General features: G+C 42.6%; 1 protein-coding gene across 4 annotated transcripts; it reads right to left on the minus strand.

Annotated features, from left to right (window-relative positions):
• Window positions 1-26,402: 26,402 nt before the first annotated feature.
• On the minus strand, window positions 26,403-116,013 carry GLCE (glucuronic acid epimerase). 4 transcript variants are annotated; one of them, XM_063448724.1, is made up of 4 exons: window positions 115,984-116,013; window positions 40,153-40,724; window positions 30,545-30,799; window positions 26,403-28,775 (listed from the first exon to the last, which is right to left on the minus strand). In XM_063448724.1, exons 2-4 carry the CDS (start codon window positions 40,709-40,711, stop codon window positions 27,751-27,753), a joined length of 1,839 nt encoding a protein of 612 aa, XP_063304794.1. In that variant the 5' UTR covers window positions 40,712-40,724; window positions 115,984-116,013; the 3' UTR covers window positions 26,403-27,750. The 4 variants fall into 4 exon arrangements, with proteins under 4 accessions (XP_063304794.1, XP_063304791.1, XP_063304793.1 ...); XM_063448721.1 differs by lacking the exon at window positions 115,984-116,013 and adding an exon at window positions 108,731-108,940; XM_063448723.1 differs by lacking the exon at window positions 115,984-116,013 and adding an exon at window positions 74,087-74,180.
• Window positions 116,014-144,179: the final 28,166 nt, after the last annotated feature.

The following is a 144,179-nucleotide window of genomic DNA, read 5'->3' on the forward strand; positions in this document are numbered from 1 at the left end:
AGTATATGTTTAGCGAGACATGACATCTGATTACGGTAGTTTGTTAAGTGAAGAAGGAAGTGTTAGAATGTAGGAATTGTAGAGACCATTAATTGATACTGTGTATCATAGCTATTAGATTGTGTTAGTTAAACTTGTTTAATCAGCCTGTAAACTTCTACATTACAGAATGTATTTAGGTTGATCTGAAATCTAAATGCTGTTAAAGGACCACTCTAGGCACCCAGACCACTTCAGCTTAATGAAGTGGTCTGGGTGCCAGGTCCAGCTAGGGTTAACCCATTTTTTTATAAACATAGCAGTTTCAGAGAAACTGCTACGTTTATTAATGGGTTAAGCCTTCCCCCTAATCCTCTAGTGGCTGTCTCATTGACAGCCGCTAGAGGCGCTTGCGTGATTCTCACTGTGAAAATCACAGTGAGTGCACGCAAGCGTCCATAGGAAAGCATTGATAATGCTTTCCTATGAGACCAGCTGAATGCGTGCGCAGCTCTTGCCGCGCGTGCGCATTCAGCCGACGGGGCGGAAAAAGGTAAGTTTTACCCCTTTTCCCCTTTCCAGAGCCGGGCGGGAGGGGGACCCTTAGGGTGGGGGCACCCTCAGGGCACTATAGTGCCAGGAAAACGAGTATGTTTTCCTGGCACTAGAGTGGTCCTTTAAGTGAGGAATGGTATTTCAGTTGATTGCATGGAACCACGATGGAGATTTATTCTGTAAATTGAAAACAATTTGAAACTGTGTTTCAGATCAAAATTGTAACACGGAAATAAAATTGTAAACACACCTTGTTTTTATATGCTTGCTCAAACAAGTGTTAATAAGGCAGGATGTATCGTAGAACTGGGAGGTATGGCTAAGGAGGTAGGCTTATAGTGCAGAAATCTGCAAAACTTCTCTTTTATTTTGCAAAAATTATCCATATTTGAGCATGAAAAAAATAGCATGAGGTCAAAATATATTAAATGCATTAGTGTTGTTTTAAAAAGGCTGTCATCCCAGTCTCCTCCACCCCAAAAAATAAATGTATAAAGGTAAAATAGTACTGAAATTCCAACGCCATCAAAAAAGACATCACATACCAAAGTAGAAACTACTTGATATTGCTTAGTTTTTCTACACGTTACAAAAAGGCGAAGTTACTGCTGTAGAGCACTGACGGCTGAGGCTTTGTCTATGTCGTATCCCATGGTCTTACGGGATTCGTCATAGATATCAATACAGCACTAACGTCGGCTACTGGCAGATAAAGCAAAAAGAGCTGAGGAGGACCAACAGGAAGATGATGTGACCAGCGAGGGACAGGTTTTAATAAGTACTCCCCTTTCCCTGCACTGAACGCCCAATTCACTGCAAGTGGCAATGTCACTATTGTCATGATATTAAAAACAGAATGAAATAAAGACTTGCTAGAATATGGACACACCTAAAGTGATGCTCTTACTACCAAAACAACTTTAGCTTAATGAAACAGTTTTGGTTTGTTGATGTTGCTTGCATACAATCACTGTCATCCAGGTTAAACAGAATTGATAGTTTAAATTCCACATTATTATATAGTCTGCTGATGTGTGGGTGGTCTTTGTGTGCCAGGCCTGCCCCCCTCTTTGAAGGAAAATAAAACATAGGGTGGCATCCATGACTACTACCAGTGGCGTACACATGACCAATGGGGCCCCGGTGCGAAAATTGATCCGTGCCCCCCCCCGCACGCTTACTCTGCGCAGGCCGGGGCCGCAACACGTGGCGGCGGGCACCTGGTCGCAGTGGTTGCAAGGCTGCGACCACGGTATGTACACCAGTGCATGCAGATGCACACACACTTAAAGGACCACTACAGACACCCAGATCACATCAGCTCAATGAAGTGGTCTGGGTGTGAGGTCCCTCTAGTTTTAACCCTGCAGCTGAAAGCATAGCAGTTTCAGAGAAACTGCTATGTTTCACTGAGGGTTAATCCAGCCTCTAGTGGCTGTCTCACTGACAGCCGCTAGAGGAGCTTCCACGATTCTAAGACACTGAACGTCCATAGGAAAGCATTGAGGAATGCTTTCCTATGGGCGGTTTGAAAGCGCGCACGGCTCTTGCCGTGCATGCGCATTCAGAGCTGAGCAGCGGAGGGATCCCCAGCACCAAGGGAGTCCGGCGCTAGAGAAAGGTAAGTGCTGAAGACACACACACACTCTCACAAACAAATGCATACACACTAGCTAACAGACACACACATTTACTGACAGAGACACACTCAGCGACAGACATACATACAACACTCACTTACAAAACATACACTCTCACTGACAAACACACACTCACTAACAGACATCAAACAGACTCACTAACACAAACACACTCAGTAACAGACACACACAGTAACACACTCACTGACACTCACTAGCAGACACACACTCAACAGACACACTCACTGACACTCACACTAACGCACACACTAACACTCACAGTAACACTAACACACACACTAACACTCACAGTAACAGTAACACACACAGTAACACTAACACACACACTAACACTCACAGTAACACTAACACACACAGTAACACTAACACACACACTAACACTCACAGTAACACTAAAACACACAGTAACACTCACAGTAACACTAACACACACACTAACACTCACAGTAACACTAACACACACAGTAACACTAACACACACTAACACTCACAGTAACACTAACACACACAGTAACACTAACACTCACAGTAATACTAACACACACTAACACACACACTAACACTAACACACACTAACACTCACAGTAACACTAACACACACTAACACACACAGTAACACTAACACTCACAGTAACACTAACACTCACAGTAACACTAACACTAACACACACACTAACACTCACAGTAACACTAACACTCACAGTAACACTAACCCACACACACACTAACACACACAGTAACACTAACACTCACAGTAACACTAACACTCGCAGTAACATTAACACACACACTAACACTCACAGTAACACTAACACACACAGTAACACTAACACACACACTAACACTCACTGTAACACTAACACTCACAGTAACACTAACACACACACACTAACACACACACTAACACTAACACACACACTAACACACACTAACACTCACAGTAACACTAACACACACTAACACACACAGTAACACTAACACACACTAACACACACAGTAACACTAACACTCACAGTAACACTAACACTCACAGTAACACTAACACACACACTAACACTAACACACACACTAACACTAACACACACTAACACTCACAGTAACACTAACACACACTAACACACACAGTAACACTAACACTCACAGTAACACTAACACTCACACACACACACACTAACGCATTTTTTTTTATTTAATCCCCCCAGCCTCCTTACCTTTTGGAGTGCTGAGGGGATTCCCTGGGGTCCAGTGGTGCTGCTGGGCTCCTGGGGGGCCGGTCACCCGGCGGGCAGGCAGGCTGGCGGGCGCGCGAGGGAGCACTCTCCCCTGAGTGCTTCATCTTCAGCTCCCTGGCGCGCCGCGTACTGATACCGGCGCCGGAAGATGAAGTCATCTCCGGCTCCGGTATCAGTGCGGTGCGCGAGGGAGCTGAAGAGGAAGCACTCAGGGGAGAGTGCTCCCTCGCGCACCGGCCAGCCTGACTGCCCGCCGGGTGTAAGCAGGGCCAGCCTCGGGGGGCCCGGAGGTGGCCGGCTCCTGGGCCCCCCAGGAGAAGAGGCTTGCCCAGAGCGTACATACCGGGTCGCAGGGGCGGCCAGGCCCCCTGGTGGGCCGGGCCCGGTCGCAGCCGCGACCCCTGCGACCCTGGTATGTACGCCACTGACTACTACGGTGAGACCATTCTAGTTAGTCTGACCTAAATCATGGGGACAGTTCCCAGAGACCCTTGGCAATATACCGTAAATACTCGAGTATAAGCCGAGGCCCCTAATTTTACCCCAAAAAACTGGGAAAACTTATTGACTCGAGTATAAGACTAGGGTGGGAAATGCAGCAGCTACTGGTAAATTTCTAAATAAAATTAGATCCTAAAAAAATTATATTAATTGAATATTTATTTACAGTGTGTGTATATAATGAATGCAGTGTGTGTGTATGAGTGCAGTGTGTGTGTATGAATGCAGTGTGTGTGTGTATGAGTGCAGTGTGTGTGTATGAGTGCAGTGTGTGTGTGTATGAGTGCAGTGTGTGTGTATGAGTGCAGTGTGTGTGTGTATGAGTGCAGTGTGTGTATGAGTGCAGTGTGTGTGTGTATGAGTGCAGTGTGTGTATGAGTGCAGTGTATGTGTGTGAGTGCAGTGTATGTGTGTGAGTGCAGTGTGTGTGTATGAGTGCAGTGTGTGTATGAGTGCCGTGTGTGCAGTGTGTGTGTGTATGAGTGCAGTGTATGTGTATGAATGCAGTGTGTGTGTGTGTATGAGTGCAGTGTGTGTGTATGAGTGCAGTGTGTGTGTGTGTGAATGCAGTGTGTGTGTATGAGTGCAGTGTGTGTGTGTGTATGAGTACAGTGTGTGTGTGTGTGTGTGTGTGATGCAGAGTGTGATGCAGAGCCTTGGTGGGGGGTGGGCATTTTAAATATTTTTTATTATTATTATTTTAATTTTTTTGTCATATTATTATTTATTTTTATTATTATTTTTATTATTATTAATTATTTTTTTCGTCCCTCCTCCTTGCTTGATACATGGCAGGGAGGGGGGCTCTCCTTCCCTGGTGGTCCAGTGGCATTGGCAGTTCAGTGGGTGGGAGGGGGGCTGGCAGAGAGCACTTACCTCTCGTGCAGCTCCTATCAGCTCCCTTCTCCTCCGCGCCGGTCCGTGCAGCTCTTCTGTCAGCTCACACTGTAAGTCTCGCGAGAGCCGCACTATGACCCCGTGGCTCTCGCGAGACTTACACTGGGGGCTGGCAGAGGTGCTGAACGGACCGCCGCGGAGGAGGAGAGAGCTGACAGGAGCTGCAGGAGAGGTAAGTAACCGCACACAGCCCCATTGTCTGTATTATGGCAATGTAAATTGCCATAATACAGACAGTGACTCGAGTATAAGTCGAGTTGTGGTTTTTCAGCACAAAAAATGTGCTGAAAAACTCGGCTTATACTCGAGTATATATGGTAGCTACTTAACCAAACTTTACAACTTCTGTTCCTTGAGTGTCCCTTTAACAATAAATGTAGTTTGTACAAATAAAAAAATGTTGCTTTAACAATATATATATATATCTCAGATCTTCTCCAAATATTTTCTTACCTACTTTCTTAGAGTGTTCTGTTGACATTTCTGTGAAATTGCTCATGCAACCTTAAATCCTCTTATAACTATTTTCACTTAAATTATATATTATATACTTTTTAACAGAAAAGTGCATGGTGCATGGTTAAAGCGGCACTGGATCTGTTCTTTATTTCTTCCTGTCTGCTCTAGTTTTCTTTAAAACATAAGACAAAGTAGTAGTAGTACTTTGTCTTATGGAGGTTTCCTACGTCTGACCATCTCTGATAAGTGGAAGAGCAAAGTGTGCTTCGTTTCCGGTGGTCAGAGACATTTTCTCATAATTCTCACCTTTCCTCCGTGTTCCCGCGAAGCCTCCTTTCACATTTTCCGAACGTCCTGTCATTTAGACAGAACGCCGGCGAAACTACCGAATAGTGTCTCAACAGAATGAGAACAGTTCGTTCATTCGTGTTAGGACGCAATTCAGGATTTTGTTCGGTTCGGAATTTCATTCAAATGAATAAAACTCCGATCCTATTCATGCTGCGGCTTCAGCCGCTTATAGATAACTCCCTAATTTCCACGGTATTAGGGAGCTATCTACCAAAAGGCTGAATGCTCTAAGAATTTGTTCAAGGCATTTTGCACCAGAAATGTTTTCAATCACAACCAAAAGAAATTCACTCAAATCTGACGCAATACCCACCATATTTCCAAAGCCAAGTATTTTAGCAAGTATACACAAATTAGACTCGACATCACAGGACAGTCTTTCAAATATCGAAATGGATGAATCTAGTCCTAGTGTTGCTGATGCTGAAATATGTTTAGTTATATACAATCATGAATATGTTTCTGGATACTGCTACTCATTACCAGCGGCAAAAAGATTTGGTTGCTGGGAAACTTGCCCATGCCATACTGGAATATCAAATAAAAGTGTTTCAACGGCGCAGTACTATGGATGGAGGAATGCTTCCACCCAAACCAATTGTTACTTTTTGAAAAAAACATGCATCAACCTCAACAAAGGATTTATGGAAGAGAAGGGTCGCCTTGACATGGACCGGGGTCACTGACAAACCTACGGTAGCAGATGACAGAGATTTTACGACATAGGCATTTCCCTTATCGAGACCGGGAGGACCCTGTTTTGGTTCCAATAAAATTGACATTGATTCTTCACCACCAACAATACAGCTGTCAACATTTGGTAAAGTAAGCTTCACACCTCTTTCAGAAATACCAACTATATACACAGGGAATCAGAAATGAGGTTTACTGTGACTGATACAGGCACAATTCATGGTGGAAGAAGAATCAACAGACATCGAAGAACTGTATTATTTAACTGAGCCCATGCCTGACGATTGTGTCAGTAAAGAAATGTATTGTTTTTGAAACATGCCTGGATCAATTGTTATTTGCTGCCCAAACTTTTACTTTTTAGACAAATTGCACTGCACTGATCACTCAAAGAGAAAAAATAATCACAGGAAGGAACTTTGCTGAAGGTGTACACCATCTGTGAATCATCGATGTATGTTCTGGAAAAGCCAGCTAATGATTGGGAGCTGGTCATGTGGTAATATATTGGCAAGTGCATCAATCTTGTTTAGCGGTTCACATTTTTCCAAAGTGAGCGACCTCTTTCAAATAATTGGCGTGCCTTTTATTTCTAAAGCATTACATTACATGTATCAAAAAAAGTTTTTTTTGTTTCCGACAATAGATTTATACTACAAAAAAGAGAGAGAAGTTATTCTGGACAGTCTGAAATGTAAGGATTTGCTTCTGTCTGGAGACGGGCAATGTGATAGCTCGGGTTTTAGGGCACAATATTGCACTTATTCACTTTTGGAAAAAAGTACTAAAAAATATAATTGAGTGCAACACTATTCAGGTGAGTGAAACAACCTCTTCAGTTTCAATGAAATTAAAAGCATTCACCCAATACATGGATCAGATTATGGCCGAAGGGTTGACCATTGCCATCTTGTCTACTTTAGGCATATGGACTTTAGAAAATGAATGAGAGAGAAATATAAAAATATCAACCATCAATTTGATGTCTAGCACTATTGCAAGAACCTTCGTTGTAAACTTAGAAATTTAACTAGGCAAAGAATATACCAGGAACTTGTTCAATGGAATAAATCAATAATTAACTATATAAGGGCAGCATGTTCATCCTGCAAAGGAAATCCGGATTTCTACGAGAAATGTGGACCTCTATTCTCCACCAAATTACAAATGAACATGAATGGACCTCTGGAACCCTATTTAACAGATGTGAACACAGAGAAATTCTGTAATCCGAGGAGGGAACACGGCCATGGATACAAAAAAGCAAATTGGCATACTCAAAACTTGATAGCTTTATAAATGGTGCACGACTTCAAAAAGATTTGACGCACATGTCAGAGTTCTGCCATACCGGAAGTCTTGAAGTGTTCCAAAGTATGGTGTTAAAGTATCGTCCTAAACAAGTTCATTTCTTGATGCATGGATTAGTAGCCAGGACAAAATTGGCAGTATTGGCTCACAACGCCAATGTTGAAAGAAAGCAGGCTTCTGTTCAACAATCTTGCAAAGGCACAGGGCAAGTGAATGATTTAGGATATAGACCATATTAATCTGAAAGGACAAAAACCTGGAAAATAAAAAGAAAGTATGACCCTGCATCATTTAAAGGACCACTATAGGCACCCAGACCATTTCAGCTCAATTAAGTGGTCTGGGTGCCAGGTCCATCTAGGGTTAACCCTGCAGCTGTAAACATAGCAGTTTCAGTTTCCCTGAGGGTGGGGGGAACCTAAAGACCCTATACAAGTTTGTTTTCCTGGCACTATAGTGCTCCTTTAATCACATTTTTCCAATGGCGGCAGAAGTAATAAGACTTGCTTCTTGTGCTCTCAATGTAAACTGGGTGCCTTAAAGATTTCAACTGCCACAACGTATAGCATCTACACCATGCACGTTTTTAGTCCATGAAGATTAAAGTTTTTTTAAATAAACTTTATTTTCAAATTGACATTACAATAAAACTGAGTTTACAGATTGAGTTACTAATTTAAGTGTATTAATAAAAGAAAAAATGAAAATAAAAGGGGAAGAGAAAAAACAGTCGGTAAATAATGGAATAGGGAAATATGCATCGTGAAGCCAAGTGGTTGATCCTTGAAGAGCTTAGGTTTAAAATCGTAGGCAAAACAATATGTTGCTTATTAAAGGGATACTCTAAGCACCAGCCTTTCCATGCACAGCTTTGAGCCTGATCATCCTCTCTGTGCTTTGTATCTCCCATTCACAAATAACCTGATCAGTCCTCATCTCTCTGCTTCCATCTGCAGGTAAGGGCTCTCCTGTGTACCCAATCAGAATCCACTGACAAGCAGGGTGATGTTGTTATTCCTACTAATGACTTCATATAGAAAACTTAAAAGGGATACTCTAAGCACCAGACCTATTGCCTTTTAATGTGGTGGTTTTGATTTCAAGAGCATCTCCCTGCACTCTCTGTTTTGTAAACACATTTTTGTCCTTACATTACATTTGTCGTTAAATGACACATATAGAAAACTAAGGTTCACATCCCGAAGCCTTTTATTATAACAGCATTGTATAAAATGGTCATAATATGGTTAAAGCAACTGTATGCAAATTGTTACCACGATTCAAAGATGTATGAAAACGCAACCATGACTATGTATGTGAACCAAATTTCATAATAAAAAAAAAAAAGGACACATATAGTAACTGTCACTCAGATCGCAGATAAAGGTGTTTCCTAGAACAGACCTGCTATCTTTGCAGGACGGACGTTCTGCATGTTCACTCTCAGCTTGAACACGCCAGAAGCTCCCCATAGAGCTTATTCTAAGCTTAATGGGGGGTCCCTAAATCTAAACTTGCAGGAGGAAACTTTTAGAATTCCTTATTTGTATAACATAGAAGAGTTTCCCTGTAACTAGAAGAGTTTCTGTTGTTTCTGATAAAAAATGTAATCCTTCCATTTTAAGTTTGCCTTGAGAACGGTATTCTATTGTAATGTGATTCATGCCACTATGGAGTAATTAAACTACTGGGAAGCATGTTCCCCTTTCTTTCTATCTGGCCTACCTATTTATCTACCTATCAATAGGGGAGCCCTTTGCCATTCCTAGGCCTTTAGTCTATGACTGATGTGCTCAAGAGGCAATCCATCCCAACCATTTCATTAAAGAGACAGACCATGTTCATGGCAGACCAGCTGGTCATGTTGATATTGTGATTCTCACGCAGAATGGTTTTCTTCAAAAAGCTTTTCTGCTGAGAGTTCGCATTATTTGCTTTCCTCTTTGTAGGCTTTGTCATACGATTCCTGTATATTTTGCACCAATCCAAAAACTCCCATTCTTGACGAAAATTCTTAATTTTGAACAGGGCAAATCAAAACAATTAAGCAGGAATTGTGAACGTGGAAGTAAGTACATATTTAGTCCAAAAGTATGAAAAACACAGAAACATGTTTTGCCTTGTCCATCCACGAATGGTGCAATCTGTTGAGCTAGCAATCTGCAGATCGTTAGATGGGCAAGTCTTTCCTTCGTCGATAGCAGTTGAGAGAGTTGGTAGGTATGTAGTGTGACCACTGTGGCTATATGTATTCCATTGGAATTTTTAAAAAGTAATTTAGTAAATGTATTTCCAAAGATAATGTGCATGTTTTCTTTCTTTCTGTAGCCTTTTCTAGCCATCCATGTTATTCCAGGCACAGGATTTTATTAGGGAATGCACCAATCAGAAGCCTCTGTGCTGTAGCTACCCCAAATCATGGCTTTCTTATGATTCTAAATGAGCTGCGGAACAGCTTATTCTGCAGTGGGGGGCCAGGTGTGCTGTAGCTTAGTGCTCCTTCTGCTTCTGTTAAAGTTCTGGCACTATTGGGAGAAAAATAAAACTTCCCCAGATGTTTGAGTGACAGCCAGGGAGTGTTCCTGCCCTCACTTACAAAAATGGCCAGTTTTGTAAAAGTTCAGTTTTAGTCCCTTAAGCCTGGTTCTAGTGTTGTTTGTCATTTTTACTACTGTGTGAGAGCTGAAAGCTCTCTGTATTGAACTAAGCCCAGCATTGCAATGCTTCGCTCATTGGCTGAGAGTACATGGCCGGACTTATTGTGGAAGGGGTTTACGGAAGCTCACATGGGCTTCCAGCTCTTAGTGGAGGAAGTGGCCGGTGTCCAGGACTCCAGGTAAATTGTTAATCCATTAGCAAACTGTCTGACTAGATACATTCTGTTTCAGAGAAATGTTCTGAAAATGTAATCAATACTCAAGGTGAACCATTGTTTAATCCGGATGACCTTCACCATCCTAGATCTGCAGAATGATGAAATATGATGGAAAATAAAAACTCAATGAAAGCTATAGCATATTAAAGCAATATCTCATGTATAAAGTTTCTATACTCAGATAATAAAGTTCTTCTTCAAATAGACAATACTCATCTGTTTCTGTTGAGGAGCAGCAAAGGCAGATGACTTTGGAACGTTAGCATCACCTTTTATAACTTACCATGTAACTGGAATGGCTAACTGTTCCCTGTCGTTATATCCAAATTTTTAAATCTGTTTCCGTTCATTTGTTAATTCTCTTTGCTGCTATATTTATTTTTATTTTTTTTCAATTCTTTATTTTTGTTGTGCGGGAGGTTACAAACATTTCAACAGACGCCACAACAGCGTATTTTAGGATTCACATAGATTAGACAGTGGTGTGATAATTCGCACAGTTTTCATGTTTTTTAAGCTTAGCTACACAATTAAATCTAACAGAGTGGGTTTTAGCTACAATAACTAGCATAATAATAGCACTTTGTCATTACGGTAGCATTTATAGCAGGGTAACGTAGAGGCCAAATTAAAAATAAAAGGCAAACTTAAAAATGAGCCAGTATTTAAATATTGAGGGTTTAACTGCTATGATATGCGTGAAGCATAGCATCTCATGGTTCCATCCACTGCGCAACATGGAACTCAGGATTACTGTAGGTAAGTCCTGATTGTTCATCCAACGCCTGAAGCGTGGAGGGCATTGCTGGCGTGATGAAAATTATGTCTAGAGGTGTGAGCATTTCCTCGCTGGCGTGTAGTGTTGACATTGCTCGGGTGAGCAGTTATTCTAGTGTGGCCTCCCTTTGGATGCTGCTATATTTAAGTAAAGAATATTATATGTGCTGTGTTTCTTTAATTCATGAGCTACTCAGCACGGCACTTCCTTGGGGTAAAAGCTATTGAGGAAAATAAGGCACGTGAAACAAGTGGTCCAAATCAAAAAGATTATTATGGAACAATCAAGCAGGATTACGCACTACGATCAGATAAAACAGTGTCTTTATACTTTTTGAAGATGTCCCAGTGATGTGTTTTGACCAATCCAAGTCTCTGCACGTTCTACAACTCTGAGTTTCTTTATCTCGTCCTCGCAGTACTTGGGTGTCTGTTTTAGCATTTGAGAGGTAATTTTTGCATGAACAAAAAGAATAGATGAACCAAGCAGAAAAACTTTGTTTGATGTGGCTTTTTTTTTTTTTAATTTCTTTATTTTTGTTTCAGCATCCGTAACGGCAGTAAAAAACAGCATGCGGCCCACGCAGGGGCCTTTAATAGAGATGTTATACAGTGTTTTAACAGAGTGTGCATGGTGATGTCATATACATATATGAAGTAATGTGCCGTTCGGCGCTGATTTTCTGTTATCCGGGCGTTGGAAGCCCAAGTATCGAACTTATACATACACAAAAACATGAATAATAACATGGTCATGGAAATTCAGTACTTCATTTCACAGCATGTGAACTAGTTAACATTATATGGGTCTGGGATTCTGTTGGTGGGCGAGGAGTTTTTGCGCCCACTAGGTGGTTCTCGTTACTGTGACACAGTCACCTCTCGCCGTCTACGTCTATGCGTCCTGTTCTACCCAGTCGAGGCTGCTTTGCTAGTCTGGCATGTCAACCAAGCTGAGGTACTGAGTGATCGTTCTAGTAGGGAGTGGGGTAGGGTAGGGTGTGGGTTACTGGTTGAGGGGGGGGGGGGTTAGTTACAGGAGGTGGAGGTATTATGCCCGTCGGGGCGCCCGGCAGGCACAAGCACGCTGAGCCGCAGCCCGCAATTTTTAGTTGTTCTGGAATTATTCGTTAGTGTAAATTTCCCATGGTTGCCAGATTTTTTGGAATGATTTTTCCGTATTTCTTATTTGGGCAGTTAGTTTGTCCATCAAATATGTATCTTTGATTTTGACTATCACGTCATTGTCAGTGGGGACCGTGGGTTTTAGCCACGTTTGAGCTAGTGCCCTTCTGGCGGCCAGTGTAAGTTTGTTCAGTAGTTGTTGTTCTTTCTTAGAAAGGCAGTCAGTTGGTCTGGATAGGAGGATCGCCCAGGGATCTAGGTCTATGTGTCGTGTGAGGACCTCTTGGAGCAGTGATTGGATTCTTTTCCAAAATTGAGTTACCTCAGGGCATTCCCACCACATGTGGATAAAGGTACCCTTGCCGCCGCATCCCTTCCAACATGTGTCTGTCGTTGTTTTCCCCATCTTATAGAGCTGAGCAGGTGTGGTGTACCACCTCATGAGCATCTTATATGCTTGCTCCTGATGAAGCACACATATCGATGTTTTTGCTGTCGCTTCCCATATGTCTACCCAGTCCTCTCCTTCTATTGCTCCCCCTAAGTCTGTTTCCCACTGGCGTATGTAATTTGGGTCTGTGGCTCCCCTTTCTGGGGCACCGAGCTGAGCATAAATTGTTGTAATCATCCCTTTTTGGATTGTTTCGGCGTCGCACAACCGTTCATAGAATGTCATAGGGGTCTGGGCTGCTTTCTTTATGTTCGGGTGTTTGGCAAAGTCTCGCAACTGCATGTATCGGAAGACGTCCTTGGTCGTTAGGGGTGCAGTGGTTTGTAGGGTTTCGAAGGTTTTGAAGGAGTCCCCTGTGTACATGTGCTTATATCTTTGCATTCCTGTGCTTTCTATCCCCCTGAAGTCTCGTGCGCTCAGCCCGGGCTCAAATGCTTCGTTCCGTAGGTACGGAGTCAGCGGTGAGGGTGTATGTTTCAGGGCGAATTTGGTGGCTGTCAAGTCCCAAATCCTAATGGAATTAAGGATCGCTGGGCAAGATGTATGTAATGGTGGTCGGTCTTGTTTAGGCACCCATATCCAAAATTGAGGGAGGTCAGTGTGCATTAGTTTTGTCTCGAGGTCTACCCATCTGTGTGCGCCCTCCGGTGTATGCCATGCTATTATCTGGGCCAGTTGGGCTGCGAGGTAATAATGATAGAGGTTCGGGAGTCCCAACCCGCCTCTCGTTTTAGGTCGGTACAAAGTCTGTCGAGCTATCCTGTGTCTTTTTTGTGCCCAGATGAAGTTGTCTATGTGTGTTTGTAGTGTTTGCAGGGTTTGCTTAGTAACTTTAGTTGGAAGGGCTTGAAATAGGAACAATATCCGTGGAAGCAGAGTCATTTTGACTGCGTGCATCCTACCAATCCACGATATGGGCCTCTCATGCCATTTTTCTAGGTCCCTGCAGAGCGCCTGGATGGTGGGTGTGTAGTTGGCGCTGTACAGCCTCTCCGGGTCTGCCGTAAGTTTTACCCCAAGGTATTTGATATCTGATCGTGTGAGTTTGAGGGGGTAGGTGTTTTTTATGTTGTCTATCCCTACTCTGTCCATTTCTAATGGCATGGCTACCGTTTTGTCTAAATTGATTTTGTAGCCTGAGACGCGTCCATATTCTTCCAGTATTGTCACCAGTCGGGGCAGCGATTGAGTAGGTTTGGTTAGTGTGACCAGAACGTCATCCGCATATGCGGAGACTTTGAACTCTTCGCCTCCTACCTGTATACCTGAGGTGTTCTCGTCCTCTCTTATCCTCTGCAGGAGAGGCTCTAACGAGAGGACAAAGAGTAGGGGGGAGAGGGGGCAGCCCTGTCTTGTGCCGTTGGTTGGCGTGAACGGGGTCGGGGTCGCACCAGGTACTTTGGTCTGCGCCCTCGGTTGGGTATATAGGGCTTTGATTCCCCTTATAAAGGCTTCAGGCATCTGCAGTCGTTCGAGTAGTGTGAATAGGTAGTGCCATTGCACTCTATCGAACGCCTTCTCCGCATCAGAGAAGGCGTTTGAGACCTCACCGCCCACCATATGATGTCTGCCCCCCTCCTAGTGTTTTCATACAGTTGCCTTGTTGGTACAAAACCGACCTGGTCCGGGTGGACCAGCGTGCCCAGGAGTTGGTTAAGTCTTGTAGCTAATATTTTCGCAAATATCTTTACGTCAAAATTAATCAGGGAAATGGGTCTGTAGTTGGCGGGTTCAATTGGGTCTCTCCCTGGTTTAGGTATGAGTGCTATGTCTGCAGTGAGGTTTGATGTGGCTTTTAAGCATTAATTTGATATTAAGCACAGGGCAAGATATGGGCAATTCATATTTTCTTTAACAAAGCTAAATCTAATAATTAATGTGTCTAATTGTCAAATAGACTTTTATTAAGTACAGCAAATGTTTTAACCAAATTGCATAATCAATTATAATAAACGTTTTTATTGAATATTCTCAATATGATATAATATAAATACTAAATATAAAAAAACAACAAAAGGTACATCAAATATGTGAAGAATAACTAAGATCAGACCATAAATTGCATAAATAATGCGATTCTAGTGATGAAAGTAGGGAAAGAAGAGGAAATTATTGCCAGACGAGCCAGCTGCAGACACTACCCCCTCGAAGATATCCCTAATCCATCAAGAGGGTTTTGCTAGAAAGGATCACAATAAAAGAAGATTCAAGTTTGGACCCTGAGGGGATAATTTTTGCATATCTTATTTGGTATTTTTACATAGTTACATAGCTGAAAAGAGACTTGCGTCCATCAAGTTCAGCCTTCCTCACATTTGTTTTTTGCTGTTGATCCAAAAGAAGACAAAAAAAAAAAAAACAGTTTGAAGCATTTCCAATTTTTCAACAAGCTAGGAAAAAAAATCCTTCTTGACCCCAGAATGGCAGTCAGATTTATCCTTGGATCAAGCAGTTATTACCCTACTTTGAAAGATTATATCCTTGAATATTCTGTTTTTGGAAGTATGCATCTAGCAGCTGTTTAAACATCTGTATGGACTCTGATAAAACCACTTCTTCAGGCAGAGAATTCCACATCCTGATTGTTCTTACAGTAAAAAAACCTTTCCATTGCCTTAGACGAAATCGTCTTTCTTCCAGTCTAAACGCATGACCTCGTGTCCTATGTAAAGTCCGGTTTGTGAATAGATTTCCACACAATGGTTTGTATTGGCCCCGAATATATTTGTATAATGTTATCATATCCCCTCTCAGGCAAAGTTTTTCTAAACTAGAGAGGTTTAAATTTGTTAACCTTTCTTCATAGCTGATATGTTCCATTCCTTTTATTAATTTTGTAGCCCGCTGTGACAAAGTGCCCTTCGCCACTTGTGCCTGGAGAGGACTAATTGCCAGCCTCTTGCCGTATGACTATGACCCCTGGAAGATTTTGCCCTTTAAATACGTTATTTGGGCATAGTGGATTTTATTAGACTGGTTCTGGCCCTTTAAATGCTCTGACAAAGGATCTGCAGTTTTGCTATGCACTTTGGATGCAGAGTGTGAAGAAAACCCATTTTATGGACTTAATTTGACTGTTTTATTCCCCCCTCCCCCTTCTTAGAACACCAGTTTAAACCCTTAATAACTGTCATATTCTCAAACTCTGTCTGACCCTTATAACTGTCATTTTGTTTTCCTCTGAGGAGGAGTTGTTTTGCTGTATGAGTGCTGTTACTTTGTGTGCTCATTAAACAGACCTGCTTGACCCTTTCTTGAAGCCTCGTCTCATGCTTGGGGGATGGGATAAGTCTGCAGTGCTGATGGTGTCGTTTGGAGTGCTTAGAGTCCTCGGCAAGCAGTAGGAGCATCGAGTGACGGAGGTCCGTCACACCCGCCTCTGCTTTTTTTCTAGTGCCATAATATCCTTCTTTAGTACAGGTGCCCAGAATTGCACAGCACATTCAATATGTGGTCTTACCAGTGATTTATAAAGAGGCAAAATGATATTCTCGTCCAGAGAATGAATGCCCTTTTTCATGCATGACAAAACCTTACTGGGCTTGGCCACTGCTGATTGACATTGCACATTGTTGCATCGTTTGTTGTCTATAACAATTCCCACGTCCTTTTCGTGTGTTGTTATCCCTAATTCGCTTCCATTAAGGGTATACATTGCTTGTGCATTCTTTACGCCGAAATGCATAACTTTGCATTTTTCAACATTAGATTTCATCTGCCATTTGAGTGCCCAGTTCTCCAGTCTATCTAAATCCCTCTGCAGCAAAGTAATATCTTGCTCACATTGTATTATTTTACAGAGTTTAATTCCCTAATTAGTTTGTAAGCACATTCGGGCACTGCCCTCTTTATTTACTGTTTCCCACTGTCATACTGCGGAATGCGTTGGCACTGGTCAGATAATTGTAATTTAATGTTCATATTAGCTCCTACACAAATAGGTTTATTTACTGAATACTGAATTTCAATTAATTGAAAACCGAACTGTAGTAGGTAACATTAGCCTAGTTTAAACTAGAGCAGAGTTGGAGATGTTTTCTAAATCGTTTATTTTAGCATAAATTGAAATTTAAATTTGCTACAATTTGAAGTATATTAAAGATATCCATAAGATGGGTAAGAACGGTGCAGTCAAAAATTTATTTTTTGTGTGAAATATTTAAAAAAGTTTTGTAAAAAGGTATCAAATGATTTGTTAACCACAATTTGTGCTTGTTGTACAGTGTCCCCTGCTGTGGGTGAAGACGTTGCAGGTTTGGGAAGGGATTTGGAACGGTTTATGACTCTATTGTTGCAGTGGAAGATGATATAATGCATTGTGTGAAGGAGCACAAGACAGTCTGTGATGTTCCTGCCAATCCAGCTGACATTAATAAGTCTATTAATTAAGATGAAAAACCGAGGAAAGCGCTGGAATACAATGGTAGCAGTCTGGTGGCTGAGAGTGATCCTGTGTGGGGCTTGGCTGAGTGTGAGATGCATGTGTGGAGTTGGGGGAGTGTGACTGCAGATGGAGTTTAGACAAAACTAGGTTATAGGTGTATAGTAGCCCTATAAAATGTAAAACTGTATTTTATTTTAACGTGTGTGCTGTTCCTTAACCCCTTAAGGACACATGACGTGTGACATGTCATGATTCCCTTTTATTTCAGAAGTTTGGTCCTTAAGGGGTTTTAAAGTGGCACTGTAACCCCCACCCCCTGTAAAATAAATATGTCATGAAAATAGAATCTTTATGAAATACTCATATTGACGGTGTTGGAATTTCACTGAAATTCTAAACCAGCCAAAAGATATATTGATATAATTATTTTCCTATGCCTGATACTTACATTGGACAGAGCTACCACCATCAAGAAGGGTCAGTCCCCCAGCCAGGAGTAGCAATGGTTGCAGAGAGAACTATGGAGTGTCTTGCGGGATCCCCCTTAGACCTCTCGGCTGTACTCTCGCGCATGTGTGAGAGTACAACAATGACACTGGCTTTTGGCAGCTTAATCAGCAGGAGCAAAGATGACCAGCCGGAAAAGGATGGCAGTGTCCATAAGGGACAGGTTCAGGCAAGTAGAACTCACCTTTGCCTGTTCCTTTCCAGCCACTGGACCCACAGAGGTAATGTTACAAATTATGCAAAGTCCCAAGACAGTGCAACGTTAATGCTCTCGATGATACACTTATTATAAAAAACATTTATTAATAATACATGCACGTGTATTACTACAATTTTTTGTAATTAGACATTTTCATCCTTTTAAGCACACACACACACACACACACACACACACACACTCACCCACTCATTGACACACACTGTTTAACCAACACACATTTTTACTGACAGACACGCTGTCACTGATGCACATACAATAACAAACACTCATTAAGAAATGCACACTCATTGATACACATACACTGACACACACTGACAAACACATTCTCTCACACACTTATGTATTTTCTTTGCAATAGGTTCTAAAAAATAAATAAAGTCCACCCGGCCTTTGGTAGGGCTAGAGTGGATCCTCTCCCTGGGGTCTAGTGGGCTGCTCTGATCTTCAATTCCTTTTAGTGATGCCAGGGTGACATCCTATCCCAGCTCCTGGCATCAACACAAGAAGCTATGTAAGAAAAGCACGAAGATCAGAGCTTCCTCGCCAACTATCTACCGCTCGCCGATCGGACAATGTTCATTTCAGAAGAGAAGGCACCTGCCATCTGGGTAGGCTTTTGTGCCTGCCTCGTGTGGTGCCCTAAGGTGGTTAGCTGGCCATAAAAAAGAAATAGATCATACTTAAACACATGCATTATTTAATTGTGGATATATCTACTCAACAGTGATTTTTTATTTATATATTTAGGCATTAGAGTATCCCTTTAATAATGTATTGCCTCAGCTTGCAGAAGAGTGACTTTTAAATTCAAGGCCAAAGTAACTGAACTGGAAAAATTCTCCTAGTCAGCTATACTTGCGCTTTGGCTACTTTGGCCGTACAATTCAGATTAACTTTGAATTCACAATAATTCTCACTATAGCAAACTAACCATGTGTGTTCCATTTGATAGTACAATACGGGCTTATGTTTAAGTTTAATATAGAGCACCTAGAAGTTATTTTTGTACTTATTAAAGGAGGCTGAAAGTTGCACCCGTGGGATTTTTTTTTCTTTACTGTATATAACATTTTTCTGTAACACGTGCACATTAATATACTTTTATTAAAAGACATACAGACCTAAACTGCTGGTCATGCTGTATAGAACTACAGATCCCAAACAAGCCAGTAGATGGCGTTTAGGATCCTTTGGCTATGAGCAGTAGTTAGATGACTGAATTTGTTGCTTTGTAGAGGAGATAAAGGAAGGTTCTCCCTGTAGTCCAATATAGAGCAGAACCATGCATCCATGCACTGATCGCAGATATTTGTTAATTAAGTAGGAACAACTGCCATGAAAACCAATGGGATGTCGCTGAATATTACTTATAATGGAGTGCATGGTCGTACAAGTTTCCTTTAGCAAATAGTTATTTTGTTTATTTTTGCTTTCACTAAACAGTAAATAGAAAACTCAATTGCTAAATTACTAAAAGCTTATTAGCAGAGATTTCACAGCTTGGCTAAAGCTTGGGTATTCAAACCTAAATTTAGTATTTTTGTTTTCAACACACTACAATTCACGGTAATGTCAGGGCTCGAGTCCTGCAGGAACGCGTGGGAACAGTGTTCCCGTTGCTCCTGCAGGCACTCAGAGGGCGGCAAAAAAATGCCACACTCAAATGCCCCCGTGTTCCCCCTGTCATGGGGAGGCCCAAGAGATGGCCCGCCGGCCACCTGATGGACACCCCCGGTGGGTGCCTGTCTTCCTGTCAGACGCGGCGAGGGAGCTGTGTTCTCTCTGCTCTGCTCCCTCACGCGCCGCCTGCTGATTCCGGGCATCAGTAGACAGCCCGTGCAGCGAGAGGGAGCAGAGCAGAGAGAACACAGCTCCCTCGCCGTGTCTGACAGGGAGACAGGCGCCCGCCTCACTGAAGACCCACTGGACCCCAGGGACAGGTCCACGCAACAGGAGCAGGATGTGACAATGATTTACCCTAACAATGCCATAGAATACTTACGTCAGCCATATTTACTCTCACCATGGTAATGTATACCTACCTTTCTCATTGTCTCTTCTTAAAAGTGCTTCCTTGTTTTCTTAGTATGGAGCTAAGACAGTCAAACATAATCATCTTACAAACACCATAGTTAGAAGAGTGATGGGGAAAAAATGAAATATGTAACAAGTCAGCAACTGCTTGACGATGAGGCCTAACACTACGATGAGTTGATATTATTGTAACCCTGATCTTTATATATGGTATAATTTATAGTTGTTTTGGAAGCACTTCAAATATGTATTGCACTGGCAATGCTACAATGCTACAATGCTACAACTCTTCACTCAATGTCTTTTCTTCCACTGTAAGAAATAGTGCTAATATGAATAACCAACAAGCAAAATAAATGTGTAGTTAGTCAAGTATACATATGCACTAAATGCACCTTGCAATATCATTTCCAAACCTATTCTTGCTGGGTATCACAGGCAAATAAATTACTTTTGAGCATTTAATTTCAAAGAAGTTATCTACATGTGAGTTTATTAGTTATTTATGATATACAAACCTGACTCTAGAACGTTCTGCAAAATAATAAATGTTTTTAGAAGCCTTATATGTTGCACAGCAGATCGTTCTCACACAGAGGTGCATGGAAACCCGTGTTGAGGATCCATGAATCTTACATTCTTATTGGAACTCAAACCGTGAGGTGAAAGAGCCAAGAGGCAGAATACATGAAACTAATCAGCTGGCTGGAATCTTTGTGTGGGAACATCTTTGCAATCATTGTTTCTTTGTGTATCATTTTAATTCCCTCTTAGAGATATGCTGTATCCCACTGGACCCCAGGGACTGGTCCATGCCGGCTCTCCAGGTAGGGAGGCAGGCTGGGTGGACATTTTTACATTTTACAAAATAATAATAATTTGTGTGTGCCTGTGAGTGTATGTGTCAGAGTATGTGAGTGTGTGCCTGTGAGTGTATGTGTCAGAGTATGTGAGTGTGTGTCTGTGAGTGTATCTGTGTGTCTGAGTGTGTGTGCGCACGCATTTATAAATGCAGTGTATATTATTTTTTTTTTTGGGGGGGGTGTAGTTGGATCTTGGGTGAGTTCCCACACTTTATTCCCCAGGTCATGACCCCTGCCTAATTCGACTAAATTGCGTAAAAACCACACCGATCATGTTTGAAATCCTGTACCGCCCCATGGATGACATCACATTGCGCAATAAAAACCTATTGCACAGTGTGAATGATGGTGTGGCCCCTAATCTCAATGCAGCAATGGGATATACATGGCCCAGCGTGGCCAACAGTAATGGGCATTACACTTCCACATGATAAGGGGATTCATTACCCCAAATTTACTATTTTAGTCTAGATTTTGCAAACATTTGCACTTTTTAAATTTTTTCTTTTTTAAACACAAAATATATAAACCAAAAAAGAATGAAGATGGAACAGATAAATACGATAAAATGACTTAATATGAGCATTACGATTTTTGGTGCAAAAAAGAAAAGTGCTAGAAAAACACTTTTCATGCATCACTTCTATGGTATATCTTACCTAAAGAAGGCATTAGAGCTATTTAAAGGATCTTAAAGTGTTTCAGATCATTAGCAAATGATATAGAAAAGCATATTGCCTCACCACCCACTGCATGACTCGTATGTACTGGACAATCCTTATAGACCTCTCTTCGGATTGGTGTGGAGGAGAGGGTATTAATCATAAATGTCAGGATTTTTTTTTGTTACACACTCAGTTGGACTAGACCCACCCCTATAGATTGGAATTATTCTAAGAACGCTGTTTTTACGTCCAAGATGCATTATCTTGCACTTATTCACATTAAATGTCAGTTGCCACAACTCTGACCATTTTTCTAGTTTACCTAAATCATTTGCCATTTGGCGTATCTCGTGGAACATCAACCCTGTTACATATCTTAGTATCATCAGCAAAAAGACATACCTTACCATCAAGACCTTCTGCAATATCACTAATAAAAATATTAAGGAGAATGGGTCCAAGTACAGATCCCTGAGGTACCCCACTGGTGACAAGCCCAAGCTTCGAATATACTCCATTGACTACAACCCTCTGTTGCCTGTCACTCAGCCACTGCCTCACCCATTCAACAATATTGGAATCCAAACTTAAAGATTGCAGTTTATTGATAAGCCTTCTATGTGCAACAGTGTCAAAAGCCTTACTGAAATCTAGGTAAGCAATGTCTAGGTTAACCTACCAAGTTCATATTCTGACTCTGTTTGCAGCATGCTATTCATTCTATTACACTTGTTATATAAATGGCTCTTTATAATATGGTATAATGCTTTTATGATGGAGACCTACGAGTATTGAGAAATTCCTTATTCCCGCTGTACTATAACCTAATAAACAAAGATTTAAAAACAAATGTGTGCAATAATACTTTCTGCATAGGTACCGAAGTACAACTGTGTGTGATGAGGTGCAGAGCCTTTAAGTATTTTCTCATGTCAATTATCCCCATTCTATGATTGCAAAGTGCTACGGAATATGTTGGTGTTATTTAAATAATAACTGTTAGCCTTTGGCATACTTTACTGTTGTCCCTAAAGGGAGAGGTGGGTGGCGCAAGATAGGACTCTTTAAATAGTCACCTCTGCACACCAAGCCACAAACCCATTACCATATCATTCCGTACAGGCCAGTGCATCGCAAAATCAATTCCTGAGTGACATGAAAATGAGTTTCTGGATATCACAGTGTCAAACCATTCATAGAGGGTTCTAGAATAATGAGCAATTAGAGCCATTAAGAAAAACAATGTGTGAGTGGTGAGGTTAGCATTTATGGCAGAGAATCCAGAAACACATTAAATTGCTGCAGTCTCTTCCAAATACTCGTGGGTTAATCTGTAAGGATGATTTTTGTGTCAGTAAAAAGCTTTTAGCGTAAAACAGAAGGGAAAAGTGGATATTTTTCATCACTGCTACGATCAATCACAATCCACTGTAGAAAGGACGTGTTTGGAGCCATGTTATTGGATTTTTTTTTCCTTGGCTGCGGTTTGTGACTCAGACAGTGAAAGATCCCATTTTAATCACATCCATCATAGAAGCTTTAATGGTCCTGAAAAGAAAGATTCTAGAACAGGCCACAACAGAAGCAAATACAAGTGTTGCATCCGCTACTATGAAACTACACCTTTAGTTATTTAAACATTGGATTCATCTAGCTTTCGGTTATTCCAATACAGCGATGAGAAAAGGCCTTAACCACATTTATTCCTGAATACACACACCTTGTCCTGTGGTAATAACAATAGCATATTTGTTCAGCCATTGTATAGAGTTGCAGAATATGTTAATCTGAATTTGCTATTCTTTATGAAGTGTTGAGGGAATTTTCCGTTGGTCACACCACAGAGAGGATATGTTCCCAAATTGCAATTAGAAGACATCTTTAATTTCTACCATGTAGCTAAGAAAGTAACCCAACTGTAAAGTGGGGGTGAGAAAATATAAAATGGGGGGGTATTAAAAAAAATCCCCAACCTTCAAATATGGCTGGTAACCGTCAATCCTCAAACGACCTTCCTTTGAGCAGTACCAATACAATATGAACATATGAATAAATATCGAAGGATTTATATAAATTGGTGTATATGGAGATTGACCATTGGACCAAAAAGGCAGCTAACAGCAGCTGAAATCTTGCCAGTTCTCACTAAACTCACATTGAAAGTTGAGATCGGACGTGATTTACCGGTTTCAGTAAAATGGCTATTCTTCGACTAATGGTTCTTTTTGCTTGGGTTAGGACCCAACATTGGGAACCCAATGTTTGAACAAGCACGTTCTATTCATTCATCGGACTCGAAGTAATTATCCACAATAAATGACTTACTGCAGCACTCTTGCCATGATCCCCAGTGACCATCAGGTAATTAATCCTCTGCAAAGTAATGCAGTCTGACCACCGATTAAATCATTACAAAGGGAAAACGTGCTAGATTAGATCACATAGGGGATTTCTGAATGTTCTCTCCGCCATTCCATTTACTTTAGGACATGCTACTTATCCCGATTGCAAGATGATTTAGTAGAACAGAAATTGTATACACATTGTTTGTATAACTTTGGACTCTGGAGTGTTGTATTGCCAATTTAAGTTCTGGAAACCAGATACTTTACAACAGTGATGATTTCATGCTCTAATATGAAGTAAAGAGGTGACGTTCTGTTGTCCCATAAAATTCCTCAGCAAGCTGGGTGATCTTTAAGTGTATGGCACTTTCATTTAAACATGGCTTTATTCACCATCAGATTAAAAGAACAAGAACTACACCAACACTCCACTCCAGGGCCCTTTGGAAGGAACTGCCAAAAAGCATACATTTGAGGAGCACCTCTTGAAGCAGTTTAGGCAGAAACTATTGCAGTAAATGCATTATAAACCAATGTTAAAATTAGTGTAGGACCAACCAAAACTGGGGTACTTTGACGTAGAGATATTTTTTAGAAACTTTATGGCTATATGGTGAGACTATATCACCCTATTTGCCAACATTTTAAGTAACCTTTTAAGATTTAGAGCTTTTTTGTGTGTATGCTATTCCCTTAAGGGAAGTGTGGGTAAATGAGGTGGATCCACCTGGAAAGAAGGTGGGTCTAGCTGAATTACTAGCAGGTCAGTCTGGCATAAATGCATGCCAGGCTGCCAATCAATAATGTAATGCCATCTCACTGAGGGCAGACCATGCAGGTAGTACTGTTTCAGTGCCCTCTGCAGGGTCATAGTGCCCTGAAGATGGTACGCCGCATCTAAGGATGTGCTTCTGCTAGGCTTGTTGGGACAGTTCCCTTGTGGCCCCAAAAGGACTCCGGGGAACAATACAGGATGGTGAGACAGGACCCAAAAATTGGAACTGCAATAAATTTATCATAGACCAAATTCTGTACTTCTATTAACCACGTCACTCCCAATAAAGTGTACACATATGCAGCTAATGGAATGAATCCTTCCTGAAGTTAAAAAATAAATAAAATAAACACACACATTTTGTCTCAGAAGATAAAAACTTTATTTTACAATATTATAAAGCAGCTTACATGAAGCATGACACTGATCTGTCTCATATATATATATATATATATATATATATAAACATAGGAACAGGACCTCTTATTTTCTGCAAAAAATCTCAAGGTGTATAAAATCATCATGGGCACATTGTGCTTAAAATGCGAAGTCTATACAGAGTATTATAGGACCACCTCACCACAAAGGGATCCAGTAAACAAAGGATTGCATATATATGAGTGTGTGCACAGCACTAGATGTATACGCACACACTCACAAACACATGGTGTATCCCCCACATGTACGTAGATTGAATGTGAAACAGCACATATTGAAACCGCCATCTGTCTGCCATATGATCCTATACTCTGCTTCAGTACATTGTAAACCTAGGCCTCTGCCTGTTACAATGCCTATGAGTGAGGGTGAAATGTTTAAGGCAGACTGTTGATTTCCCCCAATGTACCATACACTGCAGAGCTTATAACAGACATTTAAAAAATAAAAAAAATAAAAAAAAAAATGGCCAGCATCTCTACCTCCTATACAGTCCTCTGGCGGTAGCCACTGCTGGAATGTCTTCATTTGTTACACATCTCTTATTGTTGGGGTTAGGGATTAATTCTAGACCCTCAAGGTATAATTGGAAACGGAGTATAGCTTGCACAGAATGAATACATAGAATTAGACATAATTCTTACCAGTCCTAACAATTCACTCCCTCCAAGAAAAGATGCGGTTTTAGGAACTTTATGGGAATTTCCCCTTTGTATTCTATTGGTTTGCATAATTTTTAATGCACGATTAATGAGTGGGGTCACTTTAAGTACTAATGGCAAGTCAGTTATAATAAAAAGGGATACGAGTAATCTCTTGTCCTTAACCCCTTAAGGACCAAACCTCTGGAATAAAAGGGAATCATGACATGTCACACATGTCGTGTCCTTAAGGGGTTAAATGAACACTCCAAACATTATAACCACTAAAGCACATTTTATGGCATCAGGAAAGCCCCCCACCACTGGTCACCACTCCCAATACTATTGGAAGCTCATATTTTAATTTATTTACGTGACCTCTTTCTCCTACTGAGACCACCAATCATGTTTCAGTGGGTGTTACACTTTCTGAATGACAGACAGCTCCTGCATACCCATGTTTAGGAAGCACAGAAAAGTCCCCAGCACTATAGGATAACATAAATACAGAGCACAGCCTTCTTATCTCTGTGCCAATTGGAACAGATTACATTGACTGACATGGGGCTGTTTAATCTCTGGTTTTGGAGAAAGCTTGTACTTTGCTAGCTATCTGCTGAAATGTGATTTTCTAACATTTAAGATTAAGTTGCATTTGTCATGATGACAGGTACCCTTTAAGTCAAGCATTGGACCAAGGTGGCACCAGCTTTGGTTAGCTGGAACACATTGGGGTTCCTATATATGGACTATGAGTGCCTGAAGATAATGTCTCTTCTTATTAATTATTCACTATTCCCAATGTAGCAAGCTCATTCCAAAGTGCAATATAGTAAATTAACGCTCTAAAGCCAACGGCTACCCTTGGGACCCTGGGATTTGTGGACAACCAATCTCCAACTGCAGTAAGAGGTGGAAGGTACATCACTGACACACGACTACCACTTGCCTTGTCACACAAATAAAATACCAGAACTGAAATTTGAGATTAATAAAATGAAAGCAGTTACATGTGAAGGGAGGAAAACACAAGACAGTCCAAAATGTGTTTGGTGCCATAAAACATCCATATAAAAAAACAAAATAAACTTTGCAGTGTATGCAACATGCCCAAAGTAATAGGAAATTGTTTAAAAGAAAATGTCACTCTTTGCACAGTAATAAACTGTATGTGTATCAGCACAGTTCTCACAGTGTTGAGCAGAGACCTTTCTTGAGTACATCTACAGAGAAGCAGTGATTGCAATGGTTCGGGGAAACACCTACAGGTATTGTCTCTCAAACATATTTTAATAAATATTTTCTGTAAAAATTTGCTTTCTTTCTCTCGGCAGATATAAAACTAAGTATTTTTATTTTGATCTTGGGTGATATGCTTCCTTGTGTAGAGGGAAACACAGCAGCAGGGGAGCGTACACATATTGGGCAGAATCTTTGGAATCCGGGAGACATTTTGTATCAGGAATCCTATCAGAGTAGGATGAATTAAAGTGCATTAGACAGGATTCCTAGTATTCTGCTCTTAATATTAGTTAGAATATGGAAAGAATTCCCAAAGAGAAGGTGTATTTAATATGTATCTTGTTCCAAAGTGTCACTGAAACATTATCATTCACTACATACTATTGATTGTCAACACAGTATATCTGCACCTGAAAGCAATTTAAAAAACAAAGAAAAAAACTACTAAAAGCTTTTGTCCCATTACAAGACCAAACTGGACTGCAGTTTTTATCGTAAAATTGTGAGACCTCCAATGCTCTTTCAATGACATTTACATCAACTAGGGACCTGTGATGAGAAATCTAGCCAACTCTTTGGAACATGTATATAAATCCTTCAACCACTTTCACACTTTCCAAAGTCGAACTAATATTAAATATAAACACTAGTATGTTTAACACACCTTGAGCTAAATGAGAATTTGAGAACCTCAGGCATGACAGACACCAGAGAGAAAAGGACAGACCCTGGCAGCTTTTGGTTTCTGGCTATGTTTCAGATGCTTGTCTTAGTTGTGCTTTGCTCTGCCTCCCTTTAAATAGGTCTTCCAACGTCGGGCAAAGTCTTTAAAGATTGGAGAGCCATCCACACTAGCAAGGAGTTGAAGTTGGTTAATGTGGGTGGTGTGATAGTCCCAGCGGGCAAGATTTGGGGCAGTCCCCAGCATAAAGTGTCTCAAATCATAAATGCTCCCAGATCCAGTGTCATAAAGAGGCAACAAAGCCCTAAGGGATTCCATCCCCCTTTCAAACAGCAGACTTGCCTCTTTTCCCTGCTTTTCTTCCGCAGTCTCCTTTAGATCATATAGACCAAGCAAGGCATAGATGAAGCCATTCAACACAAAAGAGCTGGGAGTGGTAGGGTATTCCTCATACCAATCATACTTGTTCATGAACACAGCTTTCACCCCATGTTTTTCAGAATTTAGCTTGAATGGAGCAGTCGCTTTGAGTGCAGAGTCAAGGTATCGCTGCTCCTTGGTCAACAAGTATGCACGAACCAGCGTAGATATGGCTTGCCCCTGGGCCATAGCAGAGTACCATCCTGGTTCCAATGCCTTGAATCCCTCGCCTAACTTGCGAGTGACCATTATTGGCCAGCCACCCTTGGCATCCTGATTCCTTACCAGCCAATCACTAGCAGAAAAGAACGCAGCTGTGTGGGCAGTTGTTGAAATCGTAATGTTGTCAAGAAACCCGTTGCCCTTCACCACAATCCGAACAACCTTCTTCGGCATGATCTTTGTTTGTCGTACAGCCTTTGTGTTTGACAAACCCACCCCCTTTTTCAGATCTGTGACTAGATCACGAGTCAGTGTGCTCCAGGTCAGTCGGGATCCCACCCCATAAAAGACATCGTGGTTATGGAAAGCAATGAGCTGTGTGTTTGTGATGTAGTGTAAAGTGAAAATCTGGTTCTTCTCTGTGGTCTCAAGCACCACTGAGATGCTGCCATTAGTCAAGAATTTAAGGTCAAGAGACAATATAAAGTCTTTAGTGTTTCCCAGTGTCAGTGATGCACCCTCTGAATTATCTGGAATAAGAAAAGAAGAAGAAGAAGGAAAAATAAGCAATATGGTTAGCAACAAAGTATATTAAAATTAGACAAACTACATAATATTAAAAGGTTACTTTAACCACCATAACCACTACAGCCTGCAGATGCTGGATGCCATTTATGCAGCTTACCGATTGTCTGACAGCTCTCAGCCAATGAATGAGAGGCTGTGCATTGAATGCACAGAACAGCCATTAGCCAGCTAATGACAATGATGCATCAGGAGGTAGTGTTAAACATCCAGCAGCACAGCAGGGGTCAATCTCAGTATGCGCAGAGTTTCAAAGAAAAAATTATGCACATACAGACTCCAGGCAAAATGATCATTTCAAATCACTGAAGTGCTCACTGTACGTGGAGTAACCCTTTAGAGTGCTTGTCTCTTAAAAGTAAATAATAGAACATAGAATAATAAGATCAGACATTTTGCAACCAGTGCACATGTGGCAGTTTTTCTTCTTTATCTATAGATGTCCCTGAGGGTTTAAGCACTGCTATGTCATCAAGCCAATTAAAGAGTTAATTACAGCTAGCCTTAATACAGTTGGTTAGAGGAATACTAATCGGTCAGGAAAAAGGTTTAAAAACAATGTATGGAAAGAAAACCATAATCGTGCCAATGAATGTATGAAAATTGGAAAGGGGGGTTCTCTCATACCTCTATTATTGCTCTGTTTAACCCCTTAAGGACACATGACATGTGTGACATGTCACGATTCCCTTTTATTCCAGAAGTTTGGTCCTTAAGGGGTTAAAGAATGCATAAGCTGAAATGGTCACTGGCCCCTAGCAGAAGATTCACTTCATAACAAGTAGACTGCTAGCAGCTAAATTGCAAGTGATAAAAACCACAACCTTGTACTGAGGGCTTCCACACTTTAGAGAATACTTCCTCCCCTCCAGCTCCTCTTTGTAGCACTAGCAAGAGCCATTCACTAATTCACACTTTCCTCTACTGCCACTTTAACAAGCCTTTAATGTACTGTAGTTCTGGCAATCAATACCCATTAGGATTAACGAGTCAATCACTTCAGTAGACAATGAAGTCACCTCTAGATAAGCCCTTGGAGGATAAAGTTGGAGAGTAGGCTCCCCCACTCTTCTAATTAATGTATGAGAGATTCTCATCGCACATCTTCTAAATTGGTTTGTCACCAACCAATCAGGAAGCTCCATCCTGATCTGCGCCAGACAAGGAGCAGGGGTAATGTCAATGGACAGAAATCTCAGAGTAAGGGAGAGCTATTTCTTTAGTGGAGAATGTTCACAGCTAAGTGCTAAATGCATTTCATATTTACATGCTCCAAACATTCTGCACAGTATGAGCTTGTTCTCAAAACAAGTGCTGTGCTTTCTTTCAAAATAGCTGGCTCTAGGTCTGCAGTTAAAATTAAGAATGTTATCAAAAATTCTCATTACTTATAATTTCAGAACATTTTGATAATTGGATCTACCTGCTATTTATTTATTTAGATTACATCAGAACTTTCTCGATCTTAATAATGTGCTGGAATTATTCTGTAGGTATATTATGTTCGCTTAGTTGAAAAAAAAGAAAAAATCCTGGTCTTTAAAAAGCACGGTTTAAGATGGACTACAATTTCAATGGGAAGTCCATATTATCTGTCAAATCCTCAGTCTACAAAAATGCATTTACATACTTTAGGTAGGAACGTAGTGGAGCCAAGATCTATGCATAACTTGGCAGCTATAGTAGTAATTAGTCTAGCGAGATTATTACTAACCTGGAACTACAAAATGCTTTACATGGCTATATCTGGTCTTGTCATACACAGTGGTAACAGATGCCCCTTTCGGAAGATTCCAATCACCAGTTACACCTCCACTTTTCTCATCGGCTTTCTCATCGGCTTTCTCATACACCTCCACGTGTGGTGGCTTCTCTGTTAAATTTTTGCTGTAGTGACTCAAGCCATACTGGGCAATTTGGATTGGGTAGAAGTATCCCTGTGGACCCCACTGGGTGGATAGTGGAACCCCTAAGAAAAATATAAACAAGGCATATAAAATACAACATATCAGCAGCTGCACATACATCACAGTGCTAGCCTTATTCACATACAATTCCAGGATATGGATTTTACTTGTATATTGACAAACAATAATATGTGTATTTCACCACTTACTCATTTTTACAGCTAGTGGCTGACTTTTGCATAGTGTCAGTGTCCAGAGACACCCAATCATGTCTTATAGCTATTGTACAAGATCTACTTATTACTGTACATTTGTCAAAAAAAAATTACACACACATTTTTAAATGTATGTTGCTTTGTTAATAATTTGTCATCAGTTTTTTGTGTGCGTGTGCGTGCACGAGCGAATTATGATCAATATTTATTGTCATTTTGACAATAAAATACAAAACAAAATATTAATTTGAATCCTGTGAAAGTTAGACCGGGTGAATCCAGTACATGCTAAAATACATAAGAAAAAGCAAGCTGTACTGCTACAAACAGACCTAATGTTATTGTGACCGAATGGGAAATAAAGAAAAGACAATTTACATCAAGTATCAGTCTACCAGTAGAAGATAATAAACAATGGATATAAACACATAACAAAAAGCACGTTTGTCTTATTACAGAAAGTGAATTAGCATTCAAATGTAAATGGTAAACTGTATCTCATTAAGAAACTGTATAAGGTGAGAAAAAGTCAAATCAATGAACAAGGTACAAATAGGAGAGAGAACAAATGACACCCCTGCCTTGTATTATAATGTATGGGATTCAGTCACAGGAGTATTCAATTAACTATTATTTGAATTGTTTATAGGTGCCTATATCCAAGAGATCAAACTGGACTGACAACCCAGAATGATCCTTTAAAAGCAGCAGAGGGCCCGATTATACACAAGCAGTCAGACAGGTAGAGCACAAGAGAAAGTATATTTCCATGTAAATGCACTCACCGTTCAGTTCACTTATCTCAAATTAAGCCTGCGGGGAGTCAGGCACATTACATGTCCATATCACACCTCTTTGGATACTATTAATAAGGCACCAGTACACACAGTGAGGAGTACAAATGTATTTTGTCAGATTCCAACATACCAAAAAGGGAAAAATGGACTGCTGCTAAATATCTATCTATCCTGCACAAAACCAACTATCTCAGACAGAAAATATGGTTTACAATGCAGAAGGATAGTTGCTTGTAAACCCAATATGTCTTGACATAGCAGTCAAAACACTTTGCTATGATGTGGTACCAGGGGCGGACTGACCGGTCGGGCACTTCGGACAGGGTCGCGCCCCTTTAAATGCTGCAGCCGCCTGAGCGCGCTCTTAAGAGCCTCAGGCGGCTGCAGCTTCTCACCTCCCCTCCCCTCCAGCGTGGCCGAGCTGCTCTCCGGTCCGCGGTGCCCGGCCGGAGTGATAGGAAGGTGCACACTGAGTGTGCACCTTCCTGTCAGTCCGGCCGGGTACAGGAAACAAACTCCTGTTCCGCGCGGAATAGGAGTTTCTGTTTCCTGTACCCAGCCGGACTGACAGGAAGGTGCGCACTCAGTGTGCACCTTCCTATCACTCCGGCCGGGCACCGCGGACCGGAGAGCAGCTCGGCCACGCTACAGGGGAGGGGGTAAAAAGAGAGAGGGAGGGGAAGGGGGGTTTAAAAGAGAGAGGGGGTAAAAAGAGAGAGGGGGTAAAAAGAGAGAGGGAGGGCGGGTAAAAAGAGAGAGGGAGGGCGGGTAAAAAGAGAGAGGGAGGGCGGGTAAAAAGAGAGAGGGAGGGCGGGTAAGAGGAGGGAGGGAGGGCGGGTAAGAGGAGGGAGGGAGGGCGGGTAAGAGGAGGGAGGGAGGGCGGGTAAGAGGAGGGAGGGAGGGCGGGTAAGAGGGGTAAAAAGAGAGAGAGGGGGTAAGAAGGGAGGGGGGAGTAAGAAGGGAGGGGGGAGTAAGAAGGGAGGGGGGAGTAAGAAGGGAGGGGGGAGTAAGAAGGGAGGGGGGAGTAAGAAGGGAGGGGGGAGTAAGAAGGGAGGGGGGAGTAAGAAGGGAGGGGGGAGTAAGAAGAGGGGGAGGGGGAGTAAGAAGAGGGGTGGAGGGAAGAGTAAGAAGAGGGGGGAGGGGGGTAATAAGAGGGGGGAGTAAGAAGAGAGGGAGGGGGGAGTAAGAAGAGAGGGAGGGGGGAGTAAGAAGAGAGGGAGGGGGAGTAAGAAGAGAGGGAGGGGGGAGTAAGAAGAGGATGGAGGGGGTAAGAAGAGGGGAGAGTAAGAAGAGGGGGAAGTAAAAAGAGGAAGGGGGAGTAAGCAGAGAGGGGGGGAGTAAGAAGGGGTAAGAAGAGGGGGAGGGGGAGTAAAAAGAGAAAGGGGGGGTAAGAAGAGGGGGTAGGGGGTAAGAAGAGGGGGAGAGTAAGAAGGGGGTGTAAGAAGAGGGGGAGGGAGAGTAAGAAGAGGGCGGTAAGAAGAGGGGAGAGTAAGAAGAGAGGGGGGAGTAAGAAGGGGGTAAGAAGAGGGGGAGGGGGGAGTAAGAGGCAGGGGAGGGAGGAAGAGAGGACCCGGGAGCTCAGCCTGCAGCTCCTCTGGGTCCTTCTTGCGCGAGCACAGATCGTTGCCACGGTTACCACGGCAACGTTACGGCTCTTGCGAGAGTAAACTCTAGCCCTGGAGCTACGGTGGTCGCAGTGGTGAGAGTGAACTCTAGCCCCATAAACACACTGCCCACACACACCATACACATTTACACACATTGCCCCACACACACACACTGCCCACCCATACACACACAAGCCCCCCCCCATACCAACATTGCCACACACATACACAGCCCCCTCGTACACACATTGCCCCACACATTCACACACTACACCCCCTCACACACACTGCACCCCTTACACATTGCACCACTGCTCTTATACCCTACTACAGCCTCATATCTCAGCAGACCCCAGGTAAGTTGTCAAACTGTTCTCTGGGAGGGGGGCCCGGCCCTCCTGGCACCATAATGACTACACAGAGCAGTAGTGGTTATTGTGCATGGATTATTTCTTTAAATAATCTACGAGTGCCCCAGTAGCCAGCAAGCCAGCCAGCCCACAGGCCGGCCAGCCAGCCCACAGGCTGGCCAGTAGCCAGCCAGCCAGCCCACAGGCCACCAGTTAGGCTTAAAGCCAGCAAACCCACAGCCTGCCAACCGCAGCCAGCAAGCCACAGCCTGCCAGCCGCAGCCAGCAAGCCACAGCCAGCAAGCCGCCGCCAGCAAGCCGCCGCCAGCAAGCCCACAGCCTGCCAGCCGCAGCCAGCAAGCCCACAGCCTGCCAGCCGCAGCCAGCAAGCCCACAGCCTGCCAGCCGCAGCCAGCAAGCCCACAGCCTGCCAGCCGCAGCCAGCAAGCCCACAGCCTGCCAGCCGCAGCCAGCAAGCCCACAGCCTGCCAGCCGCAGCCAGCAAGCCCACAGCCTGCCAGCCGCAGCCAGCAAGCCCACAGCCTGCCAGCCGCAGCCAGCAAGCCCACAGCCTGCCAGCAAGCCCACAGTCTGCCAGCCAGCAACAGTAATTAAGGTAAGAGGAGCCAACTTGGCCTAGGTATCAGCGAGCTATGTTGTGTTGCTATATTGTGAATAGGAACCAGAGTGTTGGAGAGACCCCCCTCCAGGCCCCATTAGACTCCATTGTAGTCTCTAATGGGACCTGGAGGAAATTCTTTCTAACACACTCTCTAAAGGACACTGAGATAGCCTCTGCTAGAATGCTCCCCCCCTCCATGGCCCATTAGCCCTCAATTGTAGTCTCTACTGGGGCCTGGAGGCGACTGTTTCCAGCAGGGACACTGAGATGGCCTCTGTTAGAAAGACCCCCTTCCAAGCCTATTAGACTCCATTGTAGTCTCTAATAGGGCCTGGAGGGGATTCTTTCTAACACACTCTCTAAAGGACACTGAAATAGCCTCTGCTAGAAAGACCCCCCTCCATGGCCCATTAGCCCTCAATTGTGGCTGACAAACACCCTAATGCTGGATGCCCAGTCTATTCCAGCATTAAATGTCAATCTGACGTGGTATGGACTACCTCTTACTAGCCCCTGCATATTATTCCCTTCAGAATTCACTAGTGTCCTTGAACCGAAAACAATGACTCTAGCTTCTGGAGACAAACACTTTCATTGCGAAAGGAATGAGCATCTGCAGTGCTACTGTGAGATAAAGCATGATGGCTGCTTCACTTAATGCTCAATTAGCATCATCAAGAAATGTTCATTGGTTTTGGTAACCTACCCATGTTCTCCAATGACCGTCACAGCACGTTTAGCGCTGGGCTGCTTAATGCCTGAAATACCATGTCCAGAAAGAACATCTAGTCAAAGTCTTGCATTAAAATTTGTCCCTCGTAGACCAGGCTGAGCTTTAACCCTTTTCACAAACTCACTGTAACTCTCAATAATTGCTCACCTTCTGTCTCACACTAATCTCCACTGCAAGTTTAGCCGTATCCAATCTTATTCAAACTCACCTTCACCCACTGTTTTATCACAGCTGCTATCAGTCTGTTGATGCATACCGCCATCTCGTAAGTGTTTGACCAGGGCCATCTTTTTTAAGGGGGGCAAAAGGGGCAGCTTCCCGGGCCCAGTTACTCCAGGGGGCCCAAGGTAGCTGCCCCATGGGCCCCCTGCCAGCATCCAAACCCTGTGCTCTGCGGTACCTGATGTAAGCAGGGGCCTGGCCCTTTAAGAGTGCTCTGGCCTGGGTCCCTTTCATGTTGCCTGCTGGGAGGAAGTGGAGGAGGCATACACAGGAGGAAGAAAGAGACTAAGGAAGTCACACTCCCATCAGCCTTGGCCATCATTCTCCCACTGGACCCCAGTAAAGCCAATCTTCTGTACCTAAAAGGTAAGGAGATAGGAGGGTGTCTAAAATATGATGTAAATTGATATATGTGTGTGTACCTGGGTCTGAGGCAGTGCATCTGGCTATATGTGTTTGTATCGGACTGTGGGTGTGGGTGTCTGGCTTTGTGTAGGTCAGTGTGTGTACATGGCTGTGAGTGTGTGTGGCTGTATTTGGCAGTGTGTGTATCTGGCTATATGTGTGACATATATATATATATATATATATATATATATATATACACACACACACACACACACGTGTCAGTATGTGTGTGTATCTATGCGTGTGGCAATGCATTAATCACAGCATTCCAATGCCAACACTGCACACACATATGCCAACACTGCACACAAATACACTATTGCGTTCCAACAACATTGCACAAAAAACACACCACTGTGTGTATTTAAGTGTTTGTGTGCGGTGTTGGCGTTGGAATTCTGGGATGTATGCATTGCCACACACACAGATGCACACTTACACAAATACACCCCTGCATGTGTACCTGTGTGTGTATGTATCTGAGTACATATCGGTGTCAGTGTGTATCTCTGTGGATGTGCCAGTTTGTGTATCTGTGCTAGTGCACCAGTGTCTGTATCTGTTCGTGTGTTTGTGTGTATATGCCAGTGTGCTTGTGTATGTATGTGTATTTGTGTGTCAAGTGGTATTCATGTGTCCAGGTATGTGCATGTATCATTATGTTTGTGTATGTATGTGCATACATCCAGGCAATCAAACACACCGCTGCAAACACAATCATATACAAACACACCCCTAAATTCAAACTCCAAAATTGTATACAAACAAATCCTTCACTCACACCAATACTACACACAAATGTACATCTGCATTTAAAAGACAACACTACATCCAAACATACCCCTTTATTAAATTATATACAAACACCATCTCTACACACAAAAGCACACCTGCATTTAAAAGCCAACACTACATACAAACACATACCCCTACATTCAAACGCACACACTACACAAGTACACCACTGCATTACAATGGTAACAGTACACACAATTACAACCCTACATGCACACACACATACTACATGTGAACCCTTTGGAATGATATGGATTTCTGCACAAATTGTCTACCAGCTGAAGCTCAACAGAAGATGGGTGTTGCAACAGGACAATGACCCAAAGCATAGAAGTAAATTAACAACAGAATGGCTTAAACAGAAGAAAATACACCTTCTGAAGTGCCCCAGTCAGAGTCCTGACCTCAACCCGATTGAGATGCTGTGGCATGACCTCAAGAAAGCGATTCACACCAGACATCCCAAGAATATTGCTGAACTGAAACAGTTCTGTAAAGAGGAATGGTCAAGCATTACTCCTGACCGTTGTGCACGTCTGATCTGCAACTACAGGAAACGTTTGGTTGAAGTTATTGCTGCCAAAGGAGGTTCAACCAGTTATTAAATCCAAGGGTTCACATACTTTTTCCACCTGCACTGTGAATGTTTACATGGTGTGTTCAATAAAAACATGGCAACATTTCATTCTTTGTGTGTTATTAGTTTAAGCAGACTGTGATTGTCTATTGTTGTCACTTAGATGGTGATCAGATCACATTTTATGACCAATTTGTGCAGAAATCCATATCCTCCTAAAGGGTTCACATACTTTTTCTTGCAACTGTATATACAAAAACATGCATTCAAATTCACAAACACTGCTCACAAATACAACCGGACAAGAATGGCCAAATGGTAGATCCCCAGCTGGCATGGTTATCTATCTTTTCTCCACTCTTGTGCTAGAAGTGAGATCCAAAAACAATTCTTGAACCAGGCCCTCTCTACATTAGTTCAATCACTAGGTTAGGGTGGAGGCAGGGATTGCACGCCAGGGAGCTGGGGATTATGACTGGGGAGGAGGGCAGGGTCCAGGGGGCCCAAGCAAATGCTTGCCCAGGGTCCAATCGATATTAAAGAGGGCCCTGTGTTTGACCATGCATTTGTGCATGGTCAAACTTATATTATTGATTTTGTCAATACAGTAGTTACTTATTTACGGCTATCCTTGTCATACCCTTTTCTCCTTTTACAACTCTGTAGCTGTTCCTGTTCCCGGTGTTTAGGGATTGTTTGCTGCCTTTTCTACCTACTATTGAACTTTTGTCTTTCTATACTAGGCTATTTTTAGCCAGGGTTGGGTTTTGCTTCCATTAGTCTGTAACAGCAATGTAGGATCAGGCTATCATTCATTATTGCTTATTTATCCTATTTTGCTTTTATACTTTTTCTGACCAGATATAGTACGTATTATCTAGGCATCTAGCACCTCTCATAACTGTTGTCTTTGGTCTACCAGGTTATACTCTATGGTTTACCTCAGTATTTTCAATATTAGTTTTTGTTATTTTCTTTTAAGACCTTTTTCTAGATTGGACTGGGATTTATATCTAGTGGTCACTCTTCATGAGAATGGTCTCCTAGGTTGTTCCTCTATATTTAAGGATTTACATGTTGGCTGCTCAAGAGTTGGAAAAAAAACCCTGTTGTTTGTAACAGTATTAGCACCAAATGATATCTGTTATGAGAAATGTAAAACTCATTTGTATAATCCAAAAATATAGCTTAACCCCTTAACGCCATTACGGCGGCATAGAACGCCGTAACGGCTTAAGCCCCCAGGAGGTGAGATCTACTCACCTCCGCCGCGATCCTCTTCTGGAGGGCTGCCTGACAGCCCAGGCAGCCCTCCCCGGCAAATGAGGCCCCCCTATAGCTGGCTGTGGATCTGCCAGCAGGGGGACTGTCTAAAATATCAGACAGACAGTCTCCCTGCTTGTAGGTAGTGTAAAAAAAAAAAAAAAATTAGACATGTTTAAAATCAAATTTATTTATATATATATATATATATATATATATATATATATATATATATATATATATATATATATTTTTTTTTAATTATATATATGTAACGTCATACATAGTGTATTTTAATACTAATATTAGTATATATATTAATATTAAAATACACTTAGAATGACGTTACATATATTATATATATATATATATATATATACACACACGTATAATTAGAATAATAAATAAAATATTGAAACAAAATTTAATATAAATTATATATTCATATGTAATTTCATTCTAACTGTATTTTGTTATTAAAATATATATTGGGAACAAAATACACTTAGAATTACATTCTATATATAAAATACAAATAACCGCAAATAAATAAATACATATATATATATACATATATATATATATATACATACATACATACACACACACACACGAATGTAATGCACTCACAAAATTACGTGAAAGTAGCGCTCTAGGGTGCCTCCCCCGATAGCAATGGGGGGCCAAGTTATCCCTTCTGTTGTTCACCGATGGATACACAAGGCAGGACTCCAGTGATGGTGAAAAAAATAGCAGCTTTATTGGTAAGGTGAAAAAACTCCACCAAACAATTGTAAAATTGGATATAAGATAAGGTATACAATGCTTATAGGTCCTACGCGTTTCATTCACTGTATGTGAACTTCCTCAGGGACCTTAAATAAAATAATAAGCACAAAGTAATAACAAACTTGAAAAGCAGCCTGGTTATGTTGCCTTTGAGAGCGTATGGTAGCCCAGGAATGAGAATTACCCCCATGATGGCATACCATTTGCAAAAGTAGACAACCCGAGGTATTGCAAGTGGGGTATGTCCAGTCTTTCTTAGTAGCCACTTGGTCACAAACACTGGCCAAATATTAGTTTTTTGCTTTTTTCACACAAAAACAAATATGAACGCTAACTTTGGCCAGTGTTTGTGACTAAGTGGCTACTAAAAAAGACTAAACATACCCAACGTTAAATACCTTGGGTTGTCTACTTTTTCAAATGGTATGCCATTATGGGGTAATTCTCATTTTTGGGCTACCACACCGTCTCAAAGGTAACATTACTAATCTGGCAAATTTCAATTTGAAAATGGAACGTTCTATATTTGACCCTGTAACTTTCCAAAACACCATAAAACCTGTTAATGAGGGGTACTGTTGTACTCGTGAGACATCGCTGATTACGAATATGTGCATTTTTTAACAGTAACAGTATTATGACATTTACAGCTAAAATGTGAGGCGGAACTACAAATTTAAAAAAAAAAAAAAATTAAATTTCTCACAGTTTTTGTTATTTTATTCAGAATAAATTATGTTTCATATATAAATATTTGATATTATATATATAATTTTGTTCAGGAGAAACAGGGCTTTCATTTCATAAGTGTGGGTGCATTTAATATGAAAGAGGTGAATTCCGGTTGAACAGACATATAGCACAAATTCCAGTTTTTGTTTGTTTTGTTTTGATCAGAACGTGTACTATTGACTCCGTCCTGAAGGGGTTAATGATCTATTTATGCAAAATGAAAATAATAACAATGACAAAAAATGCAAGTTATACAGTATATACATTTTTTTCTTTTCAGTATTGGCAATTTCTATGACCCATACCTTCTACTCCACTGATGCATTTTACTCTGTCTCTGACCTCAACGTTATATCCTTCAAAAGACATGAAGACACCGTCAGGATGGTATGGTCCACGTTGGGCATACACTTTGGAGTAACTGTGGGAAAACTCAAAACGATCAAAGCCATCGTACTGGGATATTTTGCCATAGACTTCAAAGTATTTTTCTACCCAGGAAAAAGGCATGTACACCTCACTCCCCTCTCTCCGGCATCGCACAACCTGATCCTCATTGATCACACAGTCTAAATCTTCATATTTTGGTTTAGTCAATTTGCTCTCCACTAGTGGTGGAGCCTTTTGCTGCTCTTGTGGTGAAGCCTCCTCAGAGCGGGGCAGACCCTTGGCAGCATTACTCTCTGAAGCCACTGCCCTTTTCTCTAAGCTATCTGCTCGGAAGATTTCCTGAGGGCCCCATGGTAGGCTGGAGGTGTGGTCATTTGAGGAGCATCTGTTCCAAAGTAAGACTGTCACCAATGTGAAGAGAGAGCAGATAAAAATAAGCGTCTTGTAGTTGACCCGAGCTGCCAAGCAACGCATGTTCACACCATACCTAAAAGGGTAGACAGAACAAATTAATAAGCATGCGCAAGTAAGTGTGCTATACATGAGATCAGGATCCAATTTGGATTTAAAGGGTTTATTGCCTAAACGATTCAAAGATATTTTTAAAGAAATATTCTCAGTATCTCCTCCTACCCCCAATTTAAGAAAAAAAAAAATAGTACACGTATTCTATATTTTTACACAAACCCATTGTTGTGGATATGGTCAACTCTGCCTAAATTAGTTCCAATATATTTTGATATTCGGAAAATTAAATAAAAAGCTTAACCACTTAATATAGTGGTCCCATGAAAGGACCCAAGAGGCAATAGCATAGAAAAACCCATAAACAAAATTACCTTCAGCATTCCCAACATATTGAACTGTTGGCATTCCAATGTGAGGCTCAACTCGGATATAACTCGCATCAAAATTAACTGTGCATTAAACCTGTGGAAACCAATAGCTGCTCAGCAAGTAGTAAGCCGAGTGCACATCATTCATTACTCCTTCAGCGTAATGCAAAAATCTAAAATCCAGACAGTAGGAAGCCATCCAGAGAGTCTATCAAGGATAGCAAGGTAAATAATTGACTGTGCCCACCTAGGACATTATGATTTCCAATCTCTAGAAAAATGGCAGCATATACAATACAATATAGATTTTCCAAAAGCATGACATGGATGATAAATGGGAGCCAATATAAGTGGAAAAAAGAACAGAATTATTGATAGATTATAAAGACAGACTGATTAGATAGACAGACTAGATACAATCAATCATCGCAGTTGTATTACAAATTGCCAGAGAGCCACAGACTGGGTTCTACCGATCCATTCTATGTCAGCGATGAACACAGTGGTCTTAGACAGACAATTAACAGCATACCGTCATACACCTTTTCACATCCACACATCTCACTGCACAATTACACCATGATAGAGGACCGATACCTCCTAAGTAGCAGCAATTGTATAGAATCCACGTGTTAAACAGAGTTGGCATACAACATTTCAGTAAAAGGCCTTAGTGGGTTACTCCAACCACCAATATCACTTCTGCGATTTGAAGTGATCATGGTGGTAGCAGTCTGTATGTGCAGTGTTTCAGCTAATCAGTTGAAACACTACAAGAGTGTCTGCAAGGGAAAGCGCTCTGTCCCCTCCCACCCTCCCTGTGGGTGTCCGCTCCCGCCTCCCTCTGTTGCAGAGTTATGTAAAAAAAAAAAAAAAAAAAAAAAAAAAAAATTATATATGGATCAAAGTGCATACACTTAAAGGGATATATATATATATATATATATATATATATATATATATATATATATATATATATATATATATATATATATATATATATATATATATATATATATATATATATATATATCCCTTTAAGTGTATGCACTTTGATCCAGCAGAGTGGAGGAAGTGCAGGATTCTCTATGTGAAGTCTGTGCAGGATATAGTACGCATTACAGTTTAAATATCTGCAGAATTGGCACAAGCTTCAGACACTCCCCAATTATGTGTATTTAGTAACCATAGTAATGAACTACACAGTTGTGTTATACAGCTCATCATAACGTAAACATCTCACATAGTTTGCCAAGTACATGGTGTAACCCTATACAGAATAAGGGGGGAAATTAGTTCATAGAAAAAAAAAAGCCTAAAATAAAAAAGTATCCTTTCTAAAAATAGTGTTAAAAAAACAACAACAAAAGACCATCAGCAGTATGAGTTGCCAACTATAGGACTCATTAGAGCTCTGTCACATTATGAATTGCCATAACAACGATAGTTACAAACTAGTGCAAACTGCCAGAGATATAAAGCATATCGATACTTGGAAATCTGAGGTCCCAAATTAACTTAAAGGCACAGTGGTGTAGTAGGAGTACATTAAGCAGCAAGACATAATTGTAAAAATACCCTTGAGGCAAGAACCACAGCTAAGTGCAAGCACAATATATCTGAGGTCAGCAATCACCATTTGATGGTAATTACAAATCCGATCTGGACCACCATTCCATAGAATCATTTCGTACTTTCACCTTAAAGGGAAGGGACACTATAGACACTAAAGCCATTGCAGCTTAAATTTAGAATGGGGAAACATTTGATTGGTTGAGACAGAGGGCCAGCAGCCAGTCACTGAAGAAGCCAGAAATTGTAAGCAAGTCACACATAAAAATTATAGGAAAACAGCAACATCAGAGATGGGAAGTGTAGAACAGGGGGGGCATATATCAAGGGTGGGAAGTATGGAATATAAGGGGATAACAGGAAGGAAATTTTGAAATTAAGAGAACACCAGGGAGAAAAGAGGTTTGATAGAGGAGGACACCAGGGCTGGGAAATATGAGGAGCGAAAACACAAGTGGGCTCTCTGTGTCTTTGTGTACTTGTCTGTGCCTGCGACCGCTCATCTGTGTCTATGTGTGTGCCTGTGTCTGTAATTAACTGCATGTAAGGAGACACGTTAAGAGGTGGAGTCCCAGAGGGGCATTAGGAACAGAGCAAATTATTTTTGGGTTCAAGTCCCAGGGTGTATTTTGACCTTAGCAACACACCTGGCTATATTGTTCCTTTAAAATATAGATCCAATACTGTGTGTGTGTACATAAAGAGAGAAAATATATAGATAAAATAAATCACTTATTCAATTACCATCAGAACAAATGTGAGACATTTTACATCTATAATAGAAAGCAAGTAATAACCTACCGCCCTAATAAAGAATATATTTCTAACTGGAAACCCTGGTGTATGCGATGAGACTTTCACTTCGTAGTGGCGACGATTAAGGTTTTTCACTAAACTGGGAATTGAACATAATTGACAAGGGAATTGAATTCTATTGCACATTGTAGACCACAACCACTAAGACCGAAAAAGCAAAGTTCATTTTGAGCTGTTTTGGCCTAAAATTCCCTCGCCGTTTATCTACAAATATGGATTTCACAAGCTTGAGAGTCCTCTCCTGCCTCCTCCTCTATTTCAGATGTGTTCAAGCGTTGCTAAGGTGACTTGCTCCCCTTAGCAGATTGAAAAACACACAAATGTTCTGCTAGAAGCATCCTGGAATCCCTAGGGAATATCACACAGTTTTCTGACTGCACTGAGACCTCTAATCAGCAGGTATGACACTTGTAACAATCATTGCTTAAGATAATGATTCTTTTGCAAATGTTTTTAGATCTAAGTTGCTCCCATGCAGGATGTCCACAGCTTGTGTCCGCTGGTATTAAGTGGTTTACAAAGGGTGTAATTACACACCAGCAAACTAATGAACATAAATTATTTAACTCTTTATACATCAAAAATACCGTAATACAAAAACAGACTTAAATGCAACTATCATGCAAAAAGATTCAGTTTTTGGATGTCAAATTTTTTTTTTTTTTTTTTAATTAAACAGAGTTGCAAGCTCAGACTTGTATGCTCTGCAAATCCGAACCCACATGAAATAGAATATCATTTAAAAATGGGTAAAGCATTTCTATACAGCAAGTGATTCCTTATTCCTGTATCAACAAATGGTAATAGCCAAGAGTTAAACGCATGCCAGTCGTTACTGTTTAATACCCCATATTTTTATTCGCAATGAAAGTGTGAAAAGAATACACGACACAGTGCACAATGGACTGTATGTGAAGGAATTGGATGTAAATGATGATTTTTCTGTTCGGAAAAAAAAAAAAAAAAAAATTAAGCAAAATAAAAACAGGAAAAAAATAATACTACCGAGGAAATGTTAAATTGACCAAACATTTTAATATACAAGAAGAAAAAAAAAATCTAGATAAGAGAAACCTATGAGAAAAGTGTGGGTGTTTAGACCCAGTATATATCCATATACGGTACTGAAGTGCATCCGATTAAATCAATAGTGTGAGATCTAACCTAAAAAAAAAAAAAGGGTAAGAGGCAAAAGCCAACATATTTGGGTAAACGTTGATACCATGGCTCTTAAATGTGTAAGGGATCTTCTTATGATGGATCAGAATGAGTTTTTGCATTGACAATTTGAAGTCAGATTATCAGGTTAATGAAAGCAAAATATGGTACCTTTGCATAGACATTGCTTGCTTGTGCGGGAATAGGACAACAAAGATTGTAGAGAGAAACTGGAGAAGATTTACCATATTTATTTTGTTACTATAACCCTGATCTTGAGCCTGCTCCTTCTACTATGAAGTAGGTCTGCTGTCTTCAACTGATTTAACCAAGCTAATGACCCAGACTATTTCTTCTTTAAGTTATATTTCTACGTAGGTCTGCCAGAAGTCTATTCCTGCATTGATAGCATCAGATATAGAATGCCCTTGGAGCATACTATAAGTGTGTTCCTCACACTATCAAAAGAAAGTTCATCTAAGAAGACTAAGAAATCTTGACATGCTGTGCCCTATTGGGACCCGTTTGACACTGTGAGCATTGCAACAAAAGCACATGTTTGCAAGTGGCACAATAAAAATAGAGACTTCTATTTTTAATGAGAGTGATTTATAACTGAGCCCATTCTTTGGGAATAAACTATTTATCCCATAATCTCCTGCTGGAGTGGGGATTATGGCATATAATTATTATATGGCTTTATTATTTATTTATTTTTTAATTCTTTATTTTTCGTTCTGACAGTCAAGCATTGTTACAATAATGCAAACATAACCGTACAATTTTTTGTCATGTATTACAGAATGCAGAGTAGGATGGTTAGTACAGGCATCATTCACATACTGTGCACTTTGTGTGTATTGCCGTCAGAGTTTTCCTTTTACATTGGCAAGCAAAGTGTAACTATGTACAGTGGTAGTACTGTTGAGGAGTGGGCTTTGTAGGTGGAGTGTGATGAACTCTCAAGTTGGTCCTGATGAGTATGTTATGCTGTTGTGGCCCGAGCGTATGTATGTTGTGTTCTGAGCCTGCCTGGTTAGTTCAGGCGTTATGTCCCTCCTGTCTGCTCTGTCCATACCACCCCCTAGGTGCTATCATTCCGCTAGGTGAGCAGACAGGCAGAGCATGATAGTGTGGTAGTGCTGGTGGAGGGGGGGGGGGGTACCGCGTGGATGCCAGGCCTTGGTTCTATTGCTCCCATAGATCCCACACCTTGTGGAACGTGGTCAATGTGTTACGCACTTGGGCCGTGAGTTTAGCCATCAGATAATTGTCACATAGTTTTGTCCAGACCAGAAACATCTGCGGGAGGTCCGGGCATGACCAGTGTTGTGCTACGGCCCTGCGGGCCGCTAAGTAAATCATGTTGAGGAGTTTCTGTTCGTGTCTTGGGATGCCCTCCGTGGGTCTAGACAAAAGGCATGCCCATGGGTCTAGTGTCATCAGTTTTTGTAAGATTTGGGAGCTGAAGTCTACTATGCTGCGCCAGTATGTCGCAACCCTCGGGCACTCCCACCACATGTGTATGTATGTGCCCTTCCCCCCGCATAAGTGCCAGCAATCATCTGTAGGGCTCAATCTCATGTGTTTTTGTTTCACTGGAGTCATGTACCATCGAAATAGCGTCTTATAAGATTGTTCTTGGAGTGTTACGCAGATAGTGGTTTTGGTGCATGCTTCCCAAATATCTTGCCACTCCGTTCCCTCCAGGACCTCCCCCAGGTCGGCTTCCCACTGGTCAGCGTTTCGTAGTGCGCCCTTTGTGTCTGGGTTCATGTTGAGGTGGTTGTACAGTAATGTAATTAGCTTAGATTGTGTAGTCTCCGTATAGCATAGTCTTTCGAAAAAGGTTAGTGGTGTCAGGGCTGCCTTCTTTACGTCAGGTCTCTGCGCAAAGTCTCGGATTTGCAAGTACCTGAAATAGTCTCTAGTTTGTAGTGTGGCTTTGGTGTTCAAGTGCGTGTATGTGACTATTTCCTGGTTTATGAATAGGTGGACGTATCTTTGTAGCCCTGTGGCTTCTATCCCTTTGTAGTCACGGGCCCTCATTCCCGGTGGACCGGTGTCATGGGGGACTAGGGGTAGCTTAGGGAGTATTTTGTTTTAGTATGGCCGGATTTGTGGTTCTCCGCATGGCTCTGTGTGTTTTCGGTGCCCATATGAAGAATTGTGGGAGGTCCTGTCCCATCATTAGTGACTCCATGTCGACCCAGCGTCTTGTATTGGGGGGTGTGTGCCATTGTATGACCTGAGCTAGCTGTGCCGCTAAGTAATAGTTATATACATTAGGTAGTCTCAGTCCCCCCCTGGGTTTTGGTCTGTACATGAGGGTGCGTGCCATTCTCGGACGTTTGTTGTGCGAAATGAAGGAGCCAATTGCCCGCTGTATGCCAGTCAGGTCCCCCCGGGAAATTTGTACCGGGAGTGCCTGAAAGAGGAACAGGAGTCTCGGCATCACATTCATTTTTATAGTGTTTATGCGTCCCAGCCAGGATATGGGTCTATTTGTCCACTGCTCCATTTCTGTAATCACGGTCCGGAGCAGTGGTTTGTAATTTTGGGCATAGAGAGATGATGCGTTTGCTGTTGGACGGACCCCTAGGTACATAAATTCCTCTGTGTTTATTTTTAAGCGTTATTGGCTGCCTATGTGTGCTATGTCTTGGGGCTGTAGATGGAAGGGCATTGCTACTGATTTGGAGTAGTTTATTTTATAGCCCGCGATGTTCCCAAATCTTTCTAGTAGTAGTGTTAGGTGGTGCAGGGAGTCCAGCTGGGAGTGTCAGCATGACATCATCGGCATACGCCGAGACTGTGAATGGTGTGCCACTGATCTCTATTCCCTTGATGTATGGGTGTTGCCTGATAGCTTGTAAGAGTGGCTCTAGGGTTAGGGCGAAGAGCAAAGGGGACAATGGACATCCCTGTCTGGTGCCATTGCCTAGGGTGAATGGCTTTTTGTGCGCCCCTGTTATAAGTATTTGTGCCCTCAGGTCTGTGTAGAGTGCTTGTATTGCTGTCACAAATGGTTCCGGAAACCTCTGGAACCAGAGTAGCTCAAAAAGGTAAGGCCACAGCACCCTGTCAAACGCCTTCTCCGCATCTAAAGAGAGTGCTAGAGAAGGCGTTTTGGACTCCGTCATGTACCACAGGGTGTCCAGCCCCCGTCTGGTATTCTCGTATAGTTGGCGTCCGGGCATAAAGCCCACCTGGTCCGGGTGGATCAGGCGCGGGAGTAGGGAGGCGAGTCTGGATGCTAGTATTTTAGCAAAGATCTTGAGGTCTGTATTGATGAGTGATATTGGCCTGTAGCTAGAGGCTAGTGTGTCATCTTTATCTGGTTTTGGCAGTAGTACCACATTTGCTGTTGCCATGTCCACGTCGGCCTTGCATAAAGTGATTACTAAGGGCTGTAAGGGGAGGGGCCAGTATCTCTTTGAATAGTTTGTAATAATTGACATCGTATCCGTCTGGGCCTGGGGCCTTGTTACCCTTAAGAGATGCTATGGCTGATTCTACCTCAATTTGGGTGATCAGTTCACGTAGTGAGCCTGCGTCTGCCTCGCTCACTTTGTGTATGGTAAGTTCCGAGTGAAATTGTTGTATGTCCCCTACGTAAGTGGTGTTATTGGCTTGGAGGCGAGGGGAGTGATTGTAGAGGCCGGAGAAGTAGGAGGTGAATACCTCGTTAATAGCCTCGGGGGTCTCTACTGGCGTATTGGCTACCGTGCGTATCTTCGTGATGGTTTTGCCTTGTGGTCTCGGGCAGAGCACTCTGGCTAAAAGTGTGTGTTTTATTAGCTCTCTCACAGAAGAGTCTTTTTGACCATTGTATGGAGTGTGACACCGCCCCCAGGGATATGTCCCTCATAGAGTGTCTAAGGGCGTTAAGTTCTCTAAGTTTGGATTCAGTCGGGTTGGTTTTGTGTTGTTGCTCTGCCTTACGTAGGGCTGACTGTAGATCGAGTAGCCGTTTTGTTTTAGCTCGCTTTTTATCCGTGGCAATTTTTATAAAGTGCCCACGCAGGACTGCTTTGTGTGCTGCCCAAACCGTGGTGCAGTTGGCGTCGGGTGTTGTATTTAGCTCAAAATATTCTGTGATAGCCTGTCGGGTTGTTTCTAGTGTTTCGTCGTCTCTGAGGAGACTAGTATTTAGTTTCCATGACCAGTTGGACTGGTATCGTAATTTGCCTAGGGTGAGCGTTATGTCAGTGTGATCTGACCATGTGATGCTACTGATGTCTGTGTGTAGGGCCTTATCCATCCCCGCCCCATTGAGGAAAATATTATCTATTCTGGAATATGTGTTATGCGGTGCAGAATAAAATGTGTAGTCAGATGTGGTCGGGTGTTGCAGTCGCCATACATACAGTAGGCCCGTGTGTACCAAAAATGTGTGTAGCAGCTTGTCTTGTCCCCCACTGCCCTGGGATCTCACAGTGCCAGGTTTTGAGCTCCTGTCAGCTGCTGGGCTTGGCACTGCGTTGAAGTCACCAGCAAGACCGCCCCCCTAGGCCCGGCTACCAGTACCTCTAGGCCCTCCCAGAATTGCTGGTCTGGCTCGTTGGGTGCGTAGACATTTATGATATGTATTTTTGTAGTATAGAGGGTGCCTCCTATATATAGAAATCTCCCCTCCGGGTCAGTTTGGGTGGTAGTTATTTGTGGCGGGCAGTTTTTATGGATGAGGGTCACCACCCCCGCTCGCTTACGTAGTGAGCGTGCCTCATGTACTGTCGAGTAGGTCCTGTCAGTCAGTCTGGTGGGTGCCGACCTGGGGAGGTGTGTCTCCTGTATCAGTGCAATATCCATTTTCTTAGTCTTTAAGTCTCTCGCTAGTAATCTTCGTTTGTTTGGGGAGTTTAGGCCCTTGACGTTAAGTGATAGTACCTTAAGAGCCATGAGGAGGTATAGGCGGCGTTGCTGGTGTTACAGGTTCTCTGGGCATCCGGGTACTGTTGTGCGCAGTGTGTGTGGGGTCTGGTGTGGGGTTTACCCTCGGCGACGCGGGCGGCATCCAGGCGGCGCAACGGGATTGGAGATCAGTACTTGTCATTAGTGAGAGTGAGAAAAAAAGAAAATGAGTAACAAGTAACAATTTCAATATACATACAAATAAACATGAAAAATAAACATAAGGTGATAATCTGGTCTTAACCTGTGCCAGATTAGGGTGGGGGTGTTCACCCCTCCTGAGTGGTGTGAGAAAGATAACCTCTCTGGGTTGGTGATCTCCCGGCGCCCTTCCACTATGATGTTGTACGCAACCAGCTGCTTCATATCTCTTACAGTCTGGTCGGTCCCAGTTACAGAGAGGTGGTCTTGCCTTTGTCCCTCTTTGGGCTACATATTGATTGCGCCCTTCCCTCCCGCTGTTAACTAATTTTGCCCTCCCGGCCCTCTTCCATGTGGGAATCTTCCCCTCGTGTTAGGCTTAGTGGCTGTGTGCCGTCCCCCTCCTACTAACCTTCCTCCCTCCTCCCGCCATTCTGTCAAGCGTGTTAAATCATGTTCATGCCCTGTAATGAGCGCATTATCTGCGTTTTTTTTTTGTAGCCCCCAGGGTTTGCTTTGTTACGTGATGGTTTCACCATCTTGTCCCCAGTGCTAAGGCAGCATAGTGTGTCGTCTTGCCTCCCTCCCCTCCTCCCCCCCTCAATAGGGCAGTTTTAAATCCCATGTGGCTGGCTTGGGTACCTCCCAAATAGTAAATTGCCTGGTGCGGTGCCCCTTATCAATCTGGTGCGGTGCCCCTTATCTGTCCTGTGTGTCTATAATGCCGCCAGAGTCACTGTGGGTGCCCCCGTGGGGCTAAGCAGTTCTGTGTGATGCATTAGTCCTCCTGGGCAGTCGTTGCTGCGACTGTGTACCAGTCTCTTGGGAGAGGTGTTAGTGTTCGTCGAGTGGGTCCTTGTAAGGCGAAATCCCTTGGGGGAGTGATAGCCAGGTCATGGAGGAATTTTCGTGAATCCCCTCCAGGTGAGTATGTGAGTGTTCTTCCAGCTTTGAAAGTAGGGATCGACCGATTATCGGTTTTACCGATATAATCGGCCGATATTCGGTATTTTCGGCAATATCGGTATCGGCCAATAGGGATACCGATATTGCCGATAATACCTCCCAGGACCGCCAGGCTCATTACAAGCCCGGCGGTCCTGGGGAGGCGGGCAGCAAGCGTTTACTCACCTCCCAGCAGCTCCTCCAGCTCCCCAGTGTAAATCTCGCGAGACCCGCGGCCAGCTCTGACGGCCGCGGGTCTCGCGAGATTTACACTGGGGAGCTGGAGGAGCTGCTAGGAGGTGAGTAAACGCTTGCTGCCCCCCCCCCCCTCCCCTCCCCTCCCCTCTCCCCTCTCCAGCTAAGCCAATGCCACTGGACCACCAGGGATTAACATATCCCCCCTCCCTGGCAAGGCAACAAGCAGGGAGGGGGGACAACAAAAAATAAATAATAATTAAATATATAAAAATATATAATTTAATATAAACATATTTTTTTTTATAAAAAATGCCCCCTCACACATACACTACACAAACACACTGTGTATATAATTCAGTGTGTTTGTATAGTGTGTGTGTATATATAATGCAGTGTGTTTGTATAGTGTGTGTATATAATGCACACTACACAAACACACTATTATATACACACACACTATACAAACACACACTGAATTATATATACACACACACTGCATTATATACACACACACTATACACACACACACACTATACACACACACACACACACACTATACAAACACACACTATACAAACACACTGCATTATATACACACACACACACTATACAAACACACTGCATTATATACACACACACTATACAAACATTACACAAACACACTGCATTATATACAGTGTGTTTGTGTAGTGTGTTTATATAATGCACACTACACACACACTCTGCATTATATACACACACACTATACAAACACACACTACACAAATACACACACTCTGCATTCTTTATATACACACACTACACAAACACACACACACACACTTTGCATTTGGTATATACAGCATTCACTTTACATACTGCATTCACTTTACACACACTACCCACACACTACACAAACACTCTGCTTTCATTATATACACACTAGACAAATACACACTGCATCCACTACACAAACACACTCTGCATCCACACCACTCACACTACACAAACACACACTGCATCCACTACACACACACTGCACAAACACTGCATCCACTACACACACATACACAGCTCCCCTGTCTAAACACACTGCATCCACTACACGTGGCATGTATATTTTGTGCATTTACCTTTAGAAATAGTTTTTTATTTTCCAAAATGGTAAATGTACAGAATATCGGCAAATTATATCGGCTATCGGCCTGAAAGTTCACAGAATATCGGTATCAGTATCGGCTCTAAAAAATCAATATCGGTCGATCCCTATTTGAAAGCCACAATTTTAAACGGGTGGTCCCATGTGAAGCGGATTTCGTGATGTCGCAGAAGATCCGTCAGCGGTCTTCATTCCCGCCGTCTCTGAAGTGTGCTTGGTGCTAGATCTTGGAAGAGAGAGATGGGCTTGCCTTTGTACGTTAGATGTACGTTAGTGGTTTCTGTTGTACCTCAGAATAGCCTCCTTGGTGGTATAGTGGTGAAAGCAGATTATTATATCTCTTGGGGTGACTGTGTCCGTTCGCCGGGCACGCAGAGCCAGTGCGCCTGGTCCATTGCCCACTGGGCTTTTGGGATGTCTGGGAGTAGGCCGCTGAAGTATGCCTCCATGAGCGCAGTGAGAGGGCCTTCATTAGGTGTTTCAGGCCATCCTCTGATGCGGAGGTTGTTCCGCCTGGTGCGGTTGGACAGGTCTTCTACCTGCATTTCCAGGTCAATAAGGTGGTGGTCTAGGGAGGTGGAGTGCTGTACCACTTCATTATGGCCCTGTACCAGTACCTCCATTCTCTGCTCCAGCTCTGAGGTGCGGACGCCTAGGGCCTGGATTTCGGCCTTGATGTCTTGCGTGCTGCATGTGATTTCGCCCGCCAGGTATGCTTTTACTTCTGCCAATTTCTGCAGAATTTGTGCCGTGTTGCCGCCACCCTGTTCCGGCTGACCCCCGCCCGGTGTTGTGGATGGGGAGTGGGAGTGGGAGCCTCGCGCGCCCGTTCGGCGCCCATCTTGTGTGGCCTGTGTAGATTGCAAGGCCGCAAACATGTCGGCCACTGTGGGGGAAGAATCCTGTGGTTCCCCGTGTTTCTTCCGGCGTGGGGTGGCTCTGGTACCCGTGTGGGACATGTACAGGGTAGGTGCAGGCTACTGGTGCTGGATTGATCGTGGATGCGCGGGAGCTCGCTTGTTAAGCTGCCATTCTAGTCGGCTGCCAGGCCACCCCTACTTCATTATTTTATTTTTAATTGCCTTTTTAATGTATTGGCTATATAGTGCATTAAAAACTAGAGGATTTTTGTGGGGCAGAGCTTGATTTTCATCCTGAACAGACGCCATTCTATACAGCTCCCCACAACAAATCTATAACCCGCCGAAAATCTCGATACCTGAAGCCCATCCAGCCTCCTAATAGCCAGCTGGACTCCTTACGTCTTACGGAGTCCATAGATGCCGTTCTCTCTGGCACCCAACCAGCCTAAACTGAGGTGAAAACTCAAGGCCTATCGCATGCTGCCACTCCAAAGCCTGGAGGCACTGTTTTGCGGCGCAGAAAGACAAGCCTACCCCCACGATGGCTGTCCCAACAGCCCACATGCCAGCTATGGGCCGCCGCTCACAGAAACCGCAGGCTGTGGCAGGCAGCAGGGACATTGGGGCCATGCTGCAGAGGCCCATGCCACCTAAACCTTTGCCAGCAGAAACTCTCATTTACCCACCCGAACAGACAAGGCCTGAGGCCCTGCCGGACACGCGAGAAGCTCCATCACCACAGCCTACAGCCTCCTCCGACCTGACACAAACTACCAGGTACGACCTGAAAGTGTTGTTATCTGACTTTCACAAAATACTGGCAGAAGAGCTAGCACCCATAAAAACTGGCATGAAAACAATTACAGAAATGGTGCAAGCTACAGAACAGGACATAACTCTCACTCTCATGCAATCCCAGCTTTCCACGCTCCAAGACTTGGTGCAACAGGTCTGGTCCCAGCATAGGTGCAACAGGTCTGGTCCCAGCATGTCTGCACAGCTGATAGTCATGGAAAAACGCCAACGGCGCACAAACACAAAAATCAGGGGTGTCCCTGCAGAAATCGCGACCGACAAACTACCATTCTATGCCAGACGCCTATTAGCCACTATTCTGTCCCATGCTATAGCAAAGAAACTGACAATTGAGGGGATATACCGCTCCACTAAGGCGCACTGGACAGCAGCCCGAGACGTCATACTCAGGTGCCCAATGGTCGATGATTAAAATCCAGATAATGTCAGGACTCAAAAATAGGGCACCTCTGGCCTTTGAGGATGCATCTCTCATGTTCTACGAAGACCTCACCCTCCTCTGGCGCAAATCCTTTGGTCCCATCACAAGTAGTCTAAGAACAGCAGGCATTGCCTACAGGTGGGGAACAAACGGATCTCTAATAGCAAACTGTAATGAAAAAAAAAAAAAAACTCTCTCTCTCTCTCTCTCTCTCTCTCTCAGGCGCTGGGACTACCACCACCGACTGCCAAACCATCTACACGGCCCACTGCTGGATCCTGGGATCCCCAACACATTGCTCCCCTACTCAGGCACTGCCTTAGGTTAATGACTCCAACCAGTTCTTCACATCTGTTTTACTTTAAGTACAGTAATGGTTTAGTATTTAAATTTTCACACTGACGTTTGACACAACACTTTTAGCATAGCTCTAAATTAAAAAGTCAGAGGCTTGAGAAACTCGCATAACACACACTTATACGACAGAACTGATGGACATTTAATGTACACGCGCGCACCAATATTTACGCACAGTTGTTAATCCTTTAAGAGACTTTCATAAAATCTGATCACAAATGAACATGAATTGTGCATTCAACCATTAATCTAAAACAGATTAAAATTACTACAACATTGAAGAGGAATATCCCTCTAAATCACTTGCAAATCGGGCAGTATCGATCCTCTCTAAAATCAGGTTATTGGCAAAGCAGTTATGGGAAAGCTTTAACATTTCTGAACAATTTTAAAGGGATCCTGTCATGCCCATATTGACTATAGCTCCTTTAACCCCTTAAGGACACATGACATGTGTGACATGTCATGATTCCCTTTTATTTCAGAATTTTGGTCATTAAGGGGTACAAATTGCCCTACCTGAGAGGTGTGCCTAACAATGCAATTTAACCACATTTATACTAAGTCTGTAAACATTTATTACATACTTGTCATACTTTTTTTTATTGATTTACTTTTGTTTGCATATTTAAACCAGTGTTTGCTTTCTGGTTAAACATTTATTTATTTTTTTAAGAATTGGCAAGTGATGCATGTTTCTTTAACTTTAAATGCCATCACATACATGAATTTGGATATTAAAGGGTCCATGGTGTGCATATCAAAAAGTGTTCAGTTCTTAAGGTGCCACAATGTAAACAGTTCTGTTTGTGTATATTAAACTGGAGTTTAAAGTTTACTTATATGCAGGTAACCTAAGGATAGATATATATATACACAAACATTTTATATCACATGTATTTTAAAATATCATTCAATCAGCTTTTTAGCAGACCATGAAGTTAAAGCAATTTTATCTTGAGGCATTGCGGAGGAATTTTCCATCCCATGGCAATGATTGTGCCCATCCATCACTAGGGGAGCACTAAAAATAAATAGCAAGCCATTTTATCCTTCCATCTTGTTTGAAATGACTACCTGCGACTGCATTAAAACTTCCAGATACTTTCATTCTCTTCGGCTTGATTTTATGTGGTTTACAAGCCTAAGCGGACAGCGCATACTTCACATTCCACTTTATGTACCACGACTTCTAGCATTAAAATCAAACAGATTGAAAGCAGTCTGCTAATTCAGTTCCTTTTTTTTATGGATGTTTGAGAATGCATACTCCATCCAAGAGCCAACTTTATTTTCACTATATAAAGAAGCATAAACACAGATCTAAATCAGCCAGCAACACAATAGATATTGAAAAAGACTATTAGGTTTAGTAACTGAACAACAAATTCTAGTGAACAGAAAAACTGCAACAGTCAATAATTAATCATCTGACATTTTTTCTCAAACTCCACTAGAACAGATTGGCTATTAAAGATTAGATTTTGCAATGGCCAATTGGCTAAACGAATAAACCCCTATAACCTTTTAGTACAGATCATGGATGGCAGAGGATGATGTGTTAGAACAGACAAATAATAGTCATGTTAACCCAGTACGTTCTTATGGTAGAAAGTGGCAGTACAGACGTTCTATTGTCAAACAAACCCAATAACTACACTGCTAGTCCTTGTCTGGGAATAAGATGAATATTTACCATTACTGTATAATATATACCAATAAGGAAGGAACATCTTCGGAATCTCTCTGCACACTGCATAGACACACCAACAGCATCAAATGCTGCCAAAAATCTATTCAGTCTATGCCAACAAAGCAATTACAGCGCATAATAGCAGTTTATATCTTTAATTTATCACTATATAGTACACCGTGTCAACCAAAAGGAAAAAAGTGTCAGTTTTTTTTTTCTGTTGTCAATTTTCCCCCAAAAAATTTTAAAAAATAAAGACCAGAAAGGGTAACAGTCGTACAGCAAACATGCCAGATGGAATTAACACATTTAAAATAGTGCCACTACTTGACCATAGTCAGTAATGTCATTTATGATTGGACACACATCCCAACATGTAGTAACCAATAACCCACCAGCCATAAGCATCCAGACTATGCATGGACAGCCTCCATATGTGAAATAATAAATAGTCATGATTTGAAAGAATCACTGCAGTTTAGAGGAAATGTCAGTTGCACTATACTAGAAAGTCCATCCAGTCGGTCACAATAATATAAAGAAGAAGGGTGCGTGGATCACAGCAAATCTTTGTATCCATATATCTCACCTGGAGACACATGCTCACCTGGAGTTTGCCGTCTGGACTGTTCAGTATCTTGCATGTGCATGCTCGTTCAGGGATAACTGCGCAGAGTGCTTCTAGGCTACATTATAAGCAACAAGGATGCACATGCATGTCAAGGCATCTAATCTGTATTATGCCAAAGGCATAAGTTTGGTCATTAATGAATGACCCAGAATTCTACAATTTTACAAGGATCTACAAGAGATAAGTTCATGGTTTCCCTGTAATTGGCGATCTGCTAATTGAGGTTTCATACATGTGGGACATCTGTAGGGAGATGGCATCCTACACACTTCAGAGATTAATGAGCACCTTAGCCTCCCATATTAGCATGGGCATTACTGGTAGATTCAGAGAAAGGTGATAAAACCACATGGAGAGGAGGAAAAATATCATAGAAGGAGGTTATATAAAGAAAAATGTGTAGTTAGAAAATACTTGGCATAGAAGAACCTGGGTTAGAGATTGGCATAAAGGGTGATTGGAATGGAAGGAAGGTTAAGGACAAAATGATAGACAATGCAACCAAGGCAAGGTTGGCATACAGTAAATAAAGATACAAAATTAAGTCCTGCGTCTAAATATACATAGGGTTTAAGGAGAGAGCGCAGGTAACTTTTTCTTTTCTTTGGTTTATACAGTAAATAAATACCAACAGGTTAACATGAAAATATTTGTTTATGGTGGCCTGGAGTGCCCCCAAAAAATGTAAAAAAAATGTATAAAAAAAAAAAGTTGGGAACAGCTGACCTTTTTGCAGTCTTATATAGGTTACATGTATTCAAAAGCTCAGAACCCCTCCTAAAAGAAAACATGTTATCTGCTTTTCAGAAATGAAATCTGTTAAAGTATTCCAGTTGGCATGGCATGATGAACTTCTCTTCCCTCGGGCCCAATACAATCCAACTCGCTTATCAGCAACAGCCACCTTCAGTAAACAGCCAGGCATAGCCAGTCTTTTACTCACGCCATGTCTGTCAGGCGAAACTCAACTGCACACAGGATGGCATACAGGCATTGCAATGAATCAAGTCTCAATAACCCCTTTGTAGAAAAGCCTGAAGTCCAAACTCTTTGCAAAATAGAACAGTATAAAGACAACTCTTAGATTTAATAAACCAGGAAAACAAAGAAAATATTAAATTTTTTGTCCCAAGAAAGTGGTGGGGGTGGGGAAGAACCACAAACAAAATAAAATAAAAAGATGTGTGTTCTATGATAAACAACACTTAACAGCACACTGCAGAAAGGAGGGAGGATTGACAGCACATCAAGGAGACGGGAGAGAAATCCAAAAATTGTATGCTTGTCATTCAATAATGAAGGTGAGCAGTACTTAGGTTCTGTTGCTCCAATTAGAAAACAGTTCTCTTAATCCTTTCCTTTGCCAAACCAAAACTACAAACCCTTTAGTGTATTCTATGTTGCTGCTCAGGCAGGAAACCGATTGAGTGAAAATTGTAATTTACACTGAATCATGCTTACCCTCACAGTGTGCAAATTCTGCTCTGGCAACAGTTGCCAAAAAAGAGGTGATATTCTCCTAAAAGACTTTCTGGTCAGAGAACTGGAAAAATAAACAAAATTGGTCACAGGACTACAGGATATACTTTGTGACTTCTGCCTCATTAAGAATATGCAAGCAGTGTTCAGACTGCTTTGCAGACACAACCAATGACAAATTGCTGGTCTGAATTTCTGACAGGTGGAATCATTAAAGGCCCGAGCGCTCAGGCTCAGATCACACAACACTCTCCGGCAGCCTAAACACTTCCAAACAAACACTACATCAATTAATGAAACCGATATTTATATTGCAGCAGTTAAAAAGCATCATTGTTCATAGATTGTTAATCAGTAATTGGATGGAGGAGAGTAAAGACACACCCTTTAAGTACACTGTCAATGGCAATACAAGATCAGGGATAACTACAAAGATATGGTGAGAAGATAAAGTGGTTAACTCTGGTTGTAGAGCAATCCACGATATCCAATCTCCAGGGGGACTGGTTACAGATCAAAGCCAACACAATGTACCGTGTGTGGTCTACTCCTTAGACTATTGTTATTTTTGTTGAGCTTAGCCGGTTAACTTCAATAACAGTCATCCCTATCAAACCACACTACTGCTCCTCTCTCCCCCCATGAGGTGGATTTTAGGGACCCCCATCTAGGGATAGAGATATATAGATATATAGATATATATATCCATATCCCCTGCTTTATACCATTCATTTTAATATTTATCCACCCCTAGTGTACAAACACACTTGTAACCCTTTTTCTCCATGTTTTTAAACTAGTATCAATAAAGGTAAGGTTTTTACCTTGTTACTACTTTCTCTGTCATCACCTCTCCCTTTTCCCCACTGTGCTCCCTCTCACTGAGTCCCCTAACACATTGGGGAACCCATTGAGAATTTTTTGTTAATTGCTGCAAGATCAGGGATAGCCAACATAGGTTCACTTTTATTGGACAATAACTCCTAAGGTTCTTGCAGACTGTCAAGCAAAAGCTAAAAAAATTAGAGTGCACAACTAAACTCAGAGTACATTTGTTACCACAATACCCTGAAAAGCCTTTTCCAATGCACCAGAGGCAGGACTAGTGTAATAAGTATAAGATCACATCTTTACTGCAACAGAGGGCACGCAGTCAAAACATCTGAGGCCATAAACATTAAGATTTTGATTATATACATATCAGTAAAAGAATTCTATATAAAATTTTTTTTTAAAAAACAGCCAGAAAGGAATTTTATCCTGACAGGTTTAGCATACGCCTTTCTTTGGTCTAACTGGAAAATAGACTTCTAATTGGGAGTAGGACAATTCCTCACACCACAGGCTGACCTTGAGAACCTTAGTTATAAACTGTGAAAGTTTTGTTACAAAATAATTATACTAAACACTTATACTGCTGAGCACACACCTTTTACCTATTAACCCTTCTATTACCAGACAGCAAGCTTATCCAATCTATCACAACCTGCAAAATACAAACTTGATAATGTGCAATAAATAAAAAATACCGAATAATGTACTGGCAAAAGACAGAATTTGCCTCTCACAATTCCAAGTGTATATCAGAGAAAAGTGTCTTTGGCGCAAAATCAAGTACCTAAATGTGCAAATATAACACGTGTTCACACGCTGATTGGTTTTATCCCAAAAGTGATCATATCTTAAAAGGTTTGTTTGTACTTGCACTTTAGAGCATTAACACGTATTATATTTGCAGATTGACTTGATTTTTCGCCAAAGTCTTTTCTTTGATATAGATATATAAGGCTCTTCACACAATATTTGCCACACATTGGAAAAACATTAGCTTACTTAAAGGAACACCATAGTCACCTAAATTACTTTAGCTAAATAAAGCAGTTTTAGTGTATAGATCATTTCCCTGCAATTTCACTGCTCAATGCAATGCCATTTAGGAGTTAACCCCTTAACGCCGTTCTATGCCGGCGCGGCTTTAAAGCCGTTGCGGCAGCATAGAACGCCGTAACGGCCTGCAGCCCCTGGAGGAGAGATCTACTCACCTCCGCCGCGATCCTCTTCTGGAGGGCTGCCTGACAGCCAGGCAGCCCTCCCCCGGCAAATCAGGCCCCCGGGGGCCATGTGATCGCTCTCAAAGAGCGATCACATGGCCCTCTATAGCTGGCTGTGGATCTGCCAGCAGGGGGACTGTCTAAAATATTAGACAGTCCCCCTGCTGGTAGGTAGTGTAAAAAAAATATATTAGACAAGTGTAAAATTAAAAGTATTATATATATATATATATATATATATATATATATATATATACACACATACATACATACACACACACTCATATATACGTATACCGTATATACTCGAGTATAAGCCGAGTTTTTCAGCACATTTTTTCTGCTGAAAAACCCCAACTCGGCTTTTACTCGAGTCAATAGTCTGTATTATGGCAATTTGCATTGCCATAATGTGATGTAATTCCAGTAAAATACAAGTTTAGCAGGCTAAGATTGCCACAAGGCATATGTATGTATATGTGTTTGTAGTATCAGTTGGTTAATTACACGTAGCTAAGATACTGTCATCACTGTACTGACCAGGTGCAGGAATGTAAGAACTGGAATTACGCGTCCCTCTCCTTTGTATCAGATGAGCCACGTGGTTAGACCGGATGGATGAGTTTAGACTCTATTCATTAAATAGGTTAAGGGTATGTGTGGGTGTAGTTAATTGTGGGAGGAGCTACAGTGCTATATAAGGAATGTACTCTATGTATTCAGTACTCAGACTTTGCTGTATTTTGGTGACGCTAGTCCCTCTGAGTCCCGATCGGTGATCCAATAAAGAATCTCTTCCTTCCTGAAGAAACCTGTGTCCATCTCTCTGTGCTTGGCTTCCGTCAGTTTCTCCGGTATCATTTGGTGCATTGGCCGGGAAGCTCATCGTTCAACGGTAGCTGAGAGGCAGAGGCGTGAGACGGTCTATCTTTGCCCACGTTCTCTACGGCTGCACCCCTGAACTTCTGCGTGGACCTCCCTTCGTCTCGGCGCCACTGGTCTGTTGTCCAGGAGATCATCGGCCTCTACGTGAGAAGTGCTGGGGTGTCCCCGTCGATGAGTGTGAACTCAGGTTCAGGAACGAGGAGGTAAGATAACTGCTGTTTTAGACGGCAGGACCCGCTAGGGGTATACCGATTGTGCGGTAGGCCCAAAGGGGTTTTTGAATCTGTATCTGCCCCCTCTGTCGGAGGGAAGGAGCGAAGGCGCACCGCTCGATCGAACGCTCTTTAGTCAGACCGTTTGATTTGGTTAGTCAGGCGGGGTCCTGGTGTAAATAGCCCTAGCCGGACACCGGTGTCTTGTCTAGACTAGCGTTCTAGGGTGTATATTACGTTCGCTAGGTCGGAGGGACCGGGAGACTAAGCGGCGCCTGTGTAAATTCGGTTCGCTAGTTCTCATCCTATCTGGGCTAAGTGGGAAGGCGTGTAAATTTGGAACCCACTAGACTTTTGATAGTGCGACTAAGAGGCGCCTGTGTAAATTCGGTTCTCTAGCTCGCTATATATGTGGTGATTGGGCAGTGTGGCTAACCAAAACGGGTGTATATAGTTTTAGGTAGTCCATTCAAGGTACTGGCCAATAGTTTAGTTGGGAATTGTAAATGTGTTAACGATTGTTTTAGTAAAGTGTATATCTTGTTAGATAGCGCGAGCTCAGCCGTCTAGCGAGAGTGTTAATAGTGTGTTGCTGTATTATAGTGCACGGTACCATAACCCTGTATATTTACTGACATTATATAATAAGTACTAATCATTGTCGTCCATTGCATGTTTAACACCATAACCACTAATAATTGTATTGTGACCTTAACTTGTGCTTTGACCTATGCTAACCGTACTGTAACCGCTATTTGTAAAAGACGATGTTACTGGGGTGTGTTATAGACGGGTAATTCGTATATAGAGAATTATAGCGTGGGTGACTGTGTAGTTACGCCAAAGGGCATAATATTGATTATATAGTGACTGGTGTAGCAGCTGTGTGTGTACGGGAATTCCCTGAGTGTTTATTGTTATTGTGTACGTTTCACTTGATAACCGTACCACGTGGTGCTGTTGCCAGAGGAAACGGGTGTGACTGTTGAATAGTACGCGTGTATAGTAATCGTTGTCGACAACGTTCCACTGTTAAATATGGGTGCGTCGCAGTCAACGATTCCGGATCCCTTAGGATGTATGGTTAAGAATTTTAAAAAAGGGATTCAAAGTTTGTGATTTTGGGGTAAAGATGTCTCCTGTACGTTTGGTCACTTTGTGCACTAGGGAGTGGCCTACTTTGGTTGCGGCATGGCCGCCACGTGGCAGTTTGGATCCAACTCTGGTACAGCGCTTACACGTGGCTGTATCAGGTAGGCCTGAACTTTACGGCCAGTTTCCTTATATTGATTGTTGGAGACAGGCCGTAAATGACTCGCCAAAATGGCTCCGGACATGCCACGAGGAACAGTGTCGCCTCATGGTAGCTAGGACTTGTTCGTCCACTAGGGCTGGTGTTAGGCCCATTTTGGACACGCCCCCTGAGTCCGAGATCCCTTTGCCGCCCCCTTACTTTCCGGTAAGAGGAAGTGACGCAAATACAGGAAGTCCTGTAACCCTTCCCTCATTACCCTCATCCACTTCCGCTTCCTCCTCCAGTACAGGATCCACCCCCCCTCGTACTAAATCTCCCCTTCCGGAACCAGAATCCACCCCCATTAGAAACGAATATCCTGATTTGGCGCCACTTCAGACTTCCGGTCAAGCTTCATCTAGCTCGGCTCGAAGTGTTTTATTTACGACCTTTTCCCAAAACCAACCTCCCACATCCCCATACCCTATATCTCCCCGACCGGAACCCATGACTGACGCTTCCCTACGTAGCCCCATCCAAACCCGACAGTTGACTGGTGCCCAACAATTAAAGCACTATCAGATGCCTCTTCGCTTAAATCCCGGGTCAGCTTATATCGATGCCGCAGGTCAAATGGCACACGCTGACCCTGTCTTCGTATATGTCCCTTTCACCACTACCGACCTTTTAAACTGGAAGACCCATAATTCCTCGTATACTGAGAAACCACAAGCCATGACTGATCTGTTCACCTCAATAGTACAGACACATAATCCGACATGGGCTGATTGCCAGCAGTTATTAATGACTTTATTTAACAATGAGGAAAGGACAAGAATAAATCAAGCAGCCATTAAAGCATTAGAGGATAGAGCCCGTGCTTTGAACCAAGCTAATCCAGCAGCATGGGCCGCAACACATTATCCCAACACTGATCCCGATTGGAACGTAAATGGTGCTGATATGGTTCAACTCAGAGCCTATAGAGACGCTATAATTGCTGGCATGAAAGCCGGAGGAAAGAAAGCCATTAACATGTCGAAGACAGTTGAGGTGATCCAGAAAAGCGATGAAGCGCCCAGTGTCTTTTATGACCGATTATTGGAGGCATACCGCTTGTATACCCCCTTTAATCCGGAAGACGCAGACAATTCCCGAATGGTTAACTCCGCCTTTGTCAGCCAAGCATACGGAGATATTAAGCGCAAGCTACAAAAGTTAGAAGGGTTTGCAGGTATGTCCATCACCCAACTAATGGAGGTAGCAAATAAGGTCTATATGAACAGGGATACAGAAAGTAAGAAAGAGGAAGAGCGCAAGATGCGTAAAAAGGCTGATATGCTAGCGGTAGCGATCGCAGGCGTAGATAAACGGGGCCCAGATAGAGGCAATAATAGATGGAGTAGGGAGCCTTTGAGTAGGGATCAGTGTGCGTATTGCAAGGAAGAAGGGCATTGGAGGAACGAATGTCCGCAAAGAGAGCAGTACGAGAGAGACCAACCCAGGGCAGGCTACGGAAACTTTAGAGGCAGAGCGAGAGGTAGAGGAGGTCCCGGAGGGAGTAATGGTTATAGAGGGAGTAATGGGAACAGAGGAAGTGTTAGGGAAGACAGGTATATTCCAGCAGCGCAAAGGTCTCGCGATAGAGAAGGTAGGGACTTCGTAGGATTGGCTGACACGGTCATGGAGGACTATTGATACCGACCGGGCTCCATCCCCCTTGGTCGAGCGGAGCCTATGGTCGATGTATCAATAGGGGGGAAAAGGAGTGCGTTCATGATCGACACTGGTGCTGAACATTCAGTGGTGACTAATCTAGTTGCTCCTCCATCTGGAAGGACTATTACTGTGATAGGAGCAACTGGAAGAAGTGCTGAAAGACCGGTTCTTAAAAGTCGACTCTGTACATTGGGAGGCCACGTAGTAAAACACCAATTCCTTTATATGCCTGAATGTCCAGTCCAATTGCTGGGACGTGATATGCTATCCAAATTACAAGCGCAGATTACGTTCCTACCAGATGGAACAACATCTTTAAAGTTTAATGGACCTTCAGGTATTATGACTTTATCCGTACCAAAGGAAGAAGAGTGGCGACTTTATACAGTGTTGACTAGCCAAAACCCTAGGAGTGATGAGACATTGTTTAACATACCAGGAGTTTGGGCAGAGAACAACCCACCAGGACTGGCCCGCAATATTCCACCTATAAAAATTGAACTTAAACATGGGGTTTATCCAGTGAGCCTGAGACAATATCACATCCCGCAGAAGGCTAAGAAGAACATACAATCCTACCTGGATAAGTTCATACGGTATGGTATCCTAAAATTCTGTACTTCCCCCTGGAACACCCCATTGCTGCCTGTTCAAAAGCCCGGCACAGATGAGTATCGACCTGTGCAGGACTTAAGAGCAGTCAATGATGCGGTTGTTAGCATACATCCAGTTGTACCCAATCCATATAACCTGCTTGCTTTAATTCCGGGCGGGGCTACTTACTTCACAGTCTTAGATCTCAAAGATGCCTTCTTTTGCCTCCGAATTGCCGCAGAAAGTCAATGTATTTTCGCTTTCCAATGGGAGAACGCTGTAACGGGCTCAAAACGCCAAATGACTTGGACAAGACTGCCCCAAGGGTTTAAAAATTCACCTACCCTATTTGGTTCAGCCCTAAGTCAAGATCTATTGGATTTCGAGTCCATCCCAGGAGAGTGTGTATTGTTACAATATGTAGATGACTTGTTGATAGCAGCAGTTACAAAAGAAATCTGTCAGCAAGCAACGCACGATCTACTACACATTCTCTGGAAGGCAGGATACAAGGTGTCTAGAAAGAAGGCTCAGTTGTGTTTGCCAACTGTCAAGTATCTAGGATTCCATATCTCTGAAGGTCAAAGAATTATGGGGCCAGAGAGAAAAGAAGCTGTCTGCCAAATACCAATACCCAAGAATAGAAGACAAGTGCGAGAATTCTTGGGGGCAGCAGGCTTCTGTAGGATATGGATTCCCAGTTATGCGATACTAGCAAAACCTCTGTACGCAGCTATCAAAGGTACAGAGCACGACCCCTTCTTATGGACCCAAGAACAGCAAACGGCATTTGAAGATGTGAAGAAGGCTTTGATGAGTGCCCCAGCATTAGGTCTACCTGATCACACACGACCATTCTACTTATATGTACACGAGCAAAGAAGAATGGCTGTGGGAGTATTGACACAGTACTTGGGATCATGGCAAAGACCTGTTGCCTACATGTCTAAGCAACTGGATGCAGTGGCCAGCGGACTTCCACCTTGTCTAAGAGCCGTAGCTGCAGCCGCCCTGCTAGTAGCTGAAGCCGATAAACTCACTCTGGGTCAAGAACTTTATGTACGAGTCCCACATGCAGTACAGACGTTGTTGGATTACAAAGGAAATCATTGGTTTAGTAACAGCCGTATGACCAAGTATCAAGCAATGTTGTGTGAAAACCCAAGAGTGCATTTAGAGACTGTAAACACCTTAAATCCAGCTACCCTTTTGCCACAACCTACTGAAAGTCAACATGATTGTTTGGAAGTAATGGATGAAGTATTCTCAAGTAGACCAGATCTTCGTGATTTTCCCATCCAGAACCCCGATGTTCAATATTACACCGACGGCAGTAGTTATGTGAAAGAAGGGATCCGCTATGCAGGATATGCAGTGACAACAATAGACAAGGTGATAGAAGCTCGGCCACTGGCGAAAGGAACATCAGCACAAAAGGCAGAATTAATAGCACTAACACGAGCGTTACAATTGGCTGAAGGTTTAAGAGTAAATATCTATACGGACTCTAAGTATGCGTTTTTAACCACTCATGCCCACGGAGCTTTGTATAAAGAAAGAGGACTACTGAATTCAGAAGGCAAAGAAATCAAGTACGCAGCTGAAATCCTACAACTATTGGAAGCAGTGTGGGAGCCGAAAGAAGTCGGTATCATACATTGTCGAGCGCATCTGAGAGGAGATGGTGATGTAACCAAGGGAAATCGGATGGCAGATAGTGCAGCTAAGCGTGCTGCTGAATCAGGAAGACAGGAGTATGTAGGGCATATAGCTGCTCTTATACCAACTCCACTGTCCCAATGGACTCCAGTTTATACAGCTCAAGAAGAGGAGTGGTTAAAGACTGAACCGGGAAAGTATCTGGAGAACAAGTGGTATCAGCTAGAAGATGGAAGAATAGTTATACCAGCATCGCTAGCGGTAGAAATTGTCCAAAATTATCACAACGGGACACATTCTGGGAGAGACAGTACTGAAGAATCTCTTAGAAAACATTTCTACATACCAAGATTGTCCAACTTGACTCAGGCCATTGTACGCAGATGTGTAACGTGTGCTAAGAATAATGCAAGACAAGGACCAGTAAAGCCACCAGGAGTTCAGTTTATGGGGGGACTCCCCATGTCCGATCTACAAATAGACTTTACAGTGATGCCTAAATCGGGTGGACATCGTTACCTGTTGGTAATTGTGTGCACCTATTCAGGCTGGGTAGAAGCATGTCCTACTCGTACAGAGAAAGCAGGAGAAGTTGTAAGATTCCTGCTACGAGAAATAATACCCCGATATGGACTACCCTGTTCTATAGGATCGGACAATGGTCCAGCTTTTGTTCATCAGTGCCTACAACAACTGACTCATATGCTTGGTATAAAGTGGAGGCTTCATACTGCATATAGACCCCAGAGTTCTGGTAAGGTAGAGAGAATGAATAGAACTATAAAGAACCAGTTGGCTAAAATGTGTCAGGAAACCCAACTTAAGTGGAACGTTCTCTTACCCATAGCTTTATTGCGAATCCGCAGTACCCCTACCAGAAGGATGGGCCTCTCTCCTTTTGAAATCGTGTATGGGCGACCACCTCCCGTACTTGGTAACTTAAGGGGGGACTTGAGTCAGTTGGGAGAAGGAATTACCCGGCAGCAGGTTGTAGAGTTGGGTAAAACTATGGAGGAGGTACAGAAATGGGTACAAGATAGATTACCTGTGAATATTTATCCCCCTGTTCATAGTTACCATCCAGGAGACCAAGTGTGGATTAAAGAGTGGAATACTGTACCGTTAGGGCCCAAGTGGAGAGGTCCTTATGTTGTTCTTTTGTCTACCCCTACAGCGATAAAAGTAGCCGAAGTAACTCCGTGGATACATCACTCCAGGGTTAAACCAGCAGCAGTCGATTCTTGGCAAATTACAGCAGATCCAGAGAATCCCTGCAAGATCCGGTTGAAACGCACTACTCAGTCGGAGTAACGAGGAATTATTGTGGATTACAAATTTTATTGTTACAGGTGTGAGTGAGAAGGCCATAATAAAGCCTGTCCGCTTACCATCACATAGTGTATAAGCCAGGAAAGTCTCGAAGGGACACCTGTGAAGACGAGCAGAACTCCATTCCCTGCAGCCCTCACATCCTGGAAGCTGAGGTTCCATCGCACGGACGAAGACTGAGGATGACGGCGAAAGATGTGCTTTTGATTGTGTTTATTTACATGTGTTTTTATATTCAGGAAGGTAGAGGTACCGACACTCCTAGCTGTGAGGTATGCATTAAGACTACGAGAACAGGTAACCATATTTCCCAAACCCTAATTTGGCATTCACAATACGAATGTAAAGGAGATGTATCGAGATGTAGATACTTAAATATAGATTATAGTGTGTGCCATTTAGGAGTAGGAGAACCTAAGTGCTTCAGTCCGGAGTATCAGCCTCGTACAATTTGGTTGACTCTCAGGAATGGAGATCCTCAGGGGACCCTAATTAATAAAACGGTGTTAGAATCCGTACATTCTTCGGGTGTTCTGCTATTTGATGCATGTAAGGCGATATCAAGTGGTAGAAAACCGTGGAATGTATGTGGGGATCTTAGATGGGAGAGGACGTATGGGTCTAACGATAAATATATTTGTCCCAGTAGCAAAAATAAATATGTGAGTCCTAGATGCCCAAATAAAGACTATAACTTTTGTCCATATTGGTCTTGTGTGGGGTGGGCGACTTGGGGACAGACAGTAGACAAAGACATGATAGTGACTAAGTTGCCGACTAGCCCTTATTGTAAGTCTATGGAATGCAACCCAGTCCATATACTCATTAATAACCCCGACAAGTTCTTAGATAAGTATGGAAATTTATTTGGGTTTCAAATATACGGGACGGGTTTAGATCCTGGGACATTATTGTTTATAGGAATAGAGACTGATACGGTATCCTCCCAGACTCATCAAGTATACCATTCCTTTTACGAAGAGATGAGTATAGATAATAAGATCCCCCATAATGCTAAAAACCTGTTCATCGATTTAGCTGAAAGTATTGCCGGTAGTCTTAATGTTACCAACTGCTATGTGTGTGGAGGTACTAACATGGGAGACCAATGGCCTTGGGAAGCAAAGGAGGTAATGTCCGGTTCTGAGGCAGTTGACCAATTAATATCTACACAAGCCGATTATCATATGAGTGTTAGAGGTAAATTTGAGTGGAGATTAAAGACCTCCATCATAGGTTATGTTTGCATAGCAAGGAAAGGAATAATGTATAATACTTCTGTAGGAGAATTAACTTGTCTAGGGCAAAAAGCTTATGATGATGATACAAAGAATACAACTTGGTGGTCGGCTTCAAATGTCTCAGAACCATCTAACCCGTTTGCTAGATATGCCAATTTAAAGGATGTGTGGTTTGATCTATCCATCACATCTACTTGGAGAGCCCCAGCAAATTTGTACTGGATCTGTGGTAAGAAAGCCTATTCGGAGTTGCCACAGGACTGGGAAGGGGCATGTGTGTTGGGTATGCTCAAACCATCCTTCTTCTTGTTACCGATTGAAACAGGTGAGACTTTAGGTGTTAAAGTGTATGATGTGAATCATAGGAAGAAAAGGGGACCCATAGAGATAGGCGCCTGGGAAGATGATGAATGGCCTCCCCAGCGTATTATAGATTACTATGGGCCAGCCACGTGGGCAGAAGATGGTACCTTTGGTTATAGAACCCCAATTTATATGCTCAACCGTATTATAAGATTACAGGCGGTGGTTGAGATTATTACTAATGAGACCTCACAAGCACTCAATCTTCTAGCGAAGCATAACACCAGGATGAGGACAGCAGTGTACCAAAATAGATTAGCCTTGGATTACCTTTTGGCAGTAGAGGGAGGTGTATGTGGGAAGTTTAACCTGAGCAATTGCTGTCTTCAAATAGATGACGAAGGGCAAGCAATAGCTGAGCTTACTAGCCATATGGTTAAACTAGCGCATGTGCCTACTCAGGTATGGAAAGGGTACAATCCAAGTAGTTGGTTTGGTAGCTGGTATGAGTGGTTTGGAGGGCTTAAGGCAGTGGTAGGTGGAGTCCTACTGATTTTACTGTTGTGTCTACTCCTACCGTGTCTTATACCCTTAGTAGTTAGGTCTGTGCAAAGCCTGATAGGAAGTATAGCAGAGAGGAAGGCTGCTGCACAGATAATGGCGATATATAAGTATAAGGCTCTAGATCAGGGAGAACCAATGCAAGAAGATGAATGTTGAAGATTCACATCATAAGATAAGTCTGGTCAGGTTCATGGTAACCTGAGGTATATGCAAACCAAGGTTAAGTGATGCCTCAAGTAATTGTGAAATATCAGAGGCATCAAAGGGGGGAATGTGATGTAATTCCAGTAAAATACAAGTTTAGCAGGCTAAGATTGCCACAAGGCATATGTATGTATATGTGTTTGTAGTATCAGTTGGTTAATTACACGTAGCTAAGATACTGTCATCACTGTACTGACCAGGTGCAGGAATGTAAGAACTGGAATTACGCGTCCCTCTCCTTTGTATCAGATGAGCCACGTGGTTAGACCGGATGGATGAGTTTAGACTCTATTCATTAAATAGGTTAAGGGTATGTGTGGGTGTAGTTAATTGTGGGAGGAGCTACAGTGCTATATAAGGAATGTACTCTATGTATTCAGTACTCAGACTTTGCTGTATTTTGGTGACGCTAGTCCCTCTGAGTCCCGATCGGTGATCCAATAAAGAATCTCTTCCTTCCTGAAGAAACCTGTGTCCATCTCTCTGTGCTTGGCTTCCGTCAGTTTCTCCGGTATCAATAATACAGGCAGGGGCTGTGGGGGCTGTCAGAGCTGTAACTTACCTCTCCTGCAGCTCCTGTCAGCTCCTTCCTCCTCCGCGCCGTCCGTTCAGCACCTCTCGCAAGACTTACAGTGGGAGCTGACAGAAGAGCTGACCGGACGGCGTGGAGGAGAAGGGAGCTGACAGGAGCTGCAGGAGAGGTAAGTTACAGCTCTGACAGCCCCCATCCCCCCCCCTCCCACTGAACTGCCAATGCCACTGGACCACCAGGGAAGGATAGCCCCCCTCCCTGCCATTACGACGATGATATTTTAAGTAAAAGTGACGTTTTTTGAATTTTTCACAAACAAACGGCACTTTTATGGACTATATTATTGTTGCAATATGTTTTACTGTTTTAAAACACTAATTGTGTTTAGTGAAGTCTCCTGAGAATAACAGTAACCCCCATGTACAGGTTTTATGGTGTTTTGGAAAGTTAGAGAGTCACATATAAGGCTTGCGTTTCATTTTTTTGACATTGAAATTTGCCAGATTAGTTGTGTTGCCTTTGAGAGCGTATGGTAGCCCAGGAATAAGAATTACCCCCATGATGGCATACCATTTGCAAAAGTAGACAACCCAAGGTATTGCAAATGGGGTATGTCCAGTCATTTTTAGTAGCCACTTAGTCACAAACACTGGGCAAATATAAGTTTTTTGCTTTTTTCACACAAAAACAAATATGAACGCTAACTTTGGCCAGTATTTGTGACTAAGTGGCTACTAAAAAAGACTAAACATACCCCACGTTAAATACCTTGGGTTGTCTACTTTTTCAAATGGTATGCCATTATGGGGGTAATTCTCATTCCTGGGCTACCACACCGTCTCAAAAGGAAACATTACTAATCTGGCAAATTTCAATTTGAAAATGGAAGGTTCTATATTTGACCCTGTAACTTTCCAAAACACCATAAAACCTGTTAATGAGGGGTACTGTTGTACTCGTGAGACATTGCTGATTACAAATATGTGCATTTTTGTGCAGTAAAACCTAACAGTATTATGACATTTACAGCTAAAATGTGAGGCGGAACTACAAATTAAAAAAAAAAAAAAAAATATATATATATATATATATATACACATTTCTCACAGTTTTTTAATTTTATTCACAATAAATTATGTTTCTTATATAAATATTTGATATGAAATGAAAGCCCTGTTTCTCCTGAACAAAATGATATATAATAAGTGTGGGTGCATTTAATATGAAAGAGGTTAATTACGGTTGGACATATAGCGCAAATTCCAGTTTTTGTTTACGTTTTGTTTTGATCAGAACGTGTACTATTGACTCCGTCCTGAAGGGGTTAAATCACTTTGTTTCTGTTTATGCAGCCCTAGCCACACCTCCCCTGGCTATGATTGACAGAGCCTGCATGAAAAAAAAAATTGTTTCACTTTCAAACAGATGTAATTTACCTTAAATAATTGTATCTCAATCTCTAAATTGAACTTTAATCACATACAGGAGGCTCTTGCAAGGTCTAGAAAGCTATTCACATAGCAGGGGATAAGAAAATCTTAATTAAACAGAACTTGCAATAAAGAAAGCCTAATTAGGGCTCTCTTTACAGGAAGTGTTTATGGAAGGCTGTGCAAGTCACATGCAGGGAGGTGTGACTAGGGTTCATAAACAAAGGGATTTAACTCCTAAATGGCAGAGGATTGAGCAGTGAGGCTGCAGGGGCATGTTCTATACAACAAAACTGCTTCATTAAGCTAAAGTTGTTCAGGTGACTATAGTGTCCCTTTAAGCAAGTTCACAATGACACACATTAGTCCTAGCCCAAGGGGAAGTTACATAGATTTTAACACTGATTTAGCTTCAAAACTAGCTGCATTGAGCCAACAAACCAGGAAGTAACATGACCTGTTGTCTGCTTGAAAGTCAAGGGGGCGGCAAGGTTAATTTAGAAAAAAGTGTAAATTTCTATTGAAATTTGCACTTTTTGCAAAATGATAAAAAGAGGACACACTCTTCACACACCGCTTTTCAGCAAGCAAAAGTGGTTTAGGGATCTGGGTTGACCATTAAAGCACCTGCTTTTTTCATTGGCACCCAATTCCTACCAGACCAACCAGATCCTACAATGTCTGTTAAAATATAAACTCTTACATGCAAGAGTTTTCTTTTGCAGTTTCGCCGATTATTCAAAATCTGAATTTGCTCATTGTAATGAGCCACAGAAACAGCCGTTGCCGTATATATAAAGCACAATACTCTGTTATTTTCCTCCATGTTAGAGCGTTTCAGAGCCATACTGAACAGATAATGTCCATTTAGTCCCATACAACCTCTGACAGAGCATCTTGGAGAAGTAGCTTGGATTATCTGGGATGGCAGACGTCATTAAACCCAACCATAAACCAAAGCAATATTTTCAATACAGGTGTGAGTACAATCCTGGGGCATTGGGACTTTATTCCCTTTAAAATGAATAGAAACACACAACAACCACCTATTGTCACTGAATTTGTATGTGCAGTATTTTTAACACTGTAGACTTAAGATTCTAGGTTTGGGGTACCCAAAATCATGTGAATTAGTCCACAGGACCTGAAACCCATATCCCCAACCCCATTTCACCAAATACGACTCCCAACCCTACATATCCTTAAGCCAAACCTGGCAACCTCACTTTCAAATTCTTTTTTTCCTGGTGGTTGAATGATAATGTAGCTATACGAATGCAGCATCATTGCACAGTCATCCAATTTAAGAGACATTGAAAATTGTGCCTTTTAAATGGTGATATTCTAAAATTGTTTACATTGAGACATAGCCCTCAGAAGATACTGCCTTTATGATTTTAATTATTTGAAATAGTTCCTGGGAACATGCAGTACTTTGTGTACCTTATTCATATAGTGGAATGTTAGGAATCCTACAGGAATTTGATAGCTATATGTAAAAAGAACTTTAGGTTTTATTTGCATTAACATACTCAACACAGCGAGATAAGACACATACTAAAAGGTTCACTTGATATCGGAGAAGTACAACATATAAAAAAAAATAATAATAATAATAAAATTAAAAAAAACACACAAAACAACCTGATAAAAAAAATATATATATTTTTTAAATTAAGTAATAACCTTTACAAATGACTTTGAAAACAATGCATAATTTTCAGTAAATAATGAATTGTGCAACCATAACAGAATCACCTTACCCCAATAAATATCCACCTATTCTACACAAACGTAGTATATCTTTGTGGTAAATATATTAAAACCTGTTTTATGCAAGTCAGTTGTCATTAACACAATTCCTAACATAGAATACAGACTCTTTAGCTAGAACAGCAAGTGGGGAGAACCTACCTTGATTGTTTCTACCTTCCTTTGCCTTCTTTCCTTGGATATCTATTAAAATGAGACTCTAATGAAGACCGTACATTACGCTCTATATAAATCAGACATGCTACCGAAGCCTGGGGATGAATTTAATAAACAAAGGCAGCTTTAATAATTCAGGCTCTCACATACAACAGCCGATGCGCCTGTCAGAAGCACTCTGTGGAGAGGGGGGAGATTTCCACAGCCTCTCACAGGCTTTGCATGTTTTAAAAGGACATCGCTGGCTCCTGAACGCTCGATGTGTACCGCTCATTACCAGCATCAGACACAGCCAACCATGAACAAAAGTTTCAGAACATTGGTATTCATGTTGGTATTAAATACACTTAAAATCTCACTCTCACTGGATGTCTGAGACTGCACATCTTGTCACGCAAAGGGTTACACAAATGATCAGTAGGGCGCTCCACTCCAGCCAAATTATGCAAATAATTCCGAAGCTTTGCAGTGCACGGTTTGTGTAGGTGTCTTCTTACAAGGCAGAGCTCACATGTGATTTCACTAAACTTCGAATTGTAGTTAATTAAAAGCTAGATGGCAAAATTAAGGCAATGATAGCCGATTTTAAAATACTCTCTATTGTCACAACTTGGTTTTGTAGCTATAGTGTGTGTGGTCACTAAATAGTATATTTAAAACGACAAACTATAGCTACAAAACCAAGTTGTGACAATAGAATATCTAAAAATCTGCTATCACTGCCTTAATTGAGATGGAGATAGAGCTATAGAGATACAGACCATTTGACAACAAAGTACTTAAATAACAGGGACAAAAGATAAAGAAGGCACTGCTCAAATGAGTTTACAATCTAGTAACCAAAACAAAAATCATATTTTATACATACATATTAAAAAAATGCATTACATAAAATAGGTCCATATATGCCTATGGAAAATAAGTGCAGAATTAATAATTTAGAGACAGGGAGCGAAAAAAAAAAAAAAAACCTCCAATGACAATTCTAAAATATAAGACAGGGCTGGGAAAGATTATATGTTTGAGAATATGTTTGTCTAGCAGGTAACCTCACACAGTTTATTAATTAATCTTCACATTGTAGCAATTTGCAATCCTAACGGAAAGTTGTTCTTTTTTACTTTCTTTAAAAACATTTTTTTTTTTTTTTTTTTAAATGGCAGATTACAATATATAAATAAATAGAAAAAATAGGCCATCTCTGCTATCGTCACAGAACATCCATTTTAACCTCACTTTTGCCATTCCTATTTTATAGTTGGAAGACGTATTAAAAGAATCAGTTACGATGGCAAGTGCCCTGCTGTATCCTGTTCATACAGATCTTACTACATTTGCTTCAATATACCCCTCCTAACTAAGATGTGTGGAGTTGCGGTGGATCCTTCTACAACAGAAGTCTAACAGTTTGCTAGGGAGCTGAAAGCTCGATGACAGGACATTTTATGCTAAGCAGACAAGTAGTACAAGTCCAAGGGCCTGATAAATGAGGCTGTCTCACACCTAATAGATGCACATTCATTCTGGATATTTACATAATAGATACTATTGATGAGCATTCGAGAATAACCTTGCATCATTAGTTGTGCAGTGTCAGAGCTCTGCAATCAGAGATACCATTGTACCATCGCAACTAATGGCACATCCATAATGGCATGGCATGATAAACAGCAGTATATGTACTATTGGCCAAGGACAACATTGCCCTTGGAGACATGGCCTACAAGTGATTCTCGAATTCTGGGGAAGAACATTTGTTTAGAGGAAGATATTTTATTAAAGTGGATTAGATTTGACAATACAGCTGCAGCCACACAAAGCAAAAGGCTGAGTTAAATGTAATAAAACTAATCCATTACAAAACAGTACAACTATGTGTGACAAATTGTGTTCAGTTGGCAACCTACCAGCATAATGCCATTTAAAAACTGCAAACAAAAAGAAAAAGGTATAGGCCATTTCATCTGAGCAAGATTTAGTTCAGGAAGATTTATAAGCAACATCTGCAAGTTTGGCCCCATGATCTACTGTCCTCCACCTCCTCTTGCCAAGGTTATACTGCTTTTATTTAAAGGGCCAGTTGGACAGATACTCTGACTGCATTAACTAGCACTTGATCCAGTGTCTGAATGTCACCACTGTATCCTTGCATAAGTGCAAGAGTATATAACAGAGGTCTATAGAAGATTGTAGGGGAAAGTGTAGGAAGATGCATTTTCTCATCAACCATTATTCACGATGATGGCCAGGAAAGTGGCTGGCAATGCATTTAATATTATTATTGCTGGTATTTAGAGTGCCAACATATCCCGAAGAACTGCACAATAAAGGAAAAAGTAAACATACACAGATCAGTACAAAAAAAAAAAAAAAAAAAAAAAAGGTCAAGAGGACCCTGATCCAGAGAGCTTTACAATTTGTGAAAACAGAACATTGATCGTTATACAGAATATAAAAAAAACAAAACAATGAACACATTGATACAAAAGGAATAGAGGGCCCTACCGACGAGTTTACATTTTTGTAACTGCAGTACTTTTATTAAAAAAAAAATAATTAATGCAAGATGACTCGCAAGCTTGCCATCAAAAAGTAATAACGGGGAGTTGAGACTTGAGGTTACAAGGGGTTCTTTGAAGTGGATGGCCAGAAATCTGAAGACGTATAAATACGGAGTAGCTTGTGAGGCAGTTTAAACAGTTCTCCTAGAGCACAAAAACATTACTATTTAAAAGTTTTTTTAGGCAAATAGAGAGGAAGGTTTGAATGGTTTTATTAACAAACTGATTGTATTTAGCTACAACTTTCACTTTACAAAATCAAACAAGGAGTAATATAAAAAATTAGAAATTGCCAACAAAAGAGCAGTATTTAAGGGTTAAGGTGGCCCAATCAATTTAAACCATGAAGGTAGAACACTGCCATTTTGCAAAAATGTCAAGGTTTACCTTAAAGGATTCAATACACCTCCAGGGGCAGTTACACTGACAACCACTGGAGGCGCTTCCGCTGCCCTGATAGCATAAGGTGACATGGAAAGCACTGATTCAATGCTTTCCTATAGGGAAGTTTGGAAGCACGTGTGGCACTCACCGTGCATGCACATTATGTTCCCAATGCTCCTCTATCAGGATTTGGACAGGTCGCCTCCATAAGGCCGCCAGAGGGGTGAGGTAAGTAGCGTCAAGGGTCTTGGTTTTATAGCACACGGTGGTGGATGGGGACCTATATACCTAGGGACAGGCACACTAAAGCGTTTAGAATACAGGCTTGTATTGATAAAACTATTTTCACACAAAATATTAATTATTCAAACCAAATTTATAGGATATGTGGATGATTGAACAAGCTTTAAAAAGCATTAGGCATTTTTTCTCTCCTGCTCAGAGGAGGGACTGTCATGATCACACTCAGCATGTCGTGAATTATCCAAAAATATGTTACTGCACATATGGGAGACATTTTACCTTGACCGAGAGAGACAATAAGCCAGAAATTGTGGCTTTCTAAAAATAGTTTGCTTTTTTAAATAGAATTAAAAAGTCCTTTACTCTCCCTATCTATTTTGCCTTTATGGTAAATATTTGATGATGCAAGTCACCCCAGGTGAAGCAGTAATTTAAGGTTAGAACTTTACCAGTTCCCAAGGGGGTATGATAAATAATCAGTTACATTTAGGAGTGTGCATCTGGTTACCAGTACCAGATTTAAAATGCGTTATAGAAGATGAAGAATTTTGCTCTATAAACTAAAGTGGAAACATTTAGGTTTGTGGTTGCAGAGCTGTGAGAAGCAGAGAATAGCAGGACACTGGGGCTACATGATTTGGAGACAGCACATGAACATGACGTACCCAATGCATTTTTTTTTTTTTTTAATTCTTTATTTTGTTGTGCAGGAGGGTACAAGATATCAACAGACGCCACAACAGCGTATTGCAGGGTTAACATACATTAGGTAGTGGCATGAGAATTTGCACATTTTTATAATTTTAACCAGCTTAAGTAAACGATTACCAATGCAATATTTCAAGAGCAAGGAAGAGGGTTGTTGGTTAAAGTAAGACACAGACAGACAATAAGAACAGGATAGAAAATAAACAGATTTGCAGTAGTTAAATGACAGTATTAAAAGAATAAAAAACAAAAACACAAATATACAGTGAAATGGAGGACATAAAATGTGTCCAAATACAGGAAAGTATTCACTTTTAAAAGCTTGAGACATCTTTGTGGAACTTAGGGTAGAGTAAAATACTATATAGGGAGGGTTTGAGATTTGGAGTGAGCAGATTAGTAAATGAGCATTATACACCTTAGGGGAGATGTATACTCATGATTAACAATATAAAAAACATTAAATAAGATGGAACACTCTCTCAACACTACTTGAAGTAAACACCTGCACAATAAAATATAATATTTTTTTTGAAGTTATAATTTTAAAGATCTGGCTAGTTTAATATTATAACAGTCCCATGATTTATTAAAAGGTAAAAACAAACAACTCATTACTTAGTCCTAGAAACATGTGTCAATTTTTGGATTAGGATTATATAGCATTTTAAACCTTTTTGCAATATTAAAAGCACAGTTTGTTCTAAAAAAAACTGAAATGTACACAAAACGTCCATTCAGTGCCAGCATCTTTCATTCTACTTTGAACCACCCCAATCTAACTAGTTCAGATATTTAGGTGTGTCTACACATAAAATGCCAATATTTAGGATACAATTTAAGCAAACCTTAAATAAGCATCTCTGGGTATAAAACACCCCACACATGCAGCCGTGGGAGGAGAAATGAGCTAGAAGATAAAAGAGAGCTGGCTGTCAAGGCAGTCTGGTATCAGGCTGTGAAGCCAAAACACACACACAGGTTTACCTGTCCATATCCTGGCCCCCCAGATTCCCAAGTAAACCGACTGCAGTACTCCAAGACCACACAGACAGGACCGCAGAATTCATAGACTGCTTCCTGACCCCACCCGCCCAAAATACTGCAACAAGATGTAAGACCAAAAGCTATAATTCCTATGTGATAATTATGCACCAGTATTGATCCGGCTTTTAATTAGCACTAACTGAGAGCAAAATGCATTTAGCAGACAAGTTTGAGAAGATGAGGCCTTATCTACCGACTCTTCCATTAATTAAAGTATGTTCTGTCTCACCAAAGGGATGGAAGGGATTCATCCAACTTCACCGCTTTTAAAGTTGCTTACAAAATGTATTAAATAATAAAACAGTGTGTAGAAATAAACATATACAAAACTATCAACACATATCATGATTTAAATATTGGATATTAAAGGGTTACTGCAAGCATCATAACCACTACAACTCTCAGGATATGATGCCAGGAGAGTTTTCCCCCATACCTGGGTCTTCTCAGGACTTCAATGCTCCCTGTAAAGCTGTAGAAGCCGCAAGGGTCGACATTCAATGGCTGAGCGTGTCAGCTGACCGCTCTAAGCCAATGACTGTCATTCTGTGCAATGAAAGCCCGCCTAAATTGACATTACACAACTCAGAACTTTAATTCCAGACAGGCTGAGGACACACCCCTATAATGCTGCTGGAAGTAGAGTAACACCTCCAGGCAGAAGAGGAGTTATTCTCCTCACCATGATCATTTCAAATCTGAAGTAGTCATGGTGCTTAGAGTAAATTTTAAACTTTAAATTAAAAAGAAAAAAAAACTCATTAATTTACTATACATTTGCAGCTCTGTACAATCAGTATGTTTCTACATTAAATGAGCACTAAAGGGTCAGAAACACACAAACATGTATTCCAGACCCTATAGTGTTAAAACCACTATATAGCCCCCGTGGGCCCATTTGCCTCCCTAAAGATAGTAAAATCTTACTTGGATTCAAGTCTGAAGTTGCTGCCTCTGCCTGTGAACTTCCTCTGACATCATCAGAAGTGGTGGCCTGATCCAATCACAATGCTTCCCCATAGGATTGGCTGAGACTGACAAAGAGGCAGATCAGGGGCAGAGCTAGCATAATTCAAACACAGCCCTGGCCAATCAGCATCTCCTCATAGAGATGAATGAGGAAAGTTCACCAGAACAACTACAGCTTCTGGTGAGAAGAATCATTACCTTCAGGCTTTTTGCTGTAAACACTGTCTTTTCAGAGAAAATGCAGTGTTTACATTACAGCCTAGTAATAACTTCACTGGCCACTCCTCAGATAGTGGTTAGAGATCCTTCCTGGGTCATGGCTGCCTAAAATGCATCCAAACATTCAGTATCTCCTCCCTCTGCATGCAGACACTGAACTTTCCTCATAGAGATACATTGATTCAATTCATCTCTATGAGGAGATGTGGATTGGCCAGGGCTGTGTTTGAATCATGCTGGCTCTGCCCCCCTGATCTGCCTCTGTGTCAGTCTCAGCCAATCCTATGGGGAAGCATTGTAAATGGATCAGGCTACCTCTTCTGATGATGTTAGCAGACAGCTTGTTTTTCTGAGGCAAAGAGCATGCAGAGCTACAGCATCAGGCTTGAATACAGTAAGATTTTGCTATATTTATGGAGGCATGAGGGGCCCAGGGGGGCTAGATGGTGGTTTTAACACTCTAGGGTCAGGAATACATGTTTATGTTCCTGACCCTATATAGTGATCCCTTAATTAATTGGGGATCACTATAGTAGGATGATCAGGCTGCAGTGAGGTATCTGTCTTGGTGCTGGAATTAAAGGGACACTGTAGTCACTATAACCATTTCATCTCTTACATATCAGAGTTCACACTATACAACATGAAAAAAAAATTATAAAAAGCCTAAAAATAGGGCAAAGCCTAAAGAGAGGGCAATCTAAAACGTGTAATTTTTTGATTAGGTTGGACAAAACCAAAAACATATGTTAGCAAGGTTAACCAAGGGTTCATTCAACTAAATAGTCCCATATGCTATATGCCCAACATAGACTGCGGATTTGATTACGCAGGCATGTTCTTCTGTGGTTGATTCACTGCAAACGAACAAAAAGTTATTTGATGATGGGGAGATCTGGAACCACTAGAAACGCAGATGGTCAAAATGTGTGCTGGTAAACCAAGACTTTGGATGCCAGTAGCACTGCTGAAAGTCATGTAGATTTACTGTAATAAACAATTCCAGAAGGATGAGATTCAAAAGAGACAATAATGTAAGGCCAAAGATACAGATAGTGCCTTAAAAAGAGTTGAACGGTCTCTCCTTTGACTAAGCTAAAGCTTGGGTATTTTATTTGAGGGTCATGAGCCTGTATGTACCATTAGAGAGTATCATTCATGTCAAGATGACAAAGCCGATCACATATGACTGGCTGCACCCTTCGGCATAGTGACCTGAAAGAGTAAAGAGGACGACTTCTGATGGATTCTCCAACTCCACTAAATAAATGACCAGAAAACCTTCCACTCAGAAACCTCATCTAACTTTGCACAGTGGTTATTGTGCAAAGACTCCTGCTTCATTCTGAAGATGAAAATGTTACTTGTGTAGGGCCTCCTCTGTGGGCTGTCAACCAGTCGTCGAGTACACTCTACTTGCTAACAATTTTGTTTTTGTGAAAAAAATTTTATGTTAAATCATGACATGCTAACCTCAGACAGACTGTGTCCCACATCCAGCAGTAGCTCAGTGCTAGCAAAATAGATAGATTTATGAAGCCATGAAAGAAGCTGTCTGCCCTACTTGACTAGAACGCCTATTACATTCAGTGAGATTCTATCAGAGAATGGTGACATTTAAAATATACATCTGATGTAATTTTGGCGCATTCACTTGATAAATAGCTTATGAAAAATAAGTCCTAGCAAACTCAGTGTTTGACAGAGTTGGACAAGAAGTTTAGTCTTTAATATTTTGTACAACCATGGGCACCATTTTAAAGGGGCACTATGGTCAACAAAGAAACAACAACTTTAGTTTAACAAAGCCGTTTTGGTGTACAAATCATGTCCCTGTAGTCTCATTGCTCAATTCTCTACCATTTATGAACCCTTTGTTTATGAACCCTAGTCACACCTCCCTGCATGTGACTTGCACAGCCTTCATAAACACTTCCTGTAAAGAGTCATATAAAGTTTATCCTTCACTTATTTCAAGTTCGGTTTAATTTAGATTTTCTTACCCCCTGTATGTGATTAAATGTTCGATTAACAGAGAAAGATATACAATTGTTTAAGGTAAATTACAACTGATTGAAAGTGAAACCAGTTTTTTTCATGCAGGCTGTGTCAATCAGAGCCAGGGAGGCATGACAAGGGCTGCATTAACAGAAATAAGGTGATTTAAATGATCACTAATCACTATTGGGTCAGGAACACAAACATGTATTCCTGAGCCTATAGTACCAAACCCCCCATATAGGTAGCTTGCCCCCTATAAAAGTTTAAAACTCACTGTATTGTCAGCGCCGCACCAGTCCGCCCTCTTTGTGACATAATCAAAATGACTGATTTTTAGCCAATGAATTAATGCATCTCTATGAGGAAAATTCTGCGTCTCCATGCAGAGCGTGGGGAAGCTGAACGGCGGGGCCGCTTACTGTGCAGCCCTGAGCCAGGAAGCCCCTCCAGTGGCTATCTAAGGAGGTGTCCCTAGGTGCAATGTAAACACCTGAAGGGAGCGATTATACTCACCAGAACAACTACATTAAGCTGTAGTTGTTCTGGTGACTTTAGTGTCCCTTTAACTCCTAAATGGCAGTGAATTGAGCGGTCAAACCTGAGAAGCATGATCTATACACTAAAACTGCTTCATTAAGCTAAAGTTGTTTAGGTGACTATAATGTTCCTTTAATGTACTCATAAAATACTTGGGAGGGTGGGGGACGGGGGAAATTAAAAACAAAAAACAATGCTTCAACTAATACAACCCCACAAGTATGATTTTAGAATACAAATTACTAAAACTTCAAGCCACAACTATTTTTATGAAATGTGTTGAAACAGAGATTTGTCTTCAATACTTCTCTTTGAGCCAACTCTTTCACTAGCCAACATCTAGCACGAACAAAGAAAGAAATGCTGCACAGTTTCCCTTTAAAGCTAAATATTGAAAATTGCTGGGATCTACGCATTAATGTATCCATGGGATGAATACATGTCATGCAGAATGATACATGCAGCATCCCACAATGCCTTTGGGCACCATATTTGTAATCCTGCTGCTAGTTTGAAGGGAGAACTGGAAACGCAGGTTAAGAAAATAAATAAGATGTTTAACATACATTTAAAAACAACGTATTTACTACTCATGTGGCCAGTAGAAAGTATAGATTATTTTATTTTTATATGGGTCCACTTAAAAGATACAATCTGAGATTTCAATATGGGCATGTATGATAGGTTCTAATCTGCAGCCACTTTTGTATTTGTGTCTTCATGGCATGTGGCAAATCATTTTACATCACAGATTCCTGCCATTTAATCAGGTAACAGTGCATCAAAAATGAGCAAAACTAAGGGATAATTTAGGATGTCTAAGGCATTGTTTGATACGAACAATCCTCACCTGACAATGCAAATAAAAAATAAAAAAAACAACACATGTTGATATCTATTATGTGTTTGATTGACCTCATGTATAAAAAAAAAATTCTCATTTTCAGAGTAAGTCATGATCTGCCAGTTATTCACTAAATGAACAGGAGAGTTTCGTCAAGCCCAAGTCTCTGAGATCTTTACTGCTTTTGCGATAGCCGTTTCTTTCAGTACGATAACTGGGTGTGTAAGAAGTTAGAATACATAAATATTTATGTACCAGAATGGTGTGCAGAGCACTTAAAAGAAATCAGTGCCTCTTCCCCATTCTTAAAGGGCCAGCAGCATATAGCGATACAGCATCCTGTCTTGGCCAGCTGTAGCTCCTGAATACACATCTGGCACTCTACATGGTGCCACGTCTCCAACTTCTAGTAGTGTTGTGGACATATGGCTGGGATGGATTCATCTATCTACATCAAGAAACATTTAACTCTTTAACATCTGGCATTTTAAAGGAACAATGCAGAATGTATTTACCATAACTCAAAAAATATGCTACCTCTGAGTGTGCCTTTTCCACAGCAAATTTGGGGATTGTAATCCCCTCCTAGTGATGCTCTATGAAACTAGGATCCAGCATAAAATCTCAGCCAATCAGTTGCCTCCCATTTCTTTTGATGAGAGAACAAATGAACAGGCAGGTATGTTTGCAACACATTATCATGCCACCAAGTGTTCCTATTTAGGAGGGACAGACCCTCCATATTTTAGGCCCAATACCTATTTCATTACCCCTACTTATACCCTTTGTGTCACTATACCCCACTCCCTCTAGCATGTAAGCACATTGAGGGCCCTCAACCCCTCTGTTCATGTGCGTGCATTTGTCTGGTTACAATTACCGTATTTATCGGCGTATAACACGCACCTCATTTTAAGAAGGAAATTCCAGGAAATTTCCCCCCCTCATCCCATAGTGTTCACCCCCTCCCATAGTATTCCCCCCTCATCCCATAGTGTTCTCCCCCCCCTCCCCATAGTATTCTCCCTCCCATAGTATTCTCCACCCCCTCATCCCATAGTGTTCTCCCCCCCTCCCATAGTGTCCCCTTGTCCCAACAAGATTAAGATCTGGTGGTTTCTTCACTAAATAGTGAATTGTGATGGAAACTGAAAATTGTAAGCCCAACTAGCTGATTTGCAAATAAATTTCCAGCTCGCCATTCTTAGAATTTAGCCACAATTGTGCAATTCCTTTTGAAATAAACCATTCAATATATATAGCCAATTTTAAAAACCTTTTTATAGTTGGATATATAGTTGTTATATATAGTTCTATTTGCACAATGTTTCTAAATGTATTTTCCCACTGTGCTTGGTTCCAGTTGTACATGAGTCGAGAAGTGGTTCTCTGCAGAGGACACTCCACCAAAGCTGATATCTACAGCATGGGCGCTACTTTCCCTCCCATTGTCCCATATTTACTTACCTGTCTTGAAGCTTGGGCCGGCTTCACAGCGCACACCGCGGTACTGGAACTTCAGTACCGCGGTGTGCGCTGAACACCGGCCCAAGCTTCAAGACAGGTAAGTAAATATGGTATATCGGCGTATAACACGCACACATCATTTGCCCCCTATTTTCAGAGAGAAAAAGTGCGTGTTATATGCCGATAAATACGGTACGTGTCTGTTAGTCCACCTATTATACAGTGCTACGGAATTTGCTGGCGCTATATAAATAAATAATAATAATAATAATACCAATGTACCTCTTTTCTAGAAGCTCCATATTGTTGGTGTGTATAACAGAACTACAGAGCAATAATACCTGCTGCAATGTGTTTTTAAACTACAATAAATGCGTTTATAAATCAGTCTGTGTAAATAAGATACACTGTGTGTTCTAAGTTACATTTTAGTTTCAGAAATTTCTCAGGACAGCCCCACCCCAGTCATAACCCTAAAATTAAACAGGCTTGTTCACTGAAAGTCAATTTCAAATTTGAAGAAAATTGGTCTATAACATTGGTTTCATCCAGTTTGATAGCTATGAGTTGTAAGTTAGACAGTGTGAATAGTATCAGGAGCATGTCAAGATTACGCATAATGTTTAAGCCTACGAGGGTAGTGATGCCTCTAGGGTTGAGTAGGTGTATGAGCTTTGCTATGGTATCAATGCCAGTTGTCATGTGCCATATGTGTGGCAAGTGAGATTATAAGGGGAGTTAGATGGTAAAATAGCAAGAAGCGTGGTGAAGTCCCCTTCTGATATTCTGGGGCCTTCCGTGATATCTGGTGGGTTCGGAGCCGCGAGGGGAGCTTGCCAGTGGTTGGTTTGGTATCGGTGATTCACCAGGGAGCCCCCGTCATGGGTAGCGTATCCCGGTATCATTGCAGGCTTGAAAACTGAGTATTCCCCTTAGAAAAAGTTTGTTTGGCAGGAGCTCCTCCACCATGTGACTGTTCTGTTTGTAGGTCAGGCCCCGCACCCTCACATCAATCTTTTAAGACTGGGAAAAAAGAAGTGCAGAAGGTGGTGGAAAGTAATTTGACTTGATATCAATTTCTTCTACTACTACAATCCATGACTTTACCTTAGAGGGTCTTTGAACAATACTTTATGGAGACAGATCTGTATTTAAGAAATTATAGCCACTTTCTAGCTTCATTGATCAGAGTCCATGGGTTAAAAAATAAATTTAAAAAATAACGTTTTCTCAATGCATTATGTACATACAATTAGAGGCGCTTTAAACAATTATGCCTCTAAAAAGTGAGTGTGGGTTGTATTTGTGTAAATGTGATAAAGTGACTTGCACTGTATGTGTCAATCTGTCAAACTTCTGAGAGGCTGGCGCTGGCATGCTGGATCATTACCTAGAGGAGTATTCACTCCAGCCTATGCCTGCCAGTCACAGTACAATAAGGACAAGTAAAAGCAATATGTTGCTACATGATTCAGCCTGAAACTCGCATGTTAGCACACTTGCAATGTTATGCTTTAAAACAAAATCAGAACTGTGCCTGATATGCCTATGTATTCCTACAGAGCACTTATGCTTAAAGGAACACTATAGTGTCAGGAATACAAATATGCTTCTCCTCATAGATAAGCACTGAATCAATGTAGAGTCTGCAGCAGTGAGCCAGGAAGCACCTCCAGTGGCTGTCTGAGTAACGGCCACTAGAGATGACCCTAGGCACTAATGTAAACACATGTAAAAAGCAAAAAGCCTGCAGGCACATACTATAGTCACTATAACAACTATCACAAAAACTGCAATGTTTACATTGCAACACTAAGTCTGCCTCCACTGGCTGTCTCCCAGACAGACACTGTGGACGCTTCCTGAGTCCTAACTGACCTTTGGTCCAGTAACGGATAATGGATGTCCTCACGCTCTGTATGAGGACATAAAGAATCAGATTTTTCCCGTTACGGAAGCATTGAATTAATGCTTTCCTATGGGGAGGTCTAATGTGCGTGTGACATTTGCTGTGCATGCGCCTTAGCGCTCGATTGTCACGGGACTTCAGAGGAGGCGGCAATGCAACCCAGAGCCGAGGGACATCTACACTTGAGTAAGGTAAGTAAATAAAGGGTTTTTAACCCTATATTCACATCGGTGGGGGGGAGGGAGAGGGAGCACAAGGAGCTTTAGTGCCAGGAATACAACTTTGTAATCCTGGCATTTATAGTATCCCTTTGACAATAATTCTGTATGTGCCGCGTTTGTTTCGAGCCAAATCCTAACATTATATGGATAATGTTAACATTAAATAAGTATATTCTAAATTTGGAGCACTAGACAGCTGTACCAGAGATATTTCTGGACTATACAGCTGTATAAACATGTAAGGATTAAAGACTGCCAGACCGATCACCTGCAACAATATATCTGAAGTTCAGTTAACTGCTAAAATGTTGGGGGGAGGAGAATATTAAATTATCAAATGGAAGGATATTTCCAAAGCATTTAGCACCATCTATGCAGCAGCTTTTTACTAAACAAGAGAGTCTTCTACTCATGAGAATTACAACATTATGTAAGCAAAACCCAAAATGAGGACACAAATATGCTGCCTGCCAGACTGCTCTGGAACATTAAATATTTAAAGTCTAAAACTAGGTCTCCAGATGCTCTGCTCCAAAAAGGTTTAAATATTAAAGTTATTTTTCAAGCTTATATGGCTAACATATTCCAATTTCACAATATTCCCTTGAAAATGTAATGCATTAAATATATCTAGGTAACAGGAGGCATCAAAAAGATATGGAGCTGAACAAAACAAATACATAATATATTGAGGACCTCTTCAAGATGAGATTGACACGCTTTGATTTTATTTACTGCAGAGTTAAAACTACACACAAAAAAACAAATTAGTCATTAAAAGGGACACTATAGTCACCAGAACAACTACAGTTTATTGTATTTCTTCCGGTGAGAAGAATCATTCCCATCTGGCTTTTGCAGTAAACAATGTATTTTTAGAGAAAATGCAGCGTTTGAATTACAGCCTAGGGATACCTCCACTGGTCACTCCTTAGATGGCTGCTAGAGGTGCTTCCTGGGGCAGTGCTGCACAGTGTGACACTGAACTTTCCTCATAGATATGCATTGATTTAATGCAACTCTATGAGGATATGCTGATTGGCCAGGGCTGTGTTTGACTTGTGCTTACTCTGCCCCTTATCTGCCTCCTTGACAGTCTCAGCCAATCCTATGAGAAAGCATTGTGATAGGCTCAGAGAATCACTTCTGATGAGGTCAGCCAAGCAGGCAGATTACGAGCAAAGACGGCAGCTGCAGACTTGACTACAAGTAAGATTCTACTATATTTAGGGAGGGCCTAGATAGTGGTTTTACCACTGTAGGGTCAGGAATACATGTTTATGTTCCTGACCCTATAGTGTTCCTTAACACACAAAAAAAACCAAAAAAAAAACCCTCGCCTCTCAATGTCCACTGTTTGCTAATAATTCCCAAACTCTGCAGGGCCCAGACAATGGCTAAACATTCCTGCCCATGGTTTCCAATAAAAAGCACAGGAAAAGTCCCATAGACCCTTACTTGGTAAATATGTATAGGATATGTACTTCAAGGGAAAAAAATAAATCAAACAAACGTTTCTACACAAGCTATTAAACTGCCAATGAATGAATGAATGAATGAATGAATGAATGAAGATATTATGTTTGGATACCATCAAAGAGGGAAAAGTAGAAAATAAATAAATAAATAAATAAAGGGAAGATTTTCACAGATGCCAGTAAATTTTTTTGTATTTTTTTTTAATTCTTTATTTTTGTGTGCAAAAGGAAAAAGCAGTTACAGAGGCGTGTGCCATGTTCCAACAGCATGAGCACTCGATATAACAATAAACAGCGTTGTAAAAAAGCATGGCTTGATAACACATTGCACATTTTTTATGTGGTAGAGAATTGCAGGAAATGACATTCTAGGATTTTAAGTAGCTTAAACAATCGGTTATTCAACGTAAATTTTACAGAGTAAACTCGTGTGGCGCGCTGATGCGTCATCACTATGGATAACTATGCAAACTACTGCACGTTTTGGTTCCGTTAGGTACCGGCTTTACATGTTTTATGCTTATAGTGATTGGTGGTAGTGGTATACATGTATGGCTTAAATGGTTTATGGGTGCAGAACACAATTGAATTAAGGGACTACATGCGTGTGCGTGAGGGTGGTTAACTATGCAAACTACTGCACGTTTTGGTTCCGTTAGGTACCGGCTTTACATGTTTTATGCTTATAGTGATTGGTGGTAGTGGTATACATGTATGGCTTAAATGGTTTATGGGTGCAGAACACAATTGAATTAAGGGACTACATGCGTGTGCGTGAGGGTGGTTTGCTAATCGTTAGAACAATTTTGAGACATTACTTGGAACAGTGCTATAAATGTTGTACCAGAAAGCTATTAATTGGCGCAGGCTATTACGGGTAGGCTATTTGGCTGCTGGGTAACCTGCTAGTCAGCTGCACTTTAACGATAGGTGGACATAATGGAGATTATAAAATCGCAGAGGAAAGTTTAAACTACCTGGCTCTGAGCTAAACAAATAATAATTAGAGGTAATCAGGTTGGTCTGGTATGCCTATTGCAACACCCAGGGATGAGGGAGTCTGACTTGTAGTGAAATGGCTCAAACTGGATGCAGGCAGAAATTTCACCAAGTAATCTGCCTAGAGAGAGAGATTATTTCGGGTCGCAACTGAAATAAAAAAAAAAGAGATCAGGTGCAGTGGGTCCAGGAGTCAGTTCATTCAGAAAGGCTTATTCTAATGTATTCTGGTGATTCAGAAGGAGCACAGCACTTGCATATATGGGGTGTATGTCTTTAAATCTGCTAAAGGCAGAGTCAAATTTTGCTACACACCAAATAATATACTTTTGATTTAAAGCTCCAAACAGGAAAGGATGCTATAGGAGAACAGTATGAGGAACTGTTCCCTATTTGTGTCAAAAAAACTTGAAATAATTATATATGGTGTATACGTCTTTAAATCTGTTATAGACAGAGTTAAACTTTGTACTAGAGATATAAAACTCTTGTATTATGTATACGGTATATATGGCTGTATTCTATAATGTAATATAAACCATATCTCTTTAAAACCGTTAAAAAATATATATAAAAAAGGATATATATAAAAAAGGAGAAAATGAATAAGTGAATAAATGCAGTAATGTGGAATTTATTGGATATAATTTTTCAATCAAAAGTAAAAACACTAGGAATTTATAAAAATAATTAGTATTAAAAGTATAAAAATACGAGCCAGGAACGTATAACAAGGATATTACCAGCAGTTTGGCAGTTCTAAAATCGAATAAACCGCAGGGACCTCCCAGGATGGATATAGATACAGTGTTGCAAGAAACTGTAATCTTCTGGCTGTCGGCTGTGAGGTTGGCGTGCGTCCCAGACCTCACTCTGGGTAATGCGCGCTGTCGGCCGATTGGTCCCCAGATCTTAGGGTGCACACTCTCACTAGTCGGGAGAGGAGAGGGAATCCCTTGTTGCTGGTTTACGAAGTCCTGTGTCCGTATCCTGCTCAGTACTGGTGTGGTCTAACGCGTTTCGTGGGTGTTAGCCCCACTTCATCAGAGACAATTTATATATATTTTTTAACGGTTTTAAAGAGATATGGTTTATATTACATTATAGAATACAGCCATATATACCGTATACATAATACAAGAGTTTTATATCTCTAGTACAAAGTTTAACTCTGTCTATAACAGATTTAAAGACGTATACACCATATATAATTATTTCAAGTTTTTTTGACACAAATAGGGAACAGTTCCTCATACTGTTCTCCTATAGCATCCTTTCCTGTTTGGAGCTTTAAATCAAAAGTATATTATTTGGTGTGTAGCAAAATTTGACTCTGCCTTTAGCAGATTTAAAGACATACACCCCATATATGCAAGTGCTGTGCTCCTTCTGAATCACCAGAATACATTAGAATAAGCCTTTCTGAATGAACTGACTCCTGGACCCACTGCACCTGATCTCTTTTTTTTTTATTTCAGTTGCGACCCGAAATAAAATAATTAGAGGTAGTCTATGGCATATTTTGCAGCATCTCTGGGTAGCTATGTTATATGTTGGCTAGCAGTGTCAGCTTAGAGGAAAAAAAAAAAACTTTAGTCCAAGTTATGAGAAGGACCATGTCCATGGGTGTTGGCTTGTTACATTTGTCCGTCAGGTTAAGTGGGTTTTTCCGGGTCGTCTACGTCGATTTCATCACCGGAGCTGGCCATCAGGCAGACCGGGTCTTACCTCCCTTTCATCCGATGCCCAGTCTGCGGGGAGGAATGCGGTCACGCTGCCATGGGTTTACTGTGTTCAGGCAACATAAGGCAGCCCTCTGGCGTCTGTCATGCTGCAGGAGTAATACCCCGCTGTCCAGCGTGCGGCGTCTGCTGAAGGCCATTGATAGTCCAAGCTGGGCCGCTGGTTGGTGAGCAGGTATTGATGGATGTGCGCTTCGCTGGACGTTGGCTCTTGGGGCTGGTGAGTAGCTTGTGTGGGAGGCCTGCTTAACAGTCGTGTTCTCTCGTGTGTGAGGGTACTTGCGTTCGCCCCTGCAATATGGCGCCGCCTCCCGCCCTAGGGCTCGATGGCGTTTGCGGGGTCTTGATGCTCTTCTGGGTGATTGTAGTGGATGCCTGTAATGGCGCCTCCTGGTTACTGGACGGACCCACGTGGCCACTAGTTTCATTGCTAGATGGCGAGCAATTCCTTGGTCGCTCAGTATTGACCAAAAGCTTGCACAGAGTCGGTCAAAGTCCTCCAAGGGGTTCATGGCCGGATGGGCCTGCGTGCTTTGCTGTTGGGGCTTTCCCTGGGCGGCCATCTTAGCTGCTTCCCAGTGACCCGAAGCCTGCCGGCTCTGTGCTGGTTTAGTAAGGCAATCCCCACTGTGTCTTTGTCTTCAGGCTTTAGGTGCCGGGATAACCCTCTCCGGCAGGGGGGGGGGAGGAAGTATACCGGGGAGACCTCTAGGTCAGTGGCTTCAGTCTCTCCCTTTGGCTGGGTGAGCCTCCGGTAGGCCTCAGGCTTATCCCCGGGTAGGGGCCTCCGATTTCAGCCGGAATGCTTGGCGCTTGGTTCCTACGTGCAAGGGCTCCTCTCACCGGATCGCCCATCCGTCGTTTCAGCAAGGTTTGGCAAGATTTTGCCCTGGTTTTGATTATTAGAGAGCGGTTTTTCACGGAGCTCGTCTCCAGTGCGACCGCTCAGCATGGCCGCTTAGCTCCGCCCCCAGATGCCAGTAAATTTTAAACTGCTAATTTAAAAAAAGGCATGCTCCAAGCAAAGTAACAACCATTATTTATTTCTATCTATGTAAATCTGGCAAAAGGAAATTCATCCCTGGCAGGAGAAGCTTTATTGGCCACTATTGCCTCTAAAGTATCTCCATGCTATTTCAAACAGCAGCATATTGTAACAGTGATTGCACAGCCGATATGTGCGGCTGTCAGAAGTGAGATTACAGAAACATGCTTTCAGATAAGGTAAGAAGCTCAAAGCCCTTTGAATGGTCAGTCTAGGCAAAATAACCATACAGCGAACGTATGGTTTGAAAAGAGATGGACTACTTACCAGGGATCTCCTTGCACCATAACCACCACAACGTAGTGGTTATAGTGCCTAAACTTTTGCATTAAGTCCAAACGAACTTCTTCGCTTATCCACCAGCCTGTCAATATGTGGGGAAGCAATTAGTGGGGATAACCTGCTAGGCCATCAGCACGAACGAAAAGAATACAAATATGGAGTCTACAAGTAGATGGCACAAGATGTCCTGCAACTCCTAGCATGCACTTACATGATGTCACATGGCTTATTTGGGTCAGGGCTAAAGCATGTGCCGCTTCCTTGTCCTTTCCACACTTTGCAGGAGGTGGTTTGCTGTGGCAATTACATTTTAGGCCTGGAAAGTACCTCCATCATCCAAATTTCTCTTCACATAAATCAATGAGCAACAGCATTCCCAACATCTAACCCATCTGTAATAACAATAGAAAAAAAAACTACCATTTGAGGAATGGCATCACATAGTGAGAGATGCCAGATAGAGAGACAGGACCAACATGCATGAAAGATGGGTGGGTGGCAGAGAGCAAATAGGCAGAGGATATAGGGACTGGCTGGCTGCGCGCACACACACACACACACACACACACACAAAGAAAAACAAACGGCCTGGCACAAATTTATAACAATACTTCTAAATTATACTCCTGCCAGATAGTGCAAGAACTTTAAAAACAAAATCACTATCAAGAGACAGGAGTCAATAAGGTAAACTAAAGGAACCCTTGTTCTAGATGGACAGTGTAATTAAAATGTACCTTTTACCCATTACAATAGAACAACAATGTTAAGCAAGGAAAAGCTATCAATATTTGCTGACAGCTTCATTAGTGTAATGTATAAATCACATATTGACAATCTCAAGGCTGCCATTAGAAATTGCAGATCACCATACAGAATCATTTTGGCATACATGCATTTGCAGACTTGTAGACACATACACACACACTGCAAGACACTCACAAAGAATCACCCAATGATGAACACAGCTAGACACACACACACACACACACACACACAGAGACAAAACACAGTCATACACCCGCTTAGTGATAGGTAAAAAACAAAACAAAAAAAAACACACATACTCCTCTTGGACATAAGCAGACACACAGATTGACACAAATCCCTACATTAAGACACATTCCTGTGTGCATACCATTTTGCTGCTGGTAGGTGATATTTGCACTGTCCCTAGTGTCCCTTTAGAAGTCTTGCGCACTGGGTGTAAGTTATATAAAGTTACTTCCTCCCAGAGAATTGTTGCCATATAAGGAGTTAGTCAGCACTGCCAAGCTGTTCAGGTGCCCTGGTTGGTGTGGTTTCTTAAAAGGATCTTTATTGAGCTATATCTTAAGTAGATATAGCTCATAACAAACATGCATGAATTTTATTGTACATTATTTAATTGGTGGCCTAGTTGAAGAAAAAAAAAATCTCTTCTCCGAAGTCTATGCAAGCAGTCCCCTTTTAACCCAGCCTAGACTTTCTGTGACTGTCCAATCACAGTTTTCCCAATGCAGCTCAAAAGAGAAGTCTTTGCAAGGCAGGTGCTCTAGGCTGAACTACCAGGAGTAACAGGACTGGTTGTCTGACAACTAGTAGGGTTTAACAAGGTTAATTTTAAAAAGTGCCAATTTCTATTTAAATCGGCACTTTTTGTAAAATGAAAAAGAGATAAACACTTCAGCACGCTTTAGTGCCTTAGGGATCTGGATTGACACTTTAGCCCAGATCAGATAGGAAATAGAAATATTGCCCCAGCTGGACTGTGTTGCGTTAAATGGCCCCATGTGCCTCCAGTACTGGTCCAGGCACCTGAACATACTATTGGCATTGTATAACTGTGAGCCATTAGGGTCTGTCTTAGTCTTGCAATCCAATTATTGCAGTTCCTCTAAAACTACAATGTTTTATATTACAGGACTAAGTGGGACAGGGACACTGCACCCAGACCAGTTCAGTGAGATGTAGTGGTCTGGGTGACTATAGTGTGCCTTTAAAACATATCAGAAGATCATGTCATGTTAAAATCCTCTCAATCTGTAAATCTAAGGAGTTCTGCTAATTTTGTCTTTAGTGTCAATCTACAGCAGTCTTAGTATAAAGAAAGATTGATACTGAGCTGTTAAGTAAGCTAGCTAGCCCTACAGAAATAAATTATAAATCACTATTCTGTTAAACACCTGCAGCCTTAGGCTAGATTAGCTGCAGACACGGGTGCCGCATTCTGAAACAAAGCTATAAAAGTTGTAATACCTGTTCAAACAGGACTTTACGTACTAAGCAGTGTATGTTTAACAACGATCAATATCATGCAGAAATAGTTCAATGTCATACTCCTATATCCAGTGGCGTACACACAACCCATGGGGCCCCGGTGCGAAAACTGATCTGTGGGCCCCCCCCCCCCCCCCCGCTTACTCTGCGCGGGCTGGGGCCGCAACACATGGCGGGCACCTGGTCGCAGGGCTGCGACCCGTGCGACCGCGGTATGTACGCCAGTGCATGCATAAACACATACACTTAAAGGACCACTACAGACACCCAGATCAAATCAGCTCAATGAAGTGGTCTGGGTGCCAGGTCTCTCTAGTTTTAACCCTGCAGCTGAAAACAGCAGTTTCAGAGAAACTGCTATGTTTCACTGAGGGTTAATCCATCTCTAGTGGCTGTCTCATTGACAGCCGCTAGAGGATTTTCTGCGATTCTCACTGTGAAAATCACAGTGAGAAGACGCTGAACGTCCATAGGAAAGCATTGAGTAATGCTTTCCTATATGGGCGGTTTGAATGCGCGCGTGGCTCTTGCCACGCATGTGCATTCGGAGCTGAGAGGCGGATCGGGACGGAGAGATCCCCAGCGCCAAGGGAGCCCGGCGCTGGAGAAAGGTAAGTGCTTTAGACACACACACACACACTCTCATGAACAGACGCACACATTTACTGACAGACACACACTCAGTGACAGACGCACACAAACATACTCAGTAACAGACACACACACTAACACTCTCTAAAACTAACACACTCACTAACACACACTCACTAACACACACAAAAACTAACACAAACTAACACTAACACACTCACTAACACACTCACTCACACACTCACTCACACACTCACTCACACACTCACTCACACACTCACTCACACACTCACTCACACACTCACTCACACAATCACTCACTCTAACACACTACCACTAACACACTACCACTAACACACTACCACTAACACACTACCACTAACACACTACCACTAACACACTACCACTAACACACTACCACTAACACACTACCACTAACACACTCTCTCACTAACACACACTAACACAAACTAACACTAACGCACTCACTAACACTAACACACTCACATTAACACACTCACTAACACACACACTCACTCACTAACACACTCACTAACACACTCACTAACACTAACACACTCATAACACACTCACTAACACTAACACACTCATAACACACTCACTAACACTAACACACTCATAACACACTCACTAACACTAACACACTCACATTAACACTAACACACTCACTAACACACTCTCTCACTAACACACACACACACTAACACTCACTAACACTAACACACTCACTAACACACTTACTAACACACTCACATTAACACTAACACACTCACTAACACACTCTCTCACTAACACACACACACACACACACTAACACAAACTAACACTAACACACTCACTAACACACACACTCACATTAACACACTCACTAACACTAACACACTCACTAACACACTCACTAACACTAACACACTCACTCACACTCTCACTAACACACTCACTAACACTAACACTAACACACTCACTAAACACACACACACACGGTTTTTCTGTTTTTTTTTTTTTATTTAATCCCCCCAGCCTCCTTACCTGTGTGAGAGCTGGGGGGATTCCCTGGGGTCCAGTGGTGTTGCTGGTCACCCGGCTGGCGGGCGCGCGAGGGAGCACTGTCCCCTGGGTGCTCCCTCTTCAGCTCCCTCGCGCGCCGCGTACTGATACCGGAGCCGGAAGATGACGTCATCTTCCGGCTCCGGTTTCAGTGCGGTGCGCGAGGGAGCTGAAGAGGGAGCACCCAGGGGACAGTGCTCCCTCGCGCGCCCGCCAGCCGGGTGACAGCAGGGCCAGCCTCGGGGGGCCCGGAGGTGGCCGGCTCCTGGGCCTGCCAGCAGAAGAGGCTGGCCCTGTGGGTACATACCGGGTCGCAGGGGCGGCCGGGCCCCCTGGTGGGCCGGGCCCGGTCGCAGCCGCGACCCCTGCGACCCTGGTATGTACGCCACTGGATCACAATAAAAGAAGATTCAAGTTTGGACCCTGAGGGGAGAATTTTTGCATATCTTATTTGGTATTTTTACATAGTTACATAGCTGAAAAGAGACTTGCGTCCATCAAGTTCAGCCTTCCTCACATTAGTTTTTTGCTGTTGATCCAAAAGAAGACAAAAAAAAAAAAACAGTTTGAAGCATTTCCAATTTTTCAACAAGCTAGGAAAAAAAATCCTTCTTGACCCCAGAATGGCAGTCAGATTTATCCTTGGATCAAGCAGTTATTACCCTACTTTGAAAGATTATATCCTTGAATATTCTGTTTTTGGAAGTATGCATCTAGCAGCTGTTTAAACATCTGTATGGACTCTGATAAAACCACTTCTTCAGGCAGAGAATTCCACATCCTGATTGTTCTTACAGTAAAAAAACCTTTCCATTGCCTTAGACGAAATCTTCTTTCTTCCAGTCTAAACGCATGACCTCGTAAAGTCCGGTTTGTGAATATATTTCCACACAATGGTTTGTATTGGCCCCGAATATATTTGTATAATGTTATCATATCCCCTCTCAGGCAACGTTTTTCTAAACTAGAGAGGTTTAAATTTGTTAACCTTTCTTCATAGCTGATTTGTTCCATTCCTTTTATTAATTTTGCAGCCCGCTGTGACAAAGTGCCCTTCGCCACTTGTGCCTGGAGAGGACTAATTGCCATCCTCTTGCCGTATGACTATGACCCCTGGAAGATTTTGCCCTTTAAATACGTTATTTGGACATAGTGGATTTTATTAGACTGGTTCTGGCCCTTTAAATGCTCTGACAAAGGATCTGCAGTTTTGCTATGCACTTTGGATGCAGAGTGTGAAGAAAACCCATTTTATGGACTTAGTTTGACTGTTTTATTCCCCCCTCCCCCCTTCTTAGAACACCAGTTTAAACCCTTAATAACTCTCATATTCTCAAACTCTGTCTGACCCTTATAACTGTCGTGTTGTTTTCCTCTGAGGAGGAGTTGTTTTGCTGTATGAGTACTGTTGCTTTGTGTGCTCATTAAACAGACCTGCTTGACCCTTTCTTGAAGCCTCGTCTCATGCTTGGGGGATGGGATAAGTCTGCAGTGCTGATGGTGTCATTTGGAGTGCTTAGAGTCCTCGGCAAGCAGTAGGAGCATCGAGTGACGGAGGTCCGTCACACCCGCCTCTGCTTTTTTTCTAGTGCCATAATATCCTTCTTTAGAACAGGTGCCCAGAATTGCACAGCATATTCAATATGTGGTCTTACCAGTGATTTATAAAGAGGCAAAATTATATTCTCGTCCAGAGAATGAATGCCCTTTTTCATGCATGACAAAACCTTACTGGGCTTGGCCACTGCTGATTGACATTGCACATTGTTGCATCATTTGTTGTCTATAACAATTCCCAAGTCCTTTTCGTGTGTTGTTATCCCTAATTCGCTTCCATTAAGGGTATACGTTGCTTGTGCATTCTTTACGCCGAAGTGCATAACTTTGCAGTTTTCAACATTAGATTTCATCTGCCATTTGAGTTCCCAGTTCTCCAGTCTATCTAAATCCCTCTGCAGCAAAGTAATATCTTGCTCACATTGTATTATTTTACAGAGTTTAATTCCCTTATTAGTTTGTAAGCACATTCGGGCACTGCCCTCTTTATTTACTGTTTCCCCATGTCATACTGCGGAATGCGTTGGCACTGGTCAGATAATTGTAATTTAATGTTCATATTAGCTCCTACACAAATAGGTTTATTTACTGAATACTGAATTTCAATTAATTGAAAACCGAACTGTAGTAGGTAACATTAGCCTAGTTTTAACTAGAGCAGAGTTGGAGATGTTTTCTAAATCGTTTATTTTAGCATAAATTGAAATTTCAATTTGCTACAATTTGAAGTATATTAAAGATATACATAAGATGGGTAAGAACGGTGCAGTCAAAAATGTATTTTTTGTGTGAAATATTTAAAAAAGTTTTGTAAAAGGTATCAAATGATTTGTTAACCACAATTTGTGCTTGTTGTACAGTGTCCCCTGCTGTGGGTGAAGACGTTGCAGGTTTGGGAAGGGATTTGGAACGGTTTATGACTCTATTGTTGCAGTGGAAGATGACATAATGCATTGTGTGAAGGAGCACAAGACAGTCTGTGATGTTCCTGCCAATACAGCTGACATTAATAAGTCTATTAATTAAGAGCAGTCTGGTGGCTGAGAGTGATCCTGTGTGGGGCTTGGCTGAGTGTGAGATGTATGTGTGGAGTTGGGGGGAGTGTGAATGCAGATGGAGTTTAGACAAAACTAGGTTATAGGTGTATAGTAGCCCTATAAAATGGAAAACTGTATTTTATTTTAACGTGTGTGCTGTTCCTTAAAGTGGCACTGTAACCCCAACCCCCTGTAAAATAAATATTTCATGAAAATAGAATCTTTATGAAATACTCATATTGACGGTGTTGGAATTTCACTGACATTCTAAACCAGCCAAAAGATATATTGATATCATTATTTTCCTATGCCTGATACTTACATTGGACAGAGCTACCACCATCAAGAAGGGTCAGTCCCCCAGCCAGGAGTAGCAATGGTTGCAGAGAGAACTATGGAGTGTCTTGCGGGATCCCCCTTAGACCTCTCGGCTGTACTCTCGCGCATGTGTGAGAGTACAACAATGACACTGGCTTTTGGCAGCTTAATCAGCAGGAGCAAAGATGACCAGCCGGAAAAGGATGGCAGTGTCCATAAGGGACAGGGTCAGGCAAGTAGAACTCACCTTTGCCTGTTCCTTTCCAGCCACTGGACCCACAGAGGTAATGTTACAAATTATGCAAAGTCCCAAGACAGTGCAACGTTAATGCTCTCGATGATACACTTATTATAAAAACATTTATTAATAATACATGCACGTGTATTACTACAATTTTTTTTAATTAGACATTTTCATCCTTTTAAGCACACACACACACACACTCACCCACTCATTGACACACACTGTTTAACCAACACACATTTTTATGATGCACATACAATAACAAACACTCATTAAGAAATGCACACTCATTGATACACATACACTGACACACACTGACAAACACATTCTCTCACACACTTATGTATTTTCTTTGCAATAGGTTCTAAAAAATAAATAAAGTCCACCCGGCCTTTGGTAGGGCTAGAGTGGATCCTCTCCCTGGGGTCTAGTGGGCTGCTCTGATCTTCAATTCCTTTTAGTGATGCCAGGGTGACATCCTATCCCAGCTCCTGGCATCAACACAAGAAGCTATGTAGGAAAAGCACGAAGATCAGAGCTTCCTCGCCAACTATCTACCGCTCGCCAATCGGACAATGTTCATTTCAGAAGAGAAGGCACCTGCCATCTGGGTAGGCTTTTGTGCCTGCCTCGTGTGGTGCCCTAAGGTGGTTAGCTGGCCATAAAAAAGAAATAGATCATACTTAAACACATGCATTATTTAATTGTGGATATATCTACTCAACCGTGATTTTTTATTTATATATTTAGGCATTAGAGTATCCCTTTAATAATGTATTGCCTCAGCTTGCAGAAGAGTGACTTTTAAATTCAAGGCCAAAGTAACTGAACTGGAAAAATTCTCCTAGTCAGCTATACTTGCGCTTTGGCTACTTTGGCCTTACAATTCAGATTAACTTTGAATTCACAATAATTCTCACTATAGCAAACTAACCATGTGTGTTCCATTTGATAGTACAACACGGGCTTATGTTTAAGTTTAATATAGAGCACCTAGAAGTTATTTTTGTACTTATTAAAGGAGGCTGAAAGTTGCACCCGTGGGATTTTTTTTCTTTACTGTATATAACATTTTTCTGTAACACGTGCTATACTTTTATTAAAAGACATACAGACCTAAACTGCTGGTCATGCTGTATAGAACTGCAGATCCCAAACAAGCCAGTAGATGGCGTTTAGGATCCTTTGGCTATGAGCAGTAGTTAGATGACTGAACTTGTTGCTTTGTACAGGAGATAAAGGAAGGTTCTCCCTGTAGTCCAATATAGCGCAAAACCTTGCATCCATGCACTGATCGCAGATATTTGTTAATTAAGTAGGAACAACTGCCATGAAAACCAATGGGATGTCGCTGAATATTACTTATAATGGAGTGCATGGTCGTACAAGTTTCCTTTAGCAAATAGTTATTTTGTTTATTTTTGCTTTCACTAAACAGTAAATAGAAAACTCAATTGCAAAATTACTAAAAGCTTATTAGCAGAGATTTCCCAGCTTGGCTAAAGCTTGGGTATTTAAACCTAAATTGTGTATTTTTGTTTTCAACACACTACAATTCACGGTGATTTCAGGGCTCGAGTCCTGCAGGAACGCGTGGGAACAGTGTTCCCGTTGCTCCTGCAGGCACTCAGAGGGCGGCAAAAAAATGCCACACTCAAATGCCCCCGTGTTCCCCCTGTCATGGGGAGGCCCAAGAGGTGGCCTGCCAACCACCTGATGGACACCCCCGGTGGGTGCCTGTCTTCCTGTCAGACACGGCGAGGGAGCTGTGTTCTCTCTGCTCTGCTCCCTCACGCGCCGCCTGCTGATTCCGGGCATCAGTAGACAGCCCGTGCAGCGAGAGGGAGCAGAGCAGAGAGAACACAGCTCCCTCGCCGTGTCTGACAGGGAGACAGGCGCCCGCCTCACTGAAGACCCACTGGACCCCAGGGACAGGTCCACGCAACAGGAGCAGGATATCTACCCTAGAGTTTTCCCAACTGCAGTCCTTGTCTAGAAAAGATTTTCAGAAAAGGGGGGTTTTCCAATAAAAATATATACAAACGTATTGACCAGGAGACAGTGGTGCAATTAGAACAACGAAAGTCACAAGATATTAGGCAAGATCCTAAACCAAAATACAAACAAGCAATAAATAAATAAATAAATAGGCAAGAGGGTTAACTGTCTTCTCAACGTTGGCCTTACAGACAATTTACAGCTGAAAAGGGGACACTAATCTTTTCCCACACTTTTCCTAAATATGTACAGCAAATTCTGATTTGCTCCACTGCTCAAGCTATTTCAGTTCTATGCAGTAGTTTTCATGAAAGACAATCAGTGAGGAAAAATAGGAGAGAGCGTACATTCGTGTGGGGGGAGGGAATGTGTGCTAAATATGTAAATAGAATTGGGAGCAAATGCAAAATGTAAGAGTTTTCTATGCACAGACCTCCTTTGGGGCTTCACTATTGGTTAAAAAGGTACTATAACAGAAGAATGAATGTGCGGCCGCTTAAAAATATTGCTGTTCCCATTCTAGGGTGCATGCTGCTCTGCACTCTTTTGTGATTCAGTTTAAAAAGTTTTTGAGCGGTTTTACACCTATCCATTTCCCAAAGTGTAAGAACCTACAATGACTTGGATTGCAGGTTGCAAGTGACTTGCAACTCGCAAAAATATAAGGAACTTTGTCCTTGTTTCCTACTTGGCAGGAACCCCAATTCAAACAAGGAGAAGGTCATGGGACACAGTGTTCACAACACTGGAATAGTATTAGTATAGAAATTCAATGAGCAAAAGGAAGCTTTTCAGGCCATGCAAAACCATTCTGGACCGACCTTTTTATTTTATTTTTTTTATATATGACAGTTCTTGCATAAACCCCTTCTGCAAGGCACTTACAAAGTCGACAGTCACACTACAGTACAACTACATTTTTACATTTAGAATGCAAATAATAGAACATTAGACAAAGTTTAAAACAATATGAATTCTAATAAAAAGGAAGAATCACCAACAGGCTATAGGAAAATTCATATGGCAGAACAGGAAACAGAGTTTCACACAATGTTCTTTATAGGGCAAAAACGGGGGGTGGTTTGGGTTTACCAAACCTTTACTTCTACTATATAGCGGCCCAGCTAACTCAAATAGCACTATGGCACTATCCTCTGGAAGAGAGGCGGTGGGTGGACTTAGAGTCTTCTCTCATGGGATCTGATATCCCTCAATTCTTTATGTGGGTCCCTAGGGACCACAGACCATCTATACGTATCGAATGCCCAGCTATTGCAAACTCCTTGAAAATTTGGGATGCCACGTCAACTAAATATGGATTGTCCCCCCACTTATCCCCGCTAGCCCCTTATCTGAGGAACACAGCCTTTATCCCAGGGATGGAAGCTAGAGATTTTAGAGGCATAGAAAGCACGGGGGTACAACGTCTATGCCATTTATATGAGGGTGGCTCGCTTATATCATTTGAGGAATTGAAAACCAGGGCTACTTTACGCCTTTCTGATTTTTTTCGATACCTCCAGCTCAGGGATTATGCCCAAGCCCCAGCGATTAAAAATAGCGCACTAACCCCACCAACATTCTTCGAAAGAATGTGCATCAAAGAACAATTCCCGAAAGGCCTAATTACCAATCTGTATGCACACATCAGAATGGGGGGAGCTCACTTATAAAACCCAATGAGAAGCGGACCTAAATGAGGAACTGGAGGGCGTCGAATGGCAAGAGATCTGGGAGGCCGCTGCGGCTTCCTCTATATGTGTCTCCATGCAGGAACAGGCTTATAAGACTATGTTCATGTGGTACGCTACACCGGTGAAACTTTGTAGAATGAATAAAATGTCTACAGATATGTGTTGGAGAGGATGTGGCCAAAAAGGGACCTATTTACTCATGTGGTGGGATTGTCCAGAGGCACAAATATTTGAAACAGGTCGAGGAATTATTGGGGGACGTCTTTAATAGAGAGGTCAAGCTAGACCCCTGGGTATTCCTTCTGCCCCCCCCCCCCCCCCCCCCCACTCACTCAATATGGTGATACAAAAGATCAAAGATACATTTATCATGTATAAACTAACTGCTCGGGTCAGGGGCACTATCAAGAAGTTTGAAAAGGTCTGGGACCCGTGGATAGACAGCGGAGTGGGTGATTAGGAGACGGGGGGATACCCCCAATACCCCCGTCTCTTTAACAAGCTACTGAAATCAACAAAAACACTCAATCTAATCTCCTATGGTGGGACTTTAAGGAGGTTTACAGGGTACAGCCTGCCCCATGGGCGCTATGATACTCGTTAACATTTGCAGCTACACAGCGTCTAGACCACCTAAACTAGCTTGTATCATTATTGGAGATTCCCTGAAACACCCCCTTCCATCCCCGCCCTTATACTTCCCTTCCTTTTTCTTCTCTCCCTGTACTTACAGGTTTAACTTCCACCTTTCCTATCTATTCCTCTAAGTCGGACTGACATCTCAACCTCGACCAATCCGCTAGCAAAAGCCCTGCACTAGTTGTGGTGAGACACAGGGCGCCTGCAGGTTAAACTTGGTTAGAAAAGGCAATGCAAAGCTGGCGATTCTGTACGCTAGGTTGGAGCCCACTGATATTGCTAATCTGTGCATGCATCGTATAGGTTGATGAATCTGGGCACCTTGTATGAGTAACAAGCATACTATAGTCAGTCAGGATTCTTTCTTTTATCTAATTTAAAAACCGGGTAGGACACCATCGATATATGGACTCTCAAAGTCAACAAGCAACCGTCCGCTAAATTGCTTACGGTTGGCTCTATGAATATACACATCTACTTGCCTCATACTAATGTTGATATGTGTTTGTGTTCATATTTGCATTCATACTATATTGTATATTTTAATGTGGTGTCTGACCTTGAAATAAATAAAGAATAAAAAAAAAAAAAAAAGGAAGAATCAGGCTGGGTCAGAATGACACTAAAAATTGGTGTAAGAGAAGTGGTATCAAGGTCAGATAGAAGAGGGATCTGGAAAAAGGATTAACATATGGAGGTTAGGACGGTCTTTTGTAAATTGTGATTTTAAGAGTTTGCAAAAGATTGTAAAAGTGTGGATGACTAGATGTGAGAATTTTGTGTCAGTAGTAGTAAGGATCTATCAGTGAGGAATACAAAGAGGGAGTAAGGTAAAAATTACAGACATGAGGGAACAGAAAGCGAGGGTAGGTGTACAGCCGGATGTGAGCAGAGTTAGAAACAAATTATAGAGATAGTTGTGTATAAAGTCTGAAGATAAATGCAATCTAAAGATAGCATCAACTGAACAGTAGTAGGAACTGCAATATTACTTTTATTTCCTGACTTTATATGACTTCTGCCAAAGAACAGAAAAAAAACAAAACATTTTAACCCTCAAAAGAACCCTACCAGGTACCACAACAACTACATTGCCTGTTCTCATATAATGACAAAAGAGATTCCCAATAGTTCACATGTTCTAAAATATTCGGACCTTGTAGTTCCTTTTGTAAAAATAAAATAAAAAATAAAATATAATAATAATAATAATAATAATAATAATAATAATAATAAATAAATAAAAAAACACCACTTTTTAAAATAAATGTCGTTATTTACTTAATAAGCTAAAACTACAATGTATGTGGGAGGCAACATAACCTCTAGATCGACCAGGGTCTGCATCAACCTAATTTACCTGTCAAAATGGTCATAGATTGTCTTATTTGTTAATATTCTAAAGCCTGCATAACACGTTTGCACTATATAATGACAATAATAATAATAATAAATGCTGTAATGATTAGGGTTTTTGAAATGTTCTTTTAACACCTACAATGAGCTGAGTCCATTTAAACGTTAAGGAGCAGGCACCCATCTGTACTGAATGAATTTGGGGGTTCTCAGGTTGATAACACTACTCCCACGTACTACACAGAAATTGCTAGCAATCCATCAAACCCACAGTAGCACCCTAAGCCAAATATTTACGCTGAGCAAGTCAATGCTCCTCTGTCTCCGTCTCATTTTTAACAACCCAGAATGCTCATCCTTTTAACAGTTTTGGTTTTCTTTAACTTGGCTCTTTGCCCAGAAAGTTATTGCAACAATTGTATAAAATAGTTTTTCTCTAAGAGTCTCCAATTATGTAACTACTTCAAAGTGCGCACTATTACCAACATTTAAAACACACACAAAGATTTCTGCACACTATATTTATTAATTAAACAAATATGTACTGCAAGATCTTGTCACATAGCAAAATGACCCGCTATGTTCTCCATAAACACAGAATAGCCATCTGTGGACTAACTTGTATCACTCCAGGTCTAAGCCACTCACACGCACAGCCGTCCTCTAAAATCCAATACATGTAAATACAGCTGTATTAAAGTGGCACAATCTATTCTCAGCTCACACAGCGGGATGTCATACTGCCCTAACTCCCCAATGTTTCCTGCCCATAAGGCTGCAATAAACATAAAATTGTATTTATATAAACACTATTGGAGCGCAGGTCAGCCGTTGCTGTCTCCCCATGCACTGAGCGCAGGGCGGGGGCTGTCTCCCCATGCACTGAGCGCAGGCTGGGGGCTGTCTCCCCATGCACTGAGCGCAGGGCGGGGGCTGTCTCCCCATGCACTGAGCGCAGGGCGGGGGGCTGTCTCCCCATGCACTGAGCGCAGGGCGGGGGGCTGTCTCCCCATGCACTGAGCGCAGGGCGGGTGGCTGTCTCCCCATGCACTGAGCGCAGGGCGGGGGGCTGTCTCCCCATGCACTGAGCGCAGGGCGGGGGGCTGTCTCCCCATGCACTGAGCGCAGGGCGGGGGGCTGTCTCCCCATGCACTGAGCGCAGGGCGGGGGGCTGTCTCCCCATGCACTGAGCGCAGGGCGGGGGGCTGTCTCCCCATGCACTGAGCGCAGGGCGGGGGGCTGTCTCCCCATGCACTGAGCGCAGGGCGGGGGGCTGTCTCCCCATGCACTGAGCGCAGGGCGGGGGGCTGTCTCCCCATGCACTGAGCGCAGGGCGGGGGGCTGTCTCCCCATGCACTGAGCGCAGGGCGGGGGCTGTCTCCCCATGCACTGAGCGCAGGGCGGGGGCTGTCTCCCCATGCACTGAGCGCAGGGCGGGGGCTGTCTCCCCATGCACTGAGCGCAGGGCGGGGGCTGTCTCCCCATGCACTGAGCGCAGGGCGGGGGCTGTCTCCCCATGCACTGAGCGCAGGGGGGGGCTGTCTCCCCATGCACTGAGCGCAGGGGGGGGCTGTCTCCCCATGCACTGAGCGCGGGGGGGGCTGTCTCCCCATGCACTGAGCGCGGGGGGGGGCTGTCTCCCCATGCACTGAGCGCGGGGGGGGGCTGTCTCCCCATGCACTGAGCGCGGGGGGGGGCTGTCTCCCCATGCACTGAGCGCGGGGGGGGGCTGTCTCCCCATGCACTGAGCGCGGGGGGGGGCTGTCTCCCCATGCACTGAGCGCAGGGGGGGGGCTGTCTCCCCATGCACTGAGCGCAGGGGGGGGGCTGTCTCCCCATGCACTGAGCGCAGGGGGGGGGGGCTGTCTCCCCATGCACTGAGCGCAGGGGGGGGGGGCTGTCTCCCCATGCACTGAGCGCAGGGGGGGGGGCTGTCTCCCCATGCACTGAGCGCAGGGGGGGGGGCTGTCTCCCCATGCACTGAGCGCAGGGGGGGGGGGCTGTCTCCCCATGCACTGAGCGCAGGGGGGGGGCTGTCTCCCCATGCACTGAGCGCAGGGGGGGGCTGTCTCCCCATGCACTGAGCGCAGGGGGGGGGGCTGTCTCCCCATGCACTGAGCGCAGGGGGGGGGCTGTCTCCCCATGCACTGAGCGCAGGGGGGGGGGCTGTCTCCCCATGCACTGAGCGCAGGGGGGGGGGCTGTCTCCCCATGCACTGAGCGCGGGGGGGGGGGGGCTGTCTCCCCATGCACTGAGCGCAGGGGGGGGCTGTCTCCCCATGCACTGAGCGCAGGGGGGGGGGCTGTCTCCCCATGCACTGAGCGCAGGGGGGGGGGGCTGTCTCCCCATGCACTGAGCGCAGGGGGGGGGCTGTCTCCCCATGCACTGAGCGCAGGGGGGGCTGTCTCCCCATGCACTGAGCGCAGGGCTGCCTCCCCATGCACTGAGCGCAGGGCTGCCTCCCCATGCACTGAGCGCAGGGCTGCCTCCCCATGCACTGAGCGCAGGGCTGCCTCCCCATGCACTGAGCGCAGGGCTGCCTCCCCATGCACTGAGCGCAGGGCTGCCTCCCCATGCACTGAGCGCAGGGCTGCCTCCCCATGCACTGAGCGCAGGGCTGCCTCCCCATGCACTGAGCGCAGGGCTGCCTCCCCATGCACTGAGCGCAGGGCTGCCTCCCCATGCACTGAGCGCAGGGCTGCCTCCCCATGCACTGAGCGCAGGGCTGCCTCCCCATGCACTGAGCGCAGGGCTGCCTCCCCATGCACTGAGCGCAGGGCTGCCTCCCCATGCACTGAGCGCAGGGCTGCCTCCCCATGCACTGAGCGCAGGGCTGCCTCCCCATGCACTGAGCGCAGGGCTGCCTCCCCATGCACTGAGCGCAGGGCTGCCTCCCCATGCACTGAGCGCAGGGCTGCCTCCCCATGCACTGAGCGCAGGGCTGCCTCCCCATGCACTGAGCGCAGGGCTGCCTCCCCATACAGTCAGTGCAGGGCTGTCTCCCCATACAGTCAGTGCAGGGCTGTCTCCCCATACAGTCAGTGCAGGGCTGTCTCCCCATGCACTGAGTGCAGGGCTGCAGTCAGTGTGAAGGAGTCTCCCTCATACAGCTCTCTTATTAAACAGATCCATAGCTCAGACTGCCACCAAATGTCCCCTTCATGCAGTGCTATGCCCCCGCCCACACCCGGCCATTACAGGAGCCGCCATACCTTCACCCGGTGACAGCCAGATCCCTGCGCCAGGCTCGCTCCTGATCCTCCCAGGCCTCAGGTACAAACACCAACCGCTCTCTTCCTCGGGAGAAATGATCAGCCAATGAGATCGCTGGCTGTCTGCCACAGCGGCAAGCTGGTCCAATCGTAGCTCAAAAATCAGTCCCTAAGCCACCAATCGGTGAAGAGATTCGCGTTTTGATAGGGGCTGGCAAAGAACACGTTCAACCAATCAGAAGGCGTAAAGCCACCGGGCTGCACTGTGCGAACTGGAAGCTTCATATTCGTACCTCTTCATTGTTGGGCGAGAAGCTTGATCAAAAAGAGGCGTGACACGCAAAGGCATTTGAATCCGCCTCTTTGGTGACGTAATCAGATAATTAACTTCCTATTGGTGGGAGTTAGCTGGAGTTCTAAGGACGTTGCTATGGAGTTTATAGGGGACTCATTACTGACCTAGTGTAGAGCTACTAATGGCAGGTTGTAGGCTAAACTAACCAAGCTGTGACCAAAACATGGATAATGAATTCACATCAGATAGTTCTGTCTAAATCAGGCTTCCCCAAACTCCTGCCCTCCAGATGTTTCTGAACTACAACTCCCATGATTCTCATCTGTTTCATTCATAGAATCAAGGGAGTTGTAGTTCAGCAACATCTGGAGGGCCGGAGTTTGGGGAAGTCTGGTCTAAATGTTGCCATTGGCATTTTTAAAGCATTAACTGTTTATTAACTATGTCTTATTAGTCCTGCCTTCCCAACATGTCTGTGGGTGGCAGAGTAATGGAGAGATGGCACACAATAGCTTTTGAAACTCATGGAGTTATTGCACAAAGAAAGCAAAAAATGAATCCATGGAGAACGGAATAATGAGGTGACGATAAAAGCACAGGGATAATTAAAGGGTGCGAGAAATGTGTCTAAACTTAGCCTTTTTTTCTCACAGATTAGAAGTGTCTAATCTTTGTGCTGCTCTTAATAAAAAAAATCAACATTAAATCTGTGTGCGGATCACAAACTCATGCTTTCCACAGACCGTGCCCATTGGCATTTCTGATTGCTACAACTCGGGGTTAGGCAAACACTGAGGGGTTTATTCACTGAAATCTGACATGAAACAAATTGAAATCTTACAGGAAAAATGTACACAAAAATAGCTAAACTCAGCCCTAGTACACAGCGGGGCTATTCTGAGCTTACAGGGTTATTCAATACTATCACAGGCAGAGGGGTGGATTTCTGATGTAATGAATGGGAGTGTTAGCTGTGTTGTAATGTGTTGATTGGTTGTTCTTCAAAACCCTGTGGGAAGTACTATGTTTGTAGAATGTGAATAAAAGAGGCTGTATGTGCAAGTACAGTCAGTTCTTCTTCACCCTTCAAAACATAGCTGTGTCTCGTTGTTGAAAGGGAGTTTGCACCTTAATCACTAGCTCTTTTCAGAGCTCCGCCTCTCTGTTGCTCCAGGGATCCAGCGGATGGGACTTCACATCTCCCCTACAACCCAGCATCTTGCCCGGAGAAAGGACGTCGCCAACGGCAGATACCCCTCACTACCCTGGGTAGCCGTTACAACTACAAATTAAGAATTGTTGGGAATTCACAATTAATTCAGAGGGAAATTTAAATGTAAGACCAAAATAGTCAGATGGGAAAAATTATCCAGCACAATTATGCTTCCTGTTCAGCTACTTTGGGCTTAAATGTGAAATTCACTTTGAATTCATGACAATTTTCACTTTTGTGAGTAACCATGACAGTGAGCCTAATTTAATCCCATCTTGTTGTTATGGGCAAATGCAAATATTACAGAGTTTTAGAATGAAATGTTGTATTTCTTAAACCGTGCACTTTGTCTATAAGAAATATTACAAACTGAGAAGGTGTTAGAAATGGAACATATTGTTTTTCATATATGTTTCTATAAGCAATATCCTCTTACCTACTTTATTATGTTATTATTTATATAGCGCCAACAAATTCCGCAGCACTGTACAATGGGTGGACAAACAAACATGTAGTTGTAACCAGACAAGTTGGACACACAGGAACAGAGGGGTTGAGGGCCCTGCTCAATGAGCTTACATGCTAGAGAGATTGGGGTAAAGTGACACAAAAGGTAAGGATAGTATTAGACTAATGACAGTTGCAAAAAAAGAATCAGTCGGGAGCTATTAACAGTTTAATTGATACGCTTTTATGAAGAAGTGGGTTTTTAATGATTTTTTTGAATGAGTGGAGACTGGGTGAGCATGTAATGGAGGAGGGAAGTGAGTTCCACAGGAATGGAGCAGCCCTCGAGAAGTCTTGAAGGCGAGCATCAGAGGCAGGAGTACGTACAGAAGATAGACGTAAGTCTTCAGCAGAGCGTGAGGGCGTAGACGGGACATACTTGTGTATTAGGGAGGATAGATAGGTGGGAGCAGCATTTAGTAGAGATTTGATAGCAAGAACCAGAATTTAAATTGAGCCCTGTATCTTACAGGAAGCCAATGTAGGGACTGACAGAAGGGTGAGGCGTGGGAGGTGTGGGCGAACAGGAAGATGAGCCTCGCCGCCGCATTCATTATGGGCCGTAACGGCGCAAGTTGGGAGCACGTAAGACCACTGAGAAGCGGATTACAGTAGTCAAGGATAGTGGAATAGACCAGCACCTTAGTCGCATCAGGCATAAAGTAGGGTCGGATGTACGCAATATTTTTGAGATGGAAGCGGCAGGATTTGGCAATAGGCTGAACATGAGGCTTGAAGGAGAGGTCAGAGTCAAAGAGAACACCAAGGCAGCGAGCCTGCGTGGTGGAGCTGATGGTAGCACCGCTGATTTGGAAGGAGACAGACACAGGAGTAGTAACACTTGAGGGAGGAAAGACCAGAATTTCAGTTTTGGTCAAGTTGAGTTTAAGGAAGTGGGCAGCCATCCAGTTAGAAATAGCAGAGAGGCAGTCAGAGACACTAGTCAAGAGGGACGGGGAGAGATCAAAAGAGGACAGATAGATTTGAGTGCCATCCGTATAGAAATGATATTGGAAGCCAAAGGAGCTAATTAGTTTACCAAGGGAGGCAGTATGTGCTTAGCACCAGGGGCGTATTAGCCGCGAGGCAAACAAGGCATTTGCCTTGGGCGGCATTTTCCAGGGGGCGGCAAAAAAAGCCGCCCCCAAATGCCCAAGGCAAATGTCTTGTTAGCCTCACGGCTAACAAGACATGCTGGGCGGTCGGGTGGTGCTGGCGGGCGGCTGGCGAGGGAGCACTTCCTCTGAGCTGTCTGCTCAGCTCCCTCGCGCGCCACAGTGTGAGGCTGGGAGCCGGAATATGATGTCATATTCGGGCTCCGCCTCCCAGCCTCACTGTGCGGCGCGCGAGGGAGCTGAGCAGACAGCTCAGAGGAAGTGCTCCCTCACCAGCCGCCCACCAGCGCCGCCCGACCGCCCAGCAGCCACTGGACCACCAGGGAGAAAGATGACCGCCCCCCCAGCATTCCCAAAGGTAAGGAGGCTGGGGGGGAAAGTAAAAAAAAAAGTGTTAATGTGAGTGAGTGTGTGTGTCTGTTAGTGAGTGTGAGTGTGTGTGTGTCTGTTAGTATGAGTGTGAGTGTGTGTGTGTGTCTGTTAGTGAGTGTGAGTGTGTGTCTGTTAGTGAGTGTGTGTGTGTCTGTTAGTGAGTGTGAGTGTGTGTGTGTGTGTCTGTTAGTGAGTGTGAGTGTGTGTGTCTGTTAGTGAGTGTGAGTGTGTGTCTGTGTCTGTTAGTGTGTGTGTGTCTGTTAGTGTGTGTCTGTTAGTGTGTGTGTCTGTGTCTGTTAGTGTGTGTCTGTTAGTGTGTGTGTCTGTTAGTGTGTGTGTCTGTTAGTGTGCTTGCCTGTGAGTGTGTGTGTCTGTTAGTGAGTGTGTGTGTGTCTGACTGTGTGTGTGTGTGTGTCTGCTAGTTTGTGTCTGCTAGTAAGTGAGTGTCTGTCTGTTAGTCTGTGTCTGTTAGTGAGTGTGTTTGTCTGTTACTGAGTGTGAGTGTGTCTGTTAATGTGTGTGTCTGTTAGTGTGTGTTTCTGTTAGTGTGTTTGCCTGTGAGTGTGTGTGTCTGTTAGTGAGTGTGTGTGTGTCTGACTGTGTGTGTCTGTTAGTGTGTGTGTTTGCCTGTGAGTGTGTGTGTATGTTAGTGAGTGTGTGTGTCTGCTAGTTTGTGTCTGCTAGTGAGTGAGTGTGTGTCTGTTAGTGTGTGTGTTAGTGAGTGTGTTTGTCTGTTACTGAGTGTGAGTGTGTCTGTTAGTGTGTGTGTGTTTCTGTTAGCGAGTGTGTGTTTCTGTTAGCTAGTGTATGCGTATCTGTCAGTGAATGTGTGTGTGTGTATTTAGAATGCGGGGCGGGGTAAAGGTTGGGTGGGGGTGGCGCGCGGGGGGGGGGGGGCGCCTGAGTTTTGTCCTGCCTAGGGCAGCACAAAACCAGGATACACCACTGCTTAGCACGGAAACCAGACTTAAGCGGATCTAGCAGAGAGTTGGACTCGAGGAAGTCTGTCAATCTCGCATACACTACTCTTTCAGTGCATTATATATTTATACCAATTTGTCTTAGCTTCATACAAAACAAGTAATGCAATAATATCTTCAAGGCTATGCTACGTCATCCTTACTTATGCCATTTTGTCCTGGGATAATGGAAATTTAGTACAAAACGTCTAGGTCATGATAAATAACAATAGATAAGGTGATCAGACTTTAAAACGCCATCTTGTCCTAAGTCAGAGAATTTCCAAGTTAAGGGACGTCCTAAAATAAACAAGTAAAAGTAGTTTGACTTTTTCATATATGAACTACGGTTACCCTAAAATGAAAAAAAAGGTATAAATATGTGTACCTTTTAAATGTTAACAAACAGAGGAGAGACTGGGAGACAGACGCTGGTCCATCTTAAAATGACAGAGAGGCTGACATGATGACATGTTCAGGAGGGTATGTTATTGTATTAATGATATTTGCAAGCATAAAGTTTAATCTTATAAATTATTGTAATGGATTTTATATGTTTATTTATATTTTTATTTAATAAGATATCAAAAGACAAAACTTTATTGCTTCCTTATTTTATATTGTATTCTCAATTATTTATATATTTTAAATAGAGGATCTCTTACTGAATATATAAAATTATAGCTAAGATATCTGTATGGTTAGCCCTGCTAAGTTCTATGCTTTAAGACGTTATAGTGGTAAATAACGGAACCAGCCGTGGTTACAATTGGTGCCCAACATGGGGCTTGTACTTGGAAGCTTTATCTATAAAATAATTTTTAATTATTGCATAACTGCCTTATAGATTGTAATATGCACTATATCTGAAAAGTTTTATAAAACAGTGATCATTTCCATATTGTCAGTTACACTTGCTGTTGATTAAAAAATCAGGAATTATAACAGCATAACTATTTTTGGCGTCTGGGATTTTCAGACAAAGTCGCAGAGTTAGAAACAGATAATTCCAAGGAATTGAGAAGTCGTTTTTTTACAATCCATATTATGAACAACTTTATTACATACAGCCATAAAGAGAAAGACATGGCTTTTAAATACATTCAGTGCAGTAGAATGCAGTACACTGCAGCATATATTTTATATAATATATGCTAATTAGCTTATATTTTTACTTAAACAGAGTTGAAATTATACTCCCCCCACCCTAGAAATCTGTTAATATCAAAAAATATAACAGAAGGGCAACAGGTTGTTATACATCCTTTGCTTCTCTAAATGCTCTGCAAAAATAAATATTTATAAAATAATTAAAAATAATATGTTGTAAGAGCATTGTAAATATATATAATGCTAAATTAATGTGATATTGCAAAGCCTTCAATATTCTAAACAGACATTACACTTTGAAAAAGAAAAAGGAAATAATAATGAATAACAATTAAATGAAATTAAAGTGATAATGCTCTGATAAATAAAATCATATTGCATATCACATATCTGCTATATGAAAAGTAAATTAAAGTGACATTATTGTCAAAAGCCCTCTCACATCTATTTTATAGAATCTTTATTTTTCTGTGGTCACCTCCAAAGGGGCCTCTGAAACTAAGGGGCTGAGAGGGGTGCTCATCCCAAAAGAAATCTGATTCCAGACTTAAAGGACCACTCTAGGCACCCAGACCACTTCAGCTTAATGAAGTGGTCTGGGTGCCAGGTCCTTCTAGGGTTAACCCATTTTTTCATAAACATAGCAGTTTCAGAGAAACTGCTATGTTTGTGAATGGGTTAAGCCTTCCCCTATTTCCTCTAGTGGCTGTCTCACTGACAGCCGCTAGAGACGCTTGCGTGATTCTCACTGTGAAAATCACAGTGAGAGCACGCAAGCGTCCATAGGAAAGCATTATGAATGCTTTCCTATGTGACCGGCTGAATGCGCGCGCAGCTCGTGCCGCACGTACGCATTCAGCCGACGGGGAGGAGAAGAGGAGGATCGGAGGAGGAGAGCTCCCCGCCCACCGCTGGAAAAAGGACGTTTTAAACACTTTCCCCTTTCCAGAGCCGGGCGGAAGGGGGTCCCTGAGGGTGGGGGCACCCTCAGGGCACTCTAGTGCCAGGAAAACGAGTATGTTTTCCTGGCACTAGAGTGGTCCTTTAACCCCCTTAAGGACCAAACTTCTGGAATAAAAGGGAATCATGACATGCCACACATGTCATGTGTCCTTAAGGGGTTAAAGAAAGAAAAATAAAATGATAGAAAATAAATCATGGGAACACCCAGAACATGCATTGTTGTATATAATCTTAATTTACAGATAATATGTGCCTTAAATACATATAATGGATATTTAAATAAATATGCAGGTATCTTTAAAAGTAAATGAATGTAAAAAAAGAAAAGAAAAAAAATTGTTAAACAGATTCAAGTACAAGTACTTATGGCAGGAACTTTACAGAATCCGTTTCCAACAGGCAGGTTTAGTATAATTTTGTTTGCCTTGATTATTGCCCAAGAAATCTCTGAACATATTCAGAAATGTATTTATCTTATACGTAAAGACAGCAGATTGCAATGGACACCATAACCATAACATGTTGCTTTGCAGATTAAGGTCAGAGCTTTGAAATATTATTTTTTTTATAAAAAGAAATATTCTATAGCTCACTAGACCACTGGCTTTTAATGAACAGTTGGCACAACACTTATAACTAGTTTATTATACTGCACATTATAGCTGTGATAAAAATAATATACAGGGTAAAAATGCTATTTCACTGTTTAGTAGACTTACCCAGTATTTAAGGACGACTTGTTTCTTGCAAAGTCATCGGGACTTTGAGGCAGGCTCTAACTATGTTTAATTAATTAATTTACTTAGAAAAAAGGGGGGGGAGTTGTTTTTGCAAGAGCATTTTCAGTGCAAGGTCATTTTGTGTAAACACTCTGTTCAGTTTTAAAAAGCTGTTCTATTTGTCTCACGTTCGGAACGGCATTGTGATTCCTACGCACACTAAAAGTTGGCTTTTAAATGTAATTGTTTCAACTTTAATATTTCATAGTTAATACAGGAAATAAAGTAATTTGAAAGAAAGTACCGTATATTAATTGAAAAGATTTAATTGATCTAATCTTGGTCCACTGATCTCTCAAGTCTCAGTCTGGTGTTTAAAAGTTTTTCTTACGATACGTCGTGAGTTTATAGCCACAACTGCATATTGCTTTGTGGAAACAAATTGAAAGCCTTGCATTGTAATACGTGTATGGACATGCTTATAACAAAGCTTGGTCCCTCTCCTGACATAGTTGGTCATTAACAGGCACTTTAAGACGATGTGTCTACAAATGCTACTCTGTTAAAGTGGTCACTGGATCACAAAAGCATACCCTATCTCTCAGAGTTTTTGCTTGCAAGGATAACCAGACCTAATCCACCTGGTTATCCCCAGAAATACTCCTATCCTTTAGAGGGGTTCATTACATAATAACCATTGAAGACACAGATTGTTAACCTACAATTCAGAAAAAAATAAGTGGTTAATAGGAAGAAGCAGAAGAAGAGGAATATAGATTTCCTACTGGAGTGAGAAACCATATTCTGTAATAATGAACTTTACAATGATGTTTGGTGGCATGTGAATTTGAATTCAGAAGAAACCCATCAATTAACGAAAGAAACCTTGATGCAATTAATAAATAATAACAAGACAGAGCAGGCCAAGAGAATAGGATAAAAAAATAAATAAAATAAAAACAGCAAAAACTGTCAGAATTTGACATCATGGGACACTTGTACTAAAGCACGATTTGCAGCTTTTCTTAAACTCTACATATTATGTACATACCTGCAAAGCAAGGAACTCCTGTAATCATAAACACAGAGACATTGATGCAACAAGGAATCTGTAATGGTTCTATGGCAGATGTGATCTACCGATGTAATGTTTGCCCTTTTGGTATAACAATACCAGTCACAACGTTAAATGGCTCCCTAGAACCACAGATAAAGGATTCTTGCTATATTCTGGACTTCCAGGAATGTGGTGCATGGATAGAAAAATTATAATTACTAAAGCAAAAATACTATTTTTTTCCCTGTATCAGAAATATGTCAGTGACAATGTGTAATAAAATATAGATACTATAATCAATGGTATAAAAAACACATAATGTGTTAATTACAAAGGTGGATAGACTTTGTGAATATCTGAAATGTAATTGAAAAATATTGCTAAAATGCCATATGCAATTGCGGTCTGGCCTACAAACAAATATATTAGACATAAAGTATAAGAGCATACCAGCTGATTATCTAGATGAATTTACATTAATGTCTATGCCTCGTAGCAAAAGGAAATAGCTAAACAATGGTGATTCCTTTATATCTAATAGACATTTACTTGTAGATTAAATTCAAGCAGTGTCCAGATTATCTGATTTTAACAATGTATCTTTACATACTTTAATCTTGATAGTTAAAGATCATATGATTACAATAACAACTGTAATAATGAATAATGTTTTTATTTTAAAATAAACTACTCGGTATTCATTTAAGTTTGCAGAGTGGTATGATTAATATATTCTAATTAATATAAGTACTTCAACAGTTGAAATGAAAGACAGGCAAAAAACTTTACTTCACTGTATACATATTAAAATATATGTGATCAAATATTTTATTTATCTGTTTTCAAATACCAAGAAAATGTTATTTGGTTTGTGATGATTAAAGGTACATATACCTTGTGGTAATGATCCTGCCACATCTATTGATTGTTTAATCAATACATTATACATATGATTATTAATTAATATTCTGTTTGTAACATATCCCCACTTGAACCAGTTATAGTAACAACAGATTCTCATATCTATTGTTATTATTATTATTTTTTTTTAAATGTGTTAAGACCACTTATACGAAGGTAGATCAACAGCCGCTGGAAAATATACTTAAACAAATAAGATTCATATTGTAAAGCCTTCAATCTCACGAACATGACTTTCCACAATGGCTATCAGATCTTGGTAAAAAAAAAAATATTTTTTAGACAATTTTTGGGTGTTTCTGGTATTTTTTTTTCATTTTTTTTTTTTTTTTAATTCTTTATTTTTGCTGTGCAGGAGGGTACAAGGAATCAACAGACGCCACAACAGCGTATTTCAAGATATACATTGGCATAACAGTGGCATGAGAGTCTGCACACATTTTTTATAATTTTAACGTGGTTAAACAGTTGTGTCGTCAGCGTGAAATTAAATAAAATGCAACAAGATAACTGTCGTTCAACATGGCTTAATCGGCATTTGAGCTAGGTATACGTGGAAAACAAAATAGTGAGCTGGTTTTGACGTTCAGACATAAGTTAAGGTCATTGTCAATATGCTAGGTAGGTATATATATGGGAGTCGCGAGTTTATCAAGCTTAGGTACATAACTAAGACATTGGGGGTAGGGTTAGATGTCAGGCTTATGATGCTCTATGTGGAGGCATGGTTCTCAGAACATGACTAAAAAACATTGCTATATCTTACCCAAGAGTCAGGATAGCATCACTGAATAATCTAGACATAACGTGAGTAAATCAGAAAAGAGAGAAAACATCAATCATACTAGTACTGCCTAAGTGTGTAATTTTCAGTTGATTACGTGCTGGTGAAGCAGGATTCTTGTAATGACCCTCGGGGTCGTGCCGCCTGCAATGCCTTTAGGAGGCGTTTAACAAAGTAGAGCACAAAATAAAATAAAGTATCGGCGGACGTTTCACCTGCCCCTCTATTTATAAAGTAAAGTATAATCAGGCTTTTGGTGACAAGTTTGGCATGTGAAAATAACCTTCGGACTCTAGGTTGCACCGCAGGCAACAGCTGAGGGAAATGACATGAACAATTTGCCCACTATATGTCTACAATAACTGGGCTGAGCTAGTGGCACAATATATATAGTGGTGCCTATGGAATGACCTGTGCTGTGTGCTTGAGTAAATGTGTCCCTATACGGGGTATACTAGGGGCAGCGGGTTTCATGCTGTGCAGACAGCAAAAACAGGTGAATCTGCTAAAAGTACCCATGTGAGGCAGTGTGGCAGGCGTTTCAGGGTTACACATGGCTGTGCTAGAGTGATAGTCAGGCCCCTGGTGATACACAAATGAGCAGTAATTGAGGCAACTAAAACAAAGAAAAAAAAAAAAAAGGAAGAATCAATTGTTGTAATAGAGGGTCGTGTGGGTCCCTTTGAGGCATATGAGGCTGGGTTACAGCGAGTACTATGCCTGGACTTGAGTCCATGTCCCTGTAGGATCAACCGATGCCGTGTTGGGGCTGAGTGTGTGCCCCCTGCGTTGGTCGGTGCACTTGGTTCGGTCTCTCCAGTGTGTGGAAGCCTGGCGTCCCTGTCTCTTTTGGGTGTGCGTTGGTCGGTGAGACGATCCTCCGGTGTGCAGCTGTGCTGTGAAGTGGAAGATGTGAGCCTGGCTGGACTTCGGCTCTTTGAGCTTGTATATAGCTTGTGTGGGAGGCCGGTTTAGCAGCCTTGTTCTTTCGGGAGTGAGGGTCAGTATGGTCACTCATGCTGTATGGCGCCGCTTCGCAGGTTGCAGATGCCTCTGGGCGAGAAAAGGGTCCGGCAAGAGGGGTGGTCCCCCTCTGGTGTACAGTCGAGCGGGAGCTGGCGCCCGGGAGAGGTAGTGATTTCTTCTGCCGTTTGGGCGTTTGGTGTAGCCACCGTCGGGTGGCCGCCCTGGGAGCCACTGGCGGTTGCCTGCTTAAGTGGTGGCGCGTCGTGGGGCGTATCCACGCCGCTGCGTGTTTCAGTACCTGCTTAAAGGTCTGGCCTTTGGTGTGGAGCACTGACCAGAGGCTTGCTCTAAGCCGGTCAAAGAACTCCATAGTGTGAGTAGGTGGCTTGATGCGGGTTCTCCCCTTCGTGGGCCGCGGCCGAGCCGCCATCTTGGTTGGGCCCTTGCAGTGTTGCCTGTCTGCTGGTTCCGTCGCTTGGATGGGGGTAACCGTCCCCAGCGAGGACCGGGATAACCCCCGCCGGTCCATGGGGGGGGGTAGCAGGGCTGTGCGTGCGTCTCGTATGGGAGCGGGTCCCTTGCCGGGTGGTCAGCCGTCTCCCCCATGCTGCAGGCTCCGCTCCGTTTTAGGCCTCATGGCCGGTTCAGGCTCCACCAGCACGGATCGGTGCCGGTCTGGTATCGCTGTGATCACTGCGAGGTACTGCATCCTGATCCGAGCACCTTGAGTTGCTAGCACCTGTGGTTTGGACAGGATTGGCGAGTTTGTGGCTGCTGGTGCTGGAGGTTTCAGGATGCACGTCCGGCCATCTTGGCTGTCAGGCCCCGCCCCCGCCCGTGTTTCTGGTATTTTAAGCAACTAACTATAGTTATTATATTTACTAATTGTAGCTTAGGGAATAAGTTATCTTCTCCCTAACAGGACAAATAATGATGAATAATGTCATGTTTCCAATTATCAACTATTCTAAATAGATTGAGAGATTTTAAATAAAAGAGTATTTTTTTTACTTTTAAAGAGAATGTAATTTTACATACCATCGCTGCTTCAAATTATCCTTATATTTCAAAATAATAAAAACAAAGTATTTAACCAGGAAAGGTACATTCAGATTATTATTCTGGTTTCCAAGTACATCCTGGGGATGTTACCTTAGCCCAGGGATAGGCAACCTTTGGCTCCGCAGATGTTTTGGACTACACCTCCCATGATGCTTTGCCAGCATTATGTGTGTAAGAGCATTATGGGGGATGTAGTCCACAACATCTGTAGAGCCGAAGGTTGCCTATCCCTGCCTTAGCCCAACATCCAGGGGTTGTTACTATCACCCAATTTAATGGTACTCATTTTATCTACCTCGGAAGGATGAAGGGCTGAGTCAACCCTGCCGGGATTTGAACCAAGGGTTAGAACAGATTCTGCTGATGCATTAGCCCACTGACCTATTTCACCGTGCCTAAATCATATACAAGGGTGTTTATCTTTAAAACAAAACACTAGAAATATTAACTATGCTACTATTTCATCTATCATTATTATACAAAGTATAACAAATGTAAAGATGTTTCCACAGATTTTACCTGTTAACATTTTTAGCACAACAGCACCTGATGTTGTTATATGTCTATCATTGAGATGTAGATGTGTTACCAAGATTCCAATACCAGCAAAAAGAGGCATTCTTGAGATACCACTTTGATTGCTGTGTCAACATAACATTTACTATAATGGGATCCATGTCACTGAAGACAATGTCTTGAAAATGCTATCAATTAATTTATTCCGTAAAAGAATATCGGAGAGTATCCAATCTATACACATCATAAACAAAAAACAAACAAGCAAAGACAAAAGACAAATACCAACACCATCACCACGGTGATAACAGTTGCTGATTTAATATCTGCAACCAAATTCTAGCCAAATATTTGGATAACTGGACTCTACAACCAATACTATATAACTAATACCCGGGTATTCTACAAACACAACCTCCAGCAATGTATCTAAGGAATGTAAACTTACTGATGTTTGGTAATGCGAGAGCTATAACTTGCTTTGCGGGATCTGGGAGAGAAAGAAGGCGGAGGCACCACTCTGGGTACAGTTGCTCCGTTACATGTCTCTTAACAGTTTTTTTCAACATATCTTGTTGTGATTCATGTCATCAGTGGAACTCCAAATACCATGCACAATTTTTTTGTAATTCTTTATTTTTGTGGTGCAAGGAAAAGAACATATGCAGGTAAAGATGTGGCATTGACAGATAATGCAATAAAATTGGTTTGCGTGTCGAGAGCATGTTGAAAAATTTGCACCATTTTTTTTTTTTTTCTAAAACAGTAGGCCAGGAATCCTGGCTTGAACCATACATTTCACAAATATAACAATAGTAAACGTTTAGCTTTTATCTAGGGTATCCCGTGCTGTGATATAGTATGCTATAGCATGTTAGATTAGGTTTAGGTACCACCCTGGGATTTGTGTTTCAATCTAGTGGGTGCTGCAAGAGCGTCACTATCCAGACCCTGCGACCTGTGCTTGTCGGTGCGTGCTGCCTGTATGGGAGCTAGGCAGGCGTGTCTGAGAGCTGAGTTGAACAACTCTATGCTAGAACAATTGGAATTGCTACTGGCATTCAGGTGTTGTGTAGTTTGCCGTGAGCTGAAGTACATGAGTGTGAGTGTCAGCTAGTGCCTCAGGTGCTGAGCAGGTGTTCTGGTTTAGTGTATATAATAGTTGCGGCTAATAGAGGTTGGGTCTTTTTTAGCTATTAGTGCCCCTAACCAAGGGGGCTGCGGGGGGGGGGGGGGGGGGAGGAGTCACGGTGGGTATCTTGCCCTATGTCTATCTTGTGTGTTGTTACCCCTCTTTGTAGGGTCTCATATGGAGGACAGACCTTTGCCAGTTGTTAAGCAAGGAGGGTATTTTGGGTTTGGTAGCCATGGCTAGCCAGAGGCTGAACAAAAAGCAGAAAGAGCTAATAAAACAAGGAAAAAACATAATGGAATGGGTGCAGTCCATAGCTGCCCTTTGCCTGTTGGGTTCTGAACCCAGTCATGTCCCAGTTCCTGTAGTCGTGCGGTCTCGTGGGGTGAAGGCGATTACTGTGGCTGGGTCCCAGGTTGGTGTTCCCCTCCGGTTTCTTGACTCCTCGCCAGGGGCGGACAGTCCCAGTGCCCACAGCAATGCCGGTGCCTCTTCAGCTGAGGTGATCTTGTGACTGGTCCCATTGTGGCTCACCGTAAGAGCTTGTGGTGTGGTCCATTGGTATAGTATTCCCGCGTTTCTCAGTTGGCTCGTAGTTTGGAGGAGTGTTCTGCGCCATTGCAGGGTGGACCTGGATAGGTCCTGGTAGAAGGACAATTCAGCACCTTCAAATGTGTAAGGTGTTTGGTTACGTAGGGCTGAGAAGAGTGCCTGTTTGTCTTGGGCTAAAGCGCAGCGGACTATGATGTCACTTACTGCAGTTGTTGGGGCCCTTGGTGATTTTGGTAGGCGAAACATGCTATCAAATGCAAGCTTTTTGGCTTGTTGTGGTGGCAGTAGTGAGGCTGTTAGTCGTCTCAGGTAGTGGGGCAATTCTGCCATGGTGACAGACTCAGGCACCCCCCTTATCTTCAGGTTGTTACGTCTGGAGCGGTCCTCCATCGTGGCAAGGTGCGCGGTGAAAGCTTGTTGCGTCTTTTGGACCTTTTGCAGTGAGTCCTTCACATTGGACACTTCCTGCCTTACATCCATGATGTCCTCTTCAGTGGCTCTGACCCTGTCTGTAACCACCTGTAGGTCAGCCTGGATGACTGCTATGTCCGTGGCTAGTGTCTGGCGAAATTCGGTGAGGTAGTTTTTAATGTCCTGCTTGGTAGCCAGGGCTGTCAGATCAGGGAAGCCTGCAGCTGTTATCTCTGCAGTTTGTGGTAGGGTGTGAGCTTGGGGGGGGTCAGGTGTTTGGGTATGAGGGTCGACAGGGACCTCCTGGGATACTGGGGCCGCCATTTTGGGCTGGGCCTGGCGTTGCAAAAGAGCCCCAATGTCTTGGGAATCGCTTGTTGTACCTTGCTGAGGTTTCTGGGAGCGTCTCCCCATGGCTGAGGGTTGATGTGCTGGTGAGGGGTGTTCCGTGCTCCAGTCCCACTCTCTCTGGAGGGGGATGCACCCCAACAGGTCTTCCAGGCGTGCAGGGAGATGGTAGGCCGCGGTCTTTTTCAGTCGCCGGTTTTGTCCAGGGTTTGCAAAGAACGGCATGTGCCGACACCGGAGGACGTCAGTGTGTGGATGTTTATGTTGGCTTGATTGGATGGGCTGGATATTTTGTGATATTCGGTGGATTGTGCAGAGCGCCGTCGGAGCTGTGGAAAATGGCGCCTGCTTCGTTCCGCGGTCAAGCCCCGCCCCCCACCATGCACAATTTTTCCCTGATGAGACTGGCTTGTAACTACAGCAAAGTGTTGCAGCTGTTTTTCTGGCCTCTCATTGGTGGGGCCTTTTCCTGGTAATCGAGATTTATTCCTGCTATTGACAGTTGCATATTTGCATATTTCGTTTTAATGCTTTTAGATTATAAAATGGTAAATCAATTCCTGACAGCTGTGTTCCTTTATTTATTCTCGGCAACCGACTTAGGAACCAACAAGCCAAAGCACTGGTTATACTGATGTCACAAAAGAACAATTCTGTCCAATGTCATAAGTGGAAGTTCTCAGATTTCTCTAACTATAAGACCATTTCAATCCAGATACTGCCGTACATTTAACTTGTTGAACATTCCCCCCTTATCCCGGAGTTGCCATTGCTCCTGAAACATAGTTTAGCAATGGATGATACTACTGGAAGGAAGATTTTCCACCTTCTCCCGTAGTCTACTGAGCACAAAAAAGTCTTTAAATCAGGTACTGTTGCCTAAATGTTGCAACTCATTTATATACTCATTGTAATTTGGTGTTTATAATACACCAAAAATCTTCAAAAAGAACTTCCAGTATAGAAATGGGAAGATTTGAGCACCTACAGAAAGCATCTATGAGCATCACAGCTATCTGCTAATCATCACTGGCCCTGTCTGGGAGCATACAAGCATATGTGCACTTTTATGTAGAGTCAGATCAATGCGGGTTGAAGATGACAACAGTCCACTTCCTATAAATTTGTGTTCCCTCTTTCCAGGGTGTATTTATTGGTTGTTTGTAATTGAATACAGTGTTAAAAAGTATGAACTATCAACCACCCAACTGAAAGACACAGCATCCTAACCCCAGATGCCTTGGACAAGCTGCCCATACCTGAATGGGTTATGTACACAGTGTCAAAGATCTTGCTGCCAGGCTTTCAGGCAATTAACTCTCTAAATCCCTGATAAGGAAAAACATAACTTGGCGCAGAGGTCAGAGAAAAAACACAAGCCCTTATGTTGGCAATTTATGTCCATTCAAATTAAGTGCACAAAATCGCCTGTTCCTGCTGTACTATTACTCTTACAACACTTACTGAGACTCTGGCTGAGGGTTTTGGGAGTTAATATATATGTCGTAGTAGGATAATTACTTTCTAAAAAGCTTATGTAGAGTAGAATTACAATCAACCTCATCCAGTAGTTTGTTGAGCCTGATGAGCATTTTAGCCCACAATAGCTTTATATAGCAAATCTTCAATTTAAAGGAACACTATAGTGTCCGGAATGCAAACATATTCCTGAAACTATAGGTCTAAATACCTGTTTAGTTCTCTGGTCACCCCATCCTCCGGTGAGAAAGTAACAGAATTATACTATGTTATTTTTTGTTGTCTTTTCCCTTTATATCTGGATATCGTCTGATACACACATTGTATGTGAGTAAAATATCTACACAATATCACTGAAGCGCTCCACTATAACATATGTCCTGGGAGAGGAGACACCTGATCTAAGGCATATATTATTTTTTATTATTCTATTATCACAAGGGGTGTAGGAGACTCCCCTTAGAGCAGCGGTTCTCAACCTTGTCCTCAAGGACCCCCTACCAGTCCAGGATTTGGGGATTACCTGGGTGTGTCTAAGGTGTTTAGAAAAAGGGGAAAAGAACACCTTAGACTCTAAGGTGTTTTTTCTTTTTTTTTCTAAACACTTTAGACACACCCAGGTAATCCCCAAATCCTGGACTGGTAGGGGGTCCTTGAGGACAAGGGTGAGAACCCCTGCCTTAGAGTGTGAAGCGGCTGTTTTACAAAAACATTGGAAAAGTTTAAGCGCACTTAACACGTTTTTTTTCCACAATTTCTATTAACTAAATGGTGTTTTTACGCAAGAGCAAGACATCCATTTGCACCTTTTTAATATATTTTGTTTAGCTATTAGGTCTTATTTAGAAGTTGATTATATGTTATGGTTGATTATGTATTGCCTACCTGTTCTATGTTCAATTTTGTATATATTGTGTATTAATATTGTTTTTATATTTTATTGTACCATAATGTAACAATGCAATGTTTTGTGGACCCAGGACATACTTGAAAACAAGAGAAATCTCAATGTATCTTTCCTGGTAAAATATTTTATAAATAAATATTAAGTGTTTGTTATTTATTTAGAGGTTAATGAAGTGTCGCCTCAAAGTACTTCTCTGTGAAATATCTTGGATCATTATAAACAAACAATAATGTTTATACTTTTTCACAGTTAATAATAGAGATTTTATAATCCCAGTTTAGCAATGCCTGTTGACTAATAGGTATAAATGTAATATTCTATCTTTGAGCTGGGGTGGCACTGTACATATCCAGGCCATATCACCATAGCAACATTTCAACTCCCTTTTTCTGTTTCCAGCTATGACAGGTTAATAAGAAGGCCTTGTCCATAAGCACATAGTTTATAATTACAATACTATCTCTGATCTAATGCGCATCTTTTCAAAATATTGAAATTGATCTGAGTAACCTGAGTAATCCATCCGCCTCCACAACTGCCATATCGTGTCTACTGTACACTTACTGTGCAAGGTGTAAATTCAGCTTCAGACAAATCCATATTCCTTTACATTTCAGGTCATTTATCAATTGACACAAATAGGTGAGTGTAAATAAATACAAAACACATTATGTGAACAAAATGTCCTTTGTTCACAACTCTGTGCCAACTCCTTGTATTTAATATGTTATGTAGGGCCAGACTGGGGATACACAGCAGCCCTGGAAAAAAATCTATGCCAGACCAATTAGTCATTGTGCCGTGTGTGTGTGTAGGTGTGTGTGTGCAGCCGTATTAGCCCAGTGATGTAGATGTAAAAAACAGATAACATTCGTATCTTGGAATACCTTTTTTATTGGACCAACAGATTTTTTTTAATGACAAGCTTTAGGGGGAACCTCCCTCTCTCAAGTCTAAAGCATTTCTGAGCAAGATGACACATAGAATCCAAAGTTGAGTTGTGATACTTTCGCTTTAACCCCTGTATCACAACTCAACATTGAATTCTACAGGGAGTGCAGAATTATTAGGCAAATTAGTATTTTGACCACATCCTCTTTATGCATGTTGTCTTACTCCAAGCTGTATAGGCTCGAAAGCCTACTACCAATTAAGCATATTAGGTGATGTGCATCTCTGTAATGAGAAGGGGTTTGGTCTAATGACATCAACACCCTATATCAGGTGTGCATAATTATTAGGCAACTTCCTTTCCTTTGGCAAAATAGGTCAAAAGAAGGACTTGACAGGCTCAGAAAAGTCAAAAATAGTGAGATATCTTGCAGAGGGATGCAGCACTCTTAAAATTGCAAAGCTTCTGAAGCGTGATCATCGAACAATCAAGCGTTTCATTCAAAATAGTCAACAGGGTCGCAAGAAGCGTGTGGAGAAACCAAGGTGCAAAATAACTGCCCATGAACTGAGAAAAGTCAAGCGTGCAGCTGCCAAGATGCCACTTGCCACCAGTTTGGCCATATTTCAGAGCTGCAACATCACTGGAGTGCCCAAAAGCACAAGGTGTGCAATACTCAGAGACATGGCCAAGGTAAGAAAGGCTGAAAGACGACCACCACTGAACAAGACATACAAGCTGAAACGTCAAGACTGGGCCAAGAAATATCTCAAGACTGATTTTTCTAAGGTTTTATGGACTGATGAAATGAGAGTGAGTCTTGATGGGCCAGATGGATGGATTGGTAAAGGGCAGAGAGCTCCAGTCCGACTCAGACGCCAGCAAGGTGGAGGTGGAGTACTGGTTTGGGCTGGTATCATCAAAGATGAGCTTGTGGGGCCTTTTCGGGTTGAGGATGGAGTCAAGCTCAACTCCCAGTCCTACTGTCAGTTTCTGGAAGACACCTTCTTCAAGCAGTGGTACAGGAAGAAGTCTGCATCCTTCAAGAAAAACATGATTTTCATGCAGGACAATGCTCCATCACACGCGTCCAAGTACTCCACAGCGTGGCTGGCAAGAAAGGGTATAAAAGAAGAAAATCTAATGACATGGCCTCCTTGTTCACCTGATCTGAACCCCATTGAGAACCTGTGGTCCATCATCAAATGTGAGATTTACAAGGAGGGAAAACAGTACACCTCTCTGAACAGTGTCTGGGAGGCTGTGGTTGCTTCTGCACGCAATTTTGATGGTGAACAGATCAAAACACTGACAGAATCCATGGATGGCAGGCTTTTGAGTGTCCTTGCAAAGAAAGGTGGCTATATTGGTCACTGATTTGTTTTTGTTTTGTTTTTGAATGTCAGAAATGTATATTTGTGAATGTTGAGATGTTATATTGGTTTCACTGGTAAAAATAAATAATTGAAATGGGTATATATTTGTTTTTTGTTAAGTTGCCTAATAATTATGCACAGTAATAGTCACCTGCACACACAGATATCCCCCTAAAATAGCTAAAACTAAAAACAAACTAAAAACTACTTCCAAAAATATTCAGCTTTGATATTAATTAGTTTTTTGGGTTCATTGAGAACATGGTTGTTGTTCAATAATAAAATTAATCCTCAAAAATACAACTTGCCTAATAATTCTGCACTCCCTGTATATGTCGTCTTGCTCAAAAATGCTTTAGACTTGAGAAAGGGAGTGTCACGTCTAGGGTGCATAATTTGTAATTGCACTATGGAATATTATTCTATAATGTAATTTGTGTAGTGCCTGCCTGGTAGAGATGGATTATCGTCAAGGTCAAAAGGGGTTAATTTGATTGCATGAAAGGTCAGATGACAGAAGGGGTAATGTAAATTGCATAGGAATGTGAAAAGGGTTTTATTCTATGAATGGATCCTGTGATTACTCAAAGGCTCTGCAAGGTGTGAGATGTGAGGAAAAGCCTGCATGTCTGACTCAGCCATATGGCATGTACTTCTTAATTGATGGATCAATCTCTTTGATATGTTAATGGCCATTAGCCTTGTTCCAGTTTCATATCCAAAAGGAAAAAAACATTAATATTTACCCACAGAATAATAATTAAGCCTCATTTTTGTTAAATCTGGAATGTGACAAGCGTCAACTTCTAAACAAGCACAAACATGATTGGCATAACTTAACCATAGGGGAAGGAATTGTAATGTCCGCCATATTGGGTCACAAGTAAGGCATGCAAAATATGTATAGAATGGGAAAATAATAAATTTGTAGATGCAATTATTATTTCTGTGGCAGGTACATAAGAGAAGATAGAACCAAATGTTTCCATTTGGATTGATGTTGTTCTGGAATACAAGGGGCTGGGCACTCATTATCTCTATAGATACGCCTTAACTCCACCTCTAGACCAGGTGTGGTAATCCACAGGGTATATATCCAATGATACTGAAATGTCCGTGTACTTGCTATGGCCAGAATCTAATTCTTAGTGAGTCACTATCTTTCCTACCATGTTTGATCTAATGGGTAAAAACAGGGTGATCTCTGAATACTACACATGTACCCCATTAATGTTTGATCACTGCATAGAGATGGACCTTGTATACATAGTATTGTTGTTTTTTGTCACCGTTATAGTACTAGGGGTTTTCTTTTTTTCCCTCACTATTTGGTGAGTAAACAGTATTGCAATCCTTGATTATATTGAATTGTATACTTTGTTGTCTCTATGGTATTTGTAACATTGCCACAAGACCAGTATTCAATAATTAAAGCACATAATACTTCAATGCACTCAGTTTAAGGTTTAGCTTCTAAGCTCCACACACTGTATAGATATACAGCATTTAGACCATCATTACGGGAATACATTCAGACAGTTACATTTACATATTCATCCATAATGTTGATACCCCGTTGTCCAATGTATTGCTTTTACCTTTTGACTATATATTTATTTATTATTCTTTAGTTCTTGTTTAGCATGTGGATGACACAACCAGCTCTGGAATAAGAGTGAACTATTCCCCCTACGGCTCTGCTTGCTGCCCGTGACGCGTCCTATATTGCCATGGCAACCCGAAAGTTTCCGATTACGGCGGGACCCATACAGACTCCTCTCACTCAGTATGTGCGTTCCAGCGATCCCCACAGCAACCAGCTGGAAAGCAGAGTCAGGAGCCAGCAGTGTAATGATATACACAGAACAGTACCGGGTCTGTTTTACCTGTGCAAAGAACACAGCTGCGGGCAGCAATCTTGGGGTCAGAGGTGGTGAGTACCCATATGCAATGTGTTTGCTAATCACTGTGTCACTATTTAAACATTGTATGCACGCTTTTCTTATTGTACTGATGAAAGTTCATATCTTGAACTGAAACGTCAATTGGTTTTATTGGAAAACAACCTTGCCAATCAATAGAGTGCACAGCAGTCAAGCCATAAGACGTGCTTTTCCCACAGAAATCACAAATTTGCAGTGATATTACTACCGCAAAGGATTCTGGGTGGGCATATGCAAATTAGTTTAAAAAAAGGCAAAATGTGATTCTTTGTTAAACTAATTTGCTTATGCCCACCCAGAATCCTTTGTGGTAGTAACATCACTGCAAATTTGGGATTTCTGTGGGAAAAACAAGTCTTATGGCTTGACTGGTGTGCAGATTTTTGTTTAACATTCTATTAACTATCCACAGACTTCAGGTGGAAGGGGTTTTCAATCACAATTTTTTCCCCACCATAACCTTTTTGCTATATATATATATATATATATATATATATATATATATATATATATATATATATATATATATATATATATATATATATATGTATATATATATATATATATATATTCTATATTTATAAATTAGTAACTGGAGCAGGATAATGGAGTGCAGGGGACTGTTGGTGTGTGAATGCAGATTAGAAGGGGTTGAGTTGCCAGCCAGGTGTGAAACGTTATGAGCCACCTCAAATGCTTGTGCACAGTATTTTTTATTTATTTTATTTATTCAGGTATGTACACAACTGCAATTTGTGTGTATGCAGGGGCATATTTGTATTGATAGTTTTATGTGTGTGTGTGTGTGTGTAAATGCAGGGCCATATTTGTATGTAGTTTGTGTGGATACAAGTGCAAATATATGGAGCAGGTCAATGTGTTTGAATGTAGGAAGATGTGTGTGTGTGGAGAGTCTGTGTGTGACTGCAGGGACGTGTCTAGGGGTCTGATATGCTTAAAGGTGCATAAGTGTGTAGAGGGTCAAGGTGTTTTTGTGTATGGTGGGCAATGTCTGCATGAATAAAGTAGTGAATTTGTATCCCTCATTGTCTGTAGCCTATTCCCATCTCCAAAAGCTAGTAGCCCATTACTGCCCCATAGTTTGTAGTCTGTTCCCCCCCTATTTCCCATAAGTAGAAGCCTAGTCTGTGCCCTCTGTAGTTAGAAGCCCATTCCCTTCCCCCATAGTAAATATCCTATGTTCCTCCTCTTCCCCCATAGATAGTACCCAATCCCCCCCATAGAAGTAACCTACTCACCTCCTGTCCCCCATAGATAGTACTACATCCTCGTCATAGTACTCAATTTTCCTCTTCACCCAATCCCCCCCCATAGATAGTATACATTCTCTCCCCCCTCTCACCCCCGGTCCACTTCACCATAGATAGTACCCAATTCCCATTTCCCCATAGAGACTACCCCAATTTCCCTCCTCATAGATATTGCCCCAATCCCTCCCCCATAGATAGTGCCCCAATCCCCCCTTTATAGATAGTACCTCAATCCCCCTCCTCAAGGATAGTACCTCAATCGCCCTAAACTCACTCCTTTAGAGAGGTATTCTCCTCATTCCTCCCACTCCAGCTCTGTCCTAGCCACTGATAATGAGGACCACCCCTATACCTGATGTAGAGCCTCATGAAATCAGTGTGCTGCCTGTACTGCTTATCATGGCAGTTCCGCACGGCTCGTGCTGCCCTTTGACTCATGACGTCACTTCCCCTGGAAACGAGCCGCATGGAGCTGCTGTTATCAGTATATCAGGCAGCATTAATGGAAGTCCGTGCGGCTGGGTTCTATCCCCCGACAGAGACTCTGCTCACAGTGCCTCTGTCAGCTCTACTACAGCCAAGGATCCCTTTGGCACTGGGGATCTGTGAGCTGTGTCGGCCGCTCGGTGCATTGTGCGGCTGCACAGCTCGCCTCACACAACCCTAAGGCCGGCCATGAAGGGCACATTAGAACTCATGCCAGCCCCAGGTGCTGTGGCACACAGGGAAATTTCCCTGTATCCCGGTGGGCCAGTCTGGCCCTGATATTATGCGTCAGGGAGATATAGGAGGGCAAATATATAAAAAGAAAAAGAAAGTATATACACTAAAGGTGAGAAAACTTATTACTGTAAGTGATCCCAGGTGTACTCCACAGCCACCTAAGAAAATATAACCATATATAAAAAAGTGGAACCCACCCAGAATACGTAGAGTATATATTAATATACAAACAGAATAACCTGTATTAGGCAGATTCTCCAGGCACGTGCTCTGTATAAACAAATCAAATAGCTAACATAGCGTAAAAAATATAATAATTTTGGGTCTAAATATATGTGATATAGATACACTCACAAACAAATGAGAGAATCGAGCCTTTCACCCACTCAGGGGTACTTTGACGAAAATGAGGAGCAGTGTCTTCCAACCAGATATGCAAAATAAAGAATCAAAATATAGTGAAGCACGTTATAAAATAGTATAACACGTTTTATTGGTCGCACTTACACTTTAGTAGTAAAAAAGGGGCATGTCTCCAAATAATTATGGACCTCCTGGTGTTTGAAAATCCAAAGTTCCACAGTGGGGGTCTCGGAGCAGTAGTAGAATTACAACAATACATAAAATAAACAATATAAAATAAAAGTCCACAGGGAATAAAGTCCACAGGGAATAAAATCCAACGCGTTTCGTCCGTTTTAAAATGCTGGACTTCTTCAGGGATTCTTACGAGTTATTCCTTGCGAGTATTTATATCTTATGGAATCTCCGGTTCATCTCAAGCAGCTGTTGGTTTTGCGTGCGTTCCAAAGATGGAACGCAAAAGGGCGCCAAATGTCCGGGATTCTTAACTGGTGTTTCCGGGTATGAAGACGCATGCGCGAAATACGCGCATGCGTATACAGAAAGTACCGCAACCTGCGAGGGACATAAAACAAGAGGCGAAAAACCGCCTGAGAGTCTGATACTAATAAACGGAGAATACATAATAATGCTGGTGTGATATTGACCAAAACCCTCAATGTATATTGAGGGATATATCTATGAAAATGGCAACAGAAGGAGAAAAAAGAAATATACAATATGATAATTCCGAAACCACACTTATAATGGCATATAAAAAATCTGTAGTTAACCAACCAATACAGTCAACTTATACTATTCTGTTCTGGGGTATCACACCAACACAGTATGTATCACTATATCCAAATACAACCATATATTAGAAAGAATAATATGTACCAAGTTTAGGGTATGTTTACTGTCAAACCCAATTATCATATTTATATATGAAAAATATAGGAGAAGGTTACACCTTAATTCATCATACTTTTATATAAGGATCTGTTGAACAGTATACATACAAATACATATACATGATAGATTATGAAAAATACAAAGAAACATCAAATAAGCCCTTGTAGGTCAATTTCCTGATTTAAACCCAACTTCAAAGTTTTGAGGTTAAAAATCCAGGAGGCTTCTTTTCTGACTAGTTCCTGCATTTTGTCTCCTCCCCTCCATCCTAAGTGTACAGAATCAATTCCAAAAGCCTGGAAAGAATCCCAACAAAACAAAGGGCATGAATTGCAGTGTTTTGGAACACTATGATCGAGTTTATTTTTCTTTATATTATTAAAATGTTCCAGAATTCTGATATGTAATTTTCTAGATGTACGGCCAACATACTGGGCCCCACAGCCACACTGCAACAAATAAATGACAAATGAGGAAGAGCAATGGATATGTTTTTTTATAGTATATGTTTTTTTAGTATAAGTACCCACAAAATCTTTAATTTTTCTTTTCTGGTGTTTGCAAGTTGAGCAATGACCACAGCTGAAAAAACCCTGTATCGGAGTTTTTAAAAAATTATTACAAGACGGTGTACTAGGAAGCAAACTGGGTGCCAATTTGTTTTTAAGGTTAGTGGATTTTTTGTAAATAACCATTGGAAAATCCGGTATTACATGTTTTAGGATATCATCTCTTTTCAGGATGTACCAGTGTTTTTTGAGTATTTTTTCTATCTGTTTTGCTTTAGAATTAAACTGAGTTATAAAAGCAAATTCAAATTTATTATTCGCATCCTTATTTTTATTTTTATTCCTATTTTTGTATATAGACCTATTTTTAATTTTTTGTTGAACTGTTGTAGGGCCATCTTCCTTGATATTTTCATTTGCACTTATATTTTTTTCCTCCAGAAATACTGTTCTCTCGGTATTTAGTATCTCAATCTCTGTCTTTTCCATATTTTTAATATCATAACCTTTGTCTGCATATCTTTGGTTTATAATTGTGGATTGTTCAAGAAAAACCTGATTGTCTGAACAATTTCTTCTAAGCCTGGTTAGCTGGCTTTTAGGAATATTGGAGAGCCATGGACGGTGGTGGCTACTTGAATATTCTATGGCTGTATTACAGTCCGTTGGCTTAAAATAAGTTTTTGTTTTTAACTGATTTTTTTCCACATATAACGTTAGGTCTAGAAAATTAATAGTAGAAGTATTGGACTCATAGGTGAATTTTAAGTTATAGTCATTGGTGTTAACCTAGCTCAGAAATAGATCCAGATCTTCTTTTGTGCCATCCCAAATGATTAGCACATCATCGATGAAGCATCGCCATAGGACCAAACTGCCCCCGTTCTGATAGCCCAACTTGATGTGTTGCTGCTCCCAGTGGGACACATACAAATTGGCAAAACTGGGGGCAAATTTGGTACCCATGGCGACGCCGCATCTTTGAAGAAAAAATTGTTCATTAAACCAAAAAAAGTTTTTAGTCAATTTTTCTTTTATTAAGGCATGCAAGATGGGGTACAGAAAATAAAAGGGAAAATGTACGAGTAGTTATACAACATAGGGATAATACAGCGTAAATATCGAGTAAGCACATTTCCTGGATAATAATGCCTCATATTTTTTATTTATATGGTGTTTAGCTCAGGTTATGTCTAGTGCAACAATGTACTTGCGTCTCCTGTCGCACTAGCTGGTCCAGATTGTAGTGTGTGTTCTGTATTACCAGATATGTACAACATTTGTCAACGTTTAGTTAGTCTTAAGAGGATAAACATGTACAGTCAAACTGAACAATAGAGATAGGTTACCTAAGCTGTTTTGTCTCAGGCTTCATGCAAAAGGTGGAACAAGCTAAGTGCTAAACAGTCTTGTGTTAGTGGCCCTTTTGATACATAAAAGAGATGTTGTACGCATTATTTCGGTCTAAGAGCAGGGCCGGCGCATCCATAAGGCGGCACAGGCGGCCGCCTTAGGACGCAACAAGAGGGGGGGCGCAAAATCCGAATCCTGGGCCCTTTGCCTGTGACTCACATTTTAAAAATATTTCCTGCTCCTGATTTGCTGCCCGGTTCCCAGTGCTGCTCTGATATGTCAGAGTAGTATGATGGGCGGGGCTTCCTCCTCCCTGCATTCCAACTCCCCGGCGGTCTCAGCTGAACGGAACTCAGGCCCAGTGTGCAGCTTCCCTGCATTGAGTCACTGCTGCACCTGGACAGGACACACACAGAGCTGTTGATGGGCCTGGCAGCATCACCAGTGAGCAGGTAAGGAGAGCAGCATGTAAATTTTTTAAATTAACCCCCTCATTACCCCATTCCTCTAGCTGTGTGTCACTTTGATCCCCTATAGCTCTGACAGGGGATTAGGGGGAAATGTGAGACAGAGTGAGGTTAGAGTCTTTAATTCCCTGTCATTGTTTGCCTAAGCCCTGTTTCAGTCTGTCCCAATAATTCAAGGATTTTACAATTATCATGACGGAAAGTCATGATTTTATTAAAGACACGGAGGCGAGTATTATTATGCTGCACTCTTTCTTTATTTCCCTCAGCAGCAAAGAAACATTATTGAAAAAAAACATTAAAACAGATCTGCCTTCCAACAGGCAATGTCCGCCTAGCAACATGATCATCCAATCAGCGCCATCCTTTCCCTATAGCTGGCTGAGTGTTGATGACCATTTCCTCTTTCTTTCTTGCGACTCCCGAAGAAACTCAAACTCGGAACAGGAAACCAGAGTAAACCAAACGATTCGTAACAAAGCACGTGATTCCAAGAGGTCTTTTAGCCAGGTCACGCTAAAGAAACAAGAGAAATATGGTAATTTCTTGAGAGTTATGGGTTGTCCGCATATATATAGGTCTAAATGTCTGCAAGAACAGTGATAACTTTTCATAACAGTAGTAAGAGGCAACTACCAACCTGAGGACAACAATGGCAATAAAGTCCCATCATTATATAGTGCTCTAGAGCGATGTAGATATGTGATATCATCCCTACCGTCAAGTTGAACTTACCTTGGAAATCTTTTCTCTGAAAACTTACCTCGACCCACCACTGAGCCGTCCGAGGGTGGGTGGGTGGGATAATACTCGCCTCCGTGTCTTTAATAAAATCATGACTTTCCGTCATGATAATTGTAAAATCCTTGAATTTTATTAAAGACCCGGAGGCTCCTATTATGCTATTTCAAAGCTGTGATATCACGGCTTCTGCGAAATGCTGGATTGGTTTGAAATAGAAATTACGGAAAGTAGATTCTGCGGACCAATCAGCCGCCTTTAGTATATCTTCCAAGCGACAACCCGCCATGGAGGCTTTGGAGGCCATGGCACCGCGAACTGAATGAGGAGAGAATATGGAGGTATCAATACCTGCCAAGGACATGAGCCATTTGACCCAGCGGGCCAAGGTAGGAGAGGATACCGGAGCGTGCGGTTTACGGAAGGAGATGAAGAGTTGGGGGTTCGACTCAATCCGGAGGGATGCAGTACGAGCTTCGTACGCCCTAAGACATGCTACTGGGCAGAGGAGTGGTGTCGCGGGGAACGCTGGATACAGGACCGATCTGGAGGACGATTTCGTCCTTCGTGAGATGTCAAAGACGACTCCTTCTGGGGTGAAGGACCGGGCATTGACGTCGAGAGCTCGAACGTCTGACACTCTTTTGCATGAGACTAGACATAACAGCATAACTAGTTTAGCTGAGATTTGTTTTAAGGATAGAGACTCGTTGTCTGGCCACCTAGTCAGGAAAGTTAGTACCAGGGAGACGTCCCATAGGGAGGAATAGCGAGGTAAGGGTGGCCTTGCGAAGCGGATGCCTCTTAGGAGGCGACATACTAAGGGATGTCGTCCTATTGGAACCCCGTCAGTGCCGGTATGGCCGGCTGAGATAGCTGATCGGTAGAGGTTTACCGTTCTGTATGCTTTCCCGCTATCATAGAGGGAGGTCAAGAATTGCAGGACAGTTGTCACAGGAGTTGATAGGGGATCCACACCCCGTGCCACGCACCAACCATCCCATGTGCGCCAAGCAAACTTGTAAGACTGTCTCGTGCCGGGTGCCCATGCGCCCTCGAGAAGTCGTAGAGTCGATTGCGAAACTCCCTCGATTGACCAGGGTCCCCGGAAATCAGCCATGCCATGAGGCGGAGGAGGCCCTGAAGTATCAGGGGGTGGGGATTCCCTTCGGGGTCCCGGAGGAGAGATTGGGTGTCCGGGAGGAGACGTGGAGGGTCTATGGCCATCTCCAGCAGAGGAGGAAACCAAGGTTGTGCCGGCCATAGGGGGGTTATTAGAACCATGTCGCCCAAGTGGCGCCGTAGGTGGAGGAGGCAACGAGGGATAAGGGCAAATGGAGGGAATGCATAGTTCCTGGTTGTTGACCAGTCTTGTGAGAATGCATTCGTAGCCGCTGCCGTGGGGTCTGGCCTCCAACTGAAGAAGGTCGGAAGTTGGGCGTTCAAGCGAGAGGCAAATAAGTCTATTGCCAGAGGACCCCACAGATCCCCAATGCGTTGGAAGATTTGGGGATCGAGGTGCCAGTCGCTGGAGTCCCGCAGGTGACGGGAGTACCAATCTGCCGTAGTGTTGTATGACCCTGGCAAATATTCCGCCTTGACCGTCATGTTGTGTTGCAGACAGAACTGCCAAAAATCTCGAGCCAAATTCGCTAGAACTTTGGATCTTGTGCCACCGAGGTGGTTGATATAACGGACAGCCGATATGTTGTCCATCTTCAGTAGGATTGAACACTGGGACAGTGTCGGGGAGAGGCTGCGAATCGCAAAGGATCCTGCTAGGAGTTCCAAGCAATTTATGTGGAGCCTGGATTCCGCTTCTGACCAGCGTCCGCCTGTGGAGGTATCTCCGCAGCGTGCGCCCCAACCGTAAGAACTCGCGTCCGATTCGATGACTATATCTGGGGCTGAGCCGAAGATGGCTCTGCCGTTCCACGCCTCCATGTGTAGGAGCCACCATTGGAGTTCTTTCTTCGCTTCCGCGTCTAGAGTCAGAGTATCCTCGTATGAGGCACCGCCTCTGAGGTGTGACGCTTGTAAGCGTTGTAGGGCTCTGTAATGAAGGGGGCCCGGAAATATGGCCTGTATGGAGGCCGCTAGAAGCCCAATCACTCTGGCCAGGTGTTTGAGCGATATTTGAGGAAAGGTAAGCACACGTCTTATCTCTTTCTTGATATTTCTCATCTTGGAGGTTGGTAAAAGCAATGTTTGCGTTTCTGAGTCCACCAAGAGTCCTAGGAACTCTATTTGTTGAGTGGGGGCCAGGATGGACTTTTCCCAATTGATTATGAAGCCCAAATTCTGTAGCAAGGTTGTGGTCCAACCGAGGTGAGAATGGAGTAATGGTATTGACTGGGATAGCAGCAGGATGTCGTCTAAGTATATGATTAGACGAATCCCCCGACTGCGTAGAAGCGCGATAACGGGCTTCATGAGCTTGGTGAAACACCAAGGTGCGGAAGAGAGACCGAAGGGAAGGCAGCGGAACCGCCATTTTCTTCCCTGCCATATGAATTGCAGGAAGTTTTGGTGTGCTTGCGCAATGGGTACTGTAAGATAAGCGTCTCTTAGGTCGAGTTTGACCATCCAGTCCGCTGGTTGGAGCAAATCCCGTAGGCAATGGATGCCTTCCATCTTGAAGTGATGGTAGGCTACGTAGGTGTTTAAATGTTTGAGGTTGATAACTGGGCGGGATCCGCCCCCTTTTTTGGGGACAATGAATAAATTGCTCACAAATCCCGGGGTATGCATGGGGATTTCTTGGATAGCACCCTTGAGTGCCAAATCTTGAATTTCCTCGGAAACGAGGGTCGTGTCTATTTGGGAAAAGGCAATCTCCCTGGGTGGGGAGAGCTGAGTGGGCAGGGATACAAAATCTATGAGATATCCTTGGACTGCCCTGAGAATCCAAGCATCTGATGTAATTAGGGCCCATACATGGGAAAAATGTGTGAGTCTGCCCCCTATCAATAGATGTGAAGAAAATTGAGAAGGGTAGCTTACCGTAAGGACGTCTTCCGGAAGGAGCGCCTCGTGCACCTCTCGACAACCAAGGTCTACCTCGTTGGGGGAAGAAGGTTGGAGCGGGCCTCTGGTCATGGAAGGGGGTTCTCCCCATATAGGAGCCTCGGTTCGGGCGCGAACCTCTACTGAGTCTGCCGGACAGACGGCCCCTTGTTCTGCCGGCCCCACCAAAAACCTTTGGGTGGAACACCCTTTTTAGATTAGTTTGTGCCTTGTCCAAGGCTGTGAATGTCTGGACATAAGAGCCCAGGTCTTTTACAAAAGATTCTCCAAAAAGATACCCTTTTGCTTGGGCTCCTGGCTCAGTAATGGCCATATTTACCAGTTTGGGTTCTATTTTAATTAGGATAGATTTCCTGCGCTCAGTAGCCAGGGCCGTATTGGCATTGCCTATAAGGCATATCACTCTTTGAATCCAACCTCTAATAGTGAGGCGATCTAAGGCTTCGTCGTGCGCCAAGGATTCCTCTACGGCTTCGAAAATTTTGGTTGCCGGACCCAAAATATCCAAGACTTTATCTTGACAATTATAGAGGGAGAAGTCTAGACCTTTCTTAGGTTTCCAATTGGTTTTACTTAGAAATTGTATGATTTTAGGGTCCACCTGGGGTGTCTTACAGACTTCGTCTGGTACGGTGGGACGTGGGCATTCGGCCCTTAGTTTGTTACGTGTTGCCTTGTCTAAAGGCTTACGGGCTCGAGATGCGATGTATTGCGCCACATGCTCAGCCGGTGACCATTCCGCAGAGCGGGGGTGCCGTAAATCGTCGGGTTCGAATAACGGTTCACCCTGTGGGTCAAGTATTCTACCCTCTTTGTGTATCTCAGAACTGGGCATGCCAGTGGTAGCCATTTTAGTGGAGGGATCATGCTCCTTATCCATATCGTACTCCGACTCTAAGTCGGATAAGTCATTAGACTGATCTGAGTCTAGGGTGGGTGCACTCTCCTCATCTGAACTGAGCTCTGACTCAGTATTATCAGGCTGGGTTTTAGCCCACTTCCAGTGTCTAGCCGTTTTTGCCCGGCTAGAGGCTCTCTTGCGCGGTGGTTCAATATTCGCGCCATCCATGACAGGTGTTATACTGTCCATCATTAGTTTGGAGGAGTGCTTAACTTTTGCCAGGGCTTTGCGGCCGAGGCGTGGGGGTTGAGAAACAGGTGGTATCGCGACTGACATAGCAGGCGGAGGGACCATGAGTTGGGCCTGTAGTAATGCCTGGGTAAAGGATTTGGAGATAGAAGAGGACATAATGTCCATGGCAGATGCCAAGGCTTTGGATACAGAATTGGACACAGTAGTATCCATGATGGCCTGGATTTCCTCAGATGCTGGGAAATCCACCTCATCCCCAGGAGTTACAGGGGGAATACCCAAGACAGTGTGAGGGTTAGTTTGTGCCCCTGAGGGGCCAGGCAAGTCATTAGAGGACTGCATATTGCTAGCAAAGAACAGGCAAATAGATATAGCAGAGTATTAGAAGTGGTATTGGCAGGTTAAGTAACCCAGCAAAGGACTTAGAACAATATATCTAGCAATAGGTAGATGAATAGTACTCACTGAGATTAATAATGAAATTTTTTGGGAGCAGGTAGAAAGGGGGGACCGTCCGCCACAACTCTGGACACCAACTCCGATTCAGGGGACGGAGTGGGCGTGTCACAGGCGAAAAGAGCGCGAAAGCGCCGTTTAAAATGGCCGCCGGTGAAAAATCCGGCTGAATTGAGGGTTAAATAGTGCTAAACGTTAGCCGCGAGGCGGCAGAAGAATATGTGCTCAGTTAGTGTCCGGCGGTTGCGGTTGTTTACCGCGCTCGGTTAACGAAATTCCGAGTGCGGACACAGCAGCCGAGTCACAAGATGGCCGCCGGAGGCGTCCCTGACGGGATGCGCACGCGCGGCTGACTCAGACAATGCCGGGATCCGCGGTTCACAGAAAAAACCTCCCTAGGATTTTGAATCCTAGGGAGTAACAAATGACCAAGAAAAAACTGGTGAATAGCGAAAAGGACTGTCAAGTTAAAGTAGTATGTGCCTATCACAGCATATTTCAATAAAGCACCACAATTAAAGGAACATGAATAAATATGTAAAAATAAAACTTTTTTCATGTATACTATCGATCAATATTGAGAAACATTCAATATACACAAGTAGTATGCAATCATAAAACAAATACAAAATTCCCACAGCCAGGAGCTGAGAGAGTTGTACTTATCTGAGGGAAAGCAGCAAAGAAAGAGGAAATGGTCATCAACACTCAGCCAGCTATAGGGAAAGGATGGCGCTGATTGGATGATCATGTTGCTAGGCGGACATTGCCTGTTGGAAGGCAGATCTGTTTTAATGTTTTTTTTCAATAATGTTTCTTTGCTGCTGAGGGAAATAAAGAAAGAGTGCAGCATAATAATAGGAGCCTCCGGGTCTTTAATAAAATTCCCTGACCACTAGCCCTGTGTCACTGTACCCCTAATCCCCTTAGCACTGTGTCACAGCCCCACTAATCCCCTGCCATGTGTCACTCTGCCCCCCCAGTCCTGTGTAACTATGCCCCCCTGCCCCCTAGGCACTGCCCCACTAATCCCCTGCCCCCTAGGCCTGTGTCTCTGTCCCCCTAGCCCTGTATCACTCTGTCCCCCTAGCCCTGTGTCACTATGTCCCCCTGCCCCCTAGGCCTGTGTCACTGCCCACTAATCCCCTGCCCCTAGGCCTGTGTCTCTGTCCCCCTAGCCCTGTATCACTCTGTCCCCCTAGCCCTGTGTCACTATGTCCCCCTGCCCCCTAGGCCTGTGTCACTGCCGACTAATCCCCTGCCCCTAGGCCTGTGTCACTGTCCCACTAATCCCCTGCCACCTAGCCCTGTGTCACTGTCCCCCTAGCCCTGTATCACTATGCCCCCCTTCTCCCTGGCCCTGTGTCACTGTCCCCCTGCCCCCTAGGCATGTGTCACTGCCCCACTATTCCCATGCCCCCTAGCTCTGTGTCACTCTGTACCCCTGCCCTTTAGCCCTGTGTCACCCCTAGCCCTGTGTCCTCCCTGCCCCCTAGGCCTGTGTCACTGTGTCACACTGTCCCCCTAGCCCTGTGTCACTATATCCCCCTGCACCCTAGGCCTGTGACCTCCCCACCAAACCCCTGCCTCCTAGCCCTATGTCACTATGTCCCCTTGCCCTCTAGGTCTGTGTAACTGCCCCACTAAACCCCTGCACTCTAGCCCTTTGTCACTATATCCCCCAGCCCCCTAGACCTGTGTCACTGGCCCACTAATCCCCTAACCCTGTGTCACTCTGTCCCCCTGCCCCCTAGCCCTGTGTCACTCTGTCCCCCTAATCCCTGCCCCATATTACTATTTCACTCTGTCCCCCAATCCCTACCCCCATAATCCCCTGCCCCCGTAGCCCTGTGTCACTCTGTCACCCTAGCCCTGTGTCATTGTAGCCATAATTCCCTGCCCTAGCCATGGGTCACTGTCTCCCTGCCCCCTAGCCCCGTGTCACTCTTTCTCCTAATCTCCTGCCCAATAAACCCTGTGTCACTCTATCCGCCTAATACACTGCTTCCCTAGACATGTATCACTTTGTCCCCCTAGCCCTGTGTCACTCTGTCCCCCTGATCCCCTGTCCGCATAGCCCTGTGCTAATCTGTCCCCCTAATACCCTGCCCCCTAGTCTTGTGTCACTCTGTCTCCCTAATCCCTTGTCCGCCTAGCCCTGTCACTCTGTCCCCCTAATCCCCAACCCTGCTATCACTTTGCCCCATAATTCCCTGTTACTCTCTGTCCCCCAACTTTGAGTTACTCTGTCCCAGTAACTTTGTTACTCTCCCTTGTGTCATTGTAATGCCCCGTCTCTCTAGCATTTTGTTCCCTTTGTTTAAAATTTTTTTTTCAATATATTACAAGATCAACAATTTAATAAATAAAAATTTAATTCCTTGTGAGCCGTAGGTGGAGTGCATGGTATGCACCTGTGTCTGGTGCAGACTATTATAATTACTGTCTCATGGTTTTGGTGCCCAGTTATAGAGTCAATGCACTCACACTGGGATTCCTAGCCTGAACTTTGACTCATAACAAGCATCAGACTAGAAGGAGGGGTCTGCAGTGCACCAGTCATAAGTACAGGACATGCGTTTTACCACCAGGCAACCAGGGAATTTAGTTCCCTCAATACAAAAAAAAGTAAACAGGAGTAGAGGTAAAACATATTTTTATTATATGAATTAAACACCCACTACACACAGCCAACACATAAAACATATTACACACAAACCAAACACAGCCATCACACATTACATTACATTATTATGAGGTTTATTATAGTGGAGCTCTGTGATAGTGTTATACAAAATGCACATTCATTTTTATAGGTGTGGAGCTCCGATTTGTGATACACTCAAAAAATACATTTTAGTTTTTTTTGCTGTGGATCTCTGGGATTAACTCATACACAACACACAATACTGTGAATGTTAATGCCCAGGATCAAGGTAAATGAGGAATACCC

Source organism: Pelobates fuscus, chromosome 3 (genome assembly GCF_036172605.1).
Source record: "Pelobates fuscus isolate aPelFus1 chromosome 3, aPelFus1.pri, whole genome shotgun sequence".
Lineage (NCBI taxonomy): Eukaryota > Metazoa > Chordata > Amphibia > Anura > Pelobatidae > Pelobates > Pelobates fuscus.

Bases quoted from the DNA above. Each gene is read 5' to 3' on its own strand.
- GLCE (XM_063448724.1), bottom strand. From the start codon at position 40,711: ATGCGTTGCTTGGCAGCTCGGGTCAACTACAAGACGCTTATTTTTATC. The intron at 30,800-40,152 runs GTATGGGTCATA...TATTTTTCTTAG, and splicing joins ATGCATCAGTGGAGTAGAAG to GGGTTCCACTATCCACCCAG. The intron at 28,776-30,544 runs GTTAGTAATAAT...TTCTTATTCCAG, and splicing joins AAAGCATTTTGTAGTTCCAG to ATAATTCAGAGGGTGCATCA.